Source organism: Ascidia mentula, chromosome 7 (genome assembly GCF_947561715.1).
Source record: "Ascidia mentula chromosome 7, kaAscMent1.1, whole genome shotgun sequence".
In the NCBI taxonomy this organism is placed as follows: Eukaryota; Metazoa; Chordata; class Ascidiacea; order Phlebobranchia; family Ascidiidae; genus Ascidia; species Ascidia mentula.
This window is the reverse complement of record NC_138572.1, coordinates 6,261,335-6,362,665: the sequence shown is the minus strand read 5'-3', so window position 1 is coordinate 6,362,665 and position 101,331 is coordinate 6,261,335. Positions and strand designations below refer to the sequence as shown.

General features: G+C 38.0%; 11 protein-coding genes across 15 annotated transcripts; 7 read left to right on the top strand and 4 right to left on the bottom strand.

The window, feature by feature from the left end:
- Positions 1-7,336: 7,336 nt before the first annotated feature.
- On the top strand, positions 7,337-17,624 carry LOC145907935 (uncharacterized). The gene is made up of 20 exons (XM_082995054.1): positions 7,337-7,534; positions 8,020-8,090; positions 8,321-8,412; positions 8,484-9,061; positions 9,301-9,420; positions 9,772-10,055; positions 10,118-10,634; positions 10,759-10,908; positions 11,176-11,305; positions 11,729-11,805; positions 12,109-12,266; positions 13,782-13,900; positions 14,799-14,895; positions 15,043-15,186; positions 15,313-15,468; positions 15,647-15,799; positions 16,106-16,205; positions 16,314-16,472; positions 16,677-16,759; positions 17,101-17,624. Exons 1-20 carry the CDS (start codon positions 7,375-7,377, stop codon positions 17,176-17,178), a joined length of 3,426 nt encoding a protein of 1,141 aa, XP_082851180.1. The 5' UTR covers positions 7,337-7,374; the 3' UTR covers positions 17,179-17,624.
- A 1,385-nt stretch (positions 17,625-19,009) lies between these two features.
- LOC145908682 (dynein, cytoplasmic 1, intermediate chain 2a-like) lies at positions 19,010-27,547 on the top strand. Its single transcript, XM_082996002.1, has 15 exons — positions 19,010-19,235; positions 19,713-19,818; positions 20,117-20,201; positions 21,058-21,185; positions 21,641-21,739; positions 22,196-22,352; positions 22,678-22,777; positions 22,998-23,104; positions 23,620-23,782; positions 23,959-24,072; positions 24,365-24,498; positions 24,834-24,978; positions 25,245-25,391; positions 25,553-25,678; positions 26,376-27,547. The coding sequence occupies exons 1-15, from the start codon at positions 19,137-19,139 to the stop codon at positions 26,487-26,489; spliced, it is 1,824 nt and encodes a 607-aa protein (XP_082852128.1). The 5' UTR covers positions 19,010-19,136; the 3' UTR covers positions 26,490-27,547.
- Positions 27,548-29,155: 1,608 nt separating this feature from the next.
- Positions 29,156-33,834, top strand: LOC145908642 (excitatory amino acid transporter 1-like). Its single transcript, XM_082995959.1, has 10 exons — positions 29,156-29,272; positions 29,557-29,859; positions 30,653-30,782; positions 31,139-31,230; positions 31,638-31,777; positions 32,124-32,273; positions 32,427-32,581; positions 32,806-32,981; positions 33,213-33,366; positions 33,483-33,834. The coding sequence occupies exons 1-10, from the start codon at positions 29,245-29,247 to the stop codon at positions 33,637-33,639; spliced, it is 1,485 nt and encodes a 494-aa protein (XP_082852085.1). The 5' UTR covers positions 29,156-29,244; the 3' UTR covers positions 33,640-33,834.
- A 12,868-nt stretch (positions 33,835-46,702) lies between these two features.
- Positions 46,703-54,792, top strand: LOC145908108 (sortilin-like). The gene is made up of 18 exons (XM_082995293.1): positions 46,703-46,962; positions 47,099-47,238; positions 47,413-47,500; positions 47,598-47,749; positions 47,864-48,018; positions 48,192-48,319; positions 48,520-48,667; positions 49,083-49,192; positions 49,691-49,834; positions 50,139-50,250; positions 50,668-50,833; positions 51,183-51,370; positions 51,749-51,932; positions 52,185-52,296; positions 52,528-52,614; positions 52,903-53,063; positions 53,302-53,500; positions 53,863-54,792. Exons 1-18 carry the CDS (start codon positions 46,741-46,743, stop codon positions 53,878-53,880), a joined length of 2,514 nt encoding a protein of 837 aa, XP_082851419.1. The 5' UTR covers positions 46,703-46,740; the 3' UTR covers positions 53,881-54,792.
- A 2,633-nt stretch (positions 54,793-57,425) lies between these two features.
- On the top strand, positions 57,426-59,301 carry LOC145909402 (uncharacterized). The gene is made up of 6 exons (XM_082996793.1): positions 57,426-57,524; positions 57,680-57,786; positions 57,904-58,032; positions 58,279-58,424; positions 58,648-58,944; positions 59,114-59,301. Exons 1-6 carry the CDS (start codon positions 57,426-57,428, stop codon positions 59,299-59,301), a joined length of 966 nt encoding a protein of 321 aa, XP_082852919.1.
- Positions 59,302-60,227: 926 nt separating this feature from the next.
- Positions 60,228-63,152, bottom strand: LOC145908566 (uncharacterized). The gene is made up of 7 exons (XM_082995865.1): positions 63,102-63,152; positions 62,779-62,941; positions 62,398-62,481; positions 61,867-61,995; positions 61,493-61,629; positions 60,926-61,213; positions 60,228-60,715 (listed from the first exon to the last, which is right to left on the bottom strand). Exons 1-7 carry the CDS (start codon positions 63,136-63,138, stop codon positions 60,528-60,530), a joined length of 1,026 nt encoding a protein of 341 aa, XP_082851991.1. The 5' UTR covers positions 63,139-63,152; the 3' UTR covers positions 60,228-60,527.
- Positions 63,153-64,627: 1,475 nt separating this feature from the next.
- Positions 64,628-71,828, bottom strand: LOC145908158 (ATP-dependent zinc metalloprotease YME1L1-like). 2 transcript variants are annotated; one of them, XM_082995356.1, is made up of 16 exons: positions 71,731-71,828; positions 71,467-71,604; positions 71,265-71,412; positions 71,114-71,175; positions 70,830-71,007; positions 70,671-70,754; positions 70,248-70,415; positions 69,717-69,869; positions 69,216-69,348; positions 68,292-68,470; positions 67,830-67,982; positions 67,351-67,502; positions 67,002-67,083; positions 66,617-66,738; positions 66,217-66,300; positions 64,628-65,917 (listed from the first exon to the last, which is right to left on the bottom strand). In XM_082995356.1, exons 1-16 carry the CDS (start codon positions 71,761-71,763, stop codon positions 65,663-65,665), a joined length of 2,124 nt encoding a protein of 707 aa, XP_082851482.1. In that variant the 5' UTR covers positions 71,764-71,828; the 3' UTR covers positions 64,628-65,662. The 2 variants fall into 2 exon arrangements, with proteins under 2 accessions (XP_082851482.1, XP_082851483.1); XM_082995357.1 differs by having other exon boundaries at positions 70,248-70,412.
- A 1,028-nt stretch (positions 71,829-72,856) lies between these two features.
- Positions 72,857-75,556, bottom strand: LOC145909401 (uncharacterized). The gene is made up of 8 exons (XM_082996792.1): positions 75,410-75,556; positions 75,218-75,313; positions 74,931-75,066; positions 74,605-74,781; positions 74,392-74,491; positions 73,780-73,934; positions 73,274-73,443; positions 72,857-73,048 (listed from the first exon to the last, which is right to left on the bottom strand). The coding sequence occupies exons 1-8, from the start codon at positions 75,554-75,556 to the stop codon at positions 72,857-72,859; spliced, it is 1,173 nt and encodes a 390-aa protein (XP_082852918.1).
- A 1,633-nt stretch (positions 75,557-77,189) lies between these two features.
- On the bottom strand, positions 77,190-80,194 carry LOC145908632 (uncharacterized). The gene is made up of 8 exons (XM_082995950.1): positions 80,048-80,194; positions 79,856-79,951; positions 79,365-79,500; positions 79,076-79,252; positions 78,727-78,826; positions 78,356-78,510; positions 77,957-78,126; positions 77,190-77,621 (listed from the first exon to the last, which is right to left on the bottom strand). Exons 1-8 carry the CDS (start codon positions 80,192-80,194, stop codon positions 77,430-77,432), a joined length of 1,173 nt encoding a protein of 390 aa, XP_082852076.1. The 3' UTR covers positions 77,190-77,429.
- Positions 80,195-80,893: 699 nt separating this feature from the next.
- LOC145908594 (zona pellucida sperm-binding protein 4-like) lies at positions 80,894-95,896 on the top strand. Of its 4 annotated transcripts, XR_014403024.1 has the most exons (18): positions 80,894-81,017; positions 81,639-81,756; positions 82,153-82,286; positions 82,697-82,851; positions 83,121-83,232; positions 83,449-83,591; positions 84,043-84,139; positions 84,626-84,761; positions 84,896-84,965; positions 85,027-85,149; positions 85,379-85,518; positions 85,746-85,809; positions 86,126-86,253; positions 86,637-86,778; positions 88,535-88,652; positions 89,029-89,162; positions 89,582-89,736; positions 90,027-90,135. XR_014403024.1 is itself a non-coding variant. In XM_082995899.1 (17 exons), exons 3-17 carry the CDS (start codon positions 86,637-86,639, stop codon positions 93,965-93,967), a joined length of 1,860 nt encoding a protein of 619 aa, XP_082852025.1. In that variant the 5' UTR covers positions 85,795-85,809; positions 86,126-86,253; the 3' UTR covers positions 93,968-94,308. The 4 variants fall into 4 exon arrangements, 2 of the variants coding, with proteins under 2 accessions (XP_082852026.1, XP_082852025.1); XR_014403025.1 differs by lacking the exons at positions 88,535-88,652; positions 89,029-89,162; positions 89,582-89,736; positions 90,027-90,135 and adding exons at positions 87,071-87,817; positions 95,122-95,248; positions 95,761-95,896; XM_082995899.1 differs by lacking the exons at positions 80,894-81,017; positions 81,639-81,756; positions 82,153-82,286; ... (6 more) ...; positions 85,027-85,149; positions 85,379-85,518 and adding exons at positions 90,351-90,493; positions 90,759-90,855; positions 91,311-91,446; ... (5 more) ...; positions 93,369-93,510; positions 93,806-94,308 and having other exon boundaries at positions 85,795-85,809.
- Positions 95,897-96,280: 384 nt separating this feature from the next.
- Positions 96,281-101,071, top strand: LOC145908596 (uncharacterized). Its single transcript, XM_082995901.1, has 12 exons — positions 96,281-96,427; positions 96,526-96,634; positions 96,958-97,097; positions 97,627-97,723; positions 97,888-98,035; positions 98,217-98,280; positions 98,349-98,474; positions 98,549-98,688; positions 98,870-98,936; positions 99,215-99,342; positions 99,680-99,824; positions 100,129-101,071. Exons 1-12 carry the CDS (start codon positions 96,296-96,298, stop codon positions 100,270-100,272), a joined length of 1,440 nt encoding a protein of 479 aa, XP_082852027.1. The 5' UTR covers positions 96,281-96,295; the 3' UTR covers positions 100,273-101,071.
- Positions 101,072-101,331: the final 260 nt, after the last annotated feature.

The following is a 101,331-nucleotide window of genomic DNA, read 5'->3' as shown; positions in this document are numbered from 1 at the left end:
AAATCTGTGTGCGTCAGACCCGAAAGGGATAATTAGGTCGTCGAGCCCGAAATTACGTGTGCGGTGAACACAAACGGCCCGTGACCACTTTAAATATTCATTCCCGACGAACCTTGGGTGCTAATTAACGCACGCTTGATTTTGCGACCCGAAGTAATAGCTCTCCCCAGTCTTTACCTACTGTCGTGTTACAGAGCAGGTGATGGCAGCGAACATAGTGCGGTTTGTTAACAGTTTTGTTTAAGTTCAATTCACAAACCGGAGTAGAAGCGTGGTTAAGTTTTTTTTGCCAACGTACCGCATCTGAGCTATCGTCCATACGGCGAATTCGGTCAGTTTATTTCAATTGTCAAATATGCTATTTGTTGAATGATTTAATGTACTGAATGATTTAATGTTTTATAAGTTATAGTAAGAGTTTGAAGGTGTAAAAGGTGTAACAAAGCCATCATTTGTATTTCTTTAAATGAATTTCCTCCACTTGTGTTTGAAGTAGATTCGACAATTGCCAAAACGACGTTACCTTTAAGAGTAATTAGTACAGAACAGCTCGTAGCTTGGCAGCAAATGTTCCACGGATGTTGAAATATTCTGTTTCATAATTGTGGATAATGTGACCCTCACGACGTCACTACGGGAAAAATGTGTAGTTAAGGCATTATACGTTTTCTTCACGGATCTTGATCATAAACAGACTGGAATGAATGGACTTACGCAAGTAACTACCCCTTAACCAGGCAATTAGGGATTAACGTACAATCACAAGCAAAGGTCATTGACCTTTTGGATGTTAGTATTACATTATGTGGGTTTGGTGGAAAATGATTTTTTGTCGATTACAGAGGCCGTGAACTAATATTTCGGATCCTTGTTGTATAACTGTTTGTCGGGTTGTAACTGTGTTTTTAACGTGTGAATTAGGTTAGTTGTATTTGTGAAGAATATTCATTTGCGTGTAGCGCTTAGGTTAACGTTTGTTCTGTTTTCTGGATAAGCTGAACTGCGTTTTTAAATGAACCGTAACTTTCACGCAACAATTGGTTTGTGAGTGTGCTGCTCTCCAATAGACAAAAAATGCTGCGGGAAAGCGCGGTTTTACTGAAGCTCGTTATCTGATACAACACAGCGACGACTTGATAAGCAACCACAACATACATATAATGTTCATAGCTAAGCCTCAAAATTTTGTTAATATTCGATAAATTTTTGTGTGTTCAGCGAATTCTTTTATTCTGACAAAACTTTACACCAAATTGACGGAATATTTTTGTCGTTCGCTTTCACTTAGACCTTTCAGAAATAAATAACAGTTCAGTATCGGCGATAAGGAACAACACTTTATTACGACTAATATGGCGTAAGTTCATTTTTATAATACGAGATGTTGTCAGCCAGGTATACATATCTGGCCGTTTACGACCACCCATTACACACAAAGCATCTCAGAAGTAGTTCCTGGTTTTGGTATTGCCTATATGTACACACTGTCAACTTCAGTTGCTTTTGATACAAAAAAGCATGTGTATCAAATTCAGCTTTTTTTGCTCACTTGGGCGGCGTTCAATCGTCGAGGTCATACGCGCGGTTCACCGATCAACCATGCTGGAAAAACGCTAAAGAAGGGTCTGTTTCGCGGGATGTGTTTGCAAAAAAACATATGGTATTTTAGCCTTTGCGTTTTATTACATGTCAAAGCTCACTTTGTGGAGAGTGTTGCTTTTCCGGGAATTTTATGCGTGCATGCAGTGTGTGTATTGTTGCACTGGCTTGACAATGGTCGAAGCAATCATAAAGCGAGTTTTTTTTATTGGGTTTGGTCCTTTTGTGTTCAGACTGGGTGGTCATTAAGTCTTTTTTTATAGGATCCCGTTCAATGTATTTGAGTTATTTTGGACAATATAGGCGCACCTGTGAAATACAATACATTACTATAGGGCTTCAAATACCAATAGGATTGTAATGGCTTGTGGCATCTCGTTAAAGTGCGAAATGGGCTCAACTTGAATTTGCAGCAAAATGAACATACAGTTATCAGGACAAAAGCCGCAGGTTCGCGATAGTTGTTGCAGCTAAAGCCACACTTCAAATTCTGTTATCAGTTGTTACGATGAAAGGTTTCTTGGGCAGCAAAGTTCAGAAAAAATTACTGAACTCTTTGGGGAAAACAATTTTGGCTTTAAAAGTTTAGAATCTGTCAGTTCTCTTACCTAAGATTAATATATTTCGCTTTACAAACTTATGTTAATTACTGCTTGTATTGTGCCTTGTGTAGCATCATACAAAGTTTATGGATTTTAATTCAAGCAAAACGCTTATTTTTTGTTGGTTTCATTCGAATTTATTGATATGCGGTCTTGGCGCATATCGCAATGAGTTTTTTGGGGGATATTTGAGTCATTCTGAACTGAATTTTATATTATCACTGAACTTGGAACCGCAAGGTGGTTCCTAGTTCTATATTATGATTTCTACAGAAATGCCGCAAATTACGCTTTATACCGGAAGCGGCATTTCTTCGACATTTTAAATACGAATTAATCGAATATTGAATTTAATGCAGTTACGACAGAAAGTGTAATAAATATCTTGGCAAGCAGTTGCTCGAATCTCGAAGAAAGCGAGGGGTGTGACTTCAAAGCATTGGGTTGTGGGCAGTTGCGTGCCTGTGTTTGCTTGAGAAAAAAACAACGAAAGGTAAATGTCACTGTGTTTAGTTACCATAACAACCGTTCATTCAGTTTGCAAACGTGATCGTCGTAAAATACGCCTTCTCATCTTCACACAATGGTAGGCGCCCCCAATTAGATGTTTACTCCCTATTGTCAAACCACCAGAAAGATAATGTTTGTTCATGTGCGGCATAACAATAGTTTGGTTTGAAATTATGATTATTCACAAAGCAATCGCCTCTGATTGTCAGATAATAGTGGCTAAAATATGTTTTCCTTGCTTTTTTTCGTGCGACCAAAACGCAGCGATGTTTGACTTTACATTTAAAAGTAAGTAAATTGAAAGTTTCGCTGCTATAGATTGTTCATTTAAAGCGACAGAAAAAGTAGTTGTGCGTTTTATTAGTAATATTTAGTGAGGCCTTTGGTGTCGCTTTACATAAGCCGACTTTGATGAAAATAAGCTATAAAAAATGCATGGCACGGGGACGTTCGAAGGTTTTTATAAATCATTCATCACTTTTTGGCCACAAACATAGGTTCAATAAAGGAGTGTGATACTTTTGTTAAAATTGTGGTTACTTGTAAAGAATCTCATCTTCCGTAGGTCAAACGATAAAAAACGCTGTGTCTTGCATATTTTGTTCAAGTCGAAGATTGTGCTGACGCAGACCGCGCTGCGCGTGATTGCGAGGCTCAGTGTAGCGCGAAGTCACGTGAATGATTCGTTGACGATTTTGTATCCGGATTCTCGAACAGATCCATGAAGCTCGATGTGATCTGCAAAGTAAACAAGTACTTTATTCCGACCAGAGGAAAGTCAAAACTAAAGGTTTAACGTTACGGATCACTCGTGTACGTTTGCATTGGTGTGTGACCGTTGCGTTGGTTAAAATTAAGCCGTTTGTTTAAATTCAATTTCCGCCTGGTCGTTACGGTTCGTTTTTGGGGATTTGTGATTGGTTGTGAAAAAAAACTGGTAGTTTTTTTACGTATGAATATCGTTGCTGGCCCCGTTTACCGGCTGTTTGAACATTTTTAACAAGAAAACGCATAACTTTCTTGCCTTAACGGGATATCCAAACATTTGCATTGATAGATTAATGTACAAGTTGGCATTTTTTTATTTTTTCGAAAGTCTTGATAATCTCCAAGTGACTTTCTGGAACAAGAGGTTTTTAACAATATTCCAAACTGGCGCCAACGTTTCGGTAGTTACGCCCATATTACGCACTGAAGAACAAAGTTAACGATTCCGAGCTCCTGAAGCCATCATTGCGAACTAATTACAAGAGATTGTGTCGAGTCATTGGCGACGCGACGCGTTTTACTCGGAATTCCGGCTAAAATGCAGAAAGAGGAGCGGCTATTGATGACGTCACGACACGACGGTTAATGCTATCGGTAATGACAAACTGCCAGATATTCTTCACTGGAAGCCAATGTGGTTTCGTAGCGGATGTTTGTCGTGGGATTCTTATATTCATACAGCTAAGATTGGAGTTCTTTGTTTTGGCCTTTTTATATCCATACACATTGGTTTCTTTGGTTTGGCATACACATGTTTTCACTGTGTGTGTTGTAAAAGTATTAAAACGCCTGATTAAGCGTTATTTAACTTTTCGTCTATGACACCATTTGTTTATTAATCTGGAGCATTTGGTGTTGAAATGGTTTATCTATATTATCCACCAACACCATTCAGCTAAAGTGACCAGTAATTCCCAAAACATTTTCATGTTACCAGATATTTTTAAAGTCGCAACTTTTTTAACCTAATGTTCCAAACATTTGTGCGTTTAAGGCACTCTCTGACTGACATTAAAAGCAATCATCCTTGTTATCATCGTTCTAGTTAATGAGTTCCGCAAATAGCAACATTTATAAACTTCCAAACCACCGAAGCCCAGAATTGAGGCGTAATTACGCTCGCCGTGTGATGAGTTAGCGAGGAAGCGGAAAGGTAAATTGAAAATCCCTGTCGTAGCAATTAGTTTACAACGGGCGTGAATCGCGCGTTAAGGATTGTCTGTCTCAAAATTTGCATCGTCATCACGCTGCGTAGGTAGACGTAAGGTTTGTTTTAAGTGCGAAATTTCCTGTAACAGTGGAGGAACACTAACTACACCCATTGTTTCTTTTGTACCAGACAAAGTTTTCTACATTAATTTTCTACATTTTTACGTATGTATATGTGTTGGGAATATTGCAACCATTTGAATAGCTGGCGACAAGGCACTTTTTGAAACAACGTATTTGTGAAACTTAATAAAGATTTGTCAGCGAATGCCATGCGGCTACAGCAGCAAATCGTATTTGGAACAACTTAAAATATGTTTTGAATTTTAATGAATTGGAAAATGCTGCCAACAAGTCAAAATAAAAAACTCGTAGACTTTGTCACGTTTCGTGTGTAAATATCAAAGTTTTCTGCATACGCAGATCTGTGGAATCGTGTGTTTTACCTTCACGGCTGTCCCTGTTTGTAGAACCCACATTTAAATTTTAACGGTTGCCAACGCGCACAGTCACGTGAAAAAGAAAAAAAATGTGAAACTTGTAATTTTTTTATTTGGCGGCTTATTGTAATCTGCACTCACAACGGCAAATTTATGACAAACTTTTTTTTCTATATGATGATGCGCAGCATGTGGTTTGGGTGCATAACTCACACGTGTACGCGTTACTGATAAAATAATGCCCATAAAACGAACGACGCAACACGAATCGTGACGTTATCTTGGTTAACCGCCTGCCTTAAAAAAGAAACGTACTACAGACATTTATAAAAAAGGACATAACTACCGTAATTCGTGCTCCAGTCTCCATTTTTAAACCGCTCGCACGCCCTACGAATACCGGCTCCCGGTTTGTCGTGACTTGGCGTGTATGTCAGCATTGGTATCTGTCAGCGCACTCGGTCTATATTTGCAACGGAGCGCTTATCCTGTGGGCTGTCACGTTTTTGCTTCTCACTGTTAACCCAAATGCCTGAGTTGTGTAAGCTATCGCAACGCTGTGATAAAACACACTAAATATCGTTAAAACATCAAAAAATGAACGTCAACGTTCTGAATTGGTTTTGTTGTAATGGAGTAAAAAGCAAGTTAAAAAATACACCACGCGTCCATTGAGTTAGAATAAATGAAGTTAATGACAGCGGGACGGTCAGAAGAATGCTTGAAGATTGTGTGTTGCAAAAAGTATTCCCATATGTTATATTGGCTCAACTAGTTAATAGATATACAAAGGCATATACTTTTGGCATGCAATACAAACGCGTGTGTGATGGGAAATGTGGGCGGAGGCGGTCATCCTATCAATATTATTCCAGCTTGAAGTCATTCAATGTTCAAATTACTTTATCCTTATTGGTATTACGGTTTTTATGTAACTCCAGGATTGCTTTGTGAGGAGAAAATGTGGAATTAGGTCGAAGTTAAATGATTTTACGCAATTTATGTGCGCAGTGTTGCTTGAGTTCTTTCAAACAAAAAAGTGTTGTTCCCCGGTTGCTGCCAGGTATGCGATAATTTTTAGGAATCCATCAACGTTTCGCCTTTCACGGCGATGTGTGGTTGTGTGGTGTGAAGCGGGGGAGCAAGGGAGTAGGAAATGTGTAACCTTAGTTTTGTCGGTTGTTCAAGCACCAATGCACCCGATTGCACAGGAGCATGAATTACGAAAACACTTTAACCGCCTCTTGGGAATCATAACTTTAACTCCGTGTATACGAGTAGTGTCCGTGTTATTTGAGTCATAGGAAGTTACGACAAGATCCTTTTCAAATGCCCGCGCGTGCTTTTCTCAACCTGCGCGGGCGCCGCGTACGTCATAATTACAAAGCGCGCGAGGTTGAGAAGAAGTCTGCCGCAAGCGACGGGTCAACGTAGGACCTCCATGACATCGTGTTTTTTGTTACTGTGCGCCTTGAGGGCCCACTACCAGTGTAGCGAGGTCCAGTTTCGTGAGGGTTTTGGCACAGAGTTGTGCGCACGGCCAGAACGTGTTTGCGGTGGTTGCATTTTTGAGAGGTGATATTTTGTAACAGAACTGTGCAAAGTTCAGTGAATAGCGTAAGGTAGATTACGGCAAGTCGATTGCCTGCATTCTGTGTTTTAATGAAAAGAGCACTTAGAAAGTTGCTTCGTTCACTGTTTTAGTGGAAGCTGTATCTACCAATGAGCAGTTACCACTTTAAACAAATTAAACTTTTAATTCGGTCTGTGTCACAGCGTAGAAAAACTCTTATCAAACTTTCCGGAACTATTAAAAATGTGAATTAACGGCATAAATGCCCCTTCACAGTTTCAGAAACCGCGAAAAATGCTTCTTGTTACGTGTCGTTTTCCGCAAAAATTACCATTGGATTTCGCCGAAATTTGCGGATACGAAATTTGTAATAAAACTGATGGTGCAGTTCCTTTATTATAAACCAGAACACGCCAACAGAGTTTTAATTATTTAATCAAGGTCTGGATGCATACAGGAAGATTGAAAATTTAATTAAGCTTTCAAAACCGCAGACGGTTCCTCACGCCTTGTTTCTCATACAAAAGTCGATAAGGAGCATTGAAAGGGAAACCATATGAGTTTATTGTGGAAAAACACGACGCACACCAATATCCTAACATAAACACCAGCTTCATCCTTTTCGATTCAGATTTGTTTGTTGACGGTTATTTTTCTCGCCTTATAAGTAGATATGTGGGCGCCACGTGTTGCGTTGCTTTTTGTCGTCACTATGATGTCACAACCTGTGTGGGGTCACGTGAGGCTGACCTACCCGCCCGCAAGGACTTACCAGCTTGATTTCATGGACAACGGACGGACGACGGGCCCGTGTGGCTTTCCACCATACGCAGGTAAATGAACAATTCCACGCTTATTTCTTTGCTCTGTGTGATCCCTGGTATTGCCATGACGATGATTGAAGCATAAAAGCCTTCGTTCGAGTCAAATCACATGCAAGATTTCTGGTGGATTTTAAAACTCATTATAATCAACTATCTCAAATATGTTTACTTTTGGCCATTAGATTGGGCAACAGATATTCCGTTGGACAGAAGGGAAATATTTTGTATAAAGTACGCATATTATTTTCTGTTTGAAAGTCGTCCTGAACAGAACGTAAACACTTTTATTTGATTTATTTGCGGATGCTGCAAATTTCGACGTTGCGACCTTCAACTTTAATACAAGTATAGAGCTGTTGGCAGCATTCAAGCGACAACAAATTTCGCCTATTTCGCTCTACATAACCTTTCCAGGCGTGCATCCTGTACATTATATCGTCACATAGGATATGAGGATGATTTGCTATTTGACGTTAAAAGTAAATATTATGCAGGTGCACCGAGAACAACTTTAGTTGAAGGAACTGCACTTCGGATCGAGTGGCACTTGGCTTATTCACATAGGGTAAGTGAAAGAATCTTTTGATTTTGATGAAATGTGTTGTTTATCAGGAACCAAAACAGCTTCCACGAAAACAAAGCCTTTCATGTAGAGATATTATTTAGCTAAACAAAATCCAGCAAATAGTGACGTACGTGTGGAGCACACAAGAAGGGACAAAAACCAAACATATATTTTTACTTTTTCCTCATCCACCCACACAACTTGTAACACCAGGTACTTATTGATCACAGGGTGGAGCTGAGTTACAAATAATCCAGGAAAACCCGACAAGAGTGTTGGCAAGTCTCACCCACGGAAGATTTCTCTTCCAAAACGATTCCACGTAAGTTGGTTCACGAGTCCGCATTTCCAAGGATCAAAAATCCCCCGAACTATCATATTCAAACCTTGCAGGCGCCAGTACGCTGATGTTGTCCTTCCAGTTGGCATTACGTGCCAGAATTGTTCGATTCGTTTGTTACGTCAAGCGTCGGAGTGGAGTCCTGGGTACAGATTCTGGAGTTGCGCTGACGTGAACATTTTGGCCCACCACAACTCCACAAATGTCACGTGTGCTCAACCTCCGCAACCAGAAGTAACCAATCCAGCTCCAGTGGGAGAAGTAGAACCAGAACCAGAACCCACCAACGAACCAGAACCGACCAACGAGCCAGAACCGACCAACGAACCAGAACCGACCAACGAACCAGAACCGACCAACGAGCCAGAACCGACCAACGAACCAGAACCCACCAACGAGCCAGAACCAACCAACGAACCAGAGCCAACCAACGAGCCAGAACCAACCAACGAGCCAGAGCCTTCTGGCGGTTCACAAACAATTAGTGCCACAGATGTTTGCTTTCCTGCAACCCCCCTTCAACCGATGCCGTGTTACGAAGGCAAGTGTCTGAACGGTGGAACATGCAACTCCATGACAGGCCAATGCAGCTGCATCAAGTTGTTTTCCGGTGACCGCTGTGAAAACCAGGGTAAGCAGAGGTTACTAAACATATTCGTTTCGTGGAAAAGTGAGCTTCGTGGTATGACAAATAGTGGCCTATAAGCTTTGAAATAATCACCATCGTTAAAACAGTTTTTTTTTGGAGAAAGTTATGCAACTTGTGAGCGTAAATGAGTTTATTACGTAAGCAAACATAGCTGCCATGGGTTTTTCTAAATCATTGTGATTTTATCTAAATCACTCACATCTCGTGATTTCTATACTTAGACCAGTGCTGGAATGATGCGGACTGTGGCAACGGAAAATGCATCGACACTAGGGCAACCACCTACCCAAAGTTGCTTTGCTATTGCGAACCAGGATACCACGGTGACACCTGCGATCAAAGTGAGATGGTTTTCATTGAATTATTCACAATCTTTCTTGGCATTCAAAATCGAACACTAAATTACGGGTTTTAGAAATGAATTATACATTGGACACCATTTTTAAACAAAATTGTATTTTGAAGTGTGATAACATATGTTGTTTCAATGTTGCTTGTAGAGTTGCCGATAGACTTACGTACAGTTTGTTGTTTCTTTATGTAATGCAATTTTCTATAAGTGAATGTTGTGTTATATGTTTCATCACAAACTTTTAAGTAAAGTTCTCTAACATACAACAACTCTTTATTGGCAGTATTCGTTTATAGCAAATTGCTATCACCACATTTATGAATCAACCCATTTTCTGCAGCTTCTAACGTAGTAGTGCAGTCTAACTACACATCCAACAGCGACTACTGGACTCGGGAACTACTGGCCGGGAAAGTATATCTTCATTGGAAACTGCTCAACAACAATCAAGAGATTGAGATAGCAATCCGAGCTCAGACGCTCAGTTGGGTTGGTATCGGCTGGAGACCCCGCAGCTTAACAAACCAGTGCCGTGGACAATTTCCAACCTTTGCTAGTCGACCTAGCATTGATTCTGACCGTACTGCTCTGATAGAAAACTTGAGAAATCAACCTATAACGTTGGTTAGTGCCTCGTGATAGCTTTTGTTTTTACTGTGACAATTTTTCATCATGTTTTCATGTAGATAAACCCCTCAGTCGATCCGGAAATTGAGATCGAACGAGGATTGGATAGCGTGATCGAAACGAACTGCAATCAAGATTCAAGTGATGGAATGGGAGCAACACCAGAACCAGGCGGTGAACCAGAACCAACTAATGAGCCAGAGCCATCCAACGAACCAGAACCAACCAACGAACCAGAGCCCACAAACGAACCAGAGCCCACCAATGAGCCAGAACCAACCCACGAACCAGAACCAACCAACGAGCCAGAACCCACCAACGAACCAGAGCCAACCAACGAGCCAGAACCAACCCACGAACCAGAACCAACCAACGAACCAGAGCCCACGAATGAACCAGAACCAACTAACGAGCCAGAACCCACCAACGAACCAGAGCCAACCAACGAGCCGGAACCTACCAACGAACCAGAGCCAAGCAACGAACCAGAGCCCGGTGCGGAACCGGGGCCTGGAACAGGTGGAGGAGAATTTCACGGAATGGACTGCACCGATATTGTTATTGGATCCGTAAAAGGTATAATATAGTAACATTGTGGCACATTTGTTCTTAGTATCAGCATAGCTTAGTGCCAATAAGTTTTGCAACTGTGTTATTTAAAGTTTGACTGACAAATCCATTAAACTTCATTTGTTATTAGACACACTGCATAGAGTACAGGACATGTACACACGGGATCGTTCGACTCCCCGACCCGACAGTTTTTACGGTGGTTCTGATGACATCACTGGTTCGGCTGGATCTCAAGTTGACGGGTTTACCACGATAGCCTTCAGAAAGAGAATTCAAAGTAAGCATACACACGTAATTGAATTTTGGGTATTATTTGGGTAAGCATATTTAAAGGTTCAACCGTGGACAAGATCCGAAAGTATAGGAGCATTATTATTTGATGGTTATTAAGGGTTGTTATCGCGAGCATTTTTTAACACAAAGAGATATAGAGATATGTCCAAAATTATTTATCATTCATCGTGGTATAAATTGTTAGATCAGAATGAATGGATTCTGTGGTCTTATCTGAATCCATAATCAAGCAATCAATGTTTTTATTCAGCCACACACAACAGCGACCATCCCATAGACAATCTTCTCACCCACGTAATTTGGGCAATAGGCCAGAGCGTCGATCAGTATTTCCACAGACCGAGGTCTGGGCTGGAGGCTTGTACTGCCGGAGACTACAGGTAAACCCACTGCTCGTTTTCAGGCATAATTTTGTTAACGTGGACATTATCCACGCTTGAATACATAAACACAGGGTGTCGAATACACGATAAAGGTTAAGACATCTGTTTTCATTGCACAAGCAATTTACTCAAGTCAACAAACTCTTCACAATCCTGAGTCGCCCGGGGCAATAAGGTGTGAGGGCAGCACCTTAAAAACAGCAATAAGCTTTGAAGCGAACGGAACAATTTGTAACCAGATCGTCATCTGAGCTAAATTGCGGCTAACTGATATTTTGCAAGCCATGTAAACGTGTCGTAAATGGCACGGAGTCCAAAAAAGTTTCTTTGTTGTTGGTTTGTTTTTGCGGAGTTGTCATAAGGGACGGTTTATCCCGCAAGACTACGTGAGGGCATTTCTTTACGCATATTTTTATGTAGATTTTATCGTCACGACGAAATCAAATATCACGGATCAGGAAATCAAAGACGAGGCGTTACCACGATGAATTTCTACGGTAAAGTTTGTGTGACCACCCGTCCATGACCCTGCTGGGAAAATTGCCTTTAAAAAAATGCCTTTATTGCAAAACAAAAAACGATTACCGTAAAAAGAAAGCGCCAATGGCATTGTGTTGTGTTTACATTTAGTTCTCTACATTAAATTCTTCGTTTTTAACCCAATACTGCCAAAATGATGTTGCCCTATAGCTTAACAAGCGACCAAGAATCTAATTCGACACGCTACCTGATGGTGCCGTTGGTTTGAATTGTTTTAAAGTAATAACTACAGCCATAAATAAATTATGGTTCCTCCACAGTAAACCCCAACCCTGCCCCGACAGGACAGTGCAACACAGTTATGAGCGAGTACAAGCTACCGAGCACTTGTCAAAGTACGGGTGACAATTTCAATTGCGAGTACTACGCCAAATGGTCTCTTAATCTTGATACCAACATCGTCAATTTTGAACTCAAGGTATGTATAGAGGACGTAAATCATAAGTTCTATGCTGTGTTTTGCGAAATGAGTCGGCAAGTTGGGGTTGCGCAATTACCACGTTGTGTAAAACATCCCACATAGCTTGTGTCTGTTTCTGTAACCATGATATTTTGTAACTGGAAAAATTAGATGTTAATCGAAAGTGCATTACCTGCTCAACAGATCGAAGCGTTTTAATAACTGGTCAAATGACGCAACGGTGGGCTATACGCGTGCATATATTTTACAAAGTCGGAAGCACAGAAGGCATAATTGTTGCCTTTGTGGTCACGCGCTCATCAGAAATCACTTCATCCCACTTGAAAAGGCGTTTATTCGTCACCACTAACGAAGTAATCAAATTTAGATACAAATCGACGCAAGATATCTGTATTGGTAGCCGGAGAGCCGCGGGTGTCAGTTGCTTTTGCATTATAATGTGAAGATGTTGCGTTGTCGGGTTATCATAATAGTATACACGTTCCATTTGACTGCATTGACGTGCAGGAAACGAGTGTGTGGGGAGCCAGTTTATTACAGATGAGCCTAAGGTGAAATGGCACCGTTTGTTTTGATCTAATCGATTACTGATAAAAGCGCAGGAATTACAAACCATGCACCATAAATACTGATCATTTTGAAATGCGTTATGCGTTTTAAAAATAACACGGTCCAAATGATTGAGGGAGTGATCAAGAAACTTACCATTTGAACACAAATATATTAGTTATTTTACAACTACCATATCGCATTTCACCCTGCTATAAAAAAACACATAGTCGGAAGCACAGAAGGCATAATTGCTGCCTTTGTGGTCACGCGCTCATCAGAAATCACTTCATCCCACTTGAAATGGCGTTTATTCGTCACCGCTAACGAAGTAATCAAATTTAGATACAAATCGACGCATGATATCTGTATTGGTTGGCGAAGAGCCGCGGGTGTCAGTTGCTTTTGCATTATAATGTGAAGATGTTGCGTTGTCGGGTTATCATAATAGTATACACGTTCCGTTTGACTGTATTGACGTGCAGGAAACGAGTGTGTGGGGAGTCACTTTATTACAGATGAGCCTAAGGTGAAATGCTTGTCACCGCTTGTTTTGATCCAATCGATTACTGATAAAAGCGCAGGAATTGCAAACCATGCACCATAAATACTAATCATTTTGAAATGCGTTGTGCGTTTTAAAAATAACACGGTTCAAATGGTTGCGGGAGTGGTCAAGAGACTTACCATTTTAACACAAATGTATGAGTTATTTGACAACTATACCGTATCGTCTTCCACCTCAGCTATAAAAAAAACTCCAAAATCTTTATTGTGTATGAAGAAGAAACTAATGAACAAAGCACTCGTGACACCAGGGGTTGTGCAACGCACATTTTACATGGCGACGGAGGGCAATTAATCAAGTCCTATTTCTTTGCCCAAGGTTATCTCCTAAATATCAAAGCAATACACTCCATCATTACTATGTATTTATTATACAGCCTATATTATTTTGAACAGGCAAAACAGGCTGCAAACCGCTGGATCGGGCTTGGAATTAGTAATGACAGATTGATGCAGAATTCTGATGCTGTGACCGGGTTTATCGACAGTCAGGGCCGGGCCGTCGTCACGGATCGGTAAGTTTGTTGTTCACATCACCTTTCTTCGTCTGTTTATTGTTACAAGATTGCAGCGAACCACAGTCCGTGGCACATGCTGGCATGGGAAATGATGATGATATACATCACCGACATATGCCGTATAACTAGTTTGTCTGTTATATCTATGACATTAAACTACAGCAGATAAAGATATGTTGGTTTAGCATCCAGGTTATACGAATAAGAAACATGGGTCAGGCTAAACCCGACCGATAAGTTTAATCCGCAAGTTGCTTCCTTTGATGTTCAGCTAAAGCGTTTCGAAGACCGAACAATAGAAGTAAAAGGTTTTTTTGCGTGGTCATCTCGAATAATCTCCACTCGACGGCGGTTTGATAACTTGTGTCGTCATCAAGTGACCTCCGCGGTTAGGATAGACACACTCAAGTGCGCCCTCGTGCGTAATTCCCATGCGCGCTGTGTCCTTACTGTTTACACGTGGCAACGTAAACACCTTAATGCGGCCTGGGGACTTGGCAGAGCGATAAAATAAGGCCGTCCGTATCTTGGGTTTGTTGAAACTGCACGGACCATTTCTCACCATTCGGATTGTTTGAGATTGTGAATCGTCAAGGCGGCACTTTTTATCTGTTCGCGGTTCATCTGTTTTGAAACAACTATGTGGGAGTAGGTGTGACTAATCTTGGGTAAATTTAGGTCCACATTTGTGACGCGCTTTGTCATAAAACGCATGAATGACGATTAAGGAATTTGTGGTTCCCACTTTAAAATATTGTCCAGAAAAGAAGTTATAGCAACAAACATAACCGCTGAACTTAACTTATTTATCAGTGACATCTTTAAGCTTATGTTATATTTCTAGGCATAACAAAGCTAAAACACATGTCTAATTGTTTGTTTTTGCTGCATTCAGGTGGATTATTGCCAAAGCTTTGCCATCTGCCGATGATACGACAGATAATTTGATCAACAAAAGCGGAAACTACCAAAACGGAGTATTAACTATCAAGGTACCTACTTATATGGAACTACTTGCTTGATGTTGAAAATAGGTTGTACCACTTAGTTATATTGGCATGATTTTGCAACAAAACTAATAATAGGTGTTTGTAAGCTGACCTTTCTTTGTAAGCATGCATGTGAATTTTACAACGTAGTTTTCACGCGCACGAGACACCCAAGACACCAGGGACATCCCCTTTACCGATACCGCGTGCCCATTCATGTTCTACGCGGCAGGACCACTCGCCAACAACGAAATCAGCTACCACGACCGCACGCCCATCATCAGCACGAATGGGGTAAGTTCACATTTTCGTCATTGGTTCTATCATTTATTATGGCATTTTATTCCTCGTGTTTCGTTTGCGCGAAAGTTTTGAAATGCAAATGATTTGTTTTTCATGTTCTTTTTGTCTATTTGACAGGTTTGTATTCGAGCATGCGAATTGAACCCCGTCCCCACAATGGTGGAAAACACATTAACCGCTACGCTTCGACTGACGGAAAGGACGTTCACTGCCGAACTTAACAACCCGTCGTCCACCCAATACATGACCCTGAAAAATGAAATGGAGAGCGCTGTAAGCGATAGTTTTAGTGAAATTAACACAATAACCAACATATTCATACATATTATATATGCCTGACCATAATAACAATTCTACTTGGATATTTGTGATTCAATAATTAGTCAAAGGAAAATATGCAGTACTACATAAACTAAACAACATTTCATAACACTTCTTTAATATTTTGTAGATTGCACAAGGGTACAGAGCGTCCATGTATGTGATGGAATCAGTTGATACTGTGGTGGTCCGTGTTACCAGTTTCCAGCAGGGCAGTGTAATTGTCAATTATGATCTCACAGTTACCCACTCAAACCCCAACGTATCCGAAACCCAATTGGCTGTAAGTTTACATTACAATTGATTAATTCCTATATAATCACATATATTGGGTATGTTACGAGAGGATTTAACATCGTTTAACTTACAATCCATAGGATATGTTTCAGGCATGAAGGAAAGTGTTTGCTATTTTAGGTTTTTATCGGCAAAATTTGGGTGTATTTTTCATTCCACCATTTTTAAGTTTTCTTATAGGCCTACTGACTACAATTGCCAATAAGCAGGCAAATGGCAATTTTCTTGCTATAGAACATAAATGGTGAACTGTACAAGTAACGGGATTTTCACTCGAACAATACTTTTGCAGACTGCTTTGGAACAAGCACTCCAGCAAGTGGTCCGAGATAATAACGGAACACTTTCGGGCGCGCCTGGAACCGCTGTCGACTCCGTTAGTGTCGCAGCAGGTAATAAATCATGACTTTGTAACATTTTTCCACATATCTCAGTGATTGGTCGTTGTACCATAGTCTTTTTAATTGGGTAAAACCTATTAATCATATTTTGTGTTGTAGCCTCGTCCCTTGTCACCACCGTAGCAGTACCTTCCACAATGATAACCCAAGGGGGCTTAAAAGACTGGGAGATAGCTGTTATATGCGTTTGCATATTGGCTGCAGTTTCAATAGCCATTGCCCTCGCGGCGGCATACATCAGAAAGCAAAATCAAGCCAGTAAGTGTTGACCAAATGAGTGTTTAAACAACATATTATGGCACACACACTAAATTTCATCTTTAAAGCCTAAAGCGCAAAGGTCGTTCATTTTTATCTCCAAAACTTTTGCTCTCCAAGCATGAACGCACAATTTGTGAATATTTCATAGACAACCCCAGCTATATATATATGTTGTAACTAAAAGTCTTTTGTTTTATGCAGAAAACTTTAATGCTATGATGATGAAGTCAGAGACATCTAGTGGTTCGGATGAACACCGTAATCAATACGACAACGTTAAAGAGGTAAAAGTTTAAGGCGTGTTACTTCGTCGTATTGCAATAAATAAGCAATGTAAACAACAATGTACAAAACCTTTGTGAGCTGCACACAGATGGCCACTTTCGACCTACAAGGTCTCATCAGTGCAGCTTTGCAACTTACAAAATATATATTATTGGCTCCATGCTCATTTAAATTTATATGCCGTTTAGAGCAAAGTACCTGTTTTTCGGTAAAACGGTTCGTTTTTTATTAGTTTACCAAATCCAACAATGATTTAATTGACCTTAGACGTACTTCATGTTATTCTATCTCCTCCTAACCCCCATAAAAATTTAGCTATGAACTGTTTCCTATTTCACAGAAGCCCAGCCCGTCCAGTTCGGTCCAAGATGGCGACTCCGAAAAAGAGAAAAACCTCAAAGCAGAAGAGTTGGTGTAACGATTTGGAAAACGTATTTTTTTGCCAAGGCGATTTTGTAAACATTTTTAACGTTGCGGCTTTATTAATCTGTTTGGGACCATATGTGCGAAAAGGGCCGTGTTTAACTGGAACGATTCAACTGACAATCTAAACTGCAGCATGGCACTGTATTGCGTGTGTAAAAAAGTATTTGTATTTTCTCTTTCTATTTTATCGCTTTTATTAAAACTCATTTTTTATGTTTTATTTTTAATTTTGCTCTAAATATATCGTTTGATTATGTCTGATACTGAGTCAACACATTCTGTGTGCAGAAAAACATGACATCACTTGCACCTATTTAGGCTGTTTGGGCAAATAGAAACATCAGCTATAGGCGCTGTGAAAATTTAGTCTTTCTTGTGTTGTATATGTTTCATTTTGTGAAAATTTTTAACTAATAAATGAAACGATTTTTTATTGCACTTGGCCATAAAATCAGTTCACCGTTGGGGTTTAATTTTTAAATCGGGAATGATTTGAGTTTCTGCTGTAAGGTTTGGACCTCACCTCACCCCGATTAAACAGTTTATTATCAGGCTGTGGGAATAAATCCCAAGCCGGCGAACAGCTTGTAGAGTCTCAGTAATAATAGCAGTGTAACAGTAATACGATAGAACAAGTAGAATCGAATGGAATCAAATAGAGAGAATTTACCGGTCTAAACTGGGCTTTTTAAAGCTCTCCATACTGAGAGCTGGTTGGTCAATAATGTCACGTGATATCATGAGGCGCTTGAAGTAATATAATATACAAGAACATGGGTGTGGTGTGACCTAAGCATAGGAGAACATTTTATGTGGTAAACAGGATGTTGAATGAATTACTTTACTCGAGAACCTTCGATGGCTAAATCATTTGGGTCACATTATGGGATTATGCAGTACATGTGCAAAGCTGCACGCAAAACATTACGCAATTCAAGCACTGGTTTCTGTGACGTATGTTACACTGCAACTCTTCGCTGTTTTATGCAATTAGAAAAAAACAGAATTATATTTTACAAAACTTCTTATGATAGTTGTTGTGAGCTAATAGTCTAAAACACTGTTTCTTAACCTTTTTTGGATCACGAACCCCTAAAACATTCTTTGAAAAGTCATGGACCCCTTTGCAAGAAACACATTGCAAATGTCGAAAAATTAAAAATCGTGCACAGCGAAACCTTATGGACAGAGGAAAATACGTGGATTTTCGGAATAATTGTATTTCGTTTCATGGACCCCTTAATGCATCTTCTCGGACCCCTTGGGGGTTCATGGACCCCAGGTCAAGAACCCCTGGTCTAAAAGGTATGACCCTCTCAACGTTGCGCCAGAGTACGTATAGGCTCCTTCTGTGTGAGCCTGTGTAATTTATGTTAAATTTACTGGTTTTACGAGTGATTTTTGAAACGCAAGCTGGAATCACATAATAGTAAGACAGGTGATGAATATTTATTTTCTGCAACTCCTCAGCGCGACTGACTGCGATCCTACAGCAGACGATGATTCTCTGTGAAGAAATTACCTTCACAAGGGCCCCTCACTCGATAACCCTCATGGTTCTATCGGTGCCCATGCCATTTCATGTATCACGTTTATTGTTTATGAGCGTAGTAACCTTGCGTGTAAAATAAAGGTTATTTGATTTGATTTTTTTAACAGTATTAGAAAGGCCTAAAAGTTTTTAATAAAACGAATGGAAATCTGAACTAGAGCTGGGCGGATAATTTTGATGTTGTTAGACCATAGAATACTAAAATTCTATGAAATTATATCAAACAAATCTCATGATTTTGTGTAGCGCTCATCCAAAGTTGCGACGAGGCGTTTTCCAGTAAAACACGAAACTTTGCATGTTGTTGATTTAACGGTTTCACGGTTTCACGGTTTCTGCATTGTTTTCGTGCACTCTAACGTCCATTACACACAGAGCAAGCACTGTAACTTTCAGTCATGTCGGACAGACTTGACAGAAAGGCGGAATTGGAACGTAAGAAGGCACGCCTTGCCGCGATTCGAGCCGAAAAGCAGAACAAAGCCTCTCGAAAAGAGGTTGGTGGTGTGGTGTTTGGTGTGCTACTAAATTTGCAATGCTATGGAACTTTGCACTTCTCAACGAGTGGGGCAACTCAACATATGTTTCCTGAAATAAAAACACATTTTATGTTTCACATAACATGGCGAAATGTTATCTTCATGTTGTGTAACCAAGGGCTAATGATAGTAAATGAATTAAGACTTATGTTCGAAAGTGCTTTTTAGACTAACAATTAGGATGGTGTCAGACAACTTTTGCCCTATTTTCATATTGGTCAAAGCCAAACTTGGCATGGGCCGTAGTATTTCTCCCCAAATATTTATTTCTTCAATGTTTATGGTGTGAATAAATGTGAATTGGGGTAACAGATGAAATTGCTTGGTGTGCCGTAGGTTGTTGACCTCTGTATTAAGTAAATCAGTTTTCTAGCACTAAACCTAGCAGCAATGTGCACGTAATCTTCAGTAACAGAGTCTGTTTAATCGTTTCAGGAGGTGAAAAAAGTTCCAGTCGCAGTTGCAAGTGACCTTGACAAGAAAAGACAGGAAGCGACAAAAATTATTGAAGAACTTGGCATTGACAACTTTGCTACCACTGGTTAGTCAAGATCCCAGTAAACTTTGCAGATTTTCTGTTTGTGTTGCACTGTGTTATGAGGTAGAATTTTAAGCAAAACAGAGGATCTTCAAGCACCCCCTAATCCACATTTACAATGTTGTTTGGCAATAAAATAATTGTGGATTTATTGGTGATAATAATCATGGGCCTTATTAAAAATAAAGATGTAATCATTTTGAGAGTATGTGGGACTTTCTATGATCCAAAAAAAAAAAAAAAAAAAGGCATATCCAATAGTAGTTGTTTGCTTGGTGATAATTTATAAAATTAATTATAGTTTATCCAGCTGCCGGTGCACCCTCAAAAAAATCTGGATCTGTGGAGAGAGATGGACATACGGAAGCCAATTCGTACAGACCTAGGTGAGATATGTGTTTAAACATCACACAATTTATTCCACTTAAGATGGCCATCCCATGTAAAAAAATGTCTTTATAAATTTATTGTACCCTACCCACAGCATGTAAAACATGCTTCAATAAAAATAACTGTCTCACAGAGTTAAGCTCTTATTTTCTTTACTATTACTATAACTTCAACTTCTCATTAACCCTCTCTTAAATCTGTGACCTGTTGAGGTGTAACAGTATGGACTGGGATCTGGAACCAAGTTTAGTTGAGCTACAAGGGGACCAGTTGCTCCCTTCATGGTAGTACCCAATGTGTGGTCGCACAAACAGCTGTTTAGTGTTGTGCAGTATGTTGTTGTGCACCAAATGCACTTTTTTGTTAGGTGAAACTGGTAAATGGCACGTTTGTACTGAGTCAAAGTTGAGTGTAGTTGAATATTATATGATGAGGTCTGCTACTTTTAAGCTTCTCGAAGAACTTTGGACTTGATTGCTTGTTGAGTAAACAATAGTGATAAGCCATAGGATTGCAATACATTTTTTTCTGTCTGGTCTTTTTTTCTGGCTATATGTTCATAGGCATAATTCTGGATGTGATTGGTTGTAAATTAAGGTTTTGTGAGCCTTGTGTGAAAATTAAATTGTTCAGTAGAACGAAACCTCAACATTATTGCTACTGCTAAACTTGGTTCTTCACAAAAAAACTTACAACACTTTCTTTTTGGCATGTTTTCCACCCTTGTTTGTATTGCACCAATGTAAACATTATATGTCTTTGTTGTTTTGCCCCCTGTGTTATAACACATTTTGTTGGCTATTTCTAACATAATATGGGTTATTATTCTGTTTTGTATTGTTGACCATTCAGGCAAATCAAGCAAACTAAATTGGGTCAAAGTAAAATCACTTTAACGTCCATCCCACCAAAAGAACTAGTCACTTATGCAAAGGAGACGCAGACACCAGTACAACAGCAACAACAACAAGAATCTGAAGGTAAACGTTTACCTAATGATTCAAATAACTTTTTTTCTTGAATGCCCAAACTTGGTGAAGAATGTATTGATCGTGTTTTTAGTTCATTGCGATTACTATCATTCATCTGTCATACCATATTCGACACTAGGTGATATTTTGTGTTTAACCTATTCTTATTGTGAAACACAACTCGTTGTTTTGTAAACTTTCAACACAAACAATACAGTCCATACAACTGTTGTAATAAAATATATCTCGGTAACATTTTAGCTGTTTTTACAAAGAGAGCATTGAGAATGGTTTGCCAAGATAAATTTTACTTTAGTTATATATGGGCTGATTTTTTCATGTTGAAAAATGCTCATTTACTTGAAAACAAACTTATTGCAAGAGAATATGAATAGAAACTTTGATCTTGTTTATGGTAGAATGTTGCTCCAAAGATGAAAGCTTTCATTTATTTCCAATTATAGATGAACTTGAAAATTATAAAGATGAGCAACAAGAAAAGTTGGAGAAACAAATAAAAGAGGAGGAGGCGGCTGAAAGGGAGAAAGAAATGCAACAACCAGGTACAATAAGTTATTTTCATGACATTTAAGTTTTATACAATAATTATAACTTGATCCGTTGTTGTTTTCAACTAATGACAGAGTAAACACAGATTTGTTTTTATTTTCATTACTTTTTGTAACTAAAAAACAGGTTCCTATATAGGGTTTTGGATTCACCAGTATAGGTAGCATACATATGGGTCTTGGACATAATTTAATATGGGTACATGCCTGGCAATTGATTGTGGTCTTGTTGCACTCATAATATTGTCCATATGTCGAAAAGAAAGGTCACTAAATGTTAACACAGCATGGAAGCTGGTTATGTGGTTGTTTATATACAATTCCCCAATAAATGCATAAATTCAGTAGCACTTGTTGTTGTGTTGTAACACTAAACGATAACTGTGGCTAAGACCATACAAAGTAGAAACGACTTGCTGTGGAACAGGGTTTAATGTGTTTTCTTAACAGATATAATGCAAGAGCTATCAACTGATGACAAGCGTTTGATTGAATCGTCGGATGGTTATCAACAATTCTTCGTGCGTTCCTCACGATTTATTGAAAGAGCTCTAGCGCACCAAGTGGACATTTTTACCGAGTATAGCTCGCAGATGGAAGAAGAGGGGTAGGTTGCGATTGCATGCATGAGGCGTGCTTGATGGGCTATGTTGGCCTCACAACGTTAAACTAAAGCTCCATACTCACTGCGCGTAGACTTTTTTGTTGAGAAAACAGATGTCATTAGAGACCCTTTCATCGATAAAACAGTATTTTATTTTAAGAATCTTGACGTTAAGGGAAAAGTTTTGTCAATTTGCGTAAACAAACTAAATCTTGAGCCACAAGCTTTTGAGATGTAACACTGCGTGAGCGTGATTAAAACACACTATAAACTTCCTTTTTTTGTTTCTATGTAAACGTACATCACCTTGTCCGATTTTATTTCTTAGTGAGATGGACCGAGGCATCAAACTGTCGGCAAACCGGATTTTTTCGGATGAGCGCTGGTCGCGTTTTCGTATGGTGACGTCACTCGATTGGAGCTCTCACGTAAGTGACTGCGTCTTAAAACATTTAAAATTTAAATACCCAATTTGTACCAATTATGTAATTCAAAATTAGCGCTTTTACATAACCTCACCTGTGCCATATTATTAGCGCTGTACCGCCCTGAGCCTGGATTATTTGTAACCAGTAATACCGAAATATTAATGACAGTCCTACGCATGCAAGTACTGAGCTGTTGAGTGAATATTTGTTGTACGTTTAGCATCCCGAATTGTGTGTGGCTTCGTATGGAACCAACGAAGAAGCGCCCTACGAACCAGAAGGTGTCGCCCTTGTGTGGAATAGCAAATATAAAACAACTACTCCAGAGTAAGAAGTTCATAACAAACTTTTCAAGCGTAATGATTTCTGTCGATTCCAGCAGTTTATGGTCCTGGTTTGACCCACAAACGTTTCACAATTTCAGCTTTTTACTTATGTGCATTTTCTTACAATTGCGACGTGAAGTTTGAATTAATTATTAAGAAGCCCGTTCCAACCGTAAAAAACGCTCTATGGCCTGAATGTGCGTAATGCGAATAGAAGGCATACGTGTATTTTCTCCTTGATGCAAGTAGTATCTTGCCCTCGGTAGGGGATTGCTGTAACATTGGCGGCATCAAATGTTGATTTTTCTCCCAATAAAAGTAGTATCTAGCCTCTGATTGATGCCAGCTGATGTGTCTGATTTCTAGAAATATTGATTTCGCATCACAGGAATGTCATCACTAGTTTCTTGATCAAGCACTTGTAACTGCAGTGTAGTTGTGTACAGGATTCAACCGTTTATGTTCTGTTAATAAGCGTTTATATTTCTGTCCGTACAATTTTACTTTATCCCTTAGGTACATTTTCCAATGCCAGTCATCCGTAACCGCGTCATGCTTCGCTAAGTTCCACCCCAACCTCGTGATAGGCGGAACATACAGTGGGCAAATAGTTCTGTGGGACAACCGAGTCAATAAACGAACAGCTCAACGAAGCAAGCTCTCGACCAACGCTCATACGGTAACCCTCCACTCCCTTGCATATCCAGTTGATGTTTCTCTTCACCTTGTACTCACACACGCATTACGTCAGTGTATGTTTTGTAGGTAGCGGATAGGGTTAATTTAACGACTTGTTGTCAGTTTCATGCAGACTTCGCTTTGTTCGTGCTACAAGTCTTCTTTTTTTATTTTCAGCATCCTGTGTATTGCATAGATGTGGTGGGAACCCAGAACGCACACAATCTAATCACAATTTCCACTGATGGTAAAATGTGTTCCTGGAGTCTTGACATGCTTTCCCAACCGCTGGTATGTAAAATTTGATTTATGTAGACCTCAGTTACTACGTGTTTTTCAATACATTGCAAACTATACAATAGTTCTTAACTTTGCTCTGTTGCCAATGCTTTCAGACCTGGATGGATTTTGATGCCAAATTTAGACTTTTTACAAAAACAAAAAACTTTTAAATTTCCTTCTTATTGTTGTATTTTGTCTCCTTAGTCTTGGTCCAATCTACTCTTGAACTTTTATAGTAAAACATACACATATCGATGTAGTTAATTAATTTATCAAGACAACATTTCTATGTTCCTTGTAGGAAGCCATGGAGCTTCAACATAAACCATCCAAGTCGGTGGCTGTCACAAGCATGTCTTTCCAACACAACAACGTGAATAACTTTGCTATTGGTGCAGAGGATGGATCTGTTTACACTGCCTGTAGACATGGAAGGTACGAAGTATTCAACGTCTAGATTTTTGTTCACTTTTGCAATGGATCTCGACCTTTTGGGGGAATCAATTAAAAAAACCTTCGTGTCATACACTTTGAGAAACCCTTCACTGTAAAAAGGAAGGTAGTTTGAGGATATTTTGTAATTTTCCATGCTCTTATTTTTGCAACTGGATTTAGTAGAGGCTGAATGTGAAACACAAACAATGGCAATCTTAAGATGCTATGTCAGCCAAATATCCATATAAAAACCAGTTATTTCAAACAAAGGCTGCAAGGGTATCGCCAAATACGTTTACTCCAGTTCATGTTGTAACACTTTACCATTTTCATAGCAAAACTGGAATAAGTGACTTATACGAGGGTCATACGGGACCCGTTTCAAGCATCGACTTCCACAGATGTCCGGGACAACTTGACTTCTCACATCTGCTGCTTACGTCATCATTCGACTGGACCATCAAACTGTGGTCTGTCAAGGTTCGTTAACCTCAGTGTCGACATAAAATTATCATACGTGAAAGCCTTATGCGCACATGAACAATAAGAAAAGAGAGTAAAACAACATGGTCGCCGAAAAAACGCATCCATGTGATATGATTTCTCCATCGCGTAACGATCAGTCGGTATCGTACGTTATTTTGTCCCAGCAAAATCCGAAAAATAAATAACGTACCCAGTGTCTTTGATCAAACACCTTTTGTCCCAAAACTGAACTAAATAACAATTTTTACCACTTGTAATAGAGCGGATCTCGGACTTGCCTGCATTCGTTCGAGGATAGAAGCGACTGCGTTTATGATGTTTCCTGGTCACCCACACATCCGGGACTCTTCGCCAGCGGAGATTGCGCGGGAAAAGTTGATCTTTGGAACTTCAACGCTGATACAGAGGTCGGTAACACCTAACAGCGGTAAACCGAAAGAGTTTTTTCGTATTTGCCTGATGATTTACGACTCCAAAAAATAATCTTTTGTTTCCGAGTCCATTCCCGAACATTTGAAATCCAGAGCGAACTTTCACAACCTTTTGCTTTCATATATTTTCCCCGTAGGTGCCGGTGGTGACAACAGTGTTGGATTCTGCCCCTGCTTGCAACAAACTGCGGTGGAACTCAAGCGGAACGCAGATTGCTGTTGGTGACAACATGGGACGGGTCCATCTGTGTGACGTAGGAGAGGTGAGATGGTCACTGCTTTATGGCCGTTTATGTGAAATATTCTTTGATAATTAATATACAAGGTTTGTACGTGAAATAAAACACACGTGCCACACTTTAGCTGAAACCACATGTCAAAATCATATTAGTTTGTGTTTCTTTGTTCAGCCCTAATATAAATTTAAACGTAAGTTCAAACATCCTTTAACTCATGAGGAGTTAGAGTTTTTAATAGGCTGCTGTTTACTTATAAAAAGTGTAATGCCACAAATAGGATATTAATACATTGTTACTGACGCTGCCAGGCATACTTTATTGCTAAATTCTACTCTTCTGGCAAATTTATTTTTCTCAACGTTTCGGCTGTTATGCGGATATTATTCATTCCAAAAGACAAACAAAAATGTGGTGAATTATGTCATATAGCCAAAAAAGCCCAGGGGCGTGAGTTCAAACCTCACCGGGAGCTTGATTTTTCAGATCTCGCTCCGACTTGTCGGGAAAAGTGGCTGATCCAGCTTGGCTGCAATGCCTTGGCTGCAATGCCTTGGCTGCGAAGCCTGTGAACCTTATGATCATAATATTAGAGCTGTGATCGCCAAATATAAAGAGCCTGCGCAGTGGGGCGATCCTGCCTTGATGCTATGCGAAAGCGTGGTATTACTTCTGCATAGCCAAAAGAGTTGACCTTTAATCATTAGTTTACTTTTATCTGCAGCAAATCGGAACGCCTCGGCCGGACGAATGGACCCGGTTCGTTAACACACTTACCGAGATCCGAAATCTACAACAGGAGGACGAGGAGGCGCGCATGGTTGCCAGGCAACACTGACCTCCCGTGCATCTTCCTGTAGTTCCAATGACATTAGTGTTCCAAAACTCTTTGTACGAGTGTTAACAAAGTTCGATATCGCGTTTTCGGTGTCGTCATTGCCTGCAATGTGACGTCATATAGAGTTTTTGCGCAGCTGGTTCCTTTACGATGACGTCATTGTGTGTTTGACGTCATAATGTACGTGTGAAATCAGTTTGCCGGGTGGTCAAAGACCGCGGTTGCTAAGTTCGGAGTATTTTGTTGAAGTTCGTGACGTCATCAAATGGGGTTGACGTCACTATTTGTTCTGCTGGCAAAATGGTCGTCGCTGCTATGTGTGGTACTGACCTGTCTTGGTGCCCCTGCAACTTTATTGTGGATTAATGCAGTTACCTATACTATACGTTGCATGACGAGTCTGTATACGTTCTATTGCTGAATGCGCTTTCAACAGTTGCTTACGTCAAACAACCCAACGAATCAAATGAACATTTGAATCCACGTACTAATTTTTACCACCATAACAGATAATCTAGTATTTATAGTTTGCATAGAATTTGCCGACCAACACCCAAAGTCCCCTTTGACCAATCCACATGCGCCACGTACCGCACAGCGATTGGCCAAAGCTTCAGAATTGCACTTTAGTTTCACACGCATGCGGTATTCTTAGGCTAGCTACCGTTTCCCGTAATTTGCTGTTGTATTTCCCTGTCCATGTTCACCATCATCGCTAACAAACATCAATAGAAGAAGCATTTTCGGCGTGCCTACCTAACCCACATTGGACAACTTTATTGATTCACCAATGACAACAGGCGTTGACTTGAGATCACAGTTTTTTTGTCATAAATCTTTTTTATACACGGTATATGTGCAAGAACGCGTCCACAAGGCTTGGTACACGTGTCCTTACAGAAACTTTATTGCCGGTATGCAAAAAGGTATTTCGCATACGAATTTTCGCATACACACAACAGTCTGTTTGGATACCACTGCGCGTATACTTGAGATGCTGCACATGTTAGTTATCCAAATCTTTCGTGTTAACTTAATTAAAGTGACAGCAACACCCGCTCATACATGATTGTTGGGCTTGGATCAATCTTTATTGATATTTAAATATAAAAATCACAATATCATGTTGTGTAAATCACTCATCGGAATTTGAAGCACAAAATATACACACAAAAAATGTAGTTGAAATATATCGTGGATGTCAGAATATTTCAAAACGAATGCGCTGGGGTCGTATATGTCCGTGTTCATTCCTTAAAATGCAAATAACCGTAAAATTTATTTAAAGCTTCAATTCCGTCGCAAATGGGCCGGGAATCAATCTTGAGCTGCACCGGATTTTTGTTCTAAGCTCGGCGTGACTTAGTCTGCATTTTTTTCCTTGATCAAAGCAAAGCCGCGGACGCAACGTAGTTTTGCCAGACAAGCGTCAGTTTAAATAAGCATGAAGGCGGTAGCACAAGAGGTGTATGATGTCTTCATTCATGATATTGTAATAGGACCACTTCGCAAATCCAAAACAGCGTTAGTCGAATCGATACAAATTATTCAGTTCCTCCTAGTATGTACAAAAGATGATTTTACAATGCCTATTTCCGATAACAGCGGAATCGGTCAGTTGCGTCAAACCTGTTGTGTAGCTGTGGACTTTTTCGCCTCATAATTGTCATGCTTGATCAGTGGTGTAGTAAAAGGGTGCATGGTGGAAACAAAGGTGAAGGATAGCTGTTTGTGCATACCAAGAATATTTTTAGATGACCTATACTTAAGAACGTAAGAACTGCCTTCAGGCTTTTGTGCAATTAGTTTCTGCGCTTGCATTTTTAGATTTCTGTGAACAAGCGTAGCTTCGGGCGCAGTTGATTACTTACTAAAGAGATGTTGGTCTTGTAATTTGGGGTCTGGAATTTTTATAAATATTTGAGGCGCATCAAGTGATAAGTATGAGTAATACTTGGTGGGGAAGGTTGAGTTGATTCAATACACGAGTATCGAGAACAATGGCAAAAACAGAAAAAAAAACGCTTTTCTTTTTTCTTGTTCAAGCATAACGCTTGCCGACAGTACACGCGGGGCATATCAATAATCTTCACCAGTAGGCTATATGTGTATATGTTTTTACAGCTACAATTTGGTTGTGCGAATCTGCCCGTAGTTAAATGTCGTTGATATGTTTGTAGTAATGTTCGATTTTGTTGGGAAGTGACGGAATAATGTAAACAATAATGAGTGCGGACAGAAGTTAAAAGTTTGCCCTGATTTTAGGTCCCCTCTGTAGAAAAGCAACACATGTATCAAGCAGTTGTAATATGTGGGATTTGAGAAGGCGTGTCTTCCTGTTTCCGTATCTGATCTGGGCCGTCTTGTGTGTACAGAAGTTAGCCTTCCTACGTTACCTTTAAAGTTAGTACATATACAGATTTAGCTAGCAGTATGAAATGGTGAGAAAAGCGAGTTATTTTCACATTCTCAGCGATAAGGAAAAACCGCTAGCCTCGTTGATAGATGGCTTGTGCGCATTGCCAAACTTGAAAATAGATTGCGTGTGATACAGGATACAGCGCGTGTGTACAACTGTTGCAAGCAACGTGTTTGAATAGGAAACTTGCTTTAAATGCACACGCAAAAATGTTGATTCCAACTAGTAATTGTATTTGTTGCGATTTAGTAAGTGCAGGTATTTCTTCACTGCAAATAAACTTTGCGTATTTGTGGACAAGTCAACTTCCTAGACAGACGTACGCCACTGAAAACCATGCCACGATGCCGTCCACGTTCTTTTGGTAGGAATTATTGCCAAATAATAGAGAGTAGTTTATAATTTAGCGAAAACCAGGTATAATTCTACTTAAGTGTTTTCATTAGTCGCATGATAAAGTGATCGGAATTAGGCATGTGCAACTTTAGATTAAATATAAAATGTGGAAAAATTGTTGCCGATAGTTCAATAACGTTTGCTGCCAACATTATTTACACAATATGAAATAACGCAACTTACCTTTTGGATATTGCCATGAACTAACACAAGTGCTTTATTTTGGGTTTTATTTCCAATTGTGTATTTCAGGCAACCTGTGCCAAAAGCTGAAAAACAAACAGAATCTTCAAGTTCTTTTGACTTTGCTCGGCGTGGTTCTTGGCATTACAATGGGCTTCGGGCTCCGCGCCGCCAATCTGAACGCTGAGCAGCAACGTTTCTTAGCATTGCCTGGCACCCTTTTCCTTCGAGCTCTGAACGCAATGGTAATTCCTGTTATTATGTCCAGTATCATATGTGGATTTGCTGGTTTAAAAGGAGCGTCCAAAGGAAAATTACTTCTGAAAACACTGTTCTATTATATTTCTACCACCTTGATAGCTGCGATAACAGGTTAGTAAGTTTTTATATTTCCAAATTTGCATTTTGCCTACATATAACCTTTACACAAAAGCCAGTAAAACTTTTTGTCCTAGGAACCTGTTTGACAAGTTTAGAACAATGGTTGACAATGCGCGCATGCATGGCATAGCCGTCATGCAACGCAAAGTATTTTGGCTTCTAGGTTTTATGTTTATCAAGATCTTTACCGTTGTTCGTCGAGCAATATTATGAACACAATCTCAGTTTCTCAGTAAAATTGCCACAGTTACGTAACAAACGATCATTATTGTAATTCGTAAGTTGCACGCGGATTTTCCAATACCTTTTACGGTTTCATTTGAGTCCGCGGACATCACGGGGTGTAGAAATTTTGGGTTAGATTCACACTTTGTAACTAATACCACGTCGTAAAGAACTTACAGGGGGTACATGCCAAGAATTTAACTGAAATAATGCTTGTCAATAAATTGTCTGCTAAATTAGCATGAGGCCAATAACATGAATTTTGTGAGCTGCGCACAGATAGCCACTGTTTGGACTTATAAGCAGTGAAGGGATTCAGTCGGTTCGCACCGATTCTATAGAACCGTCTCACGAAATTTTATGAGATCGGCGAACCGGTTAGCATTACCGGTTACTGTCAAATATGACTTTTTGTAACAGAACCGGCTGAAAAATATGACTTTTGTGATAGAACCGGCTGACAAAAAAATTTAAAACCCACCACTGCCTATAAGGTCTCATAAATGTTTTAATTATGAAAACTTTTAAGCCGGACCTATATCTTCGTGTTTTGCTTCAGGAGTTCTGCTCAGTTTGGCGATCAAACCGGGTGTTGGTCTAAAAGTAACAAACATCACCATCACCACCTCCAGCAACAAACTATCTTCGTCCACTCCACATGCTTTGGATGCACTCTACGATTTACTGATGTAAGTTCCCAGGTTTTGGGATCTATAGGTTAATATATAAGGGACATAGCAACACTAAAAATATTCGAATTTGTCCCGAATCCGAATATTTAATGACGTCAAGTGTTCAAAGTCAGCCGGAACGCTAAGAATTCAACGAATGGTGTGTCCCAAATAGTTATGAAAATTTTAAAATTAAATGTATTCACCCATTTAAGAAATCTTGCATATCCCAGCATTGCATATAACACAATGGTTAATTATTCTCGCGGAACTGTAGTATTACGAAGTTGTTCTGTAACTATTTTAATTTTACGTATCTTGTGACTGGAATAATACTAAAGACCGTGCCTTAACTGTGTGCTTGAACGTTACAGAAATTTGGTCCCAGACAATATATTTCAAGCCACAATGTACAAATACAAGACGGAAAGACTACCGATGGAAGAAATCCTTACACAACTTGAAGGCAAACTTTGTTTTCTGTTGTGTTTTTATTTGATTCGATTCTGAGTTTTGAAGCCTTTTCGACAGTTACTGTGAAATGACAAATTTCGCTGTATATGATTACATTACTGTGAAATGATAAAAAGAGTCGATTTACCAATTTCCTTTGCAGAGTAGTACTTCCTAAATGACATGCTCATTTGCATTCTGTGATATACATATATGAGTTAACAATATAAACTAAACAACGATTTTTTTGCTCTTTTTTGCCTAGCAGCGTAGATTTCGCATTTTGTTTCAAGCTAGTTTTTACGTTTTTTACACGAACTGTGGCTTGAATAATTTTGTTTTTTAATTTTTATTTTTTCGGAAAATTGAAAAAAATTGCATCACTGATATGAAACAAACATTGCATTTCAATAATTATAGAACGAAACGCGTCGAACAACGTTAGTGTTGAAGCCCTGCAAGGTGTCGCCAAAGCCCAACAGTTGTCTGGTCCCAACTACATGGGACTGATTTCCGTGAGCATCCTGTTTGGTTGCGTCCTGAGTAACATTGGAAAAGAGGTAAAATATGACGGTTAAACGCATTACAATATGATGGATGCAAATGTATGTAGCAAAGCTTGGTGTATCGCCATTTTTTTCACTCTGTCTGACTGTTTGAGAAGAATTTGATGTGATCATTAAACATATGTAAATAACTTGGGTTCTCATTGATCTTAATATTGGCTAAGTTTATAAATCTATAGAATGGATTTTAGTACATTTTTGAAAAAAAATTAATTTCGTTTGGAATCGAAGTCTTCTGTCTGTGCTCACGGCCCGTCCAGCTTCTGCGACCTCTTTTCTGTCGCAATATGGTCTATAGGAAACAACACGCAAAAAAATATTGGTGATGTTTGCTTGGCAGGGGAAAGTGATTACGGCTTTTACGTCCGGGGTGTTCAAGCTTACAACCAAGATTATTGTTTACCTGATGTGGTTGGCACCGGTCGGACTTACGTTTCTCATTGCTCCCAACATCATTAAAGTAAATAACTTGGAGGAAACGGCTGGCAAGGTATTAGCAATGCATAGGATTGTCATCACTTTACAAAGACATTACCCTTATAAGAAGTTTATTGTTAATAAATCAACGCAATATAGGTTAAAAACCGATCTTTTGCTTTTTGACAAGAAAACTGTCTTAAACATCATTTTCTTTTGGCTACAGCTTGGGTTGTTTTTGGTAACGGTCCTAACGGGATTCTTAATTCACGTCACCATCACCTTTGCACTCATTTACTTTGTCGTCGTTCGCAAAAATCCGTTCAGCTTTTTTGCTGGGATGACGCAAGCAATCCTGACCATGTTGGGAACCTCATCAAGGTAAAAAATTATGCGAAGCATTTTAAGAAATGATTTGAAACGAACACAGACCACTTCCATTCCTTCTTGATGGACAGCGTATTTGCTAAGTTATAAAATGTGTTTATTTTTGCACTTCTCTGCAATATTTGGCACCACTGTTTTTTAACCACTTGTGCGCGTCCCGGTATGGGTCCGCTGCTGCATGTCTGCGGTATAAAAATAATCCGATTACTATTGTGTAGCTCCGTTACGTTGCCTGTCACGATGAAATGCGTGGTGGAGAACAATAAAGTGGACAAGAGAGTGGCTAGCTTCCTTCTTCCCATAGGAGCAACCATTAATATGGATGGAACAGCTCTGTACGAAGCAGTATCGGCAATTTTTATAGCGCAACTCAATGGTTACGATACCAACTTCGGTGAGACTTTAGGTCTAACATCTTTCTACTGTCGTACTGCCTTCATGGATTTTTGGCGAATTTTTTTCTGCCATATCAGCCATATTTAACTCTGAGATAAACCAAAAGAATACGAATTTAAAAATATGACAAACTGTGTTTAAACAGAATTAAACCTCCTAATAATTTAGGCCAAGTTCGGGTTTTGTTTGCAACGTGTAACACAGACAACTTACTTAATAATGTTGTTAGGTATCCTTTTGACTATCAGTTTCACCGCAACTGCAGCCAGCATTGGAACAGCTGGCGTTCCAATGTCATCCATCGTTACCATCTTAATGGTTCTGCAAGCCTGTGGTCTGCCAACCACCGACTGGTATCTTCTCCTATCAGTGGACTGGATGCTGTAAGTTGAACGGCGTACCGGCTTACTGTTTTTTAGCATAAATTCCTATAGGAACGGCGTACCGGCTTACTTTTCTGAGCATTGATTATGACTTTGTAATCTTCTTCTGATTTCAGGGGACGTTTGCAAGGCGTGGTCAACATCCTCGGAGACGGTGTTGGTGCAGCAGTTATAGAAAACCTCTCACAATCAGATCTCTATGCTCCACCTGCGGAAGAAGAAACAAAATTGAATGAAATTTGCATTGATGAAAAAAATGAAAGTTTGATGTGACTGAGCGTATTCCTTTATACCCATTACTAACCCTTTTTTAATTTACTTGGTATTAAACAAATACTCGTACCAAAACGACAAGAACAACGTAGAAAATCACACTGTGTAAATCGCGTAACTCTTCTCAATATCGACCTTATTTGGTATTTCATTTTGTGTAATTGAGATGTAATCGCTACAAAAAAAATGCCGTGGACGATGGTTGTGGATTGCAAACTACTTTTCAACTAACAAAGTTGTTTGTTAGTGAGAAAATACATTCAAAGGCATTGCATTGCTTTAAAAAAGTAGGGAATTTAGGTGAATATTCCGCTTGCGTTATATGAATATTGTCGCAATTTGTGAAACAAGGATATAACGAAATCGAACAGAATTGGTTCAGATTGAATATTTCCCATTCAAGTGAAACATGCTACGGATCTCAGCCGGCAAACGAAAATTTATGCAAATTAAAATTAAATAATGCACTTCAGCGCACCATCCAGCGCTTAAACCGGGGTTCAAATTAGTTTCATATACCACAATCATCATGAGTTGTGGCCGTGAGGATATAAAACCTGACCGTCAAACGTCTGCGCAGGGGTTCGAATCCCGGCATGGACCGTGATCGTTTTCTTTGTTCAAAAACAGCGATTCAAATGAGAACATCAATATCACCTTGATGGCTTCTAACTCTCGTCACCAGTTGTGGTGTAGAGGTTATGTCACTCTGTTCTTAATCCTCTGCACCCGAGTTCGAACCCCGGTAAAGTTAAATCTGTCACCGGTCACCGATAACACACTTCGGGTTCGAACCTTCGCCCAATCACAGTAAATTGTAACTGGTGATCCTCCTTAGTATGGAGGTCTTTCCCGGTCAATTAATCTCAACATCTTCCTTACAAACTAACCCATGGACATAATCCTTTAGAATCCCGACCCCGAATCTAAGTGCGCACATAAATAAACTCACTATCTTAACGAAGTAAGTCACAACCTGGTAATTACGTAGCACCTCTCTTCCAACTAACCCATGGGCATAACCCTCGAGCTTATAATCCAGAATCTAAATACGCCTAAAATTAAATTCGCATCCTAACGAAGTAAGTCACAACCTGGTAATTACGTAGCACCACCCTTCAAACTAATCCATGGGCATAACCCTCGAGCTTATAATCCAGAATCTAAATACGCCTAAAAATAAATCCGAATCTTAACAAAGTAAATCACAACCTGGTAAATAACGTAGCATGGGCATAACCCTCGAGTAATCCATGGGCATAACCCTCGAGCTTATAATCCAGAATCTAAATACGCCTAAAAATAAATCCGAATCTTAACAAAGTAAATCACAACCTGGTAAATAACGTAGCATGGGCATAACCCTCGAGATAAAGTCCCCATCCTATCGAAGTAAATTCCTGATCATAAATCAACCTATGATAAAAGTCACTAACTCAAATGTGAAATAATCTGATCACAAATCAGGCCATCCGAATGTATGTCCACATGAAGTAAGAGTAATCCCCATCCCGAGGTAACTTAAAGCTACGGCAACTTAAACAAAAATCCCAGAAAAAATCGGGGGACATACACAAAATTTTTAAATATTTTACAAAATCATTAGCTGACTAATCTCCTCGTGCACCCGCTTCTGAGTTGGCCACCTGCCTATGCCCCCTGATGGGACACTTGCCCCCTGGTGGGGCGCTCCCTGATGGAGCATAAGGTGTGTTTTCGGATCTCGGTGGCCAACTCAGAAGCGGGGACTTCTTAGCCTGACTAAACGCAGGGCTACCTGGCCGTGATCCTTAGCCTGATTTCAGTGAGTTAACAGGGGTGGGGGGAGATAATTACCGAATTACTTTTACCCATCCGTGACAGGCACACACACGGAGAGGTGACACCAGCGGGAAGAATTTAGTTAGAGTGGGATAAGTCCGAACCCGAAGTGAATTAACGGTTACCGGGAAAGAAGTATTAACTTTACCGGGGTTCGAACTGTGGTGTAGAGCATCAATAGAGGGGGGCGGTAACCTCTACACCACGGCTGGTGACGAAGGTGAGGCATCCAAATCGCGTTAATAAGTTTCTTACTATCATTCGTTTTGGAAAATATTTAACCGGAGGACTTTCAATGGCGACAATCCTTGTCTGAGAAACGAACCCTCAACCTCTGGAACACGGGATTGGAAACATACCTTCATCACAAGAACCTGGATATGTTTGCTTCCTTCAACTCAGGTATTAACGCACGATTTTTCAATTTCAAATGAAAAATTGGAAAACAATTACGACTAACCTGTTGAAGGCAAGTATCGAACCCACAAACTTCGGGATACTCGAGCGGAAACCTACCTTTCTGACAATTACCTGCACACACATCTCACTTTAAATCAAGTCATGTAGCAACATGCAATTTTTACTTTTTACATGAAAAATCATTTGAGAAGTTTAACTTTCGTCCAAACCTAACTTGCAAGCTCTAAAATACATTGAAAGCCTAACATTCACACATCGACTTTCTTAACTTTCCCTTCTTATAAAGACCTTGTATTAATCCTTTAATTTAAAGAAAAAAAACATAGAATGTTATTTTATCACTCTTTGGGTCGGACTTTTTCAATCGGTAAACCGGTAGAATACGTGTGCAATTTACAGATACCCATTCGGCTTCCAAAAACTAACCATTACATAATCAACCAGCAAGGTCAAAGCAGTTCACTTGCTTCTATTCTTGTTTATTTACGTATCATCATTCGCACTAAAGCAAACAAAATGATTTGATTAATATCGGTCGCATGACAAATCACAAACCTTTCTGTTATTCTTTTCTGAAAATTTAGATTGAATGAAAAGGCATATAGAAGAAAGTGACATATTGCAGGAATTGTGCTTGCTATCTTTTTCGTAAGCATGTTCAATAATAGAAACAGCAATTCTAACCATGCGGATCACAAGTTGTTGATATTTATTGAGTTGTAAACTAGTGGAACTCCAGTGGAAAAAAATAATTTGGTGAAACATGAATGTGGAGTTTTGAAGTAAACGAACGCCAAGGAAAACAACACATTACAAAACTGACGCAAAACACGAAAAATTCTTCCTTCAACATGTCACAATAACAATTCAAAATTTACGAAATTAACATATGAACTCTTAGTTTTTTTGGTTGGCAACAACGTGACGAATACTGCCAAAAATCTTGATGTCCATACATTGCTTATAGTATGTGTTCCTTGTAGCGACCAATAACATGCTATCTGTACAAAATATAAAAATAATCAAACAAAATTATCTGAAAACCTTGAATGATTTTGTTGATAATTGGACATAATAAACTTTAGGTTGTTACCCATAACATGTATTTACATTAAGCTCCAGTCATAACCAACCAATATCATATTTCATGTGCATTCACACGTATCGACATCTTTGTCCTTGAGCATTCCAGATATCAGGACTAAAACCATGGTGCGGAAAACTGTACATTTTGTCAGATATTACAGATTTTTATCCGTTTGCCATGAACTATTAGTAAATATCCATTCATATTGTGCACTTCACCAAGTACTTTTACGGTATTGCAACGCCTTACAACAGAAACAACAGTTGTTGTGTTATTAGCCTACCTTACACTCCACGTACTGGAAGAAAAAGTGATATCAGTGTTATCGAAACATTGCGTTTATTCTATGCATTACTTCAATAGTATCTAAAGTTGTTGCTCCAAGTTCGTAGTTTCGTTTCCCTGCTTCAATCAATAAAGTCCGAATCGTGAAATGTACGATGTGGGAACTGTGATAAAAATTAATGTAAATTTACGCCGCTCATAGTGCGGTTTTTTGTCTATTTTAGTTGCTGCGTGATTAGTAAGATTATTAGATTTAAAAAAAAATACACAACACAAATAACCATCATAAAAATTTTCCAATGACAAGAGAGGACACTGCCTTTACCCACAATTTAGTTTATCCGAACAAGTTTGGCGCTATCTCCGCATCACAGATGGAGTTGATGATCCGAGATAAAACATGTAACACAAAGGTGCATTACGTTAACACCCCGGCTTTTAGTTCACGACACCATTCCTTCACTATATAGATAACACCACGAAAAAACACTTGTCTCTCCCAGAGACACTCATATTAAATTCCCTCACAACGCAAAATATCACGTCATCCCAGCAGCTAGGCGTGTGTCATAACTTACTGTATTTTCATCAATGTTTGTTCGTTGCAGCGCGAAAGATGCGAACGAGGTCGTATTCTTCTGTTATGGTTACACGCGGCATTCATATATAAAAACAGCGCAAACACATGCACAAAAGCTACTAATGTTTGTATTACTTGCAACAGAACACTAACTGAGAACAAGTGCCACATCACACTTACTTACTTGGCTCCAAATCACGTCCTTCCATTGTGAAATTTCGAAGCTAAAGAAGCACAACCAGCATCAGAAATTTGATATGAGCACGCAACAATTAACGCGTCGCGTTTGCCCAGGGGGAAATACAGATGAAATAAAGTGGGAGAAGTAAGAAAATAAATGACGTCTCCGATCCGATCTCCAAGAACATCATTATCACCTTGATCGCCGCTAACTTTCGTCACCAGTTGTGGTGTAGAGGTTATATCACTCTGTTCTTAATCCTCTGCACCCGAGTTCGAACCCCGGTAAAGTTAAATCTGTCACCGGTAACCGATAACGCACTTCGGGTTCGAACCTTCACCCATTCACAGTAACTTGTAACTGGTGATCCTCCTTAGTATGGAGGTCTGTCCTGATAAATTAATCTCAACATCCTCCTTTCAAACTAACTCATGGACATAACCCTTCAGAATCCCGACCCCGAATCTAAGTGCGCACATAAATAAACTCACTATCTTAACAAAGTAAGTCACAACCGGGTAATTACGAAGCACCTCTCTTCTAACTAACCCATGGGCATAACCCCCGAGCTTATAATCCGGAATCTAAATACGCCTAAAATTAAATTCGCATCGTAACAAAGTAAGTCACAACCTGGTAATTAAAGTAGCACGTCCCTTCCAACTAACCCATGGGCATAACCCTCGAGCTAAAGTCACTATCCTATCGAAGTAAGTTCCTGATCATAAATCAACCAATGATAAAAGTCACTAACTTAAATGTGTGATAATCTGATCATAAATCAGGCCATCCGAATGTATGTCCATGTAAAAGTAATCCCCATCCCGAGGTAACTTAAAGCTACGGCAACCTAAACAAAAATTCCAGAAAAAATCGGGGGACATACACAAATTTTTTAAATATTTTTCAAAATCATTAGCTGACTAATCTCCTTGTGCGCCCGCTTCTGAGTTGGCCACCTGCCTATGCCCCCTGATGGGACACTTGCCCCCTGGTGGGGCGCTCCCTGATGGAGCATAAGGTGTGTTTTCGGATCTCGGTGGCCAACTCAGAAGCGGGGACTTCTTAGCCTGACTAAACGCAGGGCTACCTGGCCGCGATCCTTAGCCTGATTTCAGTGAGTTAACGGGGGTGGGGGAGATAATTACCGAATTACTTTTACCCATCCGTGACAGGCACACACACGGAGAGGTGACACCAGCGGGAAGAATTTAGTTAGAGTGGGATAAGTCCGAACCCGAAGTGAATTAACGGTTACCGGGAAAGAAGTATTAACTTTACCGGGGTTCGAACTGTGGTGCAGAGCATCAATAGAGGGGGGCGGTAACCTCTACACCACGGCTGGTGACAAGGGTGAGGCATCCAAATCGCGTTAATAAGTTTCTTACTATCATTCGTTTTTAAAAATATTTAACCGGAGGATTTTCAATGTCGACAATCCTCGTGTGAGAACCGAACCCCCAACCCCAGGAACACGAGACTGGAAACATACCTTCATCACAAGAACCTGGATATGTTTGCTTGCTTCAACTCAGGTATTAACACACAATATTTAAGTTTAAATAATAAACTGAAAAACAATTACGACCAAGGATCGAACCCACAACCTTCGGCATACTCGAGCGGAAACCTACCTTCCACATAATTATCTGCACACACATCTCACTTCAAATCAAGCCAAGTAGCAACATAAAGTTTTCCCTTGAAATGAAAAACTATTTGAGTGGTTTAATTTTCGTCGAAATCTAACTTGTAAGCTCTGAATGGCATTGGAAGCCTAACATTTACACAACGAATTTTTTAACTTTCCCGTCTCATAAAGATATTTGCATTATTCCTTTATTTTAAAGAAAAACTAAATATTATTTTAACACTCTTGGGTTCGGACTTTTTTAATTGATAAACCGGTAGAACACATGTGCCATTAAGATACCCATTCGGCTTCCACAAACTTTCCAGTGCACAATTACCAGCAAGGTCAAAAGCAGTTAACTTGCTTGATATGTTTTTTATTTAAATATAAGAAAATTTATTTCCACTAAACAAAATAGTTTGATTATTTATCAGTCGCAACAAAAACACAAACCTTTCTGTTATTCTTTTCTGAAAATATATGAGAGGCATAGATTCAATGAGAAGGTAGGCTATACAGTTAGGACATATTGCAAGAAATTGCGCTTGGTTTCTTTTTCAGAAGCAGTAATCGAAACAGCAATTCAAACTAAGCAGATCTCAAGTTGTTGATATTAATTGAGTTGTAAACTATGTCTCCAAGATGATAAACTGTTATTTGATAAGAGGTTTGATTGATCTTCGTTGAAAGGTCACATGTTTATAGTTTATAAGTAAGCGAACGCCAAGAAACACAACACAAAACTGACGCAAACATGAAAATATCTTCCATCAGCATGTCACAAACCCTTATAACAACAAACCAAAATTACAAAATTAACATATGCACCCATTATTTTTTTGGTTTGCAGCAACGTGACGATTACTGCCAAAAATCCCGCTTTTCATTGATTGCTTATAGTCGGCATGTGTTCCTTGTAGCGACCATTAACATGAAATCTGTGCAAAACAAACAAATAACTAAAATATATGGTAAAAATTGTACGACTTGCAGGTTATTGCCTATAGCAAGTCGTTTACATTAACCTTCAGCAATAACCAACCAATGTCATATTTCATGTGCATTCACACGTATCGACATCTTTGTCCTTGAGCATCCCAGATATCTGGACTAAAAACTTACTGCGGAAAACTGTATATTTTGGCAGGATGGTACAAATATAGATGGTTTTATCATGAAATATTAGTAAATATCCATTCATATTGTGCCCTTCACGAAGTACTTTTACGGTATTGCAACTCCTTACAACAGTTGTTATGTTACTGACCTACCGTACACATCCCACACCGGAAGAAAGGGTGATGTCAGTGTAATCGAAATTTGCATTTAGTCTATAGTATCTGAAGTTGTCGTCCAAGTTAGTAGTTTTGTCTCACTGCTTTAAACAGTGAAGTTTACATACATTGTGTTACATACCAGTTTACATACATACCAATGACAAGAGAAGACACTGCCTTTACCCACAATTTAGTTTATCCAAACAAGTTTGGCGATATCTCCGCATCACAGATGGGGTTCATGTCCGTGATTGCAAACATGTAACACAAAGTTTTAGATTAGGTTAAAAACCGGGCTTTTAGTTCACACACATAACATTAGGAAAAACATTAGTCACAACGAAAAACATCATGTCATCCCAAGCAGCTAGGCGTGCGTTCAAAACTTACACTGTATTTTTAATCAATGTTTGTACGTTGCAGCGCCAAAGAAAGGAACGAGGTCGTATTATTCTGTTATGTTTACACGAGATGCCAACATTCATATAAAAGATGCAACATTCATATAAAAGCAGCTCAAACACGTGCATAAGAAACATGAATGTTAGATCACTTGCAACAAAATACAAACTAAGCACTAATGCCACATCATTTTGCAAGTTTTATTCGAAGCTTACTTACTTGGATCTAAACCACGTCCTTCCGTTGTGAAATTCCGAAACCAAAGAAGTTCGATATGAGCACGCAACAATTAACGCCCAGCGTTTGCCCAGGGGGAAATCAAAATGAACTGAAGAGAGAGGAGGAAATTCACAGACGTCTCCCTGGATTGTGCGTTCGAGCTGTTTTGAGCCAATTCTAAATAAAAAGAATATTTATCCCTTTGTTATTCTTACCTTTATGTTGCAATCTACGACCAAATGTTTGAACCTGTTTCTTGTAGCAGATTCTGATGTTTTCATAAAAATTTTGCGTTCGATTATTTTTGAGCAGAAGTGCATGTTGTGCTTTAATACATGTGGTATTCACTTTCCGACAAATGTTTGAACTTGTTTTTCTAGCATTTTCCAAATGTTTTCATCAAAATTTTGACTTGTTTTGCATCTCTTCTATTAAGCAGAAGAGTTTCGCATCAATTGCAGATTAAAATTCGCCTTTTGAAAATTCTGACAAAAAATTTCCTTGTTGCCTGTTGTGCTTTAATACATGTGGTATTCACTTTCCGACAAATGTTTGAACTTGTTTTTCTAGCATTTTCCAAATGTTTTAATCAAAATTTTGACTTGTTTTGCATCTCTTCTATTGAGCAGAAGAGTTTCGCATCAATTGCAGATTAAAATTCGCCTTTTGAAAATTCTGACAAAAAATTTCCATGTTGCCTGTTGTGCTTTAATACATGTGGTATTCACTTTCCGACAAATGTTTGAACCTGTTTTTCTAGCATTTTCCAAATGTTTTTGTCAAACTTTTGACTTGTTTTGCATCTCTTCCATTGAGCAGAAGAATTTCGCATCAATTGCAGATTAAAATTCGCCTTTCAAAAATTCTGACAAAAAATTTCCTTGTTGCGTGTTGTGCTTTAATACATGTGGTATTCACTTTCCGACAAATGTTTGAACCTGTTTTTCTGGCATTTTCCAAATGTTTTTGTCAAACTTTTGACTTGTTTTGCATCTCTTCTATTGAGCAGAAGAGTTTCGCATCAATTGCAGATTAAAATTCGCCTTTTGAAAATTCTGACAAAAAATTTCCTTGTTGCCTGTTGTGCTTTAATACATGTGGTATTCACTTTCCGACAAATGTTTGAACCTGTTTTTCTAGCATTTTCCAAATGTTTTTGTCAAACTTTTGACTTGTTTTGCATCTCTTCTATTGAGCAGAAAAGTTTCGCATCAATTGCAGATTAAAATTCGCCTTTTGAAAATTCTGACAAAAAATTTAATTGTTGCCTGTTGTGCTTTAATACATATGGTATTTACTTTCCGACAAATGTTTGAACCTGTTTTTCTAGCATTTACCAAATGTTTTTGTCAAACTTTTGACTTGTTTTGCATCTCTTCTATTGAGCAGAAGAATTTCGCATCAATTGCAGATTAAAATTCGCCTTTTGAAAATTCTGACAAAAAAATTCCTTGTTGCCTGTTGTGCTTTAATTCATGTGGTATTCACTTTCCGACAAATGTTTGAACCTTGTTTTTCTGGCATTTTCCAAATGTTTTTATCAAACTTTTGACTTGTTTTGCATCTCTTCTATTGAGCAGAAGAGTTTCGCATCAATTGCAGATTAAAATTCGCCTTTTGAAAATTCTGACAAAAAATTTAATTGTTGCCTGTTGTGCTTTAATACATATGGTATTTACTTTCCGACAAATGTTTGAACCTGTTTTTCTAGCATTTACCAAATGTTTTTGTCAAACTTTTGACTTGTTTTGCATCTCTTCTATTGAGCAGAAGAATTTCGCATCAATTGCAGATTAAAATTCGCCTTTTGAAAATTCTGACAAAAAAATTCCTTGTTGCCTGTTGTGCTTTAATTCATGTGGTATTCACTTTCCGACAAATGTTTGAACCTTGTTTTTCTGGCATTTTCCAAATGTTTTTATCAAACTTTTGACTTGTTTTGCATCTCTTCTATTGAGCAGAAGAGTTTCGCATCAATTGCAGATTAAAATTCGCCTTTTGAAAATTCTGACAAAAAATTTCCTTGTTGCGTGTTGTGCTTTAATACATGTGGTATTCACTTTCCGACAAATGTTTGAACCTGTTTTTCTAGCATTTTCCAAATGTTTTTGTCAAACTTTTGACTTGTTTTGCATCTCTTCTATTGAGCAGAAGAATTTCGCATCAATTGCAGATTAAAATTCGCCTTTTGAAAATTCTGACAAAAAAATTCCTTGTTGCCTGTTGTGCTTTAATTCATGTGGTATTCACTTTCCGACAAATGTTTGAACCTTGTTTTTCTGGCATTTTCCAAATGTTTTTATCAAACTTTTGACTTGTTTTGCATCTCTTCTATTGAGCAGAAGAGTTTCGCATCAATTGCAGATTAAAATTCGCCTTGTGAAAATTCTGACAAAAAATTTCCTTGTTGCGTGTTGTGCTTTAATACATGTGGTATTCACTTTCCGACAAATGTTTGAACCCGTTTTTCTAGCATTTTGCAAATGTTTTTATCAAACTTTTGACTTGTTTTGCATCTCTTCTATTGAGCAGAAGAGTTTCGCATCAATTGCAGATTAAAATTCGCCTTTTGAAAATTCTGACAAAAAATTTCCTTGTTGCCTGTTGTGCTTTAATACATATGGTATTTACTTTCTGACATATATTTAATCCTGTTTTTCCTTGCATTTTCTGATGTTTTTATTAAAATTTTGACATGATTTGCATGTCTTTTAATGAGCAGAGGCGTTCCGCATCAATTTCAGATCAAAATTCGCCTTTAACAAAATCTTGACATAAAATGTCCTTGTTGCGTGTTGTGCTTCAATACAAGTTAAAATTTCCTGCTCTTTATGTGGTGTGGTCCACCTCGTGCGAAAACAAATTTTCCTTATCCCTCATATTGCTGCGGACTGTAGGAACCAATATTCCTAACTATCTATACGGCCGCCACATAATGCACATTTGCCATACGGTCACGAGTATCCGCAAAGCTGTTTAAGTACAAGTGCCAGTATGCAAATAGCACTTGTAGGTTTCAGAAGATGCTTCAGCAGTGTGGTTAAAGGGAGGTGTTTCCCGCAGCATTTAACAATTTTATTGGTATGTCCAAGATCTTGGACAACTGGCGTTGTGGTGCAAGTTTGTGTGTTTTAAATACAGAGGATGCAAATGCCGGTCGGGTGTTGGAGAAAAACTTAGACGACGGTCCTGAAACATGATGTTAAATGTTTCCAGGTACTTTCATCCGCACCATGTGGTATAACAAGTCTGTTACAGCGAGAATTAACGCATGGCTGATTTTACCCTTCACCGTGTTTGTATTCATCCGCGCATGTGGCTGTCTTTAGGACGACATGTTGTGGGCGAGATTGTGCTACTGTTGAATTGTACTGCTGTTAAAATGCTAACTATATATCTGGTTTATAGTCAAAATAAGGGTTAAAACATTATCTGAATTGAACGTTGGTGAAACCACTAGCCGCAGGCTAGTACAGACCTGGGTCACCCCACAGTTGGTACGTTTCTTTTTGTTTTGAACTTGTGAAGTGCTTGGACTCGGCGACATAATTTCCGAGTCTTGTATATTTGAAATTAAGGATTAATTGTTTCACTACGTATATTGTGACGTGGCAATCTGCTATTTATGATTGTTGTGGTTGCAGAAAAACCGCTACGCAACCTAATTACACAAGACGACCAGGAGTGGATTGTCCTGTTGGTTATGAAGTTGGGTGGGCGCGTTTTTGCCTAGTGGGACGACAGCGCAGGACCAGGCTGCGCACAAGCGGTCGTAACAAAGTCCGTGTCTACAACATCAACAGCGTGAAGTTTCTTTAATACTGTTTCGCACTGATAGTAGATGTGCTTCTGGTGGTTTATAACCAATTTCTGGGGGCATATTTTGTATTTTGAAAAATTTGTGAAGTTCCCGCGCATTATTGTACAATAGTCAGCATAATCTAAAAACGAAAGTCTTACCTTTATCCCTTTGGCAGATAACAATAATGTGGAAAGACGTAATCCCATTCTATTCGACCCATATGTGAAATTGTGTGCTTAGCCATTCAGAATTTCTCACTTCTTTAGTCCAATTTGGTGTTGAGGCAAAATTGCAGCCTTTCAAAAGGAGCATTTCATCCGAATGGGAAAACGCAACACTGGATTTATTCAAAATGCAGTCTTCGGCCTGCTGTTTTGTTGCTGAGATGATAGCTAAGGACTATTCAGCCCATGTAATGAAATATTAAAACTTTATCTACATGCCTCTTAAACCAAGTCCCTCCCGTGCAAAATCATCAAGAAAATGGATTGAACTGTGCACCAGGATAATCCCACGTCGCAGTAAAAGGAAATTCTTGCCGGAGGAGTAAGCAAGGAAATTATAAAGCGTTCGAGTTGCTTTCTCTCTTTCTGGTTAACTTTATTTGATTTATTGATCTTTACGATAGTTTTTGCTTGAATTGAGGTGTTTTGATCATTTGTAATGTTTTCTTTGATGCGTATTAATAATACGCTTACTTGTTGTCGGCGTTATTTTGATTGACCAATACACGCTGGACATATCCTTGAGGGATACAAGAGGTAATGTGTTTGGCATTTATGCTAAATTACGAGGGGCAACGATGGTATCATCGGCCAGAAACAATCGTTTGTCGCCATTTATAAAAGAAACACAAAAGCCAAATATTTAATCTCTTTTGCTATGGTAATTTTTTTTATGCCGATTATACCATTACCTGATTGTTTTCAAGTAAAAGCACAAAAATTAAAATGACGACTGCTTTTCTGTTGGTGTCATGTGATTTTGTATTGTTTGCGTGGTCAACCAGTCATGCGTGACATTTTGTCTGTGACGTCAGATCAGATTTTACGAAAGAACGAAGTTTCACGGAAACTAAATCAATCTTATAACTGATTAATCTGATTTTGTAAACCTGATCAAAAGTATTTGCATAAACAATGTTTAAAAAGCAGTAGTGTTATTGACAGTCAGCACGGTAGATAGAGTGTATCAGTTCACACGAAAATAAGGTGGTTTGTTTTTGTTAACTTTTTAGATTCTGGTCCAATGTTAGAAAAAAAATTATTTGAATTTTAGCATGTATTGCCATCATTAAACTGTATGGTAGTTGTAGCTTTCACATTCTGTGTCTAAATTATCAATGTTTTCAGGAAAATTCATGTCTATTTTGTAAAGAGTGTGTAACCAACAAAATGATGTCGAGATTAAGCTTAGCAATATGTTTGAGTTTGATTTTGGTGTTCCTAAATACATTGCAACCAGCTTTATCAGATGGTATTCAAAGTTTTACCAAGGAAAAACTGTCCAGAAAAAAACGTAGTGCAGAATCAGAGACATCGTATGAACATACAAGAGAGAAACGAGATGCTGAATGTTCAACCAAGCCTAATCTTGAAAAAATTGTATCTACAAAGGTGAGACTGTATCCATTACAGATTTTTTGAGCACATTATGAAACCAGCCCTTGACAATAAGTGCAAAAACCTTACCTGCATTTATATTGTTGCTTTTCCTGTGTTTTGTAATTTTTGTTTTCTTTTTTGAATGCAGCATGTTTTTCTACAAGATGAAAATCCTGCAATATCGCTGACATGGTCTGGTAAAAATGGTGTCATACTTGCACTAACAACCATGAATTTTGGAATTTCATTCCACAAATCTCGACTGTACAGAAGCATTAATCGTGGAAAGTAAGGCAAATGTGAAATAACATTTTACAATCAGTTAAATTATTGTTAAAATCATGCTGACAAATGGGTCTAAACATAATGTATCAGTGTGACTGCAAAGAAAAATGACCTTGGTTTTACTTTGGTTAAATAAAACCACCAGTAATATTGTTTGAATTATTTCTGTATTTGTAGAACCTTTACTGACATTTCATCACAAATATCGAATGCCAACATTCGAAAATCAAATGGTGTTCACCTCAGTCCAATGGACAGCAGCAAGGTAAATAAAAAACGTATTGATTGCCAGTGTGTCTTGCTAAAAAGCTTTTTTCACCATTCCATTTATGTTGTTTTTTGACAATACCTTATTTCTGCAGATAATTCTTGTTGAATATATCGGCCCATTTAGTCCAAAGACCCAAACTGCCATATATGTATCAACGGATTCTGGTGGAACATTTGAGAAAGCGATCTGTCCATTCCTGTTGGATCCAACATCTCTCACTTTTAACCCAACAAATGATTACAGGCATGGATATCTTTGTGCAACTTAGAAATAAGCAAAAAAATTTTAAGCAAAATAAGGTTTAACATTAATCCAATTCCGATTGAACATGACATAGTTGCTTCTTGTGAATTACAGCTTGCTTGCCAAATCAGCCAACAATAGATTATACATGTCCACGGATTTTGGAAGACAGTGGAAGTTAATTAAAATCAATGTCCACTCTGGGAAATGGGATCCGATTGTGAAAAACCTCTTTTACTACACGTACGACCCATCAGGAAAAATGTCTAGTAAGTAACAGGATTTTTGTTTTATGTAGGATGCAGCAGCCATCTCACAGACTATTTTCAGTGAATTACAATGTGAACTGTACTGTTGTTATATATATATATACATTGTCAGCATGTGTCTCTAGTATATATTTTTAATGCAACGCTGACTTAACGGCCAACTTCTGTTGCAGCAACAAGCACAACTAACGAGCTTTACAAGCAGAAGACCACAGATGCAGCTGGACACCTGATAGCTCAATATGTCCATAGTTTTGCGGTGCAGAATGATTTCCTTTTCCTTTCTGTTCAGTTTCCAGGGGTAAATGCAGATTTTTATGTGAAAGATGGTGTTATATTCTGTTGTATTGACACACAAATGTTTGGACACAACAAATCAAATTGTTCACAATGGGTATTTTTCACTTGTGAATTAACTGTTGGATAATTTTTGTAATTAGATTACTTGCTTAGCTTTTGTTTCTACAATAAACAACAAATAGATTTTTTTTTTCGATTCAGAATAACGGCAGTAGAGTTATGCACATTTCAAAAAACCAAGGAAATACATGGGATGCAGCTCAGTTGCCATTAATCAACGCAGACCAGTTTTATTCTATCCTGGATATGTCTGAAGGAATGGTTTTTGTGCATGTTGACTTGCCAGGAGGTTTGTTTTGTTTTTCAAATTGCAACTATAATAAGTGAACCTTTTGTCAGTCAAAAACTGCTGGAATATAAATAGCCCATCAGGGTTGGCATTGATATACTGAAATGATTCATAACCATGTGATATTGTGGTTTGAAAAATGCGTGGTACAATATTACTGATCTGTGGTTGTGTTCGGCAGTAATTATGAACAGTGCTCTTTGTAAACTATGTGACGTGGGTAAAACGTCATTCTATTAACACTAATCTAACGTTGTGGTCTCAACATTCAGAAATGGTGTAACTTTGATTTGTCTGTAACATGGGGATAATTGTTTTAAATTTATGTAGTATCTTCGGTTGATTGCAATTACACATTGTTTTGACACCATAGCTGTTCTATTCGTTTGGTTTTATGAACTTTAATGTATTTCAGACACAGGACATGGAAGCATTTACACATCAGAAAAACGTGGCATTATTTTTTCAAAGTCCCTCAACAGACACCTGTATCCCAACACTCAAGGCATTACAGATTTTTACAAGGTATAATTAACTTCATTCTGTGGAATATCTTTTCAACAATATGCACTACTACACATTTTCAAAGCATTATGTTTGTTTATGTGAGTTTCAATCAATAGTTACCATTACAAAGATTATCTTTAAAATGTCAGGTTACACTGCATACCACAATAACTGATCTGTTTCCTATGCATTGATTTGAATGGGAACAGGAAGCATTTAAACCTGCCCAGGAACATCCACTGTATTGTATTAAGTCAAAACACACATGGCATGTATTCTGTACCAGTGTTGGATTTTTAAATATATAAATATCTTACAAGTTGTAGGTACGGTGTTTTTTAACCACCAAAAATATTATCAGACAAGCCTCAACAGTCAATTTATGTAACTGTAATTTGTGTTTGGTGCATAATTACATGTATATTTGCATTGTGGCAATTCTAGAAATTTACCACTGATTGAACAAGTCAATTAAAAACTTTACGAAATTCTAATCCCATTGCTACATTTCTATAGGTGAAGTCACTACCAGGTGTGTACATAACGTCCCAGTTAACTAAAGACAACACCGTGCATTCCAAGATTACTTTCGACAAAGGCGGCGTTTGGGAATCTGTTTCACCACCAGACAACAGCAAATGTGCAGCAACAGAAACAGAGGTATTATTTGCGCTGAATTCAAAGTAACCCATATCATTATTTGAAGCAGATATTATACTGATACATATGTTTCAGCCATTTCATGTTAAATTTACTTTTTTTGCACAAATAATTAAGCAGAGTTTTAGTCATGTAGTGTGGCTGAAGTCCTTTTCAATTTGCTAACAACAAAAAGATTTAAACCAAACCTTTCAGTAACTACATCATTTCTTGCTCCTCTCGGATTAATTATTGCTCCTCACATTTCAACCAGGGTATTATGTTGGTCTAGTTTTTATAACATGACTTTTGTTGTTGTTTCAAGTGCCAACTCCAGATTCACAATTACTTCAGTGCATCGAAGCATGTCACCCTGCCAGCTTTGCCTTTGTCAAGCTCCAGTGCGGTTGGCATCATAATGGCTCATGGAAACTTGGGTAAGCCATTATTTACATAAAAACTGAATGGCACCAAAACTTCAACTGCAGGATGTGCTTTCGATATCAGGCATTGTGTTGTAAGAGTGCTTTGAAAAAGCCTAACTTTCTGTTGACACATAACACAATAAGCACCAGTGGTTGAACTGATGTTCATGGGACAGACAACAGAATTTTTGCTACAGCAGCCTTCATGACACTTTTACACCTGTTTCTGCAGAGCAAAACTTTGCAATTAATTTTCAATAATATTATACTTGATTGTGCTGTAAAAACTAGCAAACATAACTCAATGGTCATTTGTATAGTGCTTCATTTACATACTAGTGTTTGAAAACAAATGTTGAGTCTAGTAATAATTAAACCTCTTTGTACTTCCTTATTAATTATTTCACACTTTTAGCTGTTTGTTCTTAGGTGATGGTTTAAATTTCAATCCTCCAAGTGTTTACATCACCAATGATGGTGGCTACTCCTGGAAGCAGCCAGCTCAACTTAAAGGTCCCCACTATTACGGCATAGGAGACTCTGGAGGAATTTTATTCGCTATTCCGGCAACATCAGGGCTGATTAACAAAATCATGTAAGGGAGATATTATCCCTTAATCTTTGTTTGGTACTGTATTGGTGTCATTGGTACTGTATTGGTGTCATAGCTGGGCATCAGCACCTTTTTTGCCCTTTCATACATTAATTTTGTACATATCATGGGACACATGTGTAATTTGGTACAACACATCAGGATCATATTCTGTAACTTGACCCACGACATCCAGTTCTGTTCAATCATGTAGGACAATGTCATGCCTGTATTACAGGCATATTTTCCAAATGCCCGATTTTTTTTGAAACATTTAAACTCAAGCTGTCCCCACACCAGTTACATGGAAATGTCAGGAAAGTATTTTTATTTACACACATTTTACCCTCAGGTTTTCATTTGATGAGGGAGATTGCTGGCATTCTGTTAATTTCACTGATACTCCTATTCGAGTCACTGGAATTTCTGCTGAACCTGGAGAGAAATCTACTGACATTAGCATTTGGGGTTGGGATCAAAAGGGAGATGGATCCTGGATGGCCATCACTGTCGACCTTGGCCCGGCAATGGGGGGCACATGTAAGTGAAACTATAAAACATGGCACTAAGAAAAATGTATAGATGATAAGATGAACTACATTAGTACAAGCTAAATTCTCTTGATTGGCACTCTTTTGTAAAAGACTAACTTTTGTAATGTAAAAAGTACACTAGCTTTTGCAATTTTCCCTCGCTTTGTCAGGTGTTAATGAACACCATGTAATACAAAAAAACAAGAAAAAGAAAAAGGGCACTGATACAGCATGTTTAATAATTTAAATTATTTGATAACCACCTAAAAATGTTTTGCTGTGTAATGGTACAAAAGAATGTAGACAGCAAGCAGAAAATACTTCGCAAATGTGAAACAGATTTTGTGAAGTGAAAATGTTATTTTTTGTTAAACAATTTCTTCAGGCAGCAACTCTGACTATCAAAAATGGACAGCCCACGAATTGAATTCCATTCAAGACGATGGCTGCCTACTTGGTCAAAAAGTATCTTACGTCCGAAGAAAGCCTGGCACTCTTTGTGTAAACAAGGATTTTGCTCCTACTCCCGTTGCAAGCACATGTTTATGCCAATATACTGACTACATATGGTACGTCAATAGAAAGATTATATGTCTGACATTGAAAGTAGCACAGCCGCATGCTACAAATAACAGTATTAAAAATATACCAACACAATGCAGATATTATCATGTGTACTTTTCTACACTAAAACAAGCTCTCTCACTGCCATGGGATGCAGTAAAAGCCCAAAGAACTGCCTGTCCCAGCCAAATCCTGTCAGAAACACAGAAACAGTATATGGTTGTGTGCATTTGTTTATTGTGTTTGTGTTATTACAGTGATTATGGCTACGTGCGAAATGAAAAGATGAAGTGTGTAAAGGACCCTGCAGCTGCCACATCACAGATGGATATTTGCATCGGAAACGATGAAGAAACCATTCAAACCAAGGTTTAATTTGTTATTGCTTGAAAATCTTAAATGTACATTTCTGTATCAATCAATTTGTATTAGGGGTAGTCTGTAAAAAATTGCCAGTAACAAACCAAGGATAATTTGTTAATATTAGAATATCTCGTTACTGCTGTGGATCTGTTTTGTATCAGGGTAGTGGTCCTTATAAAATTGCTCATATTAATTTTTTCAGATGAATGTTTTATTGTTAAATTATTTTATTTGCAGGGTTATCGCAAAATAGCTGGAGATAAATGTGAGGGAGGTTTTCTTCCTTCGCGAACCGTTGAAGACCTCAAGAAAAGTTGTGCAAGGGTTGGTTTGATCCGTTTTTGTAATTCTCGTACATTGCAAGTAGCCTTGGTTGTATTTGATGATGCAAACTAGTAGTACAACTGTTTTTTTACACTCAAAAGTTAAATTTTCCTTTTTTTGTCAATTGTGATTGAAGGCATGTATTTCATACATACAGGCATGGAGCCAATAATATGAATTCTGTGTGTTCAACTGGTAGGTCCAAACTGTGGCCATCTGTATGCAGCTCACAGAAGCATCATTTTAGTTTAGTAAAAAGGCTAATGAACGATTTACTTTTCGAACCAGGTCCAAATTGTTGACGAAGAATTTGGAGTCGACACCGATAAATTTACAGACTTTTCTAAACCCCACACAAGCCCACACATTGGTCTCATCATCTTCCTGGTAGTCATTGTGCTTGCTTTGATGGCAGCATTAGGATTTCTTCTCTACCGCAAACGAAGAAGGTAAGAACGGAAGTATGTTGAATATCACTTGTAAGGTGATGTAAAAAGTTGTTTTTTGCTACTCTTTCATTCAATTTACAACAAAAAACTGACCCATGATGCAGATAATAGCATATCCGCCTTATTCAACTATTGATCAATGCCTAAAAAGATGCATATTCATATTCGACACACAACAACATATGCTGGCATTACTTCTAACAGATTTTTAAATTAACTCTAATCAACGGTGTTACAGCATGCTGAAAGTACGCTACACCCCCTTATCACAAGATGATGGTGCAGACAGAGCGAACGGATCCGCAGTTTCCGCTCTAATCGGAACATCCACTATTGTCGAGGATGATGATGACGCTGTTATTATCGACCCTGAATCAATTGGAAATGGAAAACCTAGAAACGGAGCCACTCTATCTTACCATGACGATTCTGACGAGGTTTGTTAACTGAAAATTAAGGCTGCTTTTTTACCATCAAGGATGAAATTATGATGGATAATCTAGAGAATATGTTTTCAACCTTATTCTCCAATTTACTCCATGGCAGTATTTTAAGACTAAATTAACACCCTATGTTTTAACATACTAATTTTGCAAAATTGTTGTAAAAGCAAAGAGAGGTTTTGAAATACATACCCGAACGAAATTGTATCAAACTTCAAACACCGTAGAAATAATATAAAAATAACTTCCTGCCAAGTCAAATTTATCCCCCGGTTGGTAACCGTTGATCTGGAGCTTTTTGTATGGATAATTTTGTGTGTTAAGGCAAAGCCTAAGTCAACATTTTTTACGACCAGGACCTGCTTGTCACGTGACCTAGCGCCGCCCATCCGGAACGATGACGTCAACCATGTAGTAGCAGTGCCTGACTTCTTTCATCATACGACATTACAATGCTCGTGTGCGCAGCTATGCATTGTACATCGCTAAAACTTTACGTTCCTATTATGCGAAATTGCCCCCGACAAACCCACCCTGTTTTATGTACATGCGTCGTTTTCTTATGTAAATATGGCATTTTCGGTGAAGAGAGCAAACCACTGTTTTAATGCAGACTGAAAAACATAAGTACGATAATATATACGGATATTTTTACGGTCGATTTGGTTAAAAAAAATTCTTTCTCATGATCCTGCACTTCACCACGTCAGTTTTAAACAGTTTATTGTAGTAAAACAGATGTAATTCCACTCCGATAGTTACTCATTGTGATAATGTTCATTTGGCAGTTCTGTTTGAATGGTCACAATTGAAAATTAAAAGAACGCTTTTATTGCATGAAAATGCAGAAGTTACAACGTGACGATGACCATAACTGTGTATTTATTACCGGAGAACAAACTCTTGTAGCCACAAAACCAAAAACCGTTTGCGCCGCTACGCAAGATTGTCCGTTTATGCATCGAGCAAATAGAGACTCTACAGCGCTACCATGCGGCGATCAATTATATTTCGGTGCGCTACACGTGGGTGTTGGTTACTGTTAGCTTGTTTATCAAAAACCAGAAATATTATTTCCCATATTGTTTATTGGCGAAACCCCATCAAGATTAGAACAATAAGTGTACCGTGCCTTCAATTTTCATTGTTTCGTTGGTACTTCGCTATGCCTTAGTTATCAACGTAAAAGCGCACAAGTTTGTTCCAATTTCATGTTGCGTGGCCTGAGTTATACATATATATGTTATTCCTTTCGTTTGCAGATAAATAAACTCGAGATTACTGTGTTGTTTTGTCATTAGGAAAAACAGTATTGAAATCAGATGAGGTAAAGAGTTGCTTCAAACGAAAAAGACACACAACACCAGATAGCTAAGAGTGCGAAACAAACGAAGCCCGAAAGCTCATACATTTGTGTCGTAACACTAGCGATGCCATAAGTCGCAAATAACTCCTGGGCGATCAACAAACAGTGTAACGTGGAGGCGCAACCAGAATAATCGTTGCAAGTTTTGGAGTCGGAAAAACTCGTTATACGACTTTTATGGATCGGACTTGTTTTTCAAGTGATATCGGACAAGACAAGTGTAACGGTGACACATGCGATCTACACGAATAACGACCTCGTAACCGTCACGCTATTGCACAAACGCAGTGGAAATAGAGAACGTTTGCGCAATTAAACCTAATAATGTTGCGATAATAAAGAAATCACAACCTAACGAGGTCGCAGTGAATAACATATCTTGTTTATCACCAACATTGAGAAAAAATACAAACCTATACAATGTGTCCCTAATAATTTATTTAATGGTTGTTTTTCAATAAAAGTGATTCATTCAGCATCCTGTTTACCATCTGAAAGGTTCGCCCATGCTTATGTCACACCACACCTTTGTTTTTGTACTATATTATCCCAAGCGTTATATAAAATCATGTGACAAAATCGACCAATCATCTATCAGTCAAGAGAGAATAAACAACCTTAAACTCACTACGGCACACTGCCAATTTCTCGCATGGTCTCACAAGATTTCAAATTGCATTTTTTGCCTTTTTGTAATGCCTGTATCAATCAGTTAATCAATCTGTACAATATTGATCATAATCACCGCAATATTTTCTTTTTGTTTTATTCGGCGTGAATACTACCCTCTTGCATATTATTACCACAACGTTTCAAAAGCCTTCAGGCGGCGTAATATTCCCTGCCTGACCATAACTCAGGCATGACGTCACGATAACCACAGATATCATGACGTCATACCTTTTGCAGCATTACAAAAGTACCGTGCAATCGCACCCGATGCAGTGTCTTGCGCAACATGACCCAGTAACTCCTTCGTGAACCATAAAACATCCAGTTCGTCAGATAGCTACGATGCGCCATTGTTTTTAGTAACCTGTAACCTTGTCCTTGTATAATATAAGCGGTACATAACTTTACGTGTCATAAACTACCAATCAACTGCCAGTAACTACATCCTTCTTGGAATCACCCTATTATCGAATCAGCCTACAATTCTATTCTAGGAATCAATATCTAAGAATAAAAATTCTGGCGTCAATATTCTAATTTGGAATACACGTTTACTTGCAAGTTATAATTGCAACTTTACAATTCAACCGAAGGATTTGTGATGTTGTGTTTTGCAGATCCGATGGAAATTATTGAATACAATATTTATCCAGAAAACTCTCTGAGATCTGTGTACTTTACCAAGAGAAGCAAAATACTTAAGGCACTGCTAAACCTTTCTAAAATACTAGGACACGTAAAACACTTAACATTTAAAAACAATATTCTTACTAATATTTGTCTCTTTTTTTGCTAGCATGCCATTAATGCAACATAAAGTATATTATCAGTTCTTTCAAGGAAAAAATAAAATGCATGCAATCAGAAGCTTATTATAATGAGTGGAAAATACTTCCGTTCAAGCAAATTATTAAGTTCTAACTAATTAATGTTTCAAACGTTACCATAAAAGGTGGAGATTCGGCAGAACAAAACGTCATGTATATTTTTACGTGAGGAGAAGCGCCGTTAAAATAAAACGTCACATAACGTGGGAAGCGGCAATCGTCTACTAGTGCATTTAAAACTGTACCAAACGTATTGCCAACAGCAACGAACAAACAAAAAAGCTCAAAACAACTCAATTCTCCATACAAACCACAGCCTCCAGAACAACACGAGGCCCTGCAAATCGCGACAGTCTCACCTTTTTTCCGCCTTTCAAACCAATTACATGCAATTAAATCAGACACAAACAGATACAGCGAATACGCACACACCGGACACCGTTACGTCAGTGCCTCCCGACATTTGTTGACCTCCCGTCCATCTCTGTAGTTTAACGAGCTCGTCAAAGTTTGCTAAGCGACGAGGCGGGCTCTCTGAAGCAAACTTACACTGGCCTGGATTGACCTCGGAGAAAGGCGTAGCGCTGAAGCGTAATGATCAAACACTATGGACGTCAGGGCACAATATCTCGTTGCCACGGTGCAAATATTGGAGCAACTTGTCAACAAACAATGTATCTAGTGTACGTGGTGACCGAGATCGTTTCTCACTGCATGGGAGTGTATATAAGACGAGACGGTACAGGGCTTGGGCATATCACATTCGTAAGCGAACCAGCAACAAGATTTACAAAGAAAACAAGAGTACAACATGGAAAAGATTACCTACGCAATCGTCATGATTTTTGGTGAGAAAAATTTACTTTTTAGTGCTTGTTTTATTAAGTACTTTCCCATAAAAGCAATTTTTATAGAAACTTTTAAAATACTCCTAGTTTTAAGCAAAATTATTGTAAAGTTTCTGCATATAAAAAGAGTTTATTACATGCTTTCAGCTGTGGCAGTGTGCATCGATGCTCACGGGAGACTTCTTTTACCTCCGAGTCGTTCAAGCATGTGGAGATACAAAGATACTGACCCAATGCTGAAACCCTTTGCCAGCATCATACAAAGCAACTACAACGACAACGAGCTATTTTGCGGCGGAAGACAGGTAAACGTACAACACCTGGCGCCTTCAATTATTCGCAATGCAAAAAAATAAATATGTAAATTAAAACTATATCAATCAAAAATAAATCTTAAGTCGTTCTTAATCTAAATTCCGCTTCTATCAGTTTTTGGTTTAACTAAAAAATTTTTTTTTAGACGCAAATTGATAACGGAGGAAAGTGTGGGGTTTGTGGGGATGCGTACGACGCCCTGGTTAAAGACAACGAGGCTGGTGGAAAATACGCCCTTGGCATTATAACTAGGTAAGTCAAATCACATAAAGCTTAGTTAGTAAAATCCATTCTAACAAATTTCAAATTACTTAAAATGGTCTGGGGGTCAATACAGCAGTAACAAAAAAAGCGTTCCTTCGTTTTAAGAAACTACCAACGTGGCCAAAGCATCGAGGTGACGGTGGAATTAACAGCCGAGCATAAAGGTTACTTCGAATTCCGCCTATGTCCTTGGAACAACGTGGACGTGCCAGTCACCCATGAATGCCTCGACAGGTAAACCCACCTACAGGATAGCCAATAAATGTGGTGAAATAAGAAGGATTTTTATCTTCAAATAATTTGGCGATGGGGTTTAAGTTTTCAGTATTTCCAAGGTTTTGCTGTAAGAAACGCACTTTAATCAAATGAATGGATATAAAACATACCACACAAAGTTAAAAATTACTACAATTTATGTAAGACGCTGAGAAACACTTCGCCTTGATAGAACATACCATAAAACAATACTTATTGCATCAGACATCTGTTGGATATCGAGAAAGGCGGCCCAAGGTGGTATCTACCAGAAGATCACGATCAAGCACAAGCAACCCACGTTCTTTCCGTCAAACTTCCGGAAGACGTAACTTGCCAACAGTGCGTCCTCCAGTGGCGATACCACACAGGTGAAGTTATATTCCGTGTTTGTTTTAAAAGCAAAAAAAACAGACATTAAAAGCTTTCAAAAAAACAACCACTTTCTCGTATAAAAGTAATAGAAACTAAACTGCGGATCAGTGAACCAAGCCACCCTGACATGAAAAGTTAATTGTGCACACAGACTAAATTCACATAAATTATTTTTGAACTTTTAACAAAGCACGCACAATTTAACAAATTTTGTGTCAGGCAATTCGTGGGGAGTGGATGAGGAAGGAGAAGGTCTAGGATACGGAGACCAGGAGGAATTTTATGGATGTTCCGATATTGCCATCCTGAATGACGGATCTGATCCACCAACAACCACAACCAAATCTCCAACCCCAACCAGTACCGAAGTCGTTGCGACTTCAACAAGCAACGGCGCACCACAATCTTCGACAACAACCAACGCACCAGCGACTGGAATCAGTTTGTCCACAACAACTGTTGCGCCACCCCCAACTACCACCACATCGAGACCGCATATATCGGAACCAGTATCAGGTAACATTACAGTTATTTTTGCTCAAACAAAAATTAGATACAAGTTGACAACATTTTTGCTCGTATAACGAAGCAGTCGTGCTGCTTTGTATTTTTATCACCCGTTACACCACAAACAAGTACTTCTTAGACACAAGCAATTGAGTAATTTGACTTTTTTGCTTAACAGAAATTGATTGTGCAACCACACAACGAAACCTTCCCGTCTTCCGGGACTGCAGCTCTTTCTACATATGCGCGCACAGCGACCAGGCTCCGTTCACTTTTATGTGTGCTGAGGGCACTGTATGTGACATGTACGATGGAAGGTGCAAACATCCATATCAGGTTCCCTATCCTTGTGGAACTAGGCCATAAAAAATGATGTTGATGCTGTGTTGTGTATATGTGAGTTTGAAAATTCACAATTATGTGTGTATTGTTGATTGCACCATTTTTCTATGCCTTGTTACTTTATGTGTTCCATGAATCATTAGTCAAAATTTGTATATGTGTGTTCCAAAAATTTTGCCTTGTGACCAAATTCACTGTGTTTTTGCACCTGTTATTTTACATCCAAAATATACGTAGTTTGTGCATTTGTTTGTAAATCCTATACTTGTAATTTAGTTACTGTTCAAAGTGTTATCAAAATTAATTTTCAAATACAATAAACCTATTATTTATGTAATTCGCAGCAAACAACTTTGAAATAAACAAAATGAACTTACCAAGTTTCTGTTCACTGTATTTCCTTTTGTGGTGGGATGTTCTTTCTATTATAAATTGTAATGAAGTCTTGCCGAAAACCAAACATTCATGTGACAGTACAGTTTGTGGGTTTGGGCTGCAACAGGTTCACAACAAAACATGACATTTAGAACAGATATTGTACACTATCAACAGCACCCAACATATAAGATAAGCTCCATACATATGCATGTTATATTTCAAACTTAATGGCAAAACTTATTGACCATTTTCACCACAATAATCTTTTTTATCTTAAATACCATCTCCTGATGTGAACTTTCAACATAAAATATTTACTTACCGTGGCATAGTAAAAAATAACCTGGATTCAACTTTATATTGCCTCGGTTTGCTTGGCATGCAGTAGTAATAACAATAGCAGCATATTTAGTATTATTTATGTGAAAATATTCTTGCCTGTCTGTTCAGAAATTTTTGAATCTGGCGGGTGTTACGCTTCACTGAACATGATACTTTAACGCAGAAAAATAGATTTGGTTGGATGCTCATTTCAATGTCCTTTTATTTTACTTACATTTAACAGTGAGACAGCAAATAATGTATTGACATCGTCAACATATTAAAATACAAGATGATCGAGTCAAAACACAAACATCATGACATGACAATATTCACATCTCTAAAAACAACCCAGAGACAACGGGATTTTTTATGTTGTCTTTTTACAACGGTTCTTCCCAAGCATTTATTTTTAACCAACCGTTTACCGTTGAAGCTTTTAACATGAAAAATCATCACAAGTACATAATGATTAGGCTACTAATTAGTGATAATTATTGTGTTTAAAGCTTAAGTCTTGTAAATCATTATATAAGTAAGAAGTGTCGTAGTTAAGCCTTTCCAGTACCACAAGGTGGCGGCACATTTCGAGGGTGATCACATCTTCCGTTCGCATTTGTCACAGTTCCGGCGGGGCAATTAAAAATATACGGATCAAGGAAGGAATAAACGCACTGGAAGAACTGATTGCATGTGTAAAAGTAAAAAGGGCCTTTGGGTGTAGTGCTGCAGTCTATCGCTGAAATTCAAATGCAAAAGCCATGGAGCCAATAGTATATAGCTGTTATGTAAGCTGCGAACAGTTAAAAGTTTAAACACCGTTTTTGCTACAGTTTTGAAGGCAACAACGAACAAACTCTATCAGTTTGTTTTGAAATAATCGACATATTTTATGATAACAATCATTTAGGGTTTAGTTAAAAGTACTTCAGTAAAGTGCAACACTTACAAGGAGGTTCAACGTCCCCTGGTCCCTCGAGCCATTCTTCAGTGGTGGTTATTCGACCAGAAGTTGTTGGCGGTGGTTGGGGTTGCCTTATCCTAGTGGTTGTGCTAACTTGTATCGGAGCAGCAGTGGAGGTTGCGATTAAGGGTTTTGAAGTTGTTGGTTTTCTGGTGGTGGGTGCAGGAGGCAAGCCACCGTTGTTAGAGATGGCAACATCAGAGCAACCGTAGAATTCCTCCTGCGGTCCGTAACCAACTCCAGTTCCTCCCGCGTCGCTTCCCCAAGAGTTTTCTTTCATTTAAATTATCTTGTTACAGTTTGTGCTTATTCGAAGGTTTATTTTTCACGACTTCTGAGTGGCACAAAAGACAAAATCAATTTGATTTTGCTTGAAGTATTGAGTAAGTTGGTGAAGATCTTGTTGGCAAACGACTTGAATCAAATGAAAGCGCGAATAGTTTTACTCGTATACCACCAACGCTGTACAATGCCAATTAAAAGACATCTACCACTTTAAACCTAAACTTCAAATTGTCCTGGATGACAGCAGGTTATAGACACCTAGCCTACCGGTGTGATATCTCCATTGCAAAACACATTGGCTGCATATAACATCGTCTGGAAGCTTCAGTCGGAGGTTGTGTATGCCAGTTCCTCGTCCAACTAGGTAATATCGTGTGGTACCGTCTTTGAACTGGAGTACATGCCTGCGTGTATAGAGAAAAGGGAGAACTTGAAGACAAATGGCGCATGCTGATTTTATTAACAAGTATCGGAGTGAAGGTTTTCGGGGTTGCAATATATTATTGTTTTAACACCGAATGATTAGAATTCTCCATTCCGAGTAATATATTAAAGAATGTTGGGGTCATGTTGACCGCTTAACAAAATTGTTCACGCCTTTTCATTGCTAATATATCCTGGAAACGGTTGATGAGTTTTACCTGTTGAGGCATGCGTGTGTGATGGAAGTTTGGGGGTTGTTCCAAGGACAGAGACGAAACTCGAAAAATCCTTTGTGAGCTGCGGTGAGTTGCACAGTGACGTCAATGTATTGTCCCATCTCGTAATTTCTAATGACAGACAAGGGTAATTGTGTCAAACTTGGTAACAATGCCTGCTTCCTGCAACGGATTATGAAATAGATTGGTAAGGAAAATGCATACAGTTTCCCATGTACTGTATCAACTAAAGATAGCGTCGGGAGGGGGTGGGGCGATTCTTCCCCGCCCCCCGGAAAACAAAAACTTTTTCCGCGGAAGCCCATGAAAGTTAATGTGACGACTGGGATAAAAAAGTTAACGGCCGACTGATTCCTTATAGCTTATGTCTTTTCACGTTTTGAAGGAAAAAAAATCCTCCCATTTCAAAATTTTATCAGGTCGTTGAACGTTGGATGGATCTTCATCGTTTGCAACAGAATAACCAACAGAAACCCTCAATATTTTTTTATGCAGCAACCAAAGCTCTGTTACCTTGTTATAATGCCAAGAGCGTACTTGCCACCTGCTTCATTATCTTTTACTGTCGCCGCCCAGTTGTCCCCGCAGACGCCGCACCTGTACATAGGTCATGTTATTGTGATCGGACGATAATTGCCTAAAACAATACACATTTGATATTTTTGTTCATATTAAACCGAATATGTCATGTAATAATGCGTTCACAGCGCTCACAGCGTTCACATTAAGACAGACTTCAGCTTGTGTACCCAAGTATTGGCCGGTAGTATTTGTATTTGGGCGATAAGCGTTAATTTTGCGGAATTCAGGTTTTTTCCTCACATTGGGTTTACGGTACAAAACAGATCAAGTTACGGCCTTTAAGCGATTAGTTTTTAGTTCAATGCATTTCGCTTTACCTGCTTTCCGCCGCAAAACAGTTGGTTGTCGCTGTAGTTTGGCTTAATGTCTTTGGCGTAGGGTTTCAATGCATTGTCAGTATTTACAAATCTCCATAAAGATGATCTTCCTGGAGGTTCAAGCAATCTACCATGGCCATCGACTCCCGCTAATATAGCTGTTCATACCAAAAATCACACCGCGTTACCGTGTTTTGAATATTAAAGTATGAAAACTTGACGTTATTAGAAATGTACACAGCTTTTAGCAGTATTTCGTTGTCATAACATTTAACTATTTAAACCACAGGTAGGAAGAAGATGTACTTTGTTACATACCAGCAGCGATCAGTATCACTCCGAAACTCCTGTCCATGTTGTTGGCGCATAGACGCTTGAAGAATGTGCTAACTTGCGTAACACCTTTTTGTTTTGGCATAATCCAATGAGTAATACCAGGAGACGTGCTTACTTCCGCGTTTTGCAGAATGTGGTAATTTTATACCTACGTGATGTTAAAGAAAAAGAATTTGTTTGAATGCTGAAAGTGGTTGACCCTAATGTATTAGAGCAATCTATAGAGGGTGCCGGTTGCTGTTTTCAAAAAAATATACAATTAAGAAATTCTTGTAAGATTGTATTTTCAAAATGTCCAATAGGTGGTTTAGTATATTTAAATTAATTGCCATTAATCACGATTATAATCGTTTTTTTGCATCGTTGCAAAAATCTTTCTACAGGGGTGACGTTTATTTGCGAAACGCAAACATTTTCAAAGCCCGAAAGTCAAAAATAGACCTAGATGGGTTGGGTGTGTTGGAGAACGCAACAAAAGCGTTCATTGAATTTATTTGTTCTGTCGGACTTAATGTGAATGATAACATTATGTGGTCGTCCAACAAACAAACAGTTCATCTGTCAATCTAGATTGAATCAAAAGCTAAAGCGCCATGACGATCGACAGACAATTATAATCCATGTTTGAACTCGGAGCAAAGCAAATGCCACAAAATTTCGGACATAACTCATATGTATTTAACTTCAAAGATTGACGTAATTGTTTTTCTTTGGAAAAATATTTTCCAATGATTTATGTTTAGTAAACAGAAGTATAGCGTAATTAAAATTCTCGTATGAAAACTTCAATATGTTTCTCAATCATATGTGAATTCAGACCGGTTGTAGGAAATGTTCGACCTTTATTTAAACTAAAACAAGCCCCTCTAACTACGTGACCAGCATGTGGCCACATGTGCTTGGGACCGGCCCTGATTAGGAAATTTCTAAAACAGTCAGGAAATTTTTCAAAAAGATTGTCAATAACTAACAGGTGATCAGCAGTTTAAAAGTCCCTGAGTAATTAAAAATGAACCTTGCAGCTATGGGGATTATGAAGAGGTGTTGAGTATGTGCACGAACTGGCTTAGTCATTGGTTTAATCCTCCACCTTTGAACAGGTTAACTAAGGGTTTAGTTAAGGTACCTGGGACGGATGTGATCATCTCATATAAAACCGCAATTTCCTTTTCCATGACAGGCGAGGTAATTTTCCAGATATTACGCAAACCTGGCGACAAAGAATGACCCGAAATTCCCCTTCTGAACGTACGCCATACGGTCTTGTATGAACCTGCGTGAAAAAAAATACATCCTCGTTTTGATTCAAACAGAATCACAGTTATTTTTTACAGCAAATGAATGTGTTTGTCCCATATATCATAAACTTTGCACACACTTTAGAAGTTTGTCACGAAACTAATAAATTTTTGGGTAAAAAGTGCAATGATATTAAAAAAATAATATAAAGAAGTGTTGTTTGTCCATATCGGATTTCAACCCACGCTAACCTGTGCATGAATCCCTTATAAAGCATTTTGACTGATGTTACAAATTAAGACTTTTTTTAACTCTACCGCGCCATCTAGCGTCGGAAGAAACATATATACTAGCAACTGAAAATCCACGTTAACTTTCCTCCTTGCAATGCGTGATAGGAGGGATATGATTTCGATGTAACTACACAATGTATCAAATATTCCCCTCTTACTTACAATCACATACACAAATGAAAATCCCATTAAATGCATTTTAGCATGACAGAAGAAATCGTCGAGGAAGATAAGGCAAAGTATAGGAGAAATGTTGTAACGGCATGAACCCAGTGTAGGCACGCTCTATCTAAAGTACCTTTAAAATATCTGTACGCATTGCCTTCATAGCATGGTTTAGACGAGTCGAATTGACAGAACACATTTGGGGTAAAGGTTGCCACACACACACACATAGAAACGAAACAACGCAGGAAACAAAAGTGAACGACATATTTTTCATTTGGAAAATTGTTACGCGACAGAAAAACACAAAAAAATTGGTTTATCACGCATTCAGTTCACAGCATGGTATTTGTGACCAACGTACGTAAAGTACCTTATTGCATTCAAGCGATCCAGTGATGTAGTGACGTTGAAATCGGATTCGTAAAAGAACGAAATTATTTTCGCGCTTTTTCAGTGAAAAACAACTAACAAAAAAAATCCATTTTTCTGCCCTGTTATTTAAATACACAGAGAATATTTGGCGCAAAAGTAAAGACAAAACAGGTTTGGCGAGAACGCATTGGGAAAAATATTTGTAAATCTTGTATCCACATTCACATAGTTATAAATCAAACAGGTTATTTGGGTATTTTTCCTAACACGAAACATACTCGCCAAAGGCCCCCAAAAATTGTCTTAAAATAAACCAAGAACATAAAAAGCAAGGGGGCAAAAAGGGCATTTTATCTTCGACTGCACAGTGTCTTACAAAATATCGCGCAACAGTCGCCAATAAACAACATTTCCAATCCCATATCCCGCAAGTACATTTCCCACACGTACAAATAACGCAGGACCAAGCGTTTAATTCGCCTGCTCAGGGGCCGGAACGTAGTCGATAACAGGGGCAGTGACAGTGATCGTCTTGTCTAGTTTTTTTATCATCTTGGCACGTTCTTCCTTCTGTCGAACAGCGGCGATTTTTTGGAGGTCACGTGACTCAAACAACAGTTTTATTTCGCTCATGGTGAGAGTTTCGTAACGGATCAGTGCGTCCGAGAGGAGCTTGTGTTCGTTGCTACGCGACGTGATCATTTTCCGGGCCTTCTCGTACGAGTGCTGCGCAAAAGGACGTTTTTTCATTTATGGTCGTGCAAAACATTTTTGAGCAATGGAGTTAAAACAAAAGGATAGTTTTGATTTAAAATACAGAACATTTAAATAAATGTATTACAAAAATTGTTTTCTTAGTTTCCAAAAACAATGTATTTTTCATTTGTGAAGCAATAGTTTTTTTATGTATAGTGAGCTGCACTGACGGCCACAGACCCAGCAGGTCTCACCCGTGCAGCTATTTAACTTGAAGATGAAATATATTGAATGTTGGTTTAATGTATTCTTCACCAGAGGGAGCTTACCTCCAAAATACTTTTCACCTCACTTTCCACAACTCGTTTCGTTTCTTGACTCAAATGCTCAAGATCATATGTCATTAGTCCAAGCTATAGAAACAATACCATGGAATCTTTAGAACTTTCAATAAGTGTTGATCGTTAATAAAGTTTGGTCAAAGAAAAAACAATACTAATTTATTTTTGTACATTTTGTAAGATTCAACCAGTAGCACTGGTCCCTTTGTCCATAAACAAAACTGGTAGTTGCTCTTATGGGCAACAAAGACTTAGTATCTGATTTTTTGTAGGTGAAATATATATATATCAGAAAAAACATAACAACAAATGACTTGCGGTATTAATAAGCTTAAAGTTCTGAATGAAATTGGGAAATAAATTGCTTCACTTATCAATACAATATTACCTTGTCAGACATTCCATATTTACAGACAAGTTGGTAAGCTATCCCGGTTGCATTCAATATATCAGAACTTGCACCTGTGCTCACTTTGTCTTTGCCATGAAGAAGTTCTTCTGCTATGCGACCTATAATTGGAATTATTGTTGAATGCAAGTTTGGAAAAGAATGCACAATTAAACAAGCAATTGGCACAGACTTTCACAGACAGACATGTTTCGATTTAAAGTATACTTTTAGTAAATAGTAACACACAGACACAGGTTTCCAAATTCATTTGGGTCCACAGACCCCCTGGCCTACTTTTGTAACCCTGTGGACCTCCATCGCTGATGAAAATTGTTAACTTGGAAGACATTTGAACTTTATAACTGCTGAAAATATCATATACCTCCCATGCATACATCAAGCATCGCAAGAAGTTGGGCTTTCGATTGTGACAATTCTTCTTCTACTGTCGGTATCGTGGACACCTGAATGTGATTAAACATGTGCTTGGTATTTTACGTAGTATGTATGAAGGCTGATCACTAAACACCACGTCACTAGTTGACACATTAAAAAACAACAAGCAATTTGTGAATTTAAGTTTTTTTTAATCACAAAATAGGTTTTTGAACTATAAACAAGGAACTTGCATATAAGTAAAAAACGAGACTTTTACAATAAACTGAATACATATTTGGTTACATCTTCATTGAATTCATAAGCACTTTATTACAGGTGCAAATTGCACTTACATGACCAAGTGCCTGACCACGCTGTCTGATTGTTGCTTTGTAAATGTTTTGTGCAGCTGGTGTGTAGAATGCGATGAGTGCATGTCCTGCCTCGTGGTGGGCGGTCGTCATTAATTCTTTTTCTGTGCGCACTCTCGTTTTCAACTCTGGACCTAATTGTTGACATTTAAAGAATAGTGTTTGCTGCTAATTCTTTAAAATGATAAGATACAGTATGTTACTTCAGCATATACTAAAAAAGTAGTATGTTCTAAAAATTACAGCAAAACAGTTTTGAATAATGTGTGCATTTAACATTGAATAAAAATATAATCCACAAAATATTTTGTTCATTAGTTAATAACATGACAAACCACGTCCACTTTTAGTAATGTTATTTATTGATAAATCACCAACTTTAGGACTTAACCAAAAAACATATTCAACTGTGGTTAAATTCATTTGCTGAAATGATGAGTTGTTTTGTTTTTGCTTCCTACCCATTCTGATTTTATCGAGGGAAAATTCAAGGTCTTCCTGATCAACAACTTCTTTGTTGTTCTTGGCAGCATGAAGAGCAGCTTGGTTGACAACATTGTGTATGTCAGCCCCAGACATCCCTCCAGTTAGTGATGCAATCCGATCAACGTTTACTACAAAAAATCAGGCCAATAAAATATAAAATGCAACTATCAAGAAATTAAAATGACAAACAAATTATCAGGATGATAAATCACCAAACGTTAGCACTTACAACAGGCAAGGCAGAAATTAATTTCACGTTTAATTAATAGGTGACAAAAAAAAAAAATTTTATTCAAGCAAAAATAAGGAACCAGTGTGTTTCTCAAGCATTTACAAGTTTTGAACCACTTGATCCCTGCCGATACGAGACCAACAAGAGTAATGACTGACCAGCTAACAAAACAATACTACATCATTTATCACAATAAAACACTTACATCCTTCAGTGGCATCCAGCTTCCCGATATACAATTCAAGTATTTCCTTACGCCCCTTGATATCAGGCAACATGATGTTTACTTTTTGGTCGAATCTTCCTGGTCTTGTCAGAGCTTTGTCAAGTATTTCTCCTGTATTTGTGGCACCCAACACCACTATGTGTTCTTTGTTAGCGAATCTGGTTGCACAAATATTTGGAACAAGTTAACAGGAGTTTTAAATTTCAGACACCTTGTTTTGTATTTGAATTTAATTAAACTAATTTTCAAGGTCAGCCACAACATTTGAAAAAATGATAAAAACATCACTTTTTGTCAAAACATCCACATCAAATGTTAATGCTAACTTGATATGGGCCTCGATTTTATTCCTAGGACAACAACCAAATCTATAAATGGTAATTTGGTGATTGTTTTGTCCTAATTTTCACAGCATGAAACTGAGCAGGGTGCCACAATTATACACCATGTTCAGTAATTTCAAAGTAATGAGGAATTAGGTATTAATGATGCTCACTTCTCAGCCAAAACACCAGAGCAGAGACTGAGCTACAGACAGTAATGCACACACCAAACTATAAGGCCTTGTCAGTGTAGCCTGTGACTGTTACAATGAGCGGATTAAACCACAACAAAGTTGAGGAATCCGTTCCTGGCTAGCTTGCCAGCTAGTTCAGGGCAGCAGTGACCAGCTGCACCAACAAAACAGTGAGTGTACTATCTGCAGCTAAATGAACACTATGGCTCTTATATTTTATTGCATATCAGTTTTGTTTTAGGTCTACAGAAATATAAACCAATAAGTCCAATATCTAATTGACATAAATATAACAGGCATTCTATGTTATTTTTTGTGTTGCTTTTGTAATTGGTTTGTTGTTCACATATCAATTAAACTTATCTATTTGTGTCAAACAAACATACCCATCCATTTCCTGCAACAGCTGATTGATGGTTTGTCGTGCGAATGGCTGCTTTGATGAGTTTGACCTTTTGCTGCCACAAGCGTCAATTTCATCAATGAAAATAATGGCGGGAGCTTGAGCTCTAGCTTTTTCTGCAAATAAATTGTGATTCAAGCAACTCGCAGATTTTATTTAGGAAATTTTATGTAACAGTTAAAGGCTTAAACTCGACAAAAAAATGTGAAATAATTTGCAGTGGAAAATGTAGAAGTGGTGTTTAGATTATTACAACACTGCTTGGCGTGAAACAAAGACCATAAAAAACCTAAAAAACGTTGATAGTCAACAGGTGACATTGATGAAGTTTAAGTGCAGATAAATTAAAGTGAAAAGGTTGATTAGTAACTGATCCAATTGGTACAATATAACAGTGTACACATTACAAATGAACTTAAGTGATTGAACACAACCTAATATTAATTCTAGAAAGATTTCAAGAGAAAAATATTATTTAACAAACCAAACAGCTGGCGGATTCGAGATGCACCAACACCAACAAAAACTTCATCAAATTCCGATCCAGAAGCATAGAAGAAAGGAACACCAGCTTCACCAGCCACAGCTTTGGCAAGCAGGGTCTTACCAGTTCCAGGAGGTCCAACAAAGAGAATTCCTTCAAATACAAAATTTTTTTTTATCACATTGCATAGTAGTGATCTATATTTAACAACTAAGTCTCTAATGTTTACTTTTGCGTAATACAATGCTTTCGCATAGCAGACCGGATCGCCCTACTGCCCAGGCCCTTTATGTTTGGCAATCACACTTTTCCCGACAAGTCAGAGCGAGATCTGAAAAATCAAGCTTCCGGTGAGGTTTGAACTCACGACCCTGGGCTAACCAGGCTCAACGTTCTACCAACTGTGTTTGTATTACAAACCAGTGCTTCCTATACTTTGGCATGGTGCATTGAATATTGCTAGCATTTTAATTTTTTGTGGTGCGTCTTGTTAAGCATCAGTGTTTTTATATTGAAATTAAATACACATACCTTTAGGTAAATTTGCTCCAAGTTTTGTGTATTTTTCGGGATCACGAAGGTAATCCACAATATCCTTCATTTCTTCCTTTACTTCATCAATTCCACAAACATCTTCAAACCTTACATCACTGATAATTCCATTCTCCGCAGTCGATTTAAACACTTTCATGTTGCCTGCTTTGAAATTCAGTTACAGTTTTTAATATAATATGCCGTTACTTCGATTTCATAATTTTTCAATCTTCTTAATTTATATATTTAATGTTTTATGGTATATTATAGATTTAACACATCAAAATGACACCAAGTGATGGCAACACATTCTAGCAATCAAAGATTAGGCACAGTTTTACAACCAAAGATTAGTGTAAACTTCGCCAACAAACACAACTGGTAATGTAAAATTTTATTCAAAAAAATATTATTTTATACCTGAAAACTTCTGGACAAGCTTGTACCCGAAATATATCACAACACCCAACAATAGCAGGTCAGTAAGATACCTTGGTTTACCGACTGGAACGAAAAATAAGTGTTATGATTATTTAAAACAGTCCAGCCAAAACCACGTAATTTCTACATAAAACTTACCAAACCCAAATGACTTAGTTTCTGGTTCTTCAGAGGCCTTTTTCTTGTTTGCAATCTGAAGGCCTTCCTCTATACCAAGACGAAGCATGGTGGCATTCTTTGTTGGAAGGTCATAGGACTTCAACAGACTATGGATACTTTCATTAATTGTTTCTCCGCTGACCATTTCAACATTTTTCTAAATTGAGTTAAAATAAGTAAAGTTGCCTAACGCACATATACAAATGTCAATAAGTGTAATTGTCACTAAATAATCAGCTCATAAAGCTTAAATAATTGTGTACCTGTGGTTTTGAATTGGCAATTGATCTCGGAGTTTTAAAGTGACGTACACTTTGAAGATTTACTGCAAATAACAAATGCATATTACTTAGCTCTAGTTTAGGGTTTACAAATGTAATGACAAAAAAAAAATTATTTCTTTAGTTAACTTACAAGATGCTGAATGGCCAAGAAGTTTCCTAATCCATTTTGTTTCTGAAGAAGTCACACTTGTTATGTGGGTAATATGTTGAACAGCACCACTGCTAAGAAGTGTAGTAAGCGGCATCATCCGATCTAAGTAACTCGGTAAAAAGGGTATCTAAAAAGATTGGAAGTATTAGTGCTTTGGCCAAACTGGGAAAATTGTTCAAACCTTGTTGGATTGTTGATGGTCATCTCGTTTGTTATTTGTTTCTTCCACTTTGTGGAGATTTTTGACACCAACTTGTGTGGAAAACGGTGATACATGACGCACAGCCTGCAAACCAGAGTTGATTGCAGGAAGAAACAACTGAAATTGAACAAACACATTTGCCAATGTTAGGATTTATGCATGACATTTTTACGTAAGGTGTACTACAATGTTAACTATGTACAGTACACATTGGTCCTATAAATACGAAATAAATGTCATTACCTGGGGATTCAAAGACGAGTTAACACAAAACATTGGCAAGTGTAGATGTTATCTTTTACACTGTTCACAACTTGGTGGACAAACAATTGGCAGTTTCTAGATACACAAAAAATATGTCGACTTTAATCCCGAAAGATTATCATTAAAGTAACAGTGCTTGCTTGACGTGACGTCTAAACACCTTTTGTTTTTTCTTTGCTCAATACGAATTTGCATGTTTAGCCAAAATAGTTGTAAACTCTAGCGTATTTAGATCTTAAAATATTTTTTCTTTTCTTTTTATTTAGCCATACAGCTGTTCACAAATTACAATAAAAAACTGCACAACTGAGGAAACGTTTTACTTTATTATAGAGAAGAATCGCACACTTTAACGTAACCGTCAAGACCGATACCACTCAATCAAGAAAGACCAAGCCGCCAGAGCAAAATAATGACGCAACAGTGATTAAATAAGATTTTCCGAATAATGCTTTTATGACAACTGTAGCAACAGATATACTTGGGTGCAAAATATTTGGAGCAAAAAATTTTAAAAATGAAAGTCAAAGCTAAAATGCTGTTGATCATATTAGTAGCCGTTTCGAACACACACTGGGTTCATCATCAGTACTATAATGCAGCGACTCAGTACAACACCATATCGGCTGGAAAAGACCACTATGATTTTAAATTTTACAATTTTTGTTCATAGACTTTAAAACTTTGCTTCGTATCTTTTCGTAATATGATACTTTTATGCTTGTCTTTGCATCGGTAACAAATCATCGTGTGCTTATTTGTCTGAATAAAGCACGTCACTATTAGTTATCTCACAGTACGAGGATAAAACGTATGCATTCGGGCTTGCTAAGGCCACAGCAAACAAAACATACTGAAATTGATTGAAAATGTTTATTATCTGGTCATATTTTAAACCCAGCAAAAGATAACGCATTGGCACACATGCATACGAAAAAAGAACACAGTAAAAACGGTTTGTTGTGGCTTGGACTCAAATCAAATATTCCAACAACGATCGGCAGAAAAATTTTATATCCATTAAGCTTTATTATGGTAACTGATTTGACAGTCCGTCAAGATTTCGCGTTTTCGTATGACTTCCGTGGAGTGCCAAAAAAACACATCATTCGTTATCGCGGAGCACGAATTTGCATGGATCGTCGCAGAAATGTGTGGTAAGATCGTCAAACCAAGATTGTGGTAAATTCACGAAATTTGGTCCGAATTTAAAAATATGTCTCTGGTCACCCGTAATGTCCAATAGAAGCTGATCATCAATGACGACCCCATCTCTTTCAAAGAAAAAGACATATACCTGCAAAGAGACAAGCAGGATTGTAGGACACCCTTCACCAACTTTCCATTTATCTTCATGTGAATAATTTTTTGCTTTTCACCATTAATTTTTTGCATAATCTAAGCCAACATGCTGATACGATAATGCTTCTGGTTTTTAAGATACGCTTGTAAATAAAGCTTGGTCAGGCAGAAATCAACACAATATTTACCACCAACCAATTCACATTTGAAATTTACTCACCAAGTATCCGAGTCGTCTCGCATTTTCTGCAGCGGTCTTGGCGTCATCGCTTGCGTTGGAATCTGTGTGAATGATTAGAGCTTTTGGCACGCGACTGTCCCTCATGCCTTTCTCACTGGTAAGTAGATTGTCAATGGCGTATTGGATGGCGGCTCCCATGTTTACGATTTCTACACATGAATGTAAGAAGAATGGGAGTATATTATTCATAGCTCAAAGCAATTGAAGCAATTGTAAAGTAATCATTTTCTAATGTTATCATGCAACTATCAATTTTAATTCTTTTGCATCATAATGTTGTATTGATCGTCATTAGCAAAACAAAAAAATGTTTATAGGTAAATTATAATTGTATCCAATAGGAAGATGCACAGGTACGATTTACAACATGCGCAAGTTGTAATCACCAACCCGTTTATAATTGCAGCATTTAGACAAAATATGTACCCTGTTTGATGATTACCAGACAAAATACATCTCAAATACTACGTAAAACTGCACCTTACCGCTTTCAGTAAATTTCAAATTTGTTCTGATGAGGTTATGTAACCGTGTAGCATTTCCGCCATAATCGTTAAAGTTGACAATGCTTGATTCACGTACCTCCTGACCAAATACCAAAGATGACATCATCACAGATTCGGGACCGATGTCTACAGTTCTGTAAACAACATGTTTTGTTTAAAATTTATCGTAAGTTACTAGAAATTGATAATAATTGATAATTTTGTTTTTTCCCGTCGTGATAGCAAGTGTAATTACGACAGCTTTAAACCGTAGGCGGTTACCACAAATCTGCCGGGAGTGGAGGTATTTAGAGATTAAAACCACAAGGCAAAAACTTTTGCGACCCAATCGTTGTGAACAAAAATGAAGCCATATGAGCAAGTGGCAGAAATGTAATTGGTTGATGAGGTGATTGTGCCGCAAAGCCCAAACAGACCGCGAAAAATGTTTACAAGAAATGAAATGATACAACTTAAACTCAAGAATACTCAAGATTTTTCGGCAACACCTCTCAACGCCTTCTTTCCACCAAATTTGGTGAAACTAACCCTGAAATTATCAAGGTTACCAATTGTAGGTTGCCTATAAAAAAAAAACTAATCAAACCTTACGGAATAAAGGATTCCAGTACGCGAGTCAACAGTGGAATGGTTTCTTGTCTGTAAGTGTAAAGGTTGGCTGTATCATACAAGAAATAGGGTGGACAGGAACCTGAAACACAACCAAATACCAAAAATTTCAGCAACGTTGCATTACTGAACAGGAAAAATTTCTTTTAAGTTTTTTTTTCGCACATTGTTACTTTGGGCATTTACAACACTCACGTGCACAACAAGGAGTTTCAAATTGCCATTTTCCGTTTGCACCGCAGACGTTTTGTGTTCTTCCTGCTGGCCAAATTTCGTATGTTGGTGAAGTGCATTCATATTTACATATTCCTCCCTCGCAGTTGACGTTTCCATAAGGAAACATGGTCGGTGGGGCTGGGCAGTCGTTACCAGCTGTATTTAAACATTCATTTGTCAAAAAAACAAGCCAGTCTAGGTTTTGCAGATACAGGACGATAAGCATAAACATGGTAACACGTGTATAGATATGCCATCTTTTCCGCTAAAAAAATAGCAACAGGCAGAGAACTTATTACACTTACTCGGTATTGAAGTAACAGATCCAGAAGAACACGTGTCAGCGCCAGCATTGCAAAGGTCACCTTCACAGCAACACGTACAGAAAGAATTTTCTTGGTCTCCGTTACACTGAGTGGACAAACTGGTTGGTTTCCCGTTCTATATTTAAATATATTTTGTGTTTTTTTTATTGCAGTGATAAGTTTATTTAATGAATTTTTATAGCACAAAATCGTTTTCTCGCTATGTTGATCCACCTAAAACTGCAACCATTTATCCAAAGGCTTATAAACGTTATAAAGGCAGCCACCTGCATTTGGTTGTTTTTGCAAGCCATCATCTGCTTACATCCCTTGCTCACAAAAAGTTTTTCCTTGTATCTTCGTACAACTGTTTCGCAAGAGTTCTGAAAAGCAATGTTTTGAAAGATAATGGTGATGCCAAATATTTGCCCGTGTTATGAAGGTAAACGTATATAAGTATATTTAAAAGTGAAATAAACCTGGTTTTCGTGACATTGCCTTTCCCCGTGGCTGTCACATCCCTCGAAAGAAGAAGCTCCATGACATGTTACGCATTTCAGACCTGAACCCTGGCCATAGACACTGGCTAAAGAAACCACAACTAACAATACAACAAGGAGCTTCATCTCTGCGCCTGCAAGCTGTAAGAATGACTGGACTCAGACACTGATGACAAACCTTATATTAGTGTGAAAACAGTCGTTGTGTCACTTTTGCTCTCGGGTCAATAGTATTTACAAGCCGACCTAACTGCACAAACGTGTATCGGAGTCGCGACATGTCGTTTTGAGTGACACGTACTTACCAATATATATTTGTGAAATACGATTAGAAACCACGCCCCGGGGTAGTGCGTTGACTTTCAAGAACTGCAACATCTAATGAGTTTTGTATCTGTACGAACAATATACTACTTTTGCAACATCTTGGATGTGATCAGCCCGTTGTGGGAAATGTTTTTGGGGTGAATGATTATATGTTATTCTCATATAATAAAAAACGAAGCCTATATTTCGACTGCTGTCTGCAGTACATTGGGGTGGCCTCTGTTTTAACCGAAGAAAGTTAAAAAAGAAGATTAATAAAGCTGCGATAATTCACGAAATCAAATAAACAATTGATTAAACACGCGACAAAAGGCACTTCTTGTTTCCTTTCAAGAAGGCTGACAAGGTTGTACTGTTTGCGTTTGTCCAGGTGGGTCACTTGATTTTGCTGATAAAATACTACCGTACCTTGCAAATAAGTTTATTTTTGAATAAAAAGCCAACGCTAAGATGCTGTTAATCATTTTCAGTAAACGTTTCGAACCTTGGTTGATCATCAGTACTACTACCTGAACCAAGTATAGGTTCGAAACGTTCACTTAAAATGATAAACAGCATCTATAGCTTTGGCTTTTTTATTCAAAGTTATTAACTCCACTTATTTTGCACCCAAGTTTATTTTTATATTACTACTTTCTATGGTTTTGTTTAGTTTCGTACGACTTGATATAAGAAAATGATTTATTTGGGGAAAAACAGTCCTAATTAACCCAATTTAGAAACAGTATACGAATGCCGAGACGTCTCATAATTTCCGAAGTTATGGCTCTAAAATAACCGATCGGGTTTTAGTATTTTGCAAACATTTATAACCTAAGTCAGAATTAAAAGGGAAAATACGACGCAAAAGTGGCAGTGCGTGTATTTAGACCTGAATCTCACCGAAAAGCCAGACCCACTAACAACCCGGGGAATTCATCATCGCAAAAGTTACGAAACTTCTCAATGCAACATTGGCGCAACTGTTTCTGTGAAATTTCGATATTTTATTATTTTGCCGCAAATCTTATTTATATCTTCTGCAATAAATCACTGTAGTTCGATCAGTGAAAAAAAGCGACAAAAACGTATTTTCATAAACACTTTCCTATTGTTTTTTCTAGAATTGAGATATTAGTGATCGCGTGTAGCGATTTGTGAGTTTCGCATCTCCACAATTCGTTGTCAAAAGAATGTAAAAGTTCTGCTAAATGTGAACACTGGTTTTTCCGAGATTGCGGCAAAAAACGCACTGGAAGTTATTGGAAATTTTTATTAACTGGCAAACTTTCACAAAACAAAGAAAATGCAAGGAAAACACAAGAGTATCTGCACACATACACACACCAAAGAATACAAACAGAATATAAAGGGCATAAGTGCACTTGTGTGTTCGTTCAAGACTTCTGCCTTTGACAAGGGTGTAGTTAATGGATGCTTTAAAGATTTGGCGAGACACAATACAATAAACAAAATCTGTGTATAATCCAAGTGGCATATATCGTAACAATGCTAAGTTTTCCTCTTTCATCGTTATTATGAACATATTGTAGATGTTGCATTTCATTAACATTTCAATATGAAAACGTCCCCTTTTATTCATGCACCATCCGGATAACACAACATTTTGCACCAAATAACATATTTTCAGAAAAGCCCTACAGTGTCTGCTAACAAACTGCTAGAAATGTGTTTATTCGTTATCGTGGAGCACGTGATCGCACGGATCGTTGCAGAAATGATTGACAATGTCGTCATACCAAGATTGTGGAAAAGCATCAAAATCTGAACCGAATTTGAAAATATGAGTCTCGTCGCCCGTAATGTCCAATAACTGCTGATCGTCAGCTACGACGCCCTCTCTTTCAAAGAAGAACACATACACCTACAAATATACATTATAACTTGATTAAAACCTGCACATAAAGAAATAAAAACACGTTTCAAATCCCTTCTTCTACATTTTACACCATGCGAAAACATAACAACACTTATCAGTGTCCTGGTTTCTATCTTTTTGTTAGAGCAATAATTTATCGATGCAAACATTCTTATCAGGCAGGCAAAATAATTTCTTAAAAGACTTGTTGTGGGTAAAAATGGGTTGTAAGAAAAGTTGAAAATTTGCGTGATCTTATGTAAGCGAGCATGGTGGTAGAGAATTCATGTGGTTTTTCACATTTGAATAAAAATAAACTTGTTTTCTGTTTGCACACTCACCAAGTATCCGAGCCGTCTCGCATTTTCTGCAGCGGTCATGACGTCATCAGCTGCGTTAGAGTCTGTGTAGATATTGATAGCTTTGGGCACACGACTATCCCTCATGCCTTTCTCAGCCATGAATAGATTGTCGACGGCGTATTGAATGGCGGCGCCAATGTTGACTATCTCTATAGAGTAGAGTTAGGATAGAAGATTAAATATTCGGTACGCAATTCATGGTTCAATGCATATGTAAGAGATACTTGTCAGGAGATCAATTCGTACCGAAACAATATCTTAAAACCCCTCATTACATCCAACAATAATCGCAGTTTTAATGCAATAATACTGGTTATATTGTAGTCTTACCAGTGGTCTGAATAATAAATACTTTTTTTAAATAAAATTCCTCCTTACCACTTTCAGTGAGACGAACTTTTGCGTAGATGAGTTCGTATAACTGTGTGGCATTTCCGCCGTAATCGTCAAAGTTGATAACAGTTGTTTCAAACACCTCCGGACCGAACATAAAAGATGACATCATCACTGATTCGGGGCCGATATCTGTGGTTCTGCAAACGAAAAGCAAACTTATACAAGGCAATGTGTTTAGTTTTGGGGTTATTACACAATAGCTTTTACAAAAAAGGACATGATATTGTTTGAATGCAAACTTTTCACGTATAATTCAAAATCGAACACTATTTCTTCGCGAAAATCGCATGCGGTTAAAAACTAATTGGTCAACTTCGTCAATATTAAATTGAAAGGTTGTATCTGCAGCTTACGGTACAAATGATTCCAAGGTACGGGCCATGAGAGCAACCGTTTCATTTTTTACAGAGTAAAGGTTGGCTGAGTCGTACAACAAATAGGGTGGACATGGACCTGAAACACATAAGTAAGGGGAATTCTAAAAAGTTTACACGGAATAGAAAAGCGGAGCTCACATGCTAACTATTATAAGCAAACGTTTCGAACACCGCTGTGCTCATCATCAGTGCTGTGAAGTAACTATAGATTACTATAATTCTAGATTCGCAACTTTCATTCGGTTGGCTTATATTACAGCATTTATAACCTTATATATATAAACAGGCAGCCAACAATTCCTTGACATTATACTTTATCACTTACGTGCACAACAAGGAGTTTCAAATTGCCATTTTCCGTTTGCACCGCAGACGTTTTGTGTTCTTCCTGCTGGCCAAACATCGTATGTTGGTGAAGTGCATTCATATTTACATATTCCTCCCTCGCAATTGATGTTTCCATGAGGAAACTTGGTCGGTGGGGCTGGGCAGTCGTTACCAGCTGTATTCAAACATTCATAATGTGAAAAAATATTTTTCGCAGGTGGTTATTTTCTGACACAATATGTTGATTAAATTTCTTCCTTTTTGCCGATTTTCTGAAAAGAACTTACTTGGGAAAGGGTTGATGGAATCTGGAAAACACGTGGCAGCGCCAGCATTGCAAAGGTCACCTTCACAGCAACACGTACAGAAAGAATTTTCTTGGTCTCCGTTACACTGAGTGGACGAACCAGATGGTTTGCCGTTCTGAGTTTAAATGTTTTTTTTTAATGTAGATCTTTTCGTATGTTTACACACAGAATTTGTATCTTCTCTGTGTTAGAGATAGAACTCTTAAAATATGTATAGGAATCTTTTAACAGTCTTATGGGCCATGAGGACTTTGTTTCTGATTTGTTTAACCAAGTTATATAAGAGAAATCCTCAGTCGTTATGTTTTTTTTTGTAGTAATACTGACGATGCTGAATTGTAAGTGAAATATATGTATATATATATTTTAGAAACAACACATCGACAAATGACTTTCTTTTACGTAACTTTTCCATGTTAGTACAATAACCGGAAACATTTATCTGTAAATTTGGTCCACATTTTTTTCACCTGCATTTGGTTGTTTTTGCAAGCCATCGTCTGCTTACATCCCTTGCTCACAAAAAGTTTTTCCTTGTATCTTCGCACAACTGTTTCGCAAGAGTTCTGAAAAGCAATGTTTTAAAGAATTATAGTTATGCTAAAAGTTTGCCCGTGTTATGAAAGTAAACGTATACAAGCATATTTTAAAGTGAAATAAACCTGATTTTCGTGACATTGTCTTTCCCCCTGGCTGTCACATTCCTCGAAAGAAGAAGCTCCATGACATGTTACGCATTTCAGACCTGAACCCTGGCCATAGACACTGGCTAATGACACCACAACCAACAATACAACAAGGAGCTTCATCTCTTTAGACGTTAACAGAAGAGTAGACTGACCCGGTTACTGAACGACTTTTTATATGCGTTTGCCGTTGGGTCGTCTTGTGTTATTGTACTGTAAGGTCAATGGGATTTACCATAAAACTGACCTGACGTACATGTATTGGGGGGCGCGACAGTGTCATTATCAGTGACACGTAGTTAAGGTAAACTGTTTAAATCGTCACAACCCGAACAAAGCTGGTGAAATACGATTAGAAACCACGCCCCGAGGTGGTGAAATGTTGATTGCTATTTTCAAGACAGTGCAAGTGCTTACGCGGTATTAATCAGCTCTTGAAGGTTTTAAGACTTGCCCGGACAGTTGTGAATTAACGACATATCTGAGACGTCTGTGAGCCTATATCTGTTACTCACAATACATTTGTGCGGTCCTCTTGGCATATAACCTAGGTTTGTACAATATTTAACAAAGGCTATTCCTATCTTACGAATCTTTATTCGTTCATTTGCTTCCACCCGATAAAATATATTTTTTTAACATCACCTAAACAAGAAATAAAAACATAGTAAATACGTTTTACAAATGAAGTGGGCTACACTAATTTAATCCACACATTGTGTCAGGAATGTGTCAAGATTTTTACTTAAGAAAAAGGGCCTTTGCGCGTACATTTTTTTCAAGTAAAACGCAAAAATGTAGTTTCTACAGCGCAAAGCCTCAGACGATTCTGGACAATTTTAGTTGAAGAGACGTTTAAAAGAATTTGAAACGTTTCTGCGAAGGGCATCCAGCATGTTTAAATTTCTACTGTTAGTTATTTTTGTGCAAGGGTGTCTTGTCAGCGGTGAGCAACGTTGCAACTATAAATAGATTACGTTATATATTTATTTTCTGTAGTACATTAAAGTACTTGTAATCTTTACTTAGACCACATCGAAATGAAGCCCATTATAATATAGACCTATAGTGACCAACGGCCACCGTTCACAACAAAAATCACAGCTGGAGAAAATTCGCTTTAATTTTATGCTGATGTGTTATGGTTACACCTTGGAGGCAAGATTTAAAACAATAAAAGTAATGCGCTCACCCTAATCTTGATTCTAATGCCGTTTCCTCGAAGCAAATTAACGTTGGTGACGCAAATCTCGGTAAAGGTTGCTGACCTTCGAAGTGCGCACAGATGTTCTTTTTGCAACTTTATTACACCGTAAAACTGCACGGCATAAAACTGCAATAAATGTGTACTTTATGACACAGCACACTTAACCAAATTTGCTATGCATAAATACCTCTACTTATACACATAAATACATCACTACAATTTGTTGGAATTTGTGCACTAAAAGTTTATCAATAAAAGTCACGTTAATTGTGACAGAAGGGAAGATCATTTAAATAAAAATAAAAACACGTTTATCAGATTATTTGTTCTGCACGGGGTCATATGTTTGTTATTATCCAGGGGCGACGATTGAGGGCAAAACTACTGCAAACCTCACGACAACCCAGAACCCTGGACCATGTGAAGTGTTCAACCCTTGTCTCAATGGTGGTCAATGTGTTTACAAGGTTTCAACCGGGTAAATGAATTGGTTTACGTTTACGTTACATGCCAAGGCAGACGATCATTTAATCTTTTATTTCCTTTTTTCTGTTTTTAAACTTGTTTTGGTGACTTGATTCGGCAACGCAAAATGGGTGGTAAACAAGTTTCTGGTAAATAGGGAAAAATCTCTTTACTTAAGGAAGTCCTGGAGGATATAAAAAACTTTTCCACAATCGCAATTGCAAAATTGGCGTCAAATCAAACAGTGATTCCTCATTCCCTTGCGCGTACCCAAAATTATTGTTCTGACTCTCACGCAATGCAGCGCATATAAATGTCAAGGGTCCCATACGATACAAATAAAGTTTCCTAACTTCCTATTCTGGCCATTACGAGTCCAAAGGGTAATTCTTGTTTTTGCATTTTGTAGACGTGCTTGCAACTGTGTGTCTGGTCACACTGGGTCAAGATGTCAATTCGTTGACTTTTGTACAAGTTCACCTTGTGGGTCGACCGGAACGTGTATTTCAAAAAGAACTCACTTCTCGTGCTTGTGTTCTCCAGGCAAGTCACGCTGATGTGTGGGTTATTCGACTTTAATTGTCCATATGGCTTATTAACATATGCATACTGTATAACAGGTCTCCTTTATTTAACTGTATCGGTTTCCTAGCAATCATTTACAGACATAAAGCATGTAGGTTATTACCGCCTACAATACTTACCGAGCATACCTATTGCCTTGCAAGGGACACCATGTATGTATGTGGGTTTTTGCATCTGATATGAAGACATCCTCAAAGTTCCAAAGTATGATAGAAAGAATACAAATGTATGTATGAGTCAAAAACGTGCCTACAACCCGAAGGCAAATCAAATCTAAAGAACCCTATAAATATAGTGCGCAAACCATTGGAGTTGACCGATGACTGTTTAAGACTGGGAATTAAATGTGAGACATGTTTTTGTTGTAGGCTACGTTGGCGACCGTTGCGACACAGTGGACCCATGCCTGAACATGACCTGCGGCAACGGGGGTACGTGCGTGACCATGGGATCCAGGGCCCGATGTGATTGTCCCAGTTCATACGTAGGCCAAAACTGTGATGTACGATGCGCTACAAGTAATGTAAGTCTTGGTCGAACTTGTTTGAATACGCATTGACACGTTATGATTCCACAGCAAAATTTGTGGTTAGGCCATACCTCAGGTTGCACATAATATTACTGGTATTGTTTTATAGCAATTTTCTCCCAATTTTCAATGAATGGTTGTTATTATCATAGCATGTTATCGTATAGGTCGTCCTCTAAATTCGCAAGATATTTACACAAAATTACGTGGCTCCTGATATTGTAGTTCGGCATGCAAAAGTTGCACCAGTTACGTTTTTGTAGCGATGCTATAGACGTTCTGGGAACACGTGCGTGCTGTTAACAAGTGGACATATAGCCTGTCAGTGTGATCGTAGAATTCCTTACAACACGATTTCTTGCACAAAGGAAGAAGGTTTGAGCCTTGGTTATTTACCTAGTGGCCGATAGTCTTGCATTTTTTCGCGTAGTTAATATTTGAAATGGATTGTAACTGTTTAAGCAAAAATGTCCGACAAGCAATTGTAACTTTTTACTCCATATAATGACATTCATTAAACAACCTACACAATAAGTCGGTGGGTTACTTGCTTCTTTTGTTTAAACCGCTTTCTAAACACGTGGTGCTCAGATCTTGTGAATGAATGCAATACTTTGCATAATCCATGCAATGGAGGACGATGTACCGACAGAAACAAGGGATTTTCCTGCTCCAGTTGTCCAGCAGGAAGATCAGGAAGCAGATGTGAATTATCACATCCTTGCTCATCATCGGTAAATAACAGCTGAATCAAAATCTTACAGATATGTACACAACAAAAATACTCTAAGCAGCTTGCCGTAGCAGGTTACTGCAGATGATTAGGCCCAACATTTTACCCACAAAGCACAAGGCAGGCTTTTGTTGCAAGATTATAAGGTCTTATCAGTGCAGCTGGTGTGACCATCAGGCGTCTTTGCCGACCAAACGGCCAAGCAACGGATGACGGTGATTTTATGATCACCAGAAAGTGGTAGTCTTTGCTTGGCTGTTTGGTCAGCAAAGTCGTCTGAAAGTCACACCAGCTGCACTGATGGGACCTTACAGGTCGAAACAGTTGGCCATCTGTCTGCAGCTTACACAATGCATATTATTGGCTCCACATTGCTTAACATTTTTATGATATAAGTTTTCCGGTCATATTTATGTTACTGCCAATTGATATCATTTGCGTTTGTTTTTTAGCCTTGTAAAAACGGCGGTTCGTGCACAACGGAAGAAGGTGAATTCATTTGCACTTGTCCCAGTCCCTACCAGGGACGGCAGTGCTTGTGGAGAAATGGTGAGCACTTTAAAAAGACAATTAACATGGCCGCAATATCAAGTAAACTAATTTACTCCAAACTTTATTTGAAAGGAAGTTTTCATAATTTTAATTTTTGCAAATTGTCTGAAAAAGTGGCAGATCCAGCTACAATGCCTGGGCTGTGAAGCCTGTAAACCTAATGATGTCAATACGATAGCTGTGATCGCCAAGTAAGGATCTGCGCAGTGGGGTGATCCTGCCAATCATGTCATTGCATGAAACATTGCTTCGTTGTCTGAATTCTGTGGAATTGTCTTAATATACAGAGATGGAAAAACATTTTTACCACTGCGGGATACGAACCCAGGTTTTTCTGATCTAAAATCGATCAGATTTTCTTCTTGACATGTGGGTCGCGCGCCTTGGCCGATGTTATAGCGGATAGAAAAAAAAATTAACGTTGTATTGATTTACTATACCCCACCTTGTACTTGATTTTTGAAATCAACATTACTGATTCAGACACCCAGCCATGTTCGGTCACATGCTCAGCGACATCGTTCACCGTAAATTGCAATGGCAACTCACTGCCAAGAAAACTTTCTAGAGCCACTGCTTTATACACAAGGTTATCAGGCAATGCAGACTGCACCTGTACGTAAGTTTATTTGTTTATTCGAAATGCGTCAAAGTAAACATTTTTGTCTAAATACCACACTTTTGGGCTTTTATTTCAATATTATTATTGCTTAGTTTTAGCATTTATCTATGAGTTATTATTTCGATTCTTAGAAAAGGGCGGCGTTATTACAATGCGTTTAATTGCGACATACCTTTTGATGGATGTGGTACAAAGATAAAGGTAAAATAGGCTTCATTTTTTATATCCCAAAAACACTAACAAAATGCAATTTTTTATTTAGGAAGGGAACGGCTCCCTTATTTATGACAACTTTCTAACATTTAACAACAAGCCGCAGATTGCACAACGTCATGAAGAGTGGCAAAATGACGCATTAATCACCAGGAAAAGTGGGGGTTTTAAGGTAATTAGTAGGCGAGAAATTCGATCAGTCTTTAAATAATGTGTATTGACGATGCCGCTTGAAAAAAACTAAATCAACTTTTTTCTCTTTAGTAAAAATCGTACTGAAGGTAAAAGCCTTGTCATAGTTTAGTCTCTTGTTGCAATTAACATAATTATTACACTTTATGTTCTATTATTGACTTCAACATTCAGCCTTTTTGTCAATGATGTTTATCAATTTTTTACAGATCAACCTACAATGCACTGTACCGACCAGTTTTGCAGCTAACACAGCTATAAATGGCGAAGATTTTGAGCTGTACAATAGTTATAGACTTGATGTGGAGAGCAGTATTACATCAACTGTTTTAAGTATTTCCTACTACAAGTACGTAGTTAAGAGTGAGTCGATTGCACGAATAAGTAAACGTGCGTAAATCTTTTTTCTTGGCATTGACGTGTTTATAAGATGTTTCGGAAGATATCTTATTTATGGATCTGTCCACTTGTAGTCAGAATTATAAGCAACTACGTGTATAGTGTTCTTATTGCCTCACCTATTTCTATAGTTTTCATACTGTTCATTAAAAGTGATTTCAGCATTTCTTTTTATAGCCTTTTGCGTCAATCACTTCAGCCTGTGTCGTCTTTTTTTCTGGGATACCGATTGTACGCCTTGGTGGGTACATCTTACATATTGCATCTTATAAAATTTAATTTTAAAATGCATTTATTTGCTCAAATTCAATTTTTTAAAGTTGCACAAAGGCAAGCAAGCCTTAAACCGTAAAATTATGCTAAAACACTTTTATGTTGGAGAGGCCTGGATCTCAAATAAATTGTATGGGCATTAACGTTTTTGGTTAACAAATCTTTATCGTAACAATATATATATTCAGCAAAAAGGTTTTCGTCATAAATTTGACAAATCTATACATGAGATCAAACAAATTTGTAAAAAAGAACAACAAAATCTGCTCTTATTTTTGCTTTAGGTGCAGGTGGAGCAAAGCTACGACTCCAACGCAAAGTTAGAAAATATGGAACTCAGGCTTAAAAACTGCTATGCTACTCCAACCTCTGAAGATGACTCTTTGAAACGTTATCACCTGCTCAAGGACGGGTATGGTTTTGGTTTATGAGTAATAAGTTTATACTTGCATCCTTAAGAGCTTGGTTTTTGTTTTGGCCAAGAGTTATCTTGTGGTTTTATGGCGAAACCAATCAAACTGAACAAAAAAAACAGATTTTATGCCATTAAGAAGTAAAAACAAATAACAAAGTGCATTCAGTGTTTTGTTTTAAATGCATTTAAAAGATCATAATTAATAAAATTTAATCGCTGTTAGGCAAACTGTGCGGTAAAATCTTCTTTCGGATCAAACTAAAACCTTTCATAAAAACTGATCAAATATATGAACTGAGGCATCAGTCGTAAATTAGGACTTATAAATAAAGTGGTTAATGGTAGCATATTCAATATTCCTCCAATTTCATTCTGTACAGATGCATCAGAGACGAAACCTTTCGTTTCGAAACCAAGCTCCTCACTTCCGGAGAAATAAGTTTACAAAGCTCACAACAAACCAACAAGTTCAAATCGCTGATAAGTTTTCAACCCTTCACGTTCAAGCGTCTTGGCACACAGGTAGCTGATAGGCAGTTTCCCATTGTTTAAATCGTGTTGTAGGAACAAATCGTGTAACCTGTATGGCACAAAAACACCAGCAACACGTGTAGGAAACAGGCCAGGAAACTATTGAACACGTGACAACCTTTTTATTGCGTTCGTGATAGTTTCTTGCCTTTGGCGGCACTGACCATGCTTTATAACACATTTCCTAACATGACACACACTGTTTGATTTTGGTAATTGAATATTGTGCCAATGCGGTTGACGTCGGAGAGACTTCGATACTTTACATGACAACATTTTGCAGGTCTATCTTCACTGTACTGGAGACTTGTGTGAAAATGGGGCTTGTCACCAATGTTCTGACAAAAGTCGCCCGGCAGCAACAAGACGTAAACGTGACGTTTCAACTGGACTTCTCAAAGCAATGCTCAGTGCTGATGGATTCCACAAACATAGTTTTAATTGAGTTGTAATGAACGCGATGCCGAAGTATTTACATTAATCGCTCACACAAAAATATTCTTTCATCTACTTTACATAAACCCCAGATAAAACTACTGAATTGCACAAAAACTACCACAAACTAAACCACATATCCTGTCCATGGATTCACTTGTAAGGTCCAACCAAAAGTATACTCTACATCACTAATAAACACACCAGTGTTCGAATCGTATACCCTCATACGTATTAATAATACAATAAATAAAACAATGAATAAAAAAACAAACATTCACTTTAAAATAAAACCTCCAAGAGCAGTGCATCAGTAAGAACCGAAACTGTCATAACGATGGGATTTAGTTGATGATGGCGTTACCAGCTCGTCGTCGAAACACGTGATGAAATTGACGTGGCAAGTTTTTGTTCCAGGAAAAAATGCGTTTGTGAATATGTTGACTTCCATTAGCTTTCAGTGCCTTTAATCGGAAAAGTCAGACAATTTTTTGGTGTTGAGCGGAATCTAATTTTCTTAGACTACCTAAACAGGCTTCCAGCATGTTGAAGTTGATGCTGTTCATAGTTTTCGTGCAGGCGATCCATATCCATGGTTAGTGAATAAAGTTGTATTTCCACATAATTTGTTGAAAATAAAGCGCATAGGAGCACAGTGGGTGTAACGTAGCGAATAAGTCAAACTCACGTAGACTGATATACATGTACTACAATCTATAAATAGATTACGTCATATATTTATTTTCTATAGTACATTAAAGTACTTGTAATCTTTACTTAGACCACATCTAAATGAAGCCCATTATAATATAGACCTATTGTGACCAATGGCCGCCGTTCACAACATAAATCACAGCTGTAGAATATTCGCTTTAATTTTATGCTGATGTGTTATGGTTACACCTTGGAGGCAAGATTTAAAACAATAAAAGTCATGTGCTCACCCTAATCTTGATTCTAATACCGTTTCCTCGAAGCAAATTAACGTTGGTGACGCAAATCTCGGTAAAGGTTGCTGACCTTCGAAGTGCGCAGATGTTCTTTTTGCAACTTTATTACACCGTAAAACTGCACGGCATAAAACTGCAATAAATGTGTACTTTATGACACAGCACACTTAACCAAATTTGCTATGCATAAATACCTCCACTTATACACATAAATACATCACTACAATTTGTTGGAATTTGTGCACTAAAAGTTTATCAATAAAAGTCACGTTAATTGTGCCAGAAGGGTAAATCATTTAAATAAAAAAACGTTTATCAGATTATTTATTTTGTACGGGGGTCATATGTGTGTTATTACCCAGGGGCGGCGATTGAGGACAAAACTACCTCAAACCTCACGACAACCCAGGACGCTGGACCTTGTGAAGTGTTCAACCCTTGTCTCAATGGTGGTCAATGTGTTTACAAAGTTTCAACCGGGTAAATGAATTGGTTTACATTTCATTTAATCTTTTATTTCTTATTTTCTGTTTCTAATCTTATTTTCGTGACTTGGTTCCACAACGCAAAATAGGTGGTAAACAGCAAGTTTCTGGTACTTGGGTAAAATCTCTTTACTTAAGAAAGTCCTGGAGGATATAAAGAACTTTTCCATCATCGCAATTGCAAAATTGGCGTAAAATCAAACAGTGAAACCACATTCCCTTCCGTGTACCGGAAATTATTGTTCTGGCATCCCTCGCAATGCGGCGCATGTAAATGTCAAGGTTCCAATACGATACAAATGCAAGTTTCCTAACTTCGTATTTTGGCCATTACGAGTCCAAAGCGAAGTTCTTGTTTTTGCATTTTGTAGACGTGCTTGCACCTGTTTGCCTGGTTGGGCTGGATCAAGATGTCAGTTCGTTGACTTTTGTGCAAGTTCTCCTTGTGCATCGACCGGAACGTGTAATACAAAAAGAAACAATTTTACTTGCCTGTGTTCTCCAGGCAAGTTACGCTGATGTGTGAACTATTCGGCCCTAATTGTTTATGTGGCTTTTTAACATATGCATACTGTTAACATATGCATACTGTACAACTGATCTACTTTTTTAACTGTATCGGTTCCCCCGTCGATCATTTACGGACAAAAAGGACGTGAGTTATTACCGGCTACAGTACTTACTGAGCATATCAACCTTCGCGTTGCAAGGTACACCATGTATGAATGTGGGTCTTTGAATCGGATATCAGCATCATCAGTGTTCCAAAATACGATAGTAGGGATACATATTGTATCAAAAACACACTTACGACCCGAAGTGTAAAGATCAAAAGAAACCCGTAAATAGTGCGCAAACCTTTAAAGTGGACCATTGAGGCTCAAAGGCTACAGGTTTTGAATGCAAGCCTTGTGTTTGTTGTAGGCTACGCTGGCGACCGTTGCGACACAGTGGACCCATGCCTGAACATGACTTGCGGCAACGTGGGCACATGCGTGACCATGGGATCCAGGGCCCGATGTGATTGTCCTAGTTCATTCGTTGGCCAAAACTGTGACGTACGATGCGCCACAAGTAATGTAAGTCTTTTATCGAGCGTGTTAAATTACATATTGACATGTTTTATAATTCCACAAAATTTTTGGTTGGTTATCACATAATATAGGAAGCAAAAAATGTCCAATAATATATTATTGATCTTTTATATTTTAGCAATCTTCTCTCGATTTTCAATGTATAGTTGTTATTAAAAATAACATTCATTTTATCGTAGGCCGTCCGCAAAATGCACAGGCCAGTTACGCAAAATTCTGTGGCTCCTGATCCTGTAGTTCGGCATGCAAAAGTTAAGCCAATTATGTTTTTGTAGCGATGCTATGGGAATGGAAACAGTTGTGTGTTGTATCCGAGTGGCCATGTACGCTGTCGCTGTGACGGAGCAATCCCTCAGTACACCATTTCCTGCATAAAGCAAGAAGGTTAGAGCCTTTTATTTAGTAGCCTAAAGTCTTTTTGTTTTTCGCGTAGTGTACATTTGAAAACAATTGTAACTGTTTCACCAAAAATGAGCGACAGTCAATTGTAACTTTTTACACTATATAAGGGCCTTCATTAAACAACCCACACAATTAGTCTAAGTAAATGGGTTACTTGCTTCTGTTGATACACCGCTTTCTAAACACATGGTGCTCAGATCTTGTGAATGAATGCAATACTTTGCATAATCCATGCAATGGAGGACGATGTACCGACCAAAACAAGGGATTTTCCTGCTCCAGTTGTCCACAAGGAAGATCAGGAAGCAGATGTGAATTATCACATCCTTGCTCATCATCGGTAAATAACAGCTGTATAAACTAAATCCTACAGATATGTACACAACAAAAATACTCAGAAAGTAACATTGCCGTAAACCAGTTATTGCAGATGATTCGGTCCAACATTTTTCTGTATTGGTTTCGTCCAAGTTAATTACTCTTAAAAACTCTTAACATCTGTTGGGGAATGTTTACTTATCTTAACATTATTTTGATAAGTTTACTGGTCATAGTTATGTTGCTGTCAGTTTATATTATTTGCGTTTGCATTTGTTTACTCTTAGCCTTGCAGAAACGGCGGTTCGTGCTCAGCGGAAGAGGATGAGTATGTCTGCACTTGTCCCAGTCCCTATCAGGGCCGGCGTTGCCTATGGAGAAATGGTAAACACTTTAAACAATTATTATGTGCAGAATATTAAGTAAACTAATTTTCCCAAAGATTTATTTAAAACAAAGTTTTCATTATTTAATTTTTTGCAATTGTTAGTTGTCTTAAATATGCAAAATTGTCTCAAAATAATGAGTTAGAGCACATATTACCACATCGGGATACGAACCCAGGATCTTTTGGTCATAAATCGTTCGGATTTTCTTTTTGTCAAGAGGTCGGGCGCCTTGACCGATGTAAGCGGATAAAAAAACTTGATGTTAATGTTACTTTGTATTGTCGGGGTTCACTGAAATGTGGCGTGCAGAGTCGCAAGATAAAGGCAGCACATGCTGAAATTTAAACAACCCGCGACGGTACATCATTATTACGTAACATGTCGCCACAATGTATTAATTTATTACCCTTACCTTGTACTTGATTTGTGAAATCGACATTACTGGTTTAGACACGCGGCCATGCTCGGTCACATGCTCAGCGACATCGTTCACCGTAAGGTGTAATGCCAATTTACTGCCAAGCAAAATTTTGGGAACATCTGTATTATATACTAGGGTATCAGGCAATGCAGACTGCACCTGTCGGTAAGTTTATTTGTTTTCAATTATTCGAAATACGCCAAAGTAAACATTTTCGTTTAAATACCGCACTTTTGGGCACATTTAAAACTGTTGGACTTTCATACAAACGAAAAACAAGTAATTGAATAACTAGGCCTATAGCTCACTTGCACAGTTCAAAGTAAATCTTTTTTCCATAGTTAAGTTTGCTTTAGTACTAACTATTATTGCTTAGTTTTATTTTATGTATTTGAATTATTATTTCGATTCATAGAAAACAGCGTTATACCAGCCAATGGAATTGCGAAATACCTTTTAATGAATGTGGTACAAAATTAACGGTAAAATAGACTTTCCTTTTTTATATCACGCAAAACTCTGTCAACATGAAAAGCAATTTTTCATTTAGGAAGGAAACGGCTCCGTAATTTATGACAACTTTCTGACATATAACAACAACCCGCAGACTGCAGAACGTCATGAAGAGTGGCAAAAAGACGTGTTGATCACCAGGGACAGAGGGGGTTTTAAAGTAATTGAGTGGGAAACGTGCTAAATTTAATGTATATAACTTATATGTATTTACGATGCCGTTTGAAAGGAGGAATTTAATATTTTTTCTCGCCAACGTAATCGTATTGAACATGTTTCAAGTATGCCCGACTATAGAAGTTCAAAACCAGAAACTGATATGGCGTACTGCAGAATTTAAACAAAATTTGGTGCAAACATAATTATTACATTTTTCATTCTAGTATTGACATCAATATCCAGCAATTCTGTTAATGGTGTTTGTCAAATTCTTACAGATTAAACTACAATGCACTGTACCGACCAGTTTTGCAGCTAATACAGCTATTCGTGGCAAAGATTTTGAGCTGTACAATAGTTTTAGACTCGATGTGAAGAGCAGAATTACATCAAGTGTTTTAAGAATTTCCTACTACAAGTACGTAGTTTACTTTAACTACCAACTTTGCTGACGTGCCACAAAACAATGCAAACAACCAAGAAATTTCGTTTGAAATTTAATGTCAAAAAGTAGGTCATTATGAACGTGTGTCAATTGCACGAATAAGCAAATTTGCGTAAAACTTTTTCTTAACATTGTCGTGTTTATGAAATGTTTCAGAATTATCAGCAACTACGTGTGTAGTATTCCTGTCTTACCTATTTCCATAGTTTTCATACTGTTGATTAAAAGTGATTTCAGCATTGTTTTTTGTAGCGTTTTGAATCAATCACAACTTGAGCCTGCGTCGTCATTTTTTCTGGGAAACCGATTGTACGCCATGGTGGGTACATTTTACGAATCCTAATGCATCTCATAAAATTTAATTTTAAAGTGCATCAATTTGCTTAAAATGAATTTCCCCCAAAAAATATATTTTTTCTTGCACAGAGGCAAGGAAGCTCTCATAAAAAATTAAATCTCATAAAATTAAATCTTATATTAATGCGAAACACTTATATGCTGGAGAGGCATGGATACCAATTAAATTGTATGTACATTAAAACTTTGGTTTAATTCCTATCTTTATCTTAATAATATATATTCAACAGAATCCTCATTTTTTGTCATAAATTTGACAAATGCACCTCAAACAAATTGACAAAAGAGAAACAAAAAAATGCTTATATTTTTTCTTTAGATACAGGTTGACCGAAGTTACGACTCCACAGAGTTACAGAATATGGAACTCAGGCTTAGAAATTGCTATGCTACTCCAACCTCTGAAGATGACTCTTTGAAACGTTATCAGCTACTCAAGGACGGGTATGGTTTTGGTTTATGAGTGAAAAATTTATGCTTACCACCTTAAGCGCTTAAGTACCAAATTAAAAACTTAAGTACCACATTAAAAACTTAAGTACCAAATCGGACCTATAAAATGAGTGATCAAATGGTAGCATTGTAAATATTTCTGAAATTTTATTCCATACAGATGCATCAGAGACAAAACCTTTCGTTTCGAAACCAAGCTCCTCACTTCCGGAGAAATAAGTTTACAAAGTTCACAACAAACAAACAAGTTCAAATCGCTGATAAGTTTTCAACCCTTTACGTTCAAGCGTCTTGGCACACAGGTAGCTGATAGGCACTTTCCCATTGTTTGAATCGTGTTTTCGGAACAAATCATGTAACCTGTATGGCACAACAACACCAGCAACACGTGTGTAGGAAACAGGCCAGAAAACTATTGAATACGTGACAACCTTTTTATTGCGTTCGTGATAGTTTCTTGCCTTTGGCGGCACTGACCATGCTTTATAACTTATTTCCTAACATGACACCCACTGTTTGATTTTGGTAATTAAATATTGTGATAATGCGGTTGACGTCGAGAGAGACTTCGATACTTTACATGACAACATTTTGCAGGTTTATCTTCACTGTACTGGGGACTTGTGTGAAAATGGGGCCTGTCACCAATGTTCTGACAAAAGTCGCCCGGCAGCAACAAGACGTAAACGTGACGCTTCAACTGTACTCCTCAAAGCAATGCTCAGAGCTGATGGATTCCACAAACATAGTTTTAATTGAGTTGTAATGAACGCGATGCCGAAGTATTTACATTAATCGCTCACACAAAAATATTCTTTCATCTACTTTACATAAACCCCAGATAAAACTACTGAATTGCACAAAAACTACCACAAACTAAACCATATATCCTGTCCATGGATTCACTTGTAAGGTCCAACCAAAATTATACTCTACATCACTAATAAACACACCAGTGTTCGAATCGTATATCCTCATATGTATTAATAATACAATATATAAAACAATGAATAAAAAAAAATTCTCTTTAAAATAAAACCTCCAAGAGCAGTGCATCAGTAAGAATCGAAACTGTCATAACGATGGGATTTAGTTGATGATGGCGTTACCAGCTCGTCGTCGATACACGTGATGAAATTTACGTGGCAAGTTTCTGTTCCAGGAAAAAATGCGTTTGTGAATATGTTGGCTTCCATAGTCTTTCAGTGCCCTAATCAGAAAAGTCAGATAATTTTTTGTTGCTGTTGAGCGGAATCTAATTTTATAAGACTACCTAACAGGCTTCCAGCATGTTGAAGTTGATGCTGTTCATAGTTTTTGTGCAGGCGATCCATATCCATGGTTAGTGAATAAAGTTGTATTTCCACATAATTTGTTAAAAATAAAGCGCATAGAAGCACAGTGGTTGTAATGTAGCGAATAAGTCAAACCCACGTAGACTGATATACATGTACTACAATTTATGGTGGCCAATCGCGCGCGGTTAATTTGCGTTTTATTGTCATGTCTGGTGATTAAATATACTTTAAGATTTTGCACAGTTATGTGCTATAGTTGTCATAACCCGGGCCTACTACTCTCTGACGCCACATCAGATTACATTTCGGTTCTGCTTTCCTTTGAAGCACTTGACAAGTGAAATTTGGTTCCTTAATTCTCGTTGAACGGATGCAGAAAGTAGTTAGATGTGATAGTTACTTTGTGATAACTCCACTTTAGTGCACAACGCAGACTTAATCCAGTTCGGTTAAATTTAGTTTTCTTTTTACTTAGCTTTTATCAATTCAAAACAAACGAGCGTATGCGTTCTGTGTAAAAACACTCCATGTGGCATTTGTCTAATATACCCAAAATGTTTGAAGCTGAAAAATTTACAAATACAGGTTATGAAATCTCAAGTATTTGTGATACAGGGGCGACCATCGAAGACAGGAATGCTACTAACTACAACGCGACAACCTTACCCAAGGGTCGTGGACGTTGTGAAGTCTTTAACCCCTGTCTCAATGGTGGAAAATGTGTATACAACGTTGCAACCAGGTAATTGTAGTTGACTTTACGTAATTGTACAGAAGTCAGATTTTCTGCATATAATTTGGCTTCGTGTTCCAAACTAACAACACCAAGCCCTTTGCGTCATCACACAATATCCGGCACTACCGGCGCTGTCAAGGCACAGAAGCATAAACTTTGCGGCAACATAAGGATGATTTATGTTTTAAATGCAAAAAACGTGACCATGCGCCGGGGAACATTTCATAAACAAATTGAAACGTTCACCGGCGCATGGTCACGTTTTTTTAAAATGTTTCCGGCGCATGGTCACGTTATAAAAAATCAACACATGGCAGTCTCTTCTTTTGGCGATCTTAGCTGTCAATCCTTGCTATCGGTATGGTAGCATTGTAGCCAAGTTGCCATTTTCTTTTTTTTCAAGTTGCAACATCTAAGCCATTTTTTTCTGACAAGTCTGAACGATATACGAAATTTCCCTTTTTGGCAGATATTCTGGCAATTCTCAGTGCAAACTAACTCTTTGTTACATTTTGTAGACGTGCTTGCAAGTGTGTGTCTGGTTACACTGGATCAAGATGTCAGTTCGTCGATTTTTGTGCAAGTTCACCTTGTGGGTCGACCGGAACGTGTATTTCAAAAGGATACAATTTTACTTGCTTGTGTTCTACAGGCAAGCTACGTTGAAGTGTGAAACAACTTAAACTTTTAAACTGAGTCCGCCGGCTTATGATTTGCGATGGTTCCTTCACGACGCAAAATATTTAATTGTAGACAAATATTTAAATGTTGCTTCAGACACTAATTAGGACTGTGGCAATCCCCAGGTGTTAATTCAATTACTAATGTTTGTTACTTGCGCTTGCTACAAAAACTGTGTCTTTGCACATAGAGTTTCATAAAGTTATAAAAATGCTATGCAAAACATACACTTTAGTGAAACAACGTCAACGCAGTTCTCTATTATGTTTTCCCAACCTTTTTGTTTTCCGAAATCGCTATTAGACTGAGAATTCTACTCTACCGAAAATATAATTTTCCCTATTGGCAGGCTACGTTGGCGACCGTTGCGACATGGTCGATCCATGCTTGAACACGACCTGCACTAACGAGGCTACGTGTGTGGCCATGGGATCCAGGGCCCGATGTGATTGTCCAGGTCCATTTGCGGGCCCAAACTGTGACATACAGTGTAAGGGAAGGATTGTAAGTACTTATGATCAAGTTTCTAAGAGAATGATGCTCAAATTTGTGTTTTAAATTGTTACTGTGGAAGCAAATTTTCAGATACACTTATGTTTTAGAATTGCTACATAAGTGGTAAGAGTTGCGTGTTGAATTCGAATGGCGAGGAATCGTGTCAATGTGATAGCAGTGTTTCTCGCAACAATGTGTCCTGTATCATGGAGAAAGGTGGGAAATTGAGTAAATATTGCGATAAATTGTTTACAAAAAAATTTAATATATTGCCGAAATTAAAAGCGCCCCAAATTATGGGAAAAGTGTTCCGAAGCGCAACTAATTAATACGAACTTCTTGCACGCTATATTGAAATACCCAGCGGTAACATTTGGCCCGTGGGCTGTAGTTTTCCCCATATGTCTAGTTTGAACAGTTAAAAACTTCCGAAAGCATCAGGATCATTTCTGACACTGCCATAACGAACCACAACATTGTACAAGAAAGGTCTTCTAACTCTTAAAACGCGTATGGTCTCTTAAAACTCGTGATCATAGACCTCGTGAATGAATGCAATACTCTGGACAATCCATGCAATGGAGGACGATGTACCGACAGAAACAAGGGATTTAAATGCAGTTGTCCGTGGGGAAAATCCGGGAGCAGATGTGAAATATCAACTCCCTGTTCAACATCGGCAAGTGTTTCTTGAAGATTATGAATGCTTTAAAAAGCCAAGTATAAGCTCCTATAGTTTAAATAGTCCCTTTTGTGCCTTTTTTGCATTTTTGTGTAAACACAAGAGGGGTATTTAAACAACTTTTTGTATTCATATTACCCCATAGACGGCTTCGAAAAAAAAATTTTGTCATGACTACTCCTTTACCTGCAATTACACTTGCATTTGCGTTACGTTAGTGTTCGACACGGGTGGTATTATATTTTTACTGCCACTGGTGACACTAGGCCGGAACAGAGCTCCGATAAGAACATAACGACTGGTGTCTCCCAAATAGTTAGGAGACAATTAAATTTAGTAATTTTTTTCATTTATTATAAATCTTACCTAGTTCGAACTGATTGAAATTAGTGTTATATTCTGCAAACACATTTGAATGTTACCTAGTTAACGAAAACTCAATGGTTTATTTTTTGGGGTAAATTAAATCTTTCTGGTAACAATTTGTACTACTTTCATCACTGCTTACCACATGTTCTGTAATTAGCCCTGTCTAAATGGCGGTACGTGCTCAATTAAAGGAAGTGGATACATTTGCACTTGTCCTAGTCGCTACAAAGGACGGCGTTGTCAGTGGGTAAATGGTAAGTATTTTCACCTGATAATGAACAAACCTATTTTCAAGGGAGGGTAAAGCTTGTAAACTATCCAGCAAGAATATTTGTTACATAAACGTAAAGCTCTGAAGGTACCTTCAACATTTACCGTGGCACGTGCTTGTTCTGTGAGATGTAATGTACTGGTTTAGAAACACGGCCCTGTTGGGTTACATGCTCAACGACGTCGTTCACCGTCAGATGCGACTTTCGCAAACTGCCAAGCAAAATCCGTCAAGCTTCCATCTTGTATACAAGAACATCAGACAATGCAGATTGTGCCTGTCGCTGGCGGCAGCGGTACGTTTTTTTTTAAAAAATGAACGGATTGAAAAAGGGTAAACACGAGTTTCAGGATGAAAAGTTTTTTAGGGAAATTAAATAAACGTAACCAGAAAACGCAACAGAATAATCGCAACTGTCCACTTAGCAAAGATGATGGAAACCGTTTTTTTAACTTTTGATATGTTGTATATTGCAGATACTACTACTCCAGTCTATTGACTTGCGAAATACCTTATAATGGATGTGGTACACAGCTTAAGGTAAAATAGGCTTCCTTTTTTCTGTTCCAAAAACCATGTCAATGTAAAAAGCAATATGTCACCTTTAGCAACTTTCGAACGGATCCCTAAGTTATGACAACTTTCTGACATACAACAACAAGCCGCACATTGTACAACGTCATGAAGAATGGCAAAAAGACACGCTGATCACAAGGGAAAGAGGGGATTTTAAGGTAATTAATGGTTATAGCATCAACATCCAGGTGAATTCTCGATCACGTTTATCACATACTGACAATTCTTACAGATTGACCTACAATGCACTATTCCGACCAGTTTTACAGTTAAAAAAAGCATCAGTAGCAAAGACTTCGAGGTTTTTGATGATTTTAAACTCGATGTGGCCAACACAATTACATCCTCGCGTTTAAGTATCTCCTACTTCAAGTTAGTAGCTTATTTTGTGGAAAAATGTGCTGTCATGTAAGATGTGAATGCAAATGGTATTCCTTTTGAATAAACAAAATTTTATATCAACAAAACTAAATCGTCTGTTCTTTATTGAATACGTATTTTTTTGTATCTCTTGTTGACGAGGACAATTGATATCACCATTCCTTTTTTGTAGCCTTGTAAACGAAACTGAACTTCAGTCCGTTTCGTCATTCTTCATCGGAAATCGTCTGTACGCTTTGGTGGGTTACTAATTGCATTCCTTCTTGTTAAATTTGACATCATGGTGAATTTTTTTAATTTTCAATTCAATTTAAAAAAATGTTTATAAATAACGGCTCGATGCATGAAATTAGTCAGAACACTATCGATCTTATCGAAAGGTTTAAACTCTTTCTGTCCTGTCCAAACAATATAATCAACAAACACCACTCTCTTTCGTTAAAAAATTGACAACCCTATTCAAAAAAATTAAAAAAAAATTTTTTGAAAGACAAACATAATTTCATTTCTGCTTTAGGCGCACATTGACCAAAGTTACAACTCAAACGTAGACTTACAAAATATGAAACTCAGGCTTAGAAATTGCTTCGCTACTCCAACCTTTGCAACTGACCCCTCGAAAAGTTATCAGCTGCTCAAGAATGGGTATTTTTGGTCTACTAGTAAAAGAATGCAATGATGTTTGTTGGGACTAAAGTAACGATTATCGTGTTGTTTTATGGCTGAATTCAGAACTACAAACAGTTTACCATAGTAGTATCAATGTGAAGTGTAGAACATATAAAATAATTCGCGTGTTTTGTTACAAATGTTACAAACGTTTAAATAGAAAATGCTTAGCTAGCATGCTGAACATTTTCTGGCAGACGTTTCGGACATGATTATAAAAGCACTTATATCCTTGCATTGGCAATGATCAGTTAGATCAATATGGTGGGTAAAAGGACATCGTAAAGACTCAATAAAATTTCAATTCTCGCAGATGCATCAAGGAAGAAACTTTCCGTTTTGAAACCAATATCCTTAATTCTGGAGAAATACATTTACAAAATTCCGGGCAACAAATCAGCGAGTTCAAATCTCTAATAAGTTTTCTACCCTTCAAGTTTAAGAGTTCTGGATCACAGGTAGGATATAAGGCTTTTCCCCTCATTCCCAAATCGTAAATTAATAAGAATTGTTCTTCCGGCACATAAGTTACAATTTTTTTTTTACTGTAACCAACGGTTCGTCTACCATCCGGCGAGGCTTCCTCAGGGTTATATAGCAACAAAAGTGTGCCGGAAAAACAATTCTTGTTAAAAAGACATTTTAACTGCTTATCTAACCATTAAAATTAATGACGGAGTTGTGTTTTACTGTGCGTGTTGAATGAACATTCTACAATATATCAAGAGAGGCTTTCAAAACTTTACGCAACAACATGTTCAGGTTTATCTCCACTGCACTGGAGATTTATGTGAAAACGGAGCCTGCAACCAATGTTCTGACAAAAATCGCCCGGCAGCATCAAGACCTAAACGTGATACTTATAACGGACTGCTCATGGCCAAGTTTACTGCTAATGGATTATAGACACACAGTTTTGAGAACATTATTGCAAAGTATATCCACTCACAGACCTTTCTTTCATTTTCAAATGCCAACCGGCGTCCGCTTCTAAAATTAAGCATAATGCAGAAACTTGTTATATTCAGATTAAACATGTACAAATTTGTGTCACTAGAATTTGACTGTCACGCACAGCGATTTTCAATTCAATGATGCACTTCAATCACTTACTATTGTAACATACGTCACAGAAACCAGCACTTGTATTGCATAATGTTTTGTTTGCAGCATTGCATAACTCATTTCGTTTGCAGCCTTGCACAAACATTTGCAAGCCCCGGAACCATATGCAATGGATATTTCGCAACTCCCGACCCAAGTGTAAACATAACCCCATAATGTGACCCAAATGATTCATCTATCGATTGTTCTCGAATAAAGTGATTCATTTCACATCCTGTTTCACACATAAAATATTCTCCTATGTTTATGTCACACCACATTTTTTCCCTTGTATTATACTAATCATTTGAATGCGTCCCAGATAACAGATGACCGATCGCCTTCTGTCAGTAATTCCCCAAAACATGTGAAACGGTGACTCCACAGCACACGTGAATCACCTATATCCGGTTTACAGATAATCCTGATGTGTATTTTATGCTCTTGTATTATATTACTTCGACCGTTTTGTGATATCACGTGACATTATTGACCAATCAGCTCTCATAATGGAGAGCGTAAACGAGCCAAGTTTTGACCCGTAAATTTAGTCTAGTCCAGCCTGTTCTATTCGGTGACAAGACACTGCTGTATATTACTATTCCCACAGCCTGATAATAAACTGTTTATTTGGATTCAACGGTTTGCTGGTGAAAACGAGGCAGAAGCAGGTTTAACAATCGAAGAGGCTCAACTCGCGCTCAAGCTATCGAAGCTAATTCGATCATAACTATATCGCCTACATGTATAACCTGTCATGACGTGTATTTTCCTTTTTAAGGTCACAACATTTAACCACACCCTGCACGCATATATGTGTATGGTGATCCTGTGTTTAGTACTTTGAGAAAGAGATTAGTT

Bases quoted from the DNA above. Each gene is read 5' to 3' on its own strand.
- LOC145908108 (XM_082995293.1), top strand. From the start codon at position 46,741: ATGATGTCGAGATTAAGCTTAGCAATATGTTTGAGTTTGATTTTGGTG. The intron at 48,668-49,082 runs GTTTGTTTTGTT...AATGTATTTCAG, and splicing joins GCATGTTGACTTGCCAGGAG to ACACAGGACATGGAAGCATT. The intron at 50,251-50,667 runs GTAAGCCATTAT...GTTTGTTCTTAG, and splicing joins AATGGCTCATGGAAACTTGG to GTGATGGTTTAAATTTCAAT.
- LOC145909401 (XM_082996792.1), bottom strand. From the start codon at position 75,556: ATGAAGCTCCTTGTTGTATTGTTAGTTGTGGTTTCTTTAGCCAGTGTC. The intron at 74,492-74,604 runs GTGAGTGTTGTA...GTTGTGTTTCAG, and splicing joins TGAAACTCCTTGTTGTGCAC to GTTCCTGTCCACCCTATTTC. The intron at 73,935-74,391 runs GTAAGGTTTGAT...TGTTGTTTACAG, and splicing joins GTACTGGAATCCTTTATTCC to AACTGTAGACATCGGTCCCG.
- LOC145908566 (XM_082995865.1), bottom strand. From the start codon at position 63,138: ATGGACAGGAGTTTCGGAGTGATACTGATCGCTGCTG. The intron at 61,630-61,866 runs GTAAAACTCATC...CTATACACGCAG, and splicing joins ACACACGCATGCCTCAACAG to GCATGTACTCCAGTTCAAAG. The intron at 60,716-60,925 runs GTAAGTGTTGCA...TTTGAATTTCAG, and splicing joins AGGGGACGTTGAACCTCCTT to CGATAGACTGCAGCACTACA.
- LOC145908682 (XM_082996002.1), top strand. From the start codon at position 19,137: ATGTCGGACAGACTTGACAGAAAGGCGGAATTGGAACGTAAGAAGGCA. The intron at 19,236-19,712 runs GTTGGTGGTGTG...TAATCGTTTCAG, and splicing joins ACAAAGCCTCTCGAAAAGAG to GAGGTGAAAAAAGTTCCAGT. The intron at 23,105-23,619 runs GTAAGAAGTTCA...TTTATCCCTTAG, and splicing joins TATAAAACAACTACTCCAGA to GTACATTTTCCAATGCCAGT.
- LOC145909402 (XM_082996793.1), top strand. From the start codon at position 57,426: ATGTGGAGATACAAAGATACTGACCCAATGCTGAAACCCTTTGCCAGC. The intron at 57,787-57,903 runs GTAAGTCAAATC...CTTCGTTTTAAG, and splicing joins GCCCTTGGCATTATAACTAG to AAACTACCAACGTGGCCAAA. The intron at 58,425-58,647 runs GTGAAGTTATAT...ATTTTGTGTCAG, and splicing joins CCAGTGGCGATACCACACAG to GCAATTCGTGGGGAGTGGAT.
- LOC145908158 (XM_082995356.1), bottom strand. From the start codon at position 71,763: ATGTTTTGTGTTAACTCGTCTTTGAATCCCCAG. The intron at 71,605-71,730 runs GTAATGACATTT...GTTCAATTTCAG, and splicing joins ACTCGTCTTTGAATCCCCAG to TTGTTTCTTCCTGCAATCAA. The intron at 67,084-67,350 runs GTAAGTGCAATT...AATCACATTCAG, and splicing joins GTGGTCAGGCACTTGGTCAT to GTGTCCACGATACCGACAGT.
- LOC145908594 (XM_082995899.1), top strand. From the start codon at position 86,637: ATGCATCAGAGACGAAACCTTTCGTTTCGAAACCAAGCTCCTCACTTC. The intron at 88,653-89,028 runs GTAAATGAATTG...TGCATTTTGTAG, and splicing joins GTTTACAAAGTTTCAACCGG to ACGTGCTTGCACCTGTTTGC. The intron at 91,955-92,231 runs GTAATTGAGTGG...AAATTCTTACAG, and splicing joins GGGACAGAGGGGGTTTTAAA to ATTAAACTACAATGCACTGT.
- LOC145907935 (XM_082995054.1), top strand. From the start codon at position 7,375: ATGTGGGCGCCACGTGTTGCGTTGCTTTTTGTCGTCACTATGATGTCA. The intron at 10,909-11,175 runs GTAAGCATACAC...GTTTTTATTCAG, and splicing joins CTTCAGAAAGAGAATTCAAA to CCACACACAACAGCGACCAT. The intron at 15,800-16,105 runs GTAAGTTTACAT...ATACTTTTGCAG, and splicing joins TATCCGAAACCCAATTGGCT to ACTGCTTTGGAACAAGCACT.
- LOC145908642 (XM_082995959.1), top strand. From the start codon at position 29,245: ATGCCACGATGCCGTCCACGTTCTTTTG. The intron at 31,778-32,123 runs GTAAAATATGAC...TTTGCTTGGCAG, and splicing joins TGAGTAACATTGGAAAAGAG to GGGAAAGTGATTACGGCTTT. The intron at 32,582-32,805 runs GTAAAAAATTAT...ACTATTGTGTAG, and splicing joins ATGTTGGGAACCTCATCAAG to CTCCGTTACGTTGCCTGTCA.
- LOC145908596 (XM_082995901.1), top strand. From the start codon at position 96,296: ATGGTCGATCCATGCTTGAACACGACCTGCACTAACGAGGCTACGTGT. The intron at 96,428-96,525 runs GTAAGTACTTAT...CTTATGTTTTAG, and splicing joins TACAGTGTAAGGGAAGGATT to AATTGCTACATAAGTGGTAA. The intron at 98,689-98,869 runs GTTAGTAGCTTA...CCTTTTTTGTAG, and splicing joins TTAAGTATCTCCTACTTCAA to CCTTGTAAACGAAACTGAAC.
- LOC145908632 (XM_082995950.1), bottom strand. From the start codon at position 80,194: ATGAAGCTCCTTGTTGTATTGTTGGTTGTGGTGTCATTAGCCAGTGTC. The intron at 79,253-79,364 runs GTAAGTTCTTTT...GTTTGAATACAG, and splicing joins TTCCATCAACCCTTTCCCAA to CTGGTAACGACTGCCCAGCC. The intron at 78,127-78,355 runs GTAAGGAGGAAT...TCTACTCTATAG, and splicing joins AGTTCGTCTCACTGAAAGTG to AGATAGTCAACATTGGCGCC.